A 110,567-nucleotide genomic window follows, 5' to 3' on the forward strand; every position below is an offset into this window, starting at 1 on the left:
AGACACAAACAACTTTAAACTTATTAAAAAAGCAGGCGCAGTGGCTGAGGTAAAGCGCTTGGCATCTGAATTTGGGGTCCCGGGTTCGAATCCTGGTCAAGACTGGGATTTTTAATCTCCGAATTTTTGGGCGCCTTTTAGTCTAATGGGTATCTGACATTAGTTAGGGAAAAGTAATGGCGGTTGGTCATTGTACTGGCCTCATAACACTATCGTTAATCGTAGGCCATTGAAACAGATGACCTTAACATCGTATGCCCTATAAATCACAAGGTCAGAAAGGAAAACTGTTTCTTTTACTCTTACAAACAGCTGGTACAACTGACCCGGTGTAGGCGTACTATATGCTTAATGTAGGACTTAAAATAAACTTAGAATTCTTTTTTTTATGAAACTTGAAATAAACTTAGACTACATTTGAAATTAACTTTGACTTCTTTTTAAAAAAACGTAAATAAAACTGTTAATTCTAATTATACCCAGCTTTGACATCAATCAAGATTCACTTAGAAAGAAGTTTTTTAAAAAAAGCTAATAGGTGTGAAGGGATCGCACCGTTTAATTGCTGTCATATACCTCAATATTGCAAGCTGTATCTCCCCTTTTTTCTATATTAAACAAAATTAATTATTACCTAATAGGTTACTTTATTGATTTATTAATTTTTGTCATCGAAATTTCAACTAGATCCGAGAATTGAAAGTGGGGAGGAAAAGGAATAAAAGAATCTACTCAGACAGAGAGACGTGGTGAGTTGATATTTGTAATGGTAATATTAAACAATTTAAAAAATATCTCATTTAACAAGCAAAATTTTATTAAAAATTCAAACAAAGCTTAAATTAATCTTAAGTTTATCAATTAGTTTTGATCCGTCATTTGCAATAGATCTAGACTAACAATAATAAATCTGTGCGATTAGAAATATTTTTAGTATATAATTCTCTTCGTGGCTCAACCATGCGGAACGCCACGAAAAAGTAATGGAAAGATAACTCTTTTATTTCTGCAAGTCGTACCATTGTTACTCAACGTAAAAAAAAAAAAAAAAAAAAAGGGGGGGGGGGAGAACAAGTATTCTTTCTCTTTATTCATTCTATATTTGTATTTTTTACACACGTCAATATCTGGTGTCATTAAAATAGTTAATTTTTTCTGTAGCTTTGTTTTGATTTTGCCCCTTCGTATTGCCCTTTATTTCCTAACCGTGGCCACCGTTTTACATATATTTCGTGGAATCGACAGGTAGCTGAAATTCCTGCATCAGCTAACTGTTTATTTCTATCAGTCGCATATTCCTGGAAAAATGTCATCGACGAAACTGTTGCTCTCAAACTTCGCAAGATGGTTGTAAGCTTTGTTTGCGAACATTGGGATAACTATGGCGACGCTTTGTTCGTTGTTTTTACTCACGGAAGCACAGTCATACACTCTGCTCGACAATACGCTGGCTACACGAATACTTCCGGCGTTTACGGTGTCGAGGCTGAAATTGTGGCGATGTCTCAAATAATTCCCGCTACTATCACTATTCAATTCCGAGAACGTCCGCATGACCCTGCTCGAATTTACAATCCGGGTCATTCTCTCCGTATCCCTGCTATTACGAAGCGTCGTATACTACGCCGCGGGTCGACTAGTTTTTAGAATTGTTTTTGTTTAGCGCAATGTCATGCTTTTAGCTTTCTCAATACGCTATGATCCTATCACTTGGCTGGACCAGTTGGAAAGGGGTAGGGTGAAAAGAACGGGGTATTTGGGTGATTCCTTTTTAAATGTATTTATAAAAACAAAAGAGAGAACGACCTCATTTCGTACTCGGCTTCCAAAGCCAACAAGGTAACCACATTGTTTTTATTTCATGTATGTGTTCACTAAGCCTCAGATGACGACCTATAAAGGGGACTTATTCAGCTTATACTGCCACTTGAGTCAAGTGCAACTTCATTCACCTGTTAGAGATACTAAACAAGATAATTACTAATAGTTATTTTTTTCATTAATTCATGTGTTGTCAAGTAAATGAAATTAGTGTCCGAAATTTTAGCTTGATCTGAAATTGGGTTTGGGAGAAATAACGTGTTCAAACTTTCTACCAAACAAACAAACAGAATGCTAAAAGCTTTGTAATAAAAATGCGAGTTTCTGTCACACTTTTCTCGCCTGCTCCTCTTCTTCAACTCTCACTAATATATTTCAGCACGTGATGACAGACCTCCGGGTGATCTCATCAGAATCTATTCAGCTTACACAAGCAAACCATCCACACACCTTTACTCAAGGTTACTTCAGAAACATACTGTGATGTTGCTTGTTCAGGCTGTCTTGAGGTCAACTCTAGATGACTTGAATTTCAACCAATTACTCTGCAAGCGTTTGAGTTTTATTATTCGGGTGTATTCAGTGTAGTTGATCAACAATACAGAATGAACAATACATCTGTTTTTAACAAGTAAAGAGATGTAGTCAACGCTGATGAACAATGTATCCTATGTTTATTCTAAGAAAAGGCCACAGTAAAAGTCTCTGTCAACTAAACACGTCGTTACCCTAGAGGATTCTATCGCTAACTGATTTTCCGGTCTTTAACCCAACATATCCCAAGCGTCACTAGTCCCGTTCAATATGCGTCTTCTATGGTGCGTCGGTAAATAACTAAACTATAAATAAGGTGTCTAACAATACACACACGTACACTATACAACAATGATCGCTGTAGTGTCTAGTCAAAGTAGAAAGTTTTGGCTTCAAAGTCTTTGTTTTAGTTTGTGTACGTAGTCTTACGTTCATTAATTCAATGCAGTATATTACATGCTAAATATTAGACAGACTTATCTTACACTGTCAATAAACGATAATGGCCATTACATTCTCAATAGATTAAAATTCAGTCTGGAAAAATAAAAGACACAAAATGAAAACATATTTCATAAATTGTATTTGAGTTTTATTTACCTAGAATATACTTGAATGTTGTACGCCGACAAACCTTCAGAGGAGACCGGAAAGGAAATCAGTGAACACCGGTTCGGAAAAGGCTGCGAACACTGCCAAATATCTCAATACTGCAGGAATAGGTTATTATTACCACATATTGATTAACTGATTTAACTGATTTATTTTTCCTATAGATTCATGTATTGTCATAGACTATGAATAATTATACAAAATTTTAACTTGATTCGAGAATGGAAGTGGGAGAAAAAAACATATACAAATTGTAGTCTATAACTCCACATACACAGTGGCATCGCTTTATCGATAGAAATAAAAATAATTAGTATTTTTTTTTTACTGATCGATGTTTTGTTAAATACAATAAAAAATATGTAAACTTTTATCTGTATCTCAGAATCGGTGTGTGAGTGTGAGGTGTAAAACGTGTACAATGTGTACTAGACAGGCAGACGGATAGAGTTAATATAAGCGTTGTACAAAATGGCTGTACTGTATCCTGGAACAAGAAAAGAGACGTCACTTCGTTCTGTCTGGTCACCGTTTGTTGGAAAGCTGTCGCCGTGACCATAGGCTACACTTGACATTGTATTATTGGAGCTGTTCGGCGATGGACATGTGACCCTAGAGATGAAATGGACACTGCAGCGGAAGCAAACTCAAGGCCTGAAAAATTTGTCTGTGTTTGTTGTTGTAAGCATCTAAACATTGATTAACTCTCAATAAATATAATCATACTTAATGGCTTCCATTGGAATAAATGTAAAACAATATTTTAATATCAGACATTTATACAATTCCTCTATTCAAGTCAGAACTTCATAGAACCTATAGGTACCTGGATCCAGAAACCTGGAAAGTTGATCTCAAACACGGCTCAAACGATTTCCCTAGAAACTTAACAGTTAATGTATATCGCTAAGAAAATAATTACTAGCTCGTTGACCACTTGGGAAAAACTCTAGTTTGACCGTTATAAGATTTTGAAAGTAAAAAATTAATAAATGTAAATTTAGCTATATAGATAACTAGATCTAGATTCAACATAGGTTTTAAAAGGACAATCGCGTTCTTGTAAGGACTATCGCTTTCGGGAATTTCCGAATGTTAGGTCTTTATTGATTCAAGATTTTAATAAATTAATGTTTAGGAAAATTTTGCGCATCATCATCTTCTAGGTTTAGATCTACAGGCCTACCGTTGGAATCATTCAATAATAAAAAAAAACATGGCGTAGTCAGTGTACCGATATTAAGCGATAACTTAGTAAATTAAAAGTATTCGATCTCGGGACCCCATGTTCGGAAGCCAAGCGCTTTACCACTCAGCCATCGCGCCTCCAATATTAAAGACTACAAATTAGTCTGCAAGTAAATAAATTAGTCCGTATCTTTCCTCATGACCTATTATTCAACTTGCAAGTAAAATGGTGCAGCAGGATCATGATAAAATGGTTAAACAACATTTTTTACCACTTCCGAGATTTAGGGATAACACAAAATCTCTTTGTACTGTTGTTTTTACAAAGCTAGCATCAACTCACTTTGCTTGTCTGTAGAGTACACAGTTTGAACCCGTATTTTTTTCTTCAACTACCCATTTTCAGATCACATTGAAACTTTACATAATTATTCAACATTTCTTACAAAACATTAGCCAATATTAATTAAAAGAAAATTGTGACCAATTAGCGAGTTAAATAGTTTTAACTCTTTCTCTCGTAAGAGACGATACCATTGTTGATTTTACCTCATTAAATTAAATTAATGTTTAATCTTATAAACTTGACTTTGTGTTATATACTGTAAATGAAAGGTTTAATGGTGTAAGGTTGCAGAATGCGAATGTCGTGTAATGCTGGGTTCTTGCTTCCTGAAGTACTCTTGACACGTGACAAGACAAATACTATAAACTGACCTAAGTCCGTTTCGGCAGACAAACATGAAGTTTATTTTACAACACAATAATAATAATACTGCACTACTTGTTAGTGCTACAAGTCAAGAAATAGTAAACAATCCTATCCGCATAACAGCTGTGTCAAATGTATCCAATATATGTTAGTTACAAATCACGTCCGCATCTCAGCGGGTAACAATAAGAACAATTACTACTAGTGACACTGGAGCTTCAACTATAGATATCCATTGAAATACGAATAATACTTTAATATTCAATAAGCACAACTCTCAAATATAATTAATCAACAATCATTAGTCCATCGACTTTCATGTTATATACATATATATACACCAGTCCAGGAAGCAACGTCCAACCTTCCTGGACCGGGAGCAAAACCTTACTGACTTGACTTGACTGAACTCAAAGTCAACTTTATTCATTCTACTTCCTGTTTTCTACATCAGGAATTCCACGTGTCTTTTAAGCTCTTAACATGACGTGAACATTAAATCATGCAATGTCAACTGAGACTGTGACATAAATAAAGAGCATGCAATTTCCTTTTATTCTATACTAAATAAAACATTTTCTGATAACAAACGACAAAACTATTGAAACTTAATTATAACAGGATAAAATAAAACAATTAATTAATTATTGGTAGTAAATTACTTTGTTTGGTATCTTAAACAAGGCAAGGAAAGAGTACTTGACTGAAGTGGTGGTTTAAGCTGAAGTAATCTCCTTCATAAATTGTCGCCTGAGGCTTATTACAAATTTAATTACATGACTGATCCAAACTAATTGATGCACTTAATAAGCTTTGTTTTTTTTTTAAACTATATTTTTTGTGTTCTTGTTTTTCGTTTTAAAGTAATTTCGAGGCACAGGAAACACTGTGTCAGAAGTAGAACGACCGTTAAATATATCAGTTTACTCTTCCCTATTTAAACCAGATTTGAACTAACTGTTATCAAAACAGTTGAGGTTCATACATTAAATCTGATACAAAATTAATGTTTGTATTTTGATGTTTTTGGTTATTGTTTTTTTAAATATTACGCCGTCCGAAATTCGACCTTTAAGTTTTTTGGACCACTCCTTAAAAAGTTTGCCCATCGCTGGTCTAGTGACAATTAGCGTATCGGCGTGACACAGATCTTGCTACTACCTTCAAGCCGGCGTAACATAGCATTTTAAAGCTGTAGATCATGCCGGACAGTATAACATTTGGCCAGAAATTTCAGACTGTTTCGGATTGTGGCCTGCTATAGTTGACTACCACAGGGGCCGAGTTCAGGAAAATTACTAATATCAAACTTAGGCTGTTACAAACACATGTTATCAAGAAGGTAACTGTGTAACAGGGAAAAATTGATTTGTTTTTTAAATTATTTTTAAAGACAGGCAGAAAGACAGGGTTGATATAAGTTTGTCAAAAGAAAGAAAATAAATTAGCATTGATAATCAACGTCATATCAAACAAGGGAACAATTCGTTCATACTGACAAGAACTATACGTCAAATATGTTTCATGAACTAACTGTGAAGCATTTTTACAAAGCTTATATTAATTCACTCTGTCTGTCTGTCCATCAGTCTGTCTGGTAGAAAGTTCGTACACATTATTTCTCCCACAAACATATTCGGATCAAGTTGAAACTTTACACAATTAGTCATCGACATAGACAAGATTTGGGTGGATAAGAAAAAAATAAATTTGGTTTGATACCAACAAGGGAAATTAATCCTTCACTATTTTACAGATTGGGCTAACTATTTAGAGTTTCGTTCCCCTAGATAATTGATTACGTTATTTCTCCAAGACCCATTTAGGATCTCTGGGTTCACTTGTTCCTCTTGTTACATCTATACAGTGCTCTGATGCGCACCATCAGTGTCGGCGCCGGGGTTACAACAATAAGTTTGAAACGTGTTCTTGTTCTTCTCTCGTGTGCCTAAATCAAAGGCATCTGCCAATGGTCTTTGCTCAGGTGGATGTTCTTCAAAGGAAAATAAAATATATTATTTACATCTAAAAACACTGAGTACAAGAAATAGTTTTTGAGTATTTCAAAATAAAGAAGCTGGCACTATCGTTGAGAGTGTTAATCACAGAGCAATGGTACTGGCTAGAAGTCGATACAGACATAGACATAGATCTATTATTAATTGTGCACACATCATAAATACATTATTGACAATCTTTTCTATTACGTTGAAAAAAAAACTAACGACAGAAAACGACAGAAAGATAACTTGGTAATTTGATAGTTCACTTCAGCGTACACACTGGCGTATGTAAAAAAAGAATGTTTTAATTATTGGATATGACAGAATTGCATGTAAATAGGCAAACTTGGTTTTATATCAATAGACTTAATAAGAGGCTTGACATTGAAAGGAGAAAAATATAATTCTATCATTCTTATATTGAACTCTCAAAACATGAAATACTTTTTAAAAAATGATTAGGTAAAGTATATTTACCAACCTTTAAATTTTGTATAACAAAATATGACCAGGACTTTATGATAAGATTGATACGTTACGTGTTACCTATTTTTTGAGATATTGTCTTTTAAAATTATACTTAATAGCGTCTGAAAAATAAATAGTTCTAGAAGTATATGTTTTTATTGATTATAAATACTTTTGATCGTTTTTAAACGTTTCACCATAAATGTTTCAATGATGTAACATAAGCTTTGTACTACAGACACATAAATGTTGCAGCAAGCTGGTAGAAATGTTGGGACTTTGTCGTGGATCTACGGAGTGTACAAATGTTACATTATGATGCTTACAGAGTTCATATGTTTGCTTCGGAAGAGGCTCATATAATACACAACTAATTTATAACATATCTTTATATTTGTTTCTTGAAATTAGATTGTTAAATGTTAGTAAATTAATATTCTTCTTATTTTATCTTATATAATACAGACGTTACTTCAAAAAGAAGATGGCTACGTCCTACGTGTCATGCATTTAGTCATGCAGATTAACAAAGGTAGATAAATCAATGCATCAAACAGAAAAGTTCTGTTATAAAAATTGGCAATTTATTTTACTATTTTGTTTAAATTCATAATTACATAATTGTGTTAGTGATAAATGCAATAAAAACCAAATTTTAACTTAATGAATCCCTAGCTAGGTGTAAACCAGCAGGGACAACCTCCATTGTGCAGTCTCCTTACCAATGTATGCTTTATATAAAGTGTAAATCTTCATATTCATCTTGTTTTTTTTTTCATTTCATGAGGCAACTTATACTTGAAGACTTGATAGATAATATAATACAGTACAAATATTACAATTTTGCTGAATTAAAAAAAAACTTAAAGAAATGAAGAGATTGTTCTAATCGCCATTGTTATTTTCGTAGTTTACTACAAATATTGTAAATGTGTATGAAATGTACAAGACGGTTCACATATTATATTCTAATCAGAATCAAACGTGAACTTACATAAACATAAAACATAACAATAAATTTAATTGACTTTAATCTTAGCAGTTGCTTAACGTTTTTAGATTGATTATAAATGAGCAAATATTACTAAATTTATTAGTAAATAACAGTCTTATTGACGAGTTTACATCTAATGTAAAGAAATCAAAATGACATTAAATATTACCGAAGTAAATTTTGTAATTGTCAATAAAGTTTCTATCGATTCTGTAATAGTTGAATTTTTCATGACCTTTAACCTTATGGTATGCGCTCTGTTGATCGGCATTGCCGGAATCGTTGCAAATGTCATCAACATTTTGAACTTTCAAAAACAAGGGCTACAGGACAGTGTGAATGTGACCCTAACAGCTTTAGCCGTCAGCGATATAGGAGCTCTCTTCTTTCAGCTGTTGATCAACATTCTGTTTAACCCATCTTGGAAGAGACTCGACCTTCCGTTTTCTTCGCCCTTTGTTCTGGCCATGGTATTTTTCTACCCACACGGTTACTTTATCCGAGTGAGTGGTTTTATCACAGCCTTCGCCGCCTTTGAAAGATGCCTCTGTGTGGTGCTGCCCATGGACGTCAAAAGAATCATCACCAGGAATGTCGCCGTCATCGTTAACATCATTATTTTTTATCGCTCTACTCTTATATTTGTATCCAGAATATTCTGTGGTCTATTTGGGCTGGATGAACAGCCCGGAACTAGATCGCAAGGTGTTAACTTTCATTTTTAGAGACAATTATGAGATCATCATGACCTACGCGGGCATTACCAATGACCTTGTCATTCCTTATTCGACCTTTTTGGTTTTGATCGTTTGCACGGCGATCATAGTGATACAATTAAAGTCGAAGTCAAGGTGGAGACAATCTGTCACGGGGTTTAAGAAAGACAATGTATTTAAAACAGAGTTATCCACCAAAGATACAAAAGTGGTGATTATGTTGACTGTGGTATCTGTGATATACATCACGTGCCTGACACCTCAATGTGTTTTCATAGCTGTCATTGGTTTTATACAGGACTTAAAAGTAGAAGGACCTTTATGGGACATAAGTTTGATGACCATTTCCTTTTCGTCTTTACTAGAGACCATCAACTGTAGCGTGACCATTGTAGTGTACTACAAAATGAGTTCAAAGTTCAGAGAGACCTTGCAATCCTGGCTGCCAGTGTTAAAACGTATAGCCTAAGTTTGTTTGTTTTTGTCTATAATAATTGCAGTTGTCAATGTTTTTAAATAAAATAATTGTTCTAATATAGTATAATAGTATTTTATCTATCTATATATTTTAGCGGCCTCCAAGAACGGGGAACAGCAGCTATTTGAGTTGTGTGGTCTGTTTGCATTGGCTCAAACAGAACCAAGTTTAACCAAAAATACAATTTGCTTAATCAGAAGTTTACAACTTTTTTAGATATATACAGTCTAATATCAAGCTAAGGTATGTCCGTCATCACGATGATAGAAATATTTAAACCCCTAAAACTTGAACGCTCTACTTTATTTTTTCTAAGCCTGATACTTTATCTGATGTAAGAAGTCCTACTATACTGTCCATACGCTGCGTTTGCAAGGACATCGCTGTTTGTAGTGCGGTCTTGCCAACGTATGGCCATGATGGCGCGCAAGCATCTATTGTAAACGCGCTCAAGAAATCTTATTACCTAACCCTACGTATTTAGGGCGTCTCCATAAGATGCGAATAATAATAATAAGGGTTTTCTAAGTAAGGTTACGCTGGGCAAGGCACGTATCCCTTATGGGGGACGAACGTATGCCAAAATCATTCTGAAAGGTTGTCGACAATTTTAACAATTTAATGGAGAATAGCTTGGAGGAGAGAGGAGAAAAACCTTGAGGAGAGAGGAAAATAGCCTGGAGGAGAGAGGAGAATAACCTTGGAGGAGAATAACCTGGAGGAGAGAGGAGAATAACCTTGGAGGAGAATAACCTGGAGGAGAGAGGAGAATAGCCTGGAGGAGAGAGGAGAATAACTTTTAGGAAAGAGGAGAATAACCTGGAGGAGAGAGGAGAATAACCTGGAGGAGAGAGGAGAATAACCTGGAGGAGAGAGGAGAATAACCTGGAGAAGAGAGGAGAATAACCTGGAGGAGAGAGGAGAATAGCCTGGAGGAGAGAGGAGAATAACTTTTAGGAAAGAGGAGAATAACCTGGAGGAGAGAGGAGAATAACCTGGAGGAGAGAGGAGAATAACCTGGAGGAGAGAGGAGAATAACCTGGAGAAGAGAGGAGAATAACCTGGAGGAGAGAGGAGAATAGCCTGGAGGAGAGAGAAGAACTTGGAGGAGAGAGGAGAATAACCTGGAGGAGAGAGGAAAATAGCCTGGAGGAGAGAGGAGAATGACCTGGAGAAGAGAGGAGAATAACTTGGAGGAGAGAGGAGAATAACCTGGAGAAGAGAGTAGAATAACCTGGAGGAGAGAGGAGAATAACCTGAATGAGAGAGGATAATATCCTGGAGGAGAGAGGAGAATAACCTGGAGAAGAGAGGAGAATAACCTGGAGGAGAGAGGAGAAAAACCTGGAGGAGAGAGGAGAAGAACTTGGAGGAGAGAGGAGAATAACCTGGAGGAGAGAGGAAAATAGCCTGGAGGAGAGAGGAGAATAACCTGGATGAGAGAGGAGAATATCCCGGAGGAGAGAGGAGAAAAACCTGGAGGAGAGAGGAGAATAACCTGGAGTAGAGAAGAGAATAACTTGGAGGAGAGAGGAGAATAACCTGGAGGAGAGAGGAGAATAACTTGGAGGAGAGAGGAGAATAGCCAGGAAGAGAGAGGAGAATAACCTGTAGGAGAGAGGAGAATAACCTGGAGGAGAGAGGAGAATAGCCAAGAGGAAAGAAGAAAATAACCCACATTATTTTAAGCCTTTGTTGTAAAAGTGGTTCTTGTCCATGTGAAGGCCGCAGCTGGGGCTACGTTGTCACGGTCAATACTACATTCCTCATTAATGTTTTGACTCGAAGAGAAACCTTATTATTATTATTCTTATCTTATGGAGACGTCCTCAATACGCCGAAACTTAGACTTTAAAAGGAAAGGAGTTTCACTGTAAGAATAGATATATCAAAAAGTATCAACTGACATAAAAGAAACGTTATTTCTCTTTGTGCAGTCAGCTTTTCTTAGCAGTATTTTATTTTCGTGCTCCCTCTTTAGAACCATGAAGGATGATTTTTGGCAGTGAGTCAAGTCTCGCAATATGACCATACCAGCTCAGTTTTCGTCTTTTCACAGTGTTGAGATGTTGACATGTAAAAAGTATAATTCTTTTTTTTTTTTTTTTTTAAATTTCGCGGTACTAATACCTTAAATCTTTTAAAGCATTGACTCTCAAAGACTTTTCTTTCCACCTTAGCGTTTTGTGTCAAACTTGAATAACAACCAGATAGGAGTACATTGATCACTAGCGAAGAAAAAGGTTTACATTTTACTGGAATACTGATGTCACTTCGCATCATTACATCAAATATTTGCATTAAATTTAACTGCATTTCACGAATTTGCCTGCCAAAATAACATAAAAGCTTTTAATTTCAAGTGCATTGGTTACACGCCAGGGCAATTTTGCGAAATAGTCGGTGAATTATCAAATTGACAACACTTTGGGTTTTGGCCTCTACCTGATTTATGTGATATGTCGTCCGTACATCCGTCCTTGTGTTACATTTAGAAAAAAAGACTAGAAAAGTTTTTGAAATTCCCATTCTTTATTTTTCAGCTTGCAGCGAAATGTTGCAACGGCTACCTTGTATCCTTCGAAACCAAATATAAGATATGTAAGCCTTAACAATTATTAACTATCAATAGTAATTAAAAGTAAGCTATACAAATAAATGAATGGGATTACATATTGAATATTTATATAACATTTATGCATACAAATGTGTTATTTGCCAAAATAAAATAATTTTAATTTACATGACCTGTTAGTAATTTTTGTATTTTATGTTGTACGCGCTACTAATGATTGAAGTAATACTTTTATTTTGTTTTAAAACAAGAAGAACATAATTTTTTTTAGATACCTCTATTCAAGTTAGAACTACGAGACAGGAGCTTTCAGGATCCTGGTTGTGTACCGCGGATGTCAAAAACGGCTCTATCGATTTTTTTAGAAATTTGACAGTTGGTGTATATTGCTAAGAAAAGAATTACTAGCTTGATGGACTCTAGTTTTACGGTTATAAATTTTGAAAGTAAAAAATAAATATATTTTACTTTGGTATGAGTACTAGATTTAGTCTGACCTAGAGCAAGAATCGATTTTGAAAGGACTTTAAGAGATTATCGCCTGTGACAATTTTTGAATGTAAGGCTTTATTGATTCAATTGTTTCATAAATTATTATTCAAGAAAATTGTGCGCGTCTTCTAAGTCTAGATGTAAAAGCCTAGATCTATATCTTTGGATTTATTGAATGATAATTTTTTTTTAAGTCATGTCGTAGTCAGCGATATTGTACCAATATTATTATTATAGCTTTTATATAGCGCTACTTTCATGCTCAGAGCGCTTTGGTCCTATCTCATTTGTGGACCAATGGGGGGGGGGAGGGGGTATCTAGGAGTTGGTTTTCCGTGCTGCCTTTAGCACCTCGAGCCCCCTTCTAGGTAGCCAAGCCAAGCCAAGTTCAAGCGCACTTGGCCTCTCGACCACGCTTCCCTATTATGCGATAACTGAGTAAATTTAAAGTTCTTTCTAAAATAAAAAGTTTATTGAAAGATTATCTTAGCTTTACTTATATCTTTTTAAGTACATCTATTATAGATTACATTTAGATTCTAGATCTAGACTAGAACTTAAGAGTTCTAAATCAGAAGTCTAAGTCATGTTTTAGATGTCCATATAAGGATAATATCAATAAATAATCGCTAAAGTATGCCGATATGGTAACGACGTACCTTCACGAAGCTGACGGTGTCCAAATAATCGGTTTGATACTCGGTTTGCATGAGATATTTTTTGTTAAGTATTTTTTTATATTCTAATTTAAAATGTAGGTACTGCCTTTCTAGAAAAATATTATTAGAGCCGTTTTTGACAAACAGCTGCATTATACGTCTAAAGGTAACAATTTTAAGAAGTGACACTGCAAAGTCTTTCTTCCAAGCCAATAATTGGCAAATTGATTTGCACAAAAGCTGCAATGGAAAACAATTTGACTTGAGCAACGGTTTTTCTAGCCTGTGTGGGCACGTCAAAGACTTTGTATTCAAATTGTCTTGCACAAAGATATTTAGAACTAACAGAAAATGGAAGCAATGTTTCGGATTGGAAGTGGTTTCTCATCGCTTATTCTCGTCATTACCAAAGTGATTACAAAATTAATTCAGGTGTATATTAACTTTTCTTGAGAAATCATTCAACCGAGCGAGGCTTGATGACTCTTTTATGAAATAAATACAACAACAAAAATATTCACATAAATTGAACAGACACAACATAAAAAAAAAAAGGTTTATTGAGAGATTAGATTCAGACATTATGATCCTTTTTCTTGTTTCCTAATGAACTAGTAGCGCTGTTACAGTCTGACCGAGTATGAAGCCAACGAGATTTTTTGAAAAACATTGATAATCTACTCGACTATGTGTTATAGGTTTTGGATTAAGTGAGATATTTTCCTCTTTATACTGCTACTATTTCTATCTTGCGTCTATACTTCTATACTAACGTTGGACAATATGTAAAAAAAAATGACAGCTCCTTCTTGGATAGCTTGATACTTTATAAAATGTGTGTAAAAACAAATTCCTCTACACCCAGAAACACGGAATATCTTACTGAATGAACACTTGCTTCACTGTAAATAACCGTACTTAGACCATACTGCTGTACTGTATTGAACGTGACTCACTTTCTTGTCCCGCCCTACGCCGCCTGGTGTTTTACTTTACTTTTGTTTTATTAGATCCCTGAAGGACGTCATGAAAATGAATTGCTACGAGCCTTTGGCCAGACATATCTAGACGATCACATGACTATACCATGGGTGATTGCAATGCCGAGTGTTTACATTAGTACTACCTTGAAGTCTTATCCCTCTGTTGTGGACGGTCGTTGACTTATAGCCCCAAGCTGCTGGTAGACAACTAAACCGCTGTAGGTGTATTATATTCTAACTTATAGAACTTGAAAAAACTTGAATAACTTCTTTGTGAACGAAACTAAATATAACTTTTATTACAATATATAGAAACATTCAAAATGAGATGAAATAAAATAAACTGATATTTTAAAGTATATAACTAACTATAAAAACACATCTGAATACACTATCGCACCCTTGAGTACTTAATACAGTTTAGGACAGCGCCTCTTATCTTAAAATCATTCTACAAGACTAACATTAATGCTCTCTATCAAGTCTACAACTAACTATAAATACTTCCTTTCTGAATCACCTAGCAAACACACACACACATACACACACTCTCCAAAACATACTCGTGGACCTCTCACAGTAACTTGGGCTGTGTCATCTGGGTCACAGCTTGTTACAAACACGGCTATCTCTAACCACTTCGCCAGTTCATTTGTAACAGTACATGACACTACGCTCAACTACTCAGCTCATATTTCTGACATAATCTCAAAACTGCTGTAGTATATAGTCTATTCGTTTATAAATGTTTTGGTGCGATACAAGTAAAGTTACCCTTTCAGACCTTGTGATCTATATATATTGTTTCTTTAGCCAACGGTTTACGAGCAGGGTGTCATGTGGTCAGCACAACGACCAACCGCCTTTATAAAACTTAAGTCTTAACCCATTAGAGTTGGGTGGACTCGCGGACGAAGTAACTAAATCTGTAAAGGGACTGTGCAGTGTTCCTTAAGGACTTCCTGCTCTCACACATGGAAAAGACTGAGGCTTCCCATGAGCCATTTTTTCTCTTCCTCTCTTTCTCTCTCATAGTTATCCATTTTTCCCATTGCGTGCATATATCTTCATTCCGCGAGAATATGTGCTATCTATAGGACACGAACAAAACACGAAAACGAGGCTGTGACCTATATTATCGACATTTTGAAATGTTATAAACTTTTTTTTCTTTTTACGACTACTACAGCAAGAGAATTTTTTTTTTTCTGAACCTTTTCACCGTAGAAGTAAATTCATCCTTTCCCGCCCCCACCTTTTCCCCCCTTTCTAACTTCAGATGATTCTAGAATTACTTTATTATTAAAATTCAGTGTATTCACCAAGGACTGGGAAAAAAAACAATACATAATTGTGTGAAATATAGTTGGAGATAATTAGCTCATTATGATACTGAATAGAAACCTAGTTTTGAGTGTATAAAATTAAAATATCTGATACTTTAATTGATATCTGCAGTTAAGCGGGAGAGAGAGAGAGAGACGGCATTGGTAACAAGATAATACCGACAAGGAAATAGATCTATAATTAAATTATCGTCTGTGACACATATTTTTTTGAAATAAAGGCATTATTATTTAAATCAAAAAGAAAATTGACATCAACTTTCTTTGTTTAAGAAATATATATATTTTGATATTATTAATATTGTAGTACAGTTCAAATTATAGACTCATGTGTGTATATAGTCATCAACTTGAAATGATAAAGTCAGTAGACGTGACATAATTATACGGTATTACAAGACAAAAACAAAAATTTTTTACAAGTTGAGTTAAAAAGCCTAAAACTATTTTAAAAAAATATACATAAAAAGTTGTTTCTATAATTGATGTCGATCGCTCGTATCTTACAAAGAGAATAAAAGAGAAATGTCTTTGTTAACACCTTACATTTTCTAAAACTATCAGATTTAATGATAAAGTTGAAGCCTTTTTAAGTATGTTTCTTTTGCTTTTGAAAATATAACATTTAGTTTGATCAACAAATAATTGTGCTAGAAGTATACCGTATTTAGTTTGATTCGTCATTTTAGAACCTCCTATTGGTGTAATTTTAAAATGTATTATATTTGTAACAATGAAAGGAAACTAGTTTTATATAGAGCTGGTTGGACATGTTGAGAAATTGAATTTACATTGAGCTGGGTTCAAACATGATGATATAAAAAGCTAAATAGTGAAACCTTTAAACTTAGTGTCCCATATGAAATAGTTCTAAAACTTACTGACCTGAACATATACAACTTAGATTCTTTTCTAATGTTTGTAAAATCTGTTTAAATAACACACATGTCTAAATAACAAAAGAAAGTTAGTAAGTTTTGGTGAAAGAAACAAAATATGCAATGCATATAACTACGGTGGATGTAACATGATAATAATAATAAGGATTGTATTCGAGTCCAAAGATTAATGAGGAATGCAGTGATTCCCGCGGCTGCAGGCTACAGAGTTCGTACTTGAAGATTGCTCCAAGTTAGAAGTTAGAAGTCTTCCTGCGAGCCAAATTGGGATTTCTTTACTAACTCTACTGATTTATATGAAATCCTTGCTGCCTTTGCTTTCAAAGGAATCTCATTTTCGTTAAGCAAAGCAACCCATGCAGAACTAATACAAATACTTACATATTTCTGAAAAACATCCGATCTAAATAAATGCTAAAACAAAAGACTTGGTTACAATCGCCCTTCTATATTTTTATTGTTAAGTGAGTATTGCAAACGATCTAACATATATCATTATTGAATAAAAAGGATGAGTTATAGCATATATTGCAGGATGGCTCCATTGAGATTCAGTACGATTAGGCCAAAGGAACGTAATTATAATACAATTAAATATAGACAATATTGAACAAAAAGTAAACTGTTTAGATGGTCATAATCTGAGCCAAAAAATTTTTTTTAGTTTGAAAATCTCTGTCACAAGCTGATTTTATAAAGAAAACACAAGAAATCAAAATGGCATCAAATATTACGGAAGGAAATTTCCTCATTGTCAATAAAGGTGTTATCGATTCTACACTAGTTGAATTTTTCATGACCTTTAACCTTATGTTATGCGCTGTGTTGATCGGCATCGCTGGAATCGTTGGAAATGTCATCAACATTTTGAACTTTCAAAAACAAGGGCTACAGGACAGTGTGAACGTGACCCTAACAGCTTTAGCCGTCAGTGATATAGGAGCTCTCTTCTTTCAGCTGTTGGTCAACATTCTGTTTAACCCTCTATGGAGAAGAGTCCAACTTCCATTCTCTTCTTCCTCTGTTCTGGCCATGGTATTTTTCTACCCGCACGGCTACTTTATCAGAGTGAGTGGTTTTATTACAGCCTTCGCCGCCTTTGAAAGATGCCTCTGTGTGGTGCTGCCCATGGACGTCAAGAGAATCATCACCAGAAATGTCGCTGTGGTCGTCAACATCATCATTTTCATCGTGCTTCTCTTATATTTGTATCCGGAACATTCTGTAGTGTACATGGACTGGTTAAACATCCCGGCTTTAAATCGCACTGTGTTAACTTTCGTCTTCAGGGAAAATTTTGAAATGGTCATGACCTATACAAATATTACCAATGACCTTTTTATTCCTTACATAACTTTTTTAGTTCTGATTATATGCACAGTTGTTATAGTGATACAATTAAAGTCTAAGTCTAAGTGGAGGCAATCCCTCCTAGAACACAAGTTATCCAGAGGGTCTAAAACAGAGTTATCCATTAAAGATAAGAAAGCGGTCATTATGCTGACAGTGGTATCTGTCCTCTATGTCTCCTGTCTGACACCTCAATGCGTTTTAATAACTGTCATTGGTTTTATGCAGGACTTGAAGGTAGAGGGACCATTGTGGGACATAAGTTTGATGACCATTTCCTTTTCGTCTTTACTAGAGACCATCAACTGTAGTGTGTCTTTTATCGTATATTACAAAATGAGTTCAAAATTTAAAGAGACTTTAAATTCCTGGCTGCCTGTGTTCAAACGCATATCCTAGCTGTGTAGTATCATTGTGATAGGATTATTTCTAACGTATCTAAATAAATTAAATCTCTTATGATGCACTAGCAGGATATTACCTGCGGCATGTGGGCCTTGGTTTGTGTACTACTAATCTAGTGGATTGGACTTAGAACTTATGTTCCTGCCAAGTTTTTTTTCCTTCGCCAGGAAATTAAAAGTAGATTGCGAAAATGAATTTACCAGTTAAGCTGATGCATTCATATCAAATATACAATACTGTGAATACGGGTTTACCCGATTTGTTAAAAAGTTTTGTTTTTTAATAGAGATAAAAAAAAGCTATTAAAACGGATTTACCCGATTTGTTAAAAAAGTGTATTTCTTTGATAGAGATAATTTTTTTTCTGGGCCCCCCCGATTGTGGCAGGGTCCTTAAACATACACTACGGTCTCTGCCATGATCTAAGGAAAAACGCATTCCAAGTTTCTTCAAGATCACTCAAACGGTATTGATATCAATGCGGGACATACCCACGTACATACATGATAATAAAAATACTAAGGCTTGTCTTTGAGTCAGAAGATTTATGGTCATAACAGATGTTCTCTATGCGTCTCAGGTCTTTAATTGAGTGTAATTATTAATTATTAATGTGTGTAGGTATTAAAAATAACACAAATTCCAATTGTGTGTTTTATATTATATTATTGTAATATTTTAGGCCCAAGTTCAGCCCGACAGTCACACCATACACACCCAGTTGTGCATAAACCAATAAACGAGGTGTATGATGATTTAAATTTAAAAAATATGAATTTAATCTAATGATATTTCTACAATGAAAAATGATATATGATCAACAATAATGATAAAGAAATATGACTACATATAGTATGGTGTACAAAATCAATACTTATAGTAAGATTCTAGTAAATACTTAAGTTTTTAAAAATAAACAAGAATAATTCACCTCAACTTATAAGGTTCAGTAATATTGTCCACACAGTGACAATCTTTCAAGACAACAACTGGCAATACACGTAGATCTATATTCCAGACAAGAAACTGTTCACCGACGATCCATAAGTAAAAGTTTATAGTAGCATCCAAAACTCACAACTTCACAAAGCACCACCAGGTCTGGATATAGCACTCGCAGTCTGGAATCTGGAACCTCAGACTGAGACTTGAAACTGAGACTGAAACTTGACACTGAGACTGAACTCTTATAGAAAGATAAAGAACAGATTCTTCTAATCTTCTAATCTATATACAAAATACGAATACAATTGAATAAAATTGAAAAAAACTATACAATATGAAATAAAACTCACCCTAAACAGGGGTCAAGATAATTCTTTAAAAATATCTACCAAGGACAACGATAAGGCTATCCAATATCAGATCCAAGAAGAAATTCAAGAGCTGACCAAAATATAGCTTGCTTCAGTCTATCAACATGGCGTGAATGCACCAGACGATCTAAGTCAATATACGTCATAAAAAATTATGACGAGGCGACAAGGGGAGATCAGCTAGTACACAAAATAAAATTACTGAAAATGACGTCATCGCCTATTGATGAAATTATTAGTTATTAGATAGTGAAATAATTCCACTGTACATCTACATAGATAACTGCGACACTCCTTCTCCTCAACGAACTGGTAATTTTGAAAAAAAATCCAGTTATCTCAAAAACTGCAAGAAAATTCACCAGGAAAACAAAACTTCACCAAGATCAAGACAACAAAGATCAAAACTGCAAATATGCTTCCAATAAATACAACAAGAGACCTCATGCTCTCACTTATAAAGAACAACTGAGAAATCCTTCTAAAAATTATTCACCAATGATCACCTCATGGATAATGTTTGTCTCAAAAGTTCAAAATTAAGGTAACAACTGTTTACATCATGTTACATAGTTACATTATAAAAATTATCGATATAAAAATTAATATAACACAAGTACATGGTTGCTCAAATTTATCAACAATTACACATGTCTTGAGTATAAATCTGAAAATACATTTTGTTCACCCTCCATATGTACAGAATCAACCGATATTTTGGTATGATTGTTATATCCCTTTGTTGTGAATGTAAATAGTGTTGCACGTGTTGTGAACTGAGTGATTAAGTCTTCGTTGAATGTGCCAGAAAGTGTGTTAGTGAGGTCTTGCAGGTCCAGGAAGGTTGGACGTTTTCATTCATGGACTGGTGTTATGTATATATGTTTCATTAGAGTTGATGGAATGGTGTTTATGTATTTCTATTTATAAGTTGATGGACTAGCGATTGTGAATTAATATTTATTTGAGAGTCGATGCCATTTATTGAATATTAAAGTTAATCATTGTTATTATCAAGAGTTGGAGTTTATTAAGTAATAAGTAATTCTAATTGGGTTGAGTGGATATCTGGAGTCAAACTGTATCAAGTAATAATTGTTCGTAATAGTAATAATCAAGAAAAACCTCTAAGGAGCGAAGTCAAGCCAAAGCATATAATATGAACTCTGACATCTGAGGGCTTCGTCCGGTCAGGTACCGTGTCTGTTGTACCTATTTTTTTCGTCACCTTGAAGAAGTCGATAAGAAAATAAAGTATAAGCAACACAAACAAAGAAAAGAATACCGATAATTCTGGAGGCTTTGTCCGGTCAGGGACAGTAACTATTGTACCTGTCATTGGAATACTAACATTGGATGCAGAGCAATCTATATTTTATGTGTGTCACATAATAAGTGTTTATATTTGCAGTATACTGAGAACATGGAGGAACTGTCAAGCTTTTTTTTTCTACAAGTACAAGTTAATAAAGGTGACTATAATAACATTTCAACTAAAGCCTGATATTTAAATTGTAACCAGTGAGTCAACACGTTATTATCTAAGCAAAACCAGTTTACAAGTATCCAAATGAAGGTCATTGTCATTGAAATAGCCAGAGCCTGCATATTTGTTCACTGGTTGACATCTACACACGATTGTGACTGTTACAAAACAACTGTCAGTGTCATTGATTAACATGCATGACAATACTGACATATGGATATGCGTATGACGTAATCTTCTTTTTTAAAGTAACGTCTGTATTTTATTGTATGTGAAAAATGTTAACGAGACTATTCATTCATCTAGTGGTTCTAGTTATTCATGGCTTTAGATAACCCGAAAGTTACATGCATATTTATTGATACCAAATTTAATAAGGACACTATTGCATAAAGCAAGAAATAATGTTATTCTTAACATCGTTCTACAAAAAAATATCGTTTTTATCATTGACAAGGAAGCCTTCTATTTTTTTACATCAAAAACTGAAAAGAAAACAAAATATTTACAGTTAATTTAATCCGCATCCGAACAAGAAAACGCAGGAAATTCATGCTGCTGTCAGTGCTTCGTCGACACAAATCAACGTTTTGACTCAGATGGCATGGGAAGAACATTTTTATATTTCCTCTATCCTAAACTGGTGCACGTGTTTAAACTATTTTATTGAGCGCTAACGATGACCACAACTCCGCAAGACGTAAATACGTGTACCAAGATGTCTGCACTCTTCAATCTCGTTCAAAGAAACTTTCACATATCATTCACATATGTCAAATATAAAGACAGCTGGCAAGGATTTGTCCTCAAAAAAAAAAAAACAAAAAAAAAACTTTACCATATTCTAGGCCTTTATTAAACATAAGGATAACTGTCATTATGTGCAAATGAAAACAAATCGTCACGACTAATTATTTAACGTGTTATTGAATATTGAATTGCAAGCCAAATATCTCTCGAAACATGTGTCTATGTTTAGAATTAAGAAAATAATAACAGACTGTGTTGGCAGTGCAGTAGATCTGGTTAAAGAACGAGGCTGAGGTCCAGATAATTAAGTTCAGGTATTTCTCATCCTTAGCACTGACTCCATCCATAACATTGTAAAGTATTGTAACTGTCAGCCTTGGAAGGTTGCAAAATATCTGGAGGCCTGCCAAAGATAAGACTAGTTTAATAAGTCTTCTTTCATGTACAGTCAGCTGAGATTTTTTCAGAGTAGGTGCCTCTAGATATGTTTTTGGTACTTTGCAATACGTTCGCACTTTAGATGACGCCTTTAGTGAGTAGGTCATCCACAAAGAGCACACAGTGAGTATTGCTTGTGATGATAGAAATAAATTCATGCCAGCAACAAGGTCTAGAATCGACTCAGCTTCGTAGGAAAAGTCAGTAAACGTGGCCGTATAGAAAAATTGAGCAGCTGATGTTGCGTTGGGGTCTGCATCTTCTGCAGGTACTCGAACCCACTGCATAGGCTCTGTAATATAAACAGGCAACACCGCTGCTATGTGTATTAAGTAGATACAGATAATCACACACAAACACCGATTTCTCGTAGAAAATTCTCTTACCGTAAACGGTGCGACCACACAGATACACCTCTCCACTGATATCATGGCTGTAATCCAGCAGGATATAAGGTATCCTGTGTAAGTGGACCAGCCTAGATAGAGGTACGAAAGAGCCCATAGGTCTATTGAACTGGTAGGATAGAATTCATCAATCATATAGATTAACGACATCGCTAGTTGTAAGAGTGAGACGCTAAAGTCCGTGACTGATAAGGCAAACAGACTGAGAGTCATACTGTCTTTCAGTGAGAGGTTTACAAAAATGATCATGTTGATAATATTTGTTAGAACCCCGCAGGCCGAGAGAGTTCCATAGGCACAAATACTTACAGCAACTTGAAATATTTGAAATGTGCAGAGAGTTATAAGGGTATTACTAGACTTTTCAATAGTTGTGGTGTTATAAGTGTTAGACAAACTAAGGTCTGACATTGTAACTTTCCGCGTATACGTTTGCTTTTGCTAGTACCACCGACGGCACAGATGGAGTCTTACATTTTTGGACAAAATTCAATTGTATTCGAGAACAATATTAGATTTTTTTTAAAAAATACGAATAAAATTGAACTATCTTAACAATTTTGTTGTATAAAAAACAGTATTTTTCTGTCGTTCATTGCCTTAGTATTATTTAACACGAAACGCTTGCATTTAAAACTAGATATGTCAATACAAAAACTTATTAAAATATTACCTCTAAACAAATATAAAAGATATTAATTATATTTTCTTAATCTTTTTTTTAATTACATCGATTGGCAGAAGTTAAACTGTCATGACTTTATTTTTAATGTACGTAATTAAATCACCTATCAATTAAATTCCAACCTAACTTGTTTGGCAATGGTAAATGCTACCTTAGTTTGTGTTGAACTAGAAAGTCAGATATGTGACGAAGAGCTCCATTATTTAGTAAACGTAAGTAGTTATTAACAAACATAATAACATGTCATCTGTTTGAAGATATAATAGAAAGACTGAACAACTTGTATAAACCTACACTTTTTGTGGTTATACATTTTGTTTCTGTCTATTAAATAGATTTTTTAAAAAATACCTATCAATATCCACATTGAAAGTATACATTTATTCGACAACTGACAAAGAGAAATGTATTTGGCTTGAATTGTGTCTTCTTTATCACATCTAGTTCTGGAACAATATGAAGAACTAGCGAGCGATTATGGAGAGAATGAACCGAATTATAATTATAAATGACGTTAGACTGTATTTTAATAAAAGCGGAGGACATCGATGTTGACTTCTGGCAAAACATATCCCTATAACACACGATGTGGAGAGAGATGGTGAAAGAGAAAGTTATGATAGCGTAAAAGAATTAGACTCTAAAAGAGAAGTGTGCCAAACAAAACGGTGCTGGTTCCTCTACCACCTAAGCCATTGCAACCTTTACCTATATATGTAGACGGTTATATCTATCTTGAGTAGGGCACTACAGTCACGTGATAGGAGGTCTTCGAGATAGACCATTATAGTTTTTCGATTGTAGAAGGCCAACAACAATAATTCTCAAATAAGTCTAAATCTGGAATTAGCCGGGTTGAGAAAAAAAGTTGCAGTTTTTGGTCGTATTGTAAGAGATGGCTCACTCTCTCTTGATATCCTTCTAAGAACAGCTTCTGACCGGGAAAAGCGGAGGGATTCGGTCATGGGCGTATCCAAGGGGGTCACCCCCCCCTCCCGAAAAGAAATCCCTCCCGCAGGAGGGGTGAGGCGGAATTTAGTGACTGATTTTCTGCTTTGATTTTGTTTATTTTAGGTGAGATTTTAATATTAAACCATCACTTGCCTCAAGGGGGGTTTTAAGTTTAAAACCCCTACCAGAGGGTTTTGCGGTTTAACCCCCTCTTCTATAAAACAAAACAAAGAAATAATGCACACGACAATCCCCAAAGTCCTAGAGCATAGCTAAGGAAGATATTGATTTTAACCCCCTCCGAATTGTTTTTTACGATAAAACCACCTCGTCAATATAAGACTAAAGCATACATCAGTCATCAGATTGTATGAGCCGAAATGTTTTTTTATGGTTTCAAACCCCCTCCAGCTGGGTTTAAAGCTAAAAACTACCTCTTTAACATAAAAAAAGCAAATTACACTCTCAAAATTATAGCACAGATTGCAGGATGGAAATGGACTCAGTTGAGGGAAATTGCCCTGAACAGAGTACAATGGCGTAGTACTGCTGCGGTCGAAAACTCCATTGGGAGTCAAAAAGATTAGGTCAAAGTAAGGTAATTTATAATGCTATTAATTAAATATAAAAAAAATCTTTATTGAACAAAAAGTAAATAGTTTAGTTTTTTAAAATCTGAGCCAAACTTTCATTTTAGTTAGAAAATCTCCGTCATTGGCTGACTTTTATAAAAAAAATAAGAAATCAAAATGGAATCAAGTATTACGGAAGCAAAGTTTCTCATTGTCAATAGAGATTCTTTAATAGTTGAATTTTTCTTGACCTTGAATCTAATATCTGCTGTGTTTATCGGCATCGCTAGAATCCTGGCCAATTGCATCAACATTTTGAACGAGGACTACAGGACCGTGTGACAGCTTGAGCCGTCAGTAATATAGGGGCTCTCTTCTTCTTTCAGCTGTTGGTCAATAATCTTGAAAACCACTATGGCGAAGAATAAGATCATCTGTTTCTTTGGCTAACGGTTAACGATCAGGGTGTTATGTGGCAAACACAACGACCGACCGCCTTTACGTCCCCCAAATAAAGTCAGATAGAGATGGGTGGACTCGAGGTCCTCCTAAAAATCCCGAAATTAAAATACCAGTCCTCACCGGGATTCGAACCCAGGACCTCAGGTTCGGGAGCCAAGCGCTTAAGCATTCAACAGCCGCGCAAGGTCTGAATGGGGAACTTTACTGTTTTTACTTTTATGGAGAAGAGTCCAACTTCCGTTTCTTAGTCCTCTGTTTTGCAATGGTATTTTGCTATCCGCACGGCTACTTTATCAGAGTGAGTGGATTTATTACAGCCATCGCCGCCTTTGAAAGATGCCTCTGCGTGGTGCTGCCCATGGATGTCAAAAGAATCATCGCCAGGAATTCGCTGTCGTCGTTAACATCATTATTTTCATCGTTCTTTTTTTTTATTTCTAGAACATTCTGTATTATATATGTACGGACACACATCCCAGCTTTAAATAGCGCTTTGTTAACTTTCGTCTTCAGTGACAATTTTCAAGTGGTCATGACCTACACAAATATTACTAATGACCTACTTACTCCTAACATAACGTTTTCAGTTCTTATTATATGCACGGCTATCGTTGTAATTCAATTAAGGTCAAAGTCAAAGTGGAGACAATCCCTCATGGAAGACTAGACTTCAAGAGGGTGTAAAACAGAGTTATCCGCTGAAGATTAAAAAAAAAGTTGTAATTATGTTGACTGTGTTATCCGTCATATATGTCACGTGTTTGACACCTCAATGTGTTTTAATAGTGGTCATTGGTTTTATACAGGACTTAAAAGTAGAAGGACCATTGTGGGACATACGTTTGATGACCTACTAGAGACCATCAACTGTAGCGTGTCTATCTTAATCTACTACAAAATGAGTTCAAAGTTTAGAGAGACCTTGCATTCATGTTTTAAAACGCATAGCCTAATTGTGTATTACTTTTTGAAGTTCTATTAATTCAAATTATTCAAACAAATTTTAAATACAGAAAATATATTTTAAATTTTATATTGTTCAAGTTTCTAGATTAGACAACGAAAAAATGAAAACATCTTTAATAAAATTAAAAAAAAACGCATATTACCCTTTACCTTTACCCTTAGTCTGTTGGACCGATGGGGCACCTTGCAAGATGTGTCGACCATCTTTCTACATTCATCTCGGTGGTGATTTACCTTAGATAGAGCCTTATCTGAATGGCAGGCCCGTCGCACATAGTATTTTTTTTATTGCTTACTCCCAGTTTCTGTATGTAACATTTCTAGAGGACAACATTTGTCTCTGTAGTATTTCTTCTAACGTTTTAAATAAAACTAAACCCATAGATCTTTAACTTGTGTTTTAGTTTAGGACAACATTTGTCTCTGTAGTATTTCTTCTAACGTTTTAAATAAAACTAAACCCATAAGACTTTAACTTGTGTTTTAGTTTAGGACAACATTTGTCTCTGTAGTATTTCTTCTAACGTTTTAAATAAAACTAAACCCATAGGTCTTTAACTTGTGTTTTAGTTTAGGACAACATTTGTCTCTGTAGTATTTCTTCTAACGTTTTAAATAAAACTAAACCCATAGGTAAGACTTTAACTTGTGTTTTAGTTTATAACTTTGGCCGAAACATGTTCCTGTCTTCTAGCTGGACATGAACCCGGTATTTATTCAAGTCAAATTATTTAGACGTATTTCTTTTATTAAGAAAAATGTGACCACTGATGAATCTTCTATTTCTTTTGCTCAGGGCAGATAAACTTGCGTAAACTTTTTAAAAAAGTTTTTCCTCTTAGATAACATCTCGTTTTATACCTCTCGACTTCTTTTTCATTAACTCCAGACTTGACTGTGTGTTAATTATACACACATATATTTTGCTGTTTAGGACTTAATAATTTATCAATGCTAAATTTATCACTGCTAAATTATTTCTTATCAAAACCTTAAAAGCATTAGTAAGTAAATAACTCCTTGGTCGGGAATTAATCTAACGTTTAGTACATTATACGTCATATTACTTGAACAACTTTAATGTTATCAAGATATATTCACGCATCTGTATCTCAATAATGATTTTTCTCGTGGGATCATTATTCTAGACCTGGTTTTCAATCTATCTACAGTGTGTGATGTTTTCTCACAAATCATTTCAATAGAACTATATTTCTTCTGACATTAATTAGCTTACCATGCATACATATGTTTACGTTGCAAGTATATTGGACGTGCTGTCCGCAACATTTTACTTTAGTTCAATATTTTATTGAGACTTGAGAACTTGTCCCAGCTAGATGAATATATTTTTTTTCATCCTAATAGTTTATGTAATGTTAATAATTAATATTCGCAGTGACTAGTGAAGCTCTACTTTACGAATTTATGTCATTGATTAGCATGCAGTAGTAGTGTGACGAAATCTTCTTTTTTGAAGTTACGTCTGTATTTCATAACATAAGAAGATAAGAACAAGAGTTTTACTCTGGAGTGCTTTGATCCCTTTAGCATTGAGCCAGACGACAACATATTGTAACAGAAATACCAAAACTGGAAGACATCTTCAGGCAGCCAAGGTTAATTTTGAATAAGCAAAAACTTGGAAGTACTTATATTTTACAAAATAACTCTTGATCTAGCAGACACATTTTACAATTCCAATGGAATAACGATAAGTCTTAAGAAATTATTACCAATCCTTTGATTAAGTCTTCAACTGCTTCTTGCCAAATGTCAACATGATGTCTTTTGAAAGAAGCTTTTTAATTGAGAATTTTTGACTCATGAATTTTAAATCGGCCAACTCTGTCCATTGAGAAAGTTTTCAAGTTTAAAATCCTGAAAAGTTCATGTACGCTTTAAATGCAAAGCTTAATAATAATATAAAATTGTTATTATTACTATGTACCGATTATTAAATTCATTATCGGTACAAAACTAGCACTATAATGTTTAACTGCTACTGTTAGAAGCTCTTCAAAGTTTACTAAGAAAAGCATTTTCAGTTGATGTTAAATAATTTTTTTTAAATTTATAATTTTAAACTATGCAATAATTAACGATAAAGTTTTGGAAACGACAAAACATTAAAATAGAATCGACACTTATTTTAAAGTTTAGTAGCAACTCTCATTGAATGTATGGAATTAACGCATTGTATTATGGCGCAACAAAAAGAACGATAGAAACAAAAAGTTTTTAGGGGGAAGATTTGAGGGGAAAGCTAAGGAGGGGGACTTGTTGAACTTCCTGCACTGGGTGACACCCATCCTAGTGACGCCACTGCATGAACTGTTCTTAAATTTAGTGATGTCACTAATTGTGTTACTCTTATTAAATCTAAATATTCGTTTGTGATAAATATTACTGCTCTATTTTATGTTTGTTCTAGTTTCTTAATGTTTTCATGAGTTGCGGATTAGTAGATTAGGTTATAGAATATAATGCGCAAATCTTTGAATGAAGCTTGAGTTATTAATGAGGAAGTCTGTAAACTTTTTTAAAAAAAAAACATACCTCTAATAAGTTTTTCATTTAAAATTCGTGTATTTTTATTATTTAAAAAAATTAGTAGGTTCACGTATAGAGTAGAAAAAGTAGCCATTGCATCAGATTATTAAATAGGTCTTAAACATCATGATGTCCGATTTTCATTTTCATTTCTAATTCGTATTTCTAATTTCTGAGAACAAAACGGGGACGGACAGACTGACAGATAGACCACACAAAACTATTAGCGGCTATTCTCTTTTCCTGGATGCTGAAAAAAGATCTCGGCAAATATTATTGCATTTTTTCTTCTTCAGTAGTAAATCAATCTACCTAAGTGTTTGTGTAATAGCGGTGTTCGTTTTATTACCTTCACCTTTGCCTGAGTCTGTTAAACGTACTAGTTATCAATGTAGCAGGCTTTTATTTATAACTCTCTTTGGTTCTGAGTACGCGAATGTCGTGGTGTTGTGTAGAACATGGGACATTATTATCACACATATTTTCATACACTAAGCAACCTGATTGTTAACAGACATAGATTTTTTTGCATAAAATGTAATAAAAAACTTGGCAAGTAATCCAGCCATAAAGGCTTAGTACACAATTGAACAACAAAATCACGAATAACTTATATCTCCCAGTTAGAACAAGATTTATTTTAGTATCAGTACTCACTACAAAAAACTGTTATGTTAGAAAATGTACGCCCTTCCTCTCTGAGGACCGAGTTGCAACTCCCAAAATCTCGCTATCACACTTCCACCCAGAGTTTTTCCCTCGTGCTAAAACATGGACCATCATAAGGGACTACAAATCACAATGAGTCTCAAACGAGGCTGTGACAATCACCAGATAAGATCTGTTGACCGTCTTTCTCTGTCTTTTGTCTAGGACAGAATTGCTTTCAATGAGAGGCCTGTCATTTCTTTAAACGATGTCTTCCTATTGCTTGCTCTGTCTGCCTCTTCTTTTTTTTTCCTTGGTTCTCGTTCTTGTATTAATTTTAATAGAACCAAAACAACAATGCTCGTATTTATTTGTAAAAAAAAGAAAATTATAATACAGTTACAAAAAAAGTGAGAAACGTTTGAAATAGCAACTGATTTTTTTTCCATTTGAAAATTAAAATCGGCGAATATTTATGAATTGCTATGTAATACTTAAGATATACTCTTTTTAGTGGTCTTCGAAAAGGAGAAAACTCTCTATTTCTCTGTTTCTTTTTGTAGTCTGTATGTAAAGGATAGATGTTTTTGCTCAATCATGCACTTAAGTTGACAAGACTGCACTACAAACAGCGTTGTTCTTCTATATACTTGAATACATGTATGTGTGTATATGACATATATTGGTGTATATGACACATATTGGTTTATATGACACATATTGGTGTGTATGACACATATTGGTGTATATGACACATGCATACGCATTCCATCCAGGACGTTGACAAGTTGTCACTTGATCTCACAGGCTAGACGCACCCATTTGGAGGGAAAACAATGCTATTGGGTGTAGATTTCTGACAAACATTCCCCGTCATTCTGCGTGGCTCCCGAGCTCTCACTGTCGCCAGTTGCATTAACAAGCAGCCTTTGTGGTGTCACATGCATGTACTTACTGTAACACTCAAAATCTATTGGTGTTTCTGGATTAGTGTGTTGTTAATACCTCTTCTGGTATTGATGTATAGTTCTTGTCTTATTAATTATATACTTTTATATTCATGACTTTGTAGTGTATTCTTATTAAGCTTGCTGTGTACTTCAACCGCAGGACATGGAGCATAAATTAGTACAGAACACAGATGTAGCAGACATGTCACATATATTTATTAAGTAAAATAATAGTGGGCAATCTTAGCCATCAATAACATGAATAAGTTCTACAATATATTTCTTAAACACTTACAATTCCAATATAAATACACAACATAAAACATTCTAAACCACAGACCTAACACGTCTGTCTCTTCAAAGAACATGGCGCAGACTCTTACTGAGCATGTGGTTTCTTATCATGTGACCAAAAAAAATAGTACCCAGTGATTGCCAATGTGAAGTCCCCTATTTCACGTTCAAACAACATATTTCATAAATTTCGTGCTGATAGCCAAACCATAGTGTTACACTTACACTGGCGACAACTTTAAGAGCTCTTCCTGACGAACATTTCGCATGATGGCTTCTCAATGAGACGAACTAATTGGAAGACCTGTAACATTACCTTCACATTGTTTTCCTATTCATTATGATCCCCTTCAACAACTTTAGGGCGATCTCGACTTTTCATCACTTCGGAACAACTCAGTACCCGAGCTATATTAAGTGCCACGAAGACTCCGTGCGCCTGAATGAACAAGTATTGAAATTTATCCCAACCGACGAAGTAACTTTCACCAGCGTTGACTGCATCGTCACAGACGATCCCGCAGATCAACTTTCATTCCCCGAAGAATTTCTTAACAGTCTTACCCCTACTCTCATGCCTCCGCATAAACTCAAAATTAAAATTGGTTCAGTCGTCTTGCTTATTAGAAACCTCATGCCAATTAGAGGTCTCTGTAATGGCACTAGACTGAATGTTACCAACATTCATCGCAACGTACTACAGTGTAAAACTATCGCAGCTGCTACCTCACAAAATGTCCTTGTTCCCCGGATATCACTGACTCCATCAGATTCAAATTTGCCTTTTAGCTTTACGCGCAGACAATTCCCTGTTAGATTAGCCTTTGTCGTGACAATTAATAAAGCGCAAGGCCAAACGTTCTTAAAGATATGCCTGCACCTTCCTAAACCTGTTTTTTAGTCATGGACGATTGTATGTTGCTGTCTCCAGAGTTCCTTCTTTTCATTCACTCACTATCTTTTGCCCAAACCCACCCCATTAGGACAACTGTGTCTTTCAGGAAGTGTTCCCCCGTCACTAAATAGTGGCGTATGCTAAAAAATATTTCACCTATGTGGGCCTTTTGATCAAACAATCTATTTTAGTAAGGTAATAATAATTTAATTGAACTTGAATAGACAATAGATATAGAATTAGTCCATATGTACTTTTAAATTATGTAGTGTAATATTTATTTTGGTACTAAATTATTACAATTTAAATCCAAAAGTTCAAAATAAATTTGACATTTATATAAAGGCTTCACTGCTTTGACTTTTAGGTCCCAAAATGAATTTGATGAAACGTTCATTAGAACATAAAGATTTTAGGACAATTTTGGAAATGTGCGACATTTTACGTATAGTGTTTCTTAAATGTACTAAGATGCATGAGTTTGAGTTTTGAGTTTAGGCACATCGGCACAATTTAGGCCATGTCGTGCCCGCCAAGATGCTTGTAAAATGTTTGAAAATGTTTTACATGTTTCTGTTGTTCCTTCAGAGTTGAAGATAATTTACTTCCAAGTCCAAACCTCTCGCACGACGACTGGGGATGGGAGCAGGCAGGGTTTGAACCCGGAACGATCAATAAATCCAAATGACAGTCCAGCTCGCAAACCTCACGACCAGGCATTATTAAATATCTAAACATAACCATATGAGAAGTTACACTGCAAAGACTTTGTTTTCCAAGCCAATACCAGGCCAATTATTCCAAACACAAAATTACAATGGAAAAAGGTCTCGACGTAACAAACGGTTTTTTTAGACAGTTGGGACATTGGCAAGACTTTCTATTCCACCTGCCATGTACAAAGACATTTAGTACTAACAAAACATAAATAGATATAATCAATTTTTCTCTGTTTTGGCAAAATGAGCTCGGGTTAAAACTCGTCCATTATTTCATCAAATCCCTTTTGCAATGTCACTATCTCTTGAATTATTAAAGTGTTCCATTAAAATGTATTTAGTTTAGCGAGGCTCTGTGACCAGGTACTGTAAGTTAAATGCGGTAATTCTCATCGAAGGCAACTAACCAAAATAGAAACACACAAAAATGTCATAAAACATATTTATGTCCCCCACAATGACCATACCTGTAGAAACAATTAAAATGTCAGGAATCTGCTCAGCGACAGCATAAATACCTTTCTTTTATAATTGTAGTTTGAGATAAATATAATTAGACTTAAGCATAAAAGAAACAAAACAAAAAACCTCTTTATTTTTTTTTGGTTTAGAAGCCATGAAATTTAAAATAATACAAATGTAATTTGTCAAACATTTCAATTAAGACTTTTTTTTGTAATTAATAATAATAAATGAACTAACATTTAGATCTAGTACGAAAATATTTGAAGCCGCAGTGTACATGTTTATCGAAGAGCATTTAAATATAAAACAGGGTGTGCAGATTAAAAAAAAAAGAGTTTAACGTGTTCAACATAAAATCGGACAACACATTAAACGAAACCCCAACTCGCTACACATCTTGTGTTTGACTTTCACGTCGAGTGTCATAGAAATGGTAAGCGAAAAAAAAAAAGGAAAAAAAAAGTTCTTTCTAGAGAGTAGTTTAAAAATACATTTTTAAAAGTTTTTTGTTTTCAGTAATTCGGAAATTCCCATTATTATTTTTTAAAGGAAATTAAACATGCTCCTATAACCAAACATTAACTACATTCGCTCTAAAAGTGTAATAATACTATTGTTGTTATTTTTCTTCTAATATTAGGACATACAGTAGCTGTTTACGTTGTTGTTGTTATTTGTTTTTGTACTTGAAGACTTTATTTGAAAAGTTTTCCTGCCATGATAAATGTGTAATACAAAGGAACTCTTTTGTCTGTGAGTTCTTGAATGTATTCACTTATCATGGTATCAACAACGTAAAGTAAGTGTAAATTAATAATAAATACTATCGATGTCCTGTGCATACTTTTAACATTCTCTATCATATTTTTAAAGTAACAATTTTATGTTTAGTGTTGGATTAAAGAAATTAAACTAAGTTTTTCCATTCAGGAAATTAGCCAAATATAGCTTCATATGGTCAAGCAGTCTTTAATTAATTGAACTCTTCGTATACGATAGGCACATCCAATTTTTAGCTGCCTGGTCGTATGGTTTGCACGCTGTACTGTCGTTCAGACTTATCGATTGTCCCGGGTTCAAACCTCGCCCACTTCCATCCCCGTTTGTCCTGCGGGAGGTTTGAACTAGGAAGTAACATGTAAAATACTTTGCTAAGTCCAAAAAAGAGCTCTTCCGAAGTCCTTTGAGACTATTGAACATAAGGAAATATTTCTATCGGGTGCAAGGAATAAAAGAACGTGTCTATTATAAACCCTCTATACAAGGCTGGTCCATTGTTTCATCAAATCCTATTTGCAATGTCATTTATCTCTTGAATTATTTAAGTGTTTTCCCTGAAGTGAATAGGCCTGAGACCGATTCACAAACGGTAGTCTGTCATACACTTATAATGTTAGTCTGTCATACTCTTATAATGTTAGTCTGTCATACTCTTATAATGTTAGTCTGTCATACACTTATAATGTTAGTCTGACATACTCTTATAATGTTAGTCTGTCATATTCTTATAATGTTAGTCTGTCATACTCTTATATAGTTAGTCTGACATACTCTTATAATGTTAGTCTGTCATACACTTATAATGTTAGTCAGTCATACTCTTATAATGATAGTCTGTCATACACTTATAATGTTAGTCTGACATACTCTTATAATGTTAGTCTGTCATACACTTATAATGTTAGTCTGTCATACTTATAATGTTAGTCTGACATACTCTTATAATGTTAGTCTGTCATACACTTATAATGTTAGTCTGTCATACTCTTATAATGTTAGTCATTCATACTCTTATAATGTTAGTCTGACATACTTTTATAATGTTAGTCTGTCATACTCTTATAATGTTAGTCTGCCATACACTTATAATGTTAGTCTGTCATACTCTTATAATATTAGTCTGTCATACACTTAACATGTTATTCTGTCATACTCTTATAATGTTAGTCTGTCATACTCTTATAATGTTAGTCTGTCATACTCTTATAATGTTAGTCTGACATACTCTTATAATGTTAGTCTGTCATACTCTTATAATGTTAGTCTGTCATACTCTTATAATTTTAGTCTGTCATACTCTTATAATGTTAGTCTGACATACTTTTATAATGTTAGTCTGTCACACTCTTATAATGTTAGTCTGCCATACACTTATAATGTTAGTCTGTCATACTCTTATAATGTTAGTCTGTCATACACTTATAATGTTAGTCTGTCATACTCTTATAATGTTAGTCTGACATACTCTTATAATGTTAGTCTGTTATACTCTTATAATGTTAGTCTGTCATACACTTATAATGTTAGTCTGTCATACTCTTATAATGTTAGTCTGTCATACACTTATAATGTTAGTCTGTCATACACTTATAATGTTAGTCTGTCATACTCTTTTAATGTTAGTCTGACATACTCTTATAATGTTAGTCTGTCATACACTTATAATGTTAGTCTGTCATACACTTATAATGTTAGTCTGTCATACACTTATAATGTTAGACTGACATACTTTTATAATGTTAGTCTGTCATACACTTATAATGTTAGTCTGTCATACTCTTATAATGTTAGTCTGTCATACACTTAAAATGTTATTCTGTCATACTCTTATAATGTTAGTCTGTCATACTCTTATAATGTTTGTCTGTCATACACTTATAATGTTAGTCTGTAATACTCTTATAATGTTAGTCTGTCATACACTTATAATGTTAGTCTGTCATACACTTATAATGTTAGTCTGTCATACTCTTATAATGTTAGTCTGACATACTCTTATAATGTTAGTCTGTCATACTCTTATAATGTTAGTCTGTCATACTCTTATAATTTTAGTCTGTCATACTCTTATAATGTTAGTCTGACATACTTTTATAATGTTAGTCTGTCACACTCTTATAATGTTAGTCTGCCATACACTTATAATGTTAGTCTGTCATACTCTTATAATGTTAGTCTGTCATACACTTATAATGTTAGTCTGTCATACTCTTATAATGTTAGTCTGACATACTCTTATAATGTTAGTCTGTCATACACTTATAATGTTAGTCTGCCATACTCTTATAATGTTAGTCTGTCATACACTTATAATGTTAGTCTGTCATACACTTATAATGTTAGTCTGTCATACTCTTATAATGTTAGTCTGACATACTCTTATAATGTTAGTCTGTCATACACTTATAATGTTAGTCTGTCATACACTTATAATGTTAGTCTGTCATACACTTATAATGTTAGACTGACATACTTTTATAATGTTAGTCTGTCATACTCTTATAATGTTAGTCTGTCATATTCTTATAATGTTAGTCTGACATACTCTGATAATGTTAGTCTGACATACTCTTATAATGTTAGTCTGACATACTCTTATAATGTTAGTCTGACATATTCTTATAATGTTAGTTTGAGATACTCTGATAATGTTAGTCTGAGATACTCTTATAATGTTAGTCTGACATACTCTTATAATGTTAGTCTGACATATTCTTATAATGTTAGTTTGAGATACTCTTATAATGTTAGTCTGAGATACTCTTATAATGTTAGTCTGTTTTACTCTTATAATGTTAGTCTGACATACTCTTATAATGTTAGTCTGACATACTCTTATAATGTTAGTCTGAGATACTCTTATAATGTTAGTCTGACATACTCTTATAATGTTAGTCTGAGATACTCTTATAATGTTAGTCTGTTTTACTCTTATAATGTTAAATATTATTTTTCTTAAATCTCATTCACATATCAGTACGAAGTTCAAATATTATTTGTAAATATCCCCCTCCCTCCGTCTTAAATGTCTAAGGGAAGAAAAAGTTCTGAGGTGGTTTGTGACATGCTTGTCATAACTGTATTTAGACCCCCCCCCCCTTTTTTTTTTTCTTTTACACAAAAGTACATTTCTAATAAGTGAACTAAACAGAACGAATACATTAAGACTGAAATTATTAGCGTAGTACTAGTATGTCTTCGTTGACAATTGTACGATGTTACAATACCTAAATATAGAGAATCTTTATATTTTATATATCAAGTATTGACTTCTTTAGTGATATGAAGGGAAAAAAATCGTTTTACCTGACGTTAACTGAAACTGATTGAACAGGGCAGATAGCATACAGATTCTTCTTTAATAAGACCTTTTATGTTCTTTTTTATTCAGATTCAGTACTTGCGAATTTGTTATATATAAAATGATTTTTATTGGTTCTTTTATTAAATACTAGCTGAATATAACCCGCGGCATGCGGGGCTGGTTTACCGGATTTGTAGTGCTAAAGTTTAGCTCTTAATAGAGATACTTTTAGGTATTTTCTTATTCCCCCGTTAGGGGACGCATTGAACATTCACCACGGTCTCAGCCATGATCTAAGGAACATTTATGCCAGGTTTTAACAAGATTGGCCTAATTGTTTTGATTTCTTTGCCGAAACTACCCTACATACATACGTACGTCTTTGATTCTGCTTTATATATTAGATTTTAATAACATCTGTAAACAAGCAGAAAATTTAAAAACTATTAAAAAAACGTATATTAAGCATAGTTGTGTTAATTACTTTGAATAAATCTTGTAATAGATATAGACTAGCAATAATAAATCTGTGCTATTAAGTTGCGGATCCAGGGAATGCGGTAGGGGCTATCGAACAAATTTTGATATGAAATGTGTTAATAATATATAATAATAATTAATATTTTAACCAATTCTATACTTTATGTCGCCTTCCTATAGTATTATGGCATATTAGGGGTTGGGGCGATTCGCCGATCTGGCCACTGCTGTATCTAGGTGGCACTAGGGGCGAGCGCCGTTCCAACTGGGCCGCCCCCCCCCCCCCAATGGACCGATGGAGTGGTTACATTTAAAAGGATCAATTTAACTAAACGCTAATTCAAAGGATGTTTAAAAAAAATTTGATAAGAACTTCGGTTTTGTTATAAGGATTACAAACACGCACTATTTTTATAACGCGCAGTTTTGACTTATCCTCATTCTTCATTTAATGTCAATATATAAGAATAAATACAGGCCAGATGTAAACCTAGATATAAATGTATTAATACTTTGAATAAAATTTACATGTCTAAATTATTAAGACAAGCTTAGCTTCAGATGGTTTAGGGGTGCACTGCAAATGTATTTATTAAGTGTACGGTAGTATCACAGAGGAGGATTGTACGCGAACAGCATAATGTCAACTATTACCAGTACTAATTGTGATCATATTAGTGTAGATACGATAGTGGCCATTGGGTTTCATTGTGTTATTCATCACCTGTTTTCATTACTCCATCTTCTACTGCTAGACCTAGATCTTTTAGACTTAGACTAGAATTAGATCTTAGTCTATATAAATGTAGCAAAACAATACATAAATGTAAGGACAATAATGCTACAAAACGTTAACAAAGAAATATTTTTTTGTGTATTTTCAGTATCACTAAGTCAAATATATTTATAAAATGTACAAGAAATGTTCACAAACAATATAAATATTAGCTAAAGATGTTTTTTTTCTGGTAAAACTAGCTGCTAAAATTAAAAAAAACAAACATTAATTTTTGTTTATAAAGGCTAAGAATGCACTTTGTATGTAAATATCAAGCACATTTTTTAAAATGGACTTTTTATACAGCGACTTTTGTGCAGCAGCGTGACAAGCCACAAGATATAGAACCAATCAGTTTCCTCAAAATTTTTTAAATAATTAGATTTTATTTATCCTTTGTTTAGTGCCCCAATCAGAATAAAAGACGCTTATTTTTGTGCGTTTGGTCTGTCGGTCAGTCTGTCCGTCACTTTAAGATAATAAAATTAACTCTTAAAGCTATTGAAAATCTGATTTAACCTCTAATGTTCCTTCCGAAACATCTCAATAGTTTTAAGTATCTATTTTATATGGTTCCGAATGTTTTTGTGAAAAACAAATTAATGCCAACAAATGTTTGTTTGGTCTTCTAACTTATATTACATTTAATTTACATGTTTAAATGTTGCAAAAACACATGATCAATAATATGTTGTTTCTTTTTTTTTTAATGTAAATAGCATATAAATGCTAAATAAATTTCTCTATACTGACTTATATTTCATTAACTATAAAGTTGTTCCGGATATTGTATTATAAAAAATAAATTATGTCAAAATCGCATAATTGACTATTATTACACTTATATTCTTTGACAATACGTCACTATAGTTTAATTATCGATATCAAATTGTTCCTTATTTTCATTTACCTCAAATAATCGATAAATAATGTTCCGGATATTATTTTGCAAAATATAGCGATCTATATTACTTTAATTTTCTTACAAATCGTTTCAAAAATTTCCACATTTTATATAAAAACTCTAATAACGCTAAAATAACTTTTAGAAATTCCTCTTCTAATAAAAAATAAATAAAAATCAAATAAAATAAATAAAATAAACTAATAATCTTCTTCTGATTTACGAAAATAGGTTGTTCGGGATTTTTTTATGAAAAATATTTTCACTCTATTTATGTAAAATCTCACTTCTCTCTTACACTACATTTAATTTTCTAGCTAAAACGTTACAAAATCTAATTATCGTGAAATAATGTTCCAATTTTAAGGTAAACAACTTCCGAATACCCAAGTATGGTATGAAAATCTCTCCACAAGTCTATGGTACATCTAATTATCTTGCGAGACCATCCTAAACATTTAATTGACGGTATTAGATTTATCTGGAATTCTCGTTTTCTCTTATTATATATAAAACATCCGGAACAATCTATTATACCTACGTAAAACTATTGCGATGTTTCAGAACCATAATGCAATATTAATAAATTTTTCAAAAGCTTTTAGTTGTTTTTTTTTATATTAACATAACGGACAGACAGACTGACAAACAAAACGCACGAAAAATGCGGTTTAATCTTCTTTAAATGAATTCTAATAGAACTCAGTGCACCAATGTCTATGAACATTCGTTAATAAAAACACTTTTTGGTACTAGCCTATTGTGACATAATGGGATTTTTTGTTCCATTGACGTCATATGAATGAATTCTTTAAATGTAATGCTAAAAGAACTCACTCGGTGCACCAATGTATATGATCCCTTGAAAACTTGCTCGTATTGATTTAGACATTTTTAGTCTAATTAGACCGTGTTACGTAGTATATTTTTTTCTTTAGACGTCATATGGAATTAATTTTTTAAATGAAATTCTAAAAGAACTTACTCAGTGCACAAATGTATATAAACCCCCAACAACTGGCTCGTATTGATGACGACATTTTTAGACTATATAACCGTGTGACGTAGTGGAGTTTTTTCATTTGACGTCATTTAAAATTGATTCTTTAAATGAATTGCTAAAAGAACTCACTCGGTGCACCAATGTCTATATATTGCACGTATTGATGAAGCCTTTTTTTAGTCTAACTAGACCGTGTGACGTGGTGGATTTTTTTACCTTTGACGTCACATGAAATTAATTATTTAAATGAAATGCTAAAACAACTCTGTATAGCAATGCTTATTAAACCTCATTATCTGACTCGTATTTAGAAAAGACATAGTAGGTAGATTATCTAGATTTTTTACAGTGTATTTAAATTTTTAAAACTATATATATATATATTCTAATTAAAATCATTGTAGATTCTAGATCTAGAATTTTCAGGTCTAGTTAGAATGATATAGAATAGATCAAGTTATAGAATTTTGATTTCCAAACGTTTAGATCAATATTGCAATGTTATAATATACTAAAACAAATCTACTATTTTTAAATTGAATGTGCATTCAGTCTATTTATAGACTATCTAGGGTTTTTTTTATAAATCTAATCTAAATTACATCTAAATTATTCAAATTTTTCATTTTTAATCTAGATCTTGTCGTTATACACATTAAGAGTGCTAAATCAGAAGTTTATTTTAGGTAGATCTACATCCTCATTCTAGTTCCATTTAAATCAATGCCAATAGCTCTATTGTTACCTGTTATGAGACATCGGAGTAGACCTACAAGCACGATATCAGATCTTTTCTTCTTCTTTTTTTTTTCAATTACAAATCAATGCAAAAAGATTATCTAAAATCGCTCGTCTGACATATTGTACCTATTCGTTAGATGTCATGACGTGATGTATAATATATCTCTTTAACAATAATAGGCTATTAGTTTCTAACCAGTTTGTTATTTTGCTAACAGCTGTGACAGGTGGGGAAATGTGACGTGTGTTTGGCACGTTTTATGTCTAGGGGATGATTATTTTTAATGCTATCACACCCCACTTATCAGCATATGAATCGGGAGCAGACACGCAACGAGACAAAGCAATGAAAGATAGATACAAAAGTTAAAATAAAGGATATTTATTTACATAAATATACATATAATAATAAAAAGGGGGAGGGTTTGCATTTATCTCTAGTATATTCTATGTTAAATCATCACTCCTGCACATAATAAGAGAGTATGTCACTTTGTCCTCTGACTTAGCTGGTATTCCTGTCGATGTCGCAGCTGGCTGTGTCCTGGCTTGAGGTTCTGCAGCTGGAGGTGGCGCTCTAGCGGATAGAGGGACGCCGGCGATATAGTTCTTGTGGAGTCTCAATCCCCAAAATCTAATATCTGTAGTGGGCACAGTAGGGCGGGTGGCCGGCTACCGTGGGCACAAGGTTACTGCGGGCAGAGCTGATCTGCCGTGGGCAGCGTAGTTGACAGGATATGTCCAGTGAGTTGCCGAGGGTTGGCGTAGCTATGACGTCTCGCACAGATCTGACTCTATAGGGACGTCGCGCCTAATAGCTTGACAGGTGGGCTGTCGAATAGGCGGGCAATGCCGATAGCGCCAAGTAGTAGAGTTGAGTAGATCTCAGTAGGCAAATGCAGCGCTGAATAGCACTAAGCACAACTGCAGGTAAATGGATCGTTGATCCAGTAACTAGGCAATAGGTGATTCTTGATAGCAACTAGGCAAGTGCAGCGCTGGTTAGCACTAAGCACATAAATAGGCCAGTAGGCAAATAGGCAGACACCTGAGGGAGGCTGCGGATAAATAAAGACAAGTTAGGACATGTCTCTCATACATCTTATCGATGCCCTCGACTGAGGTGCATTCGTCAGATTGGTGAAATTGCTTTAGAGCACAATGAGGAGATGATGACAAATGGGATTTGGAAAATAGATGGCAGATAGTAGCATTATATAAATGTACATAAAAGGGGAAATAATAACATAAAATGTACATAGAAGGGGAAATAATAATCTCAAATAAACAACACAGGTGGATAGAGAAAGAAAAGGGGGGGGGTTTGATTTGGGCGATGGTCAGCGACCCAGATGATTGTTTACATATGACCGTGGGTCGAGAACAATGGAGCGTGCTTGAATGTCCCTTCAAGCGGCGCAATTCTCCTTAGAGTAAAATGAGTAAAGGGGAGAGAATTCATATATCTTCTCTAAACGCAGTATCAGTGCGCTAGTAAAATTATCAAGGCGGTCAACCGAGATAAGGGAAGTAGACTAAGATGTACAAATATATACATGGTTGCATCAACTATCAATTGAGCAACGTAGCATTAATAGATTAATGCAATACATAAATAAATACATAGCACATGTTTATGTTTTCTACTTACGCCAGTGAGAAATACACAATGCACTAATTAAATATAAATGAACTAAGCAAAATACACATGATAAAATCCAATGGAAATATACACAGAGTAATTAAGATGGAACTTGTGATTAAGTTCGGCTTACCACCAGGTATTCCTCTAGGAGAAAGAATAAGTGATATAGTCCAGACTCGATAGCTCAGCTCGAATGAGAAAGAGAGAGTCTGACTTTATTTAATTTACCTTATATACAAAGGCCTGGAAAATGTGAGCGGACACAGGAAATGTCCTAGGCTAAGAATTAGCTTACACGTGGGTGAAGTCCGACAAGAGCCGCACCTTGGAGTATCACGCGGTGTGTTGACCCGTGTAATCTCTTAGATCAAAGAGAGACGTGGGGGGGGGGGGGGGGAGAAGGATTAGCTTGCGTTCAAACCAAGGTGGTGTCAACCGCGACCGTCAGTCAGACATCCGGCGGATAAGACAAAAGAGATTGTGTGTTTACCTTTCCCCGATCAAGGGCAGATAAATGAAAGGACGCGCTTTAGCTATCTCCAATGTGGTCAACTAAGTCTAGCCTGGAGCGGAAAAGGTGGCGTGGGTGAAGAATTTGGGGGTAGGATGGGGAAATAATTAAAATAAAATAAATAAATAAGGAAAAAATAATAATTAATGCTGTGATAATTTAGAGTGACTCTGACAGCGAGTTTTTGACTTGTCACAACAGCAATGCCTGGTAGTGCGGTTAGTTTGCTGAACTGATGTTATCGACGTTTCCGGGTTCATACCTGTTTGCTGCCATCCCCCGTCGTCCAACTGGAGGTTTGGACAAATAAGTTAATTTTCTTTCACTTTGTAGGAACATCTGAAACATGTAAAACAGAAAAAAAAAATTTACAACGGCAAACATTATTACTTTTGACAATCAAAATAAAATCACGTCCTGATTATTCCTTGCGAATAGGCGGATCCGACAGGGATCCAACGGGGGCCGCCTCTTAGTAAGTGTGATAGCGCCCCCGTTGAAGACCACTGCCATAAATGTAAAAAAGACAGAAGTGCTGCACCCACCTTCTCCAAAAAATCTGTCACAGAACCAGATATTCTTATAGATGGTCAGAAACTAGCAAACAAGGTTTTCAATCAAGGTAGCGCCATATCAACAAATGTTTACTTAGATTATAAAGTAAACTTCCTTGTTGTACGTGACAGTGCTGCTTTTGGCAGACTTCAAGAACAAGTGTGGCAACGAATGAGGACCAAGCATATTCACAAAACTGAAACTGAGTCCTGACTTTATATTTCCGCAATAGCAAAAAGCTGACTAAGGAAAAATTAATAAAAATACATTGGTCTTACCACATATCAGACACAGAAATCTTAAAGTTGTCCAACACGAACAGTATCGATGCGACAGTAAATCAGTCCCAACTTCGATGTGCGAGACGCGTTCACAAACGTCTTCCGTGCTTGGAGCCGTAAGCAGGAAAGCACTCTCAGTTTGGTCGATATAAGCACCAAAAAGACACCCTTAAGAGCTTCTTCAATGAGTGTGATATTGGCATTCACACCTTGAAGCACTATTTCTAATAGCTTCTCATGGAAATTTCGAAGTCACAAGATATGAAGCAAGGAGAATAGCCACTGTGAAAGAGCGCTGAACAAACAAAAAGAGGAGAGAAGAAGCAGGCCTAACTGCAACTGACCAAATCTAAAATGTTACGTATGCAACTGACTTTTTAAAGCAAGGATTGGTCTTACAAAGGAGGAGCTGTATTTGCGTTAGATTTCATATCGAAAAGGGAAGTTTTGTCGTCAGAATCATCTGTTGGGGGTTTTCAACTAAAAAATCTCTATAGGAAACTTTGAACTCAAAACCATCTGGAAGGGTTTTAAACTTTTAAGCTTTTTTATATTGAAGAGGTATTTTTAGCATTAAACCATGCTAAAGTTTGTGTGGTGGGGGAGGTAAACTTAAACCCCTTTGGCAAAGATCATAGCAATTTGAGTGCGTAATTTGCTTTTTTCATGTTGTAGAGGTATTTTTTAGCTTCCAATTCCGCTGAAGTTTTTTTTTATAACTCAAAACCCTTTTAATACGCTCATAGAATTTTGTGTTTAAAACTTGCTTTTTCTTTATATCGAAGAGTTATTTTTTTAGCTGCAAACCCCGCTGGAGGTTTTTTTTAAACACAAACCCCTCTAGGCTACGCTCATAGAGTCTGGTGACTGATGAATGGATAGTCTTATATAGTCTTATATTGGAGAGTATGTTTTATCGTTAGTTTCGGGGAGGGATTAAAATCAAAATCTTCCTTAGCTATGCTCTAGGAATATGGGAGAAATATGGGGATAGGCGTTTGCATTTTTTTTAATTTTTTTTTATAGAAGATGGGGATTTATCTGCAACCCCTCCCCCCCCCAAATGCTTCGCTGGGGCAAGTAATAGTTTATTATTAAAATCTCACATAAAATAAACTAAATCAAAGCAAAAATCAAATTTAATTTCTGGCGGGTGGACCAGCCCCCCCCCCCCCAACTACGCCCATGACATATAGTATATATTACATATTAGTGACAAACTCTGTATAAAACGATTTGTAATTTGTTTTTACTAGAATACAAATAAAAATATAATGGTCTGACCCTGGGGGTAGGGCAGGGGTGATTGCATGTACTGCCCCTCCTGTCATGTAGTTCGGACAAGTTTCTTTTCTTTTCTCCCAACTCTGTGTAGCTTTTTTTTCCTCTACTCGTAGTACTTGTACGTGGCGAGAGTGCCTTGTATTTTTGTTTTGAATTTTTTTTGCTACGTCACAAAGTCAGGTGATATTTATAGGTCATTGGTTGTCCTGAGGCAGTTCATCCTCTGAATTTGGTTGAAACGGACGGTGTGTTAGTCAGTAAAAGATTATTAGTCTGTGCTAGTTTCTTGGACTTATAGTATTCAGTAGGATTTTTGGATTTTAGGGTGAGTTACTTCGTTGTGATATCTCTTATTGTATGTTATATGTGAAGGCTGTCGCTGTTTTTAGTTTTGAAATAGAGGTTGAATTTTGTGTTACTTTGTTTGTAGGGTGCCAGTGTTGGAGCTGTATGTACTGAGCTCAATCCTATGCCAGTGTGGGCGTCTCTTGTCGTCTCAAAAATATATAGTACAGTCTTGAGTGTCATTGTCAGATGGGCGATCGTCGACGTCGTTGAGTGTCAGGGCCGTTACACATCAGTTGGTATCAGTTGGGATCAACTGAGGTCTAACTTTATTATTGCCAATGTTGGCAGTATTGTGACGTCAGTCAGTCAGAGTCTGGTTGACTACGAAATCATAGTGACAAGTGGTATCAGTAGCAAGGTGTTCATGTGAATTATTGAATAATATCTATCTATATATGTAATATATATATATATTATCCATTCACCATTCTATCATTCTCATTGTAAATATACATATATCAGTATTATACAATTAAATTCTTTTTAATTTTGTTATTTAAACCATCCACATAGTTGGTTACTCTATGTACGAATGTGTTAAAATGATGTTCTTGTCAGGCTGAACCTCGGGAACTTAATTGTGTACAACTATTGAACAACACAAATAATTCCTAAGCCTGAGACCTCCCATGGTCCACCTTGTAACGATCAGCCTCTTTCAATTTATATTTACAAATGATTTAATTTGAAACCTCCAAAATACCTTTTCGCTTAAGTACCACTGCTAGAAAAAGAATGAACAACTAAATCCTAATAGCACTGGGAAATGTAAATTCTAGATCTATTGTCATTTCGCTACATTCAAAAGGGGTCAAATAAACGATTACAATTAATAAAACGAAATTGATATTTGTTTCTATTAAGTGAACAAATTAGCAAAAGAAATGTAGACAGGTAAACAAAAAATGTGTACGCAAGACTTAAGTTTTTTTGCCGGGGAGTGAAGATAAGTAAAGTGCTACTAAAATCCACGTGTCAAAAATATAAAAGCCTGTATGTGTCGGGGGCACACTACGGTGTGTAGGTAAAAAAATGGTGGATTTAGCGAGCGAAGAGAGAGAGAGGGAGAGAAAGAGAAGGAAAGAGAGCGGGTCTTGAAATATCATTGTAACAGGTACACTAAATCAAGGGCTAGAATTGTTTGTTAATTTGATCCTTAAAATATAACCCAATTATTAAAATTTAAAAAAAGATCTAGTTCCGGCTATAAAAAACAATATAAATCTCAATTTTATCTATAATAACCAATACAAAGACTAGGAACAAATCAACGGACGTAGCCGCTGCGTACTGCTAGTCACTTATATATGAATAAAATATTTTTTAAGGTCTTCATTGAAAATATCGGTTGTATTTGCAACATAGTGCCTATAAATGTGTAAAGGATATTGTTCAAATAAAAATATTTTGGAAAGCTTATAAAATAAGACTTTTTACACGCTTCTAAAAGGTAGAATATCTAAAGAGTTTTACCATAGTTAAGTTGAATAAGATTGTTATACTTTAAATTTTAATGACATTGATAAGAAAAAATCAAATGTCCCCAAATCTTCGGTAAATAAAACACGACTTTCCACTGGACAGTCTCAAACATTTATTGTCCTTTATTTCTATCTCTAGCTAACCCGTCTAATGATATTAATATACCATCACGTCACTACAGATATTCCCGATTATTGCTAACTTCTACAAGCAAGCCTATTGCACTTCACCGAAAGCGGGGATTCTCAAACACAGAAAAATATTTAGCTTGAAAATTTCGTATCTATAAGTGGATCCGTCGGGGCCCCTTTTAAGTTTTTGTGATAACCCAAACTCTGTTATTTTAGGGAAACATTTTATAAAATGTAAAATATTACTGAAACAGAAGGCTAAACATTTTTATAACTTATTTTTTTCCAAAGTAGGACTAGACAAAATATGAAGGACGAGATTGTGAAACCTTTGGACGTAGAAACATGCAGTGTTGCTATCAGTTTGGGGGCAACACCAGAATATAACATTGAAAATATTGTAAACGAAAATCTATATCTAAAGGGTAAGTAAAACTCATTTTTTGGACTAACAATGCCTTATACATAACTTAATATTTATATTGATGTGATTTCGTTAAAAGCGTAATATGCTTTTTTGGCGGCCCCCGAAAAGACGCTATTAGTTTTGTGTGAAATGTCTGTCCGTCTGTTCGTCCGTCGGTTCGTCCCGTTTAGATCTCGTAAACTAGAAAAGATAGTGAAAATCCGACATCACAATATTTTAGACCATTCAAAATTCCTCAGCAACGTGTGCGTCAGTTTTCACAGCGCAACGCTATCATGCTCTTTCATGTGCCTCAGTCTCCCAGGTGGCTGGGTCTATGCTGAACGCTTTCAGTGAAGCTTTGAGGGTGTCCCTGAAGCGCTTTCTTTGACCACCTTGCGTGCGCTTTCCTTCGCTTAGTTAGCCATACAAGAGTCATTCAGGGATGCATCAGTCTACCATTCTGCATCAGGATTTTGTGGATGCTTTGCAGACCTGCTCTTCGAAGTATCTGGTACTTTGTCTTGCCAGATAGACCTATCATTAGAAATGCATATACTTTGAATAGATGTATTAATAGATGCGCTTAAACATACTTTTTTAGGGGGGAAATAAAAAAAAGAGTAAAAAAATGTCTTTATTTATAAAGAAGCGGCCAATACACCAGAAAGGGAGCGACAAAATATACAGATTAGTTACGATATATATCAATGTGTAGCTTTTATTATATATATATATATATATATTTTATTATATATATATATATATATATATATATATATATATATATATATATATATATATATTGTTGTAACCCCGCTCCCGCGCTACACTAATGGTGCGCATCTGAGCACTACTGAACACACTAGTGAACGACATCTAGAGACAGGAAGAAGGACTGTTGTGAGCCGGCTAGAAGTCATGGGAGTCTAAACAGTCTGGTGCTGAGTGCTGTCCTGTGTGATACTAGTAAACTGTGTGTGAGACCTGGAGCGACACTGGGAAGTGTGTCGGTGGTCTGTTCTGTGTTCTGGTATAAAGTAGCACTCTTAGAACTTAAGACATATTACTCCCTGTGACTTTATAGCAGACGTCCAAGTCTAACTAGTAACTATTACTATTTGTGATGCTTATACTAGTTATACTAAATAAATACATCATTTACTCTTGTCAACCTGTCTTTCGTTGAGTGCCTGCCTTAGAGAGTTACAACAATATATATATATATACCGACTGTTTACGATTGGTAAATGAGGTCCATTGTATTAAAAAAATATCTCACTTGTTATAATTGTAGTCGTAACAACGGGACAGGCAGAAAGCAATTTTTTTAAATAAAAATAATTGCATTTAAATAAGTAGATTTTTTTTCACAGGCGTATGTTTCTTTATTTTAGAAAATAGTAAAAACCCTGCAGGTTACAAAGGAAGTTTGGTCACGAGGCCTTCATCAGCTAGAAAAACAAAAAGAAAGACAATTAACACAAAATAGTCTTAAATTAACTTATCTGTCCGATGAAAAGAAATGAGCTACGCTGGTGTAAAAGCGCGTGAAATCGGAATAGGGTGGAGATGTCAGGCAAAGATGAATGGGAAAAGGGGGTAGTGTTAGTGCCCATCTCATATTAAATAAAAATGTGCTGGTTGTTGATCAGTCGTTTACCCCTGCAGCAGTAAATCTTTGTTGTTGTTGTTCTTGTTTTTTTTGAGTCTTTGAACCTTCTTTATTTTAACCTCATTTTAGGATGCTTTTCTAAAATACACCCATTATTGAGAAAGGGTCAAGTAATCGGAAGAGGCGCGACAGGACATGTGTATAAGCTTATAGAAGACTCAAAGACAGAAGTCGAGTATGTTGTGAAAGAGATATGCTTGCCTGCTGAAGACAGCGAAAAGCTCTCGGTAAGAATGATTTTTTTTCATTATTTATTTGTTGTTTTTTTCTTTTTGGAAAAATATAATGACATTTTAAACAAGACAATTCTTCCTTTAAATCTGACCATTTTTCGTAGGAGCGTTTATTATTTTTTTATTAAATTACTTATTAATGATAGATTTTAGAAAATTTGTTCATTTTATTCCGCCCCAACTTTTCTTTTCTCCACAAAAAAATCCTAGTCAAGGAAATGTATAAATCGACTCGGATTTTCTAGACCAAATGTATTTTTAGAAGATACATTTCCGAAAATTATAACGGTTAAATTAGAGTTGTTCTACTGTGACCGATCAGCTAGTAATACTTTTCTCAAAGATACACATCAACTGTAAACTGTCAATTTTCTAGAAAAATTGTTAGAACCGTTTTCGAGAACCTTGTCCATGTTTGAGGTCCAATGCTGAGTGCCCTCTCTGTCTAGGCTCCGTCATTTCTTGTATGTATTTATTTGTAGAACAAGCAGTGCAACATCGTCAGCAAAGTCCGTCATTCGATTAGGTTCACGCAATGGAATACCGAAGGAAATCTGATTCACTGCTCTCCTCATTATGTAGTCGATGGCTAGAAGAAAGAGAAAGGGAGATAAGATGCACCACTGTCTCACACCTGTCTTGATGCTAAACAACTCGGTTGTTTCTTTTTCTGATTTAGTTCAGCAACTAGACTGACTGTATAGGTGTCGTAGGATCTTTATGAATTCATCTGGGATGCCGTATTCTCTTTTTCCCATAGTGATTCTCGGTTGACACTTTCAAAAGCTTTCATTAGCCGTTGTTGGTACTCGAGACGAGCGAAGATCTGCTCCTCCCAAGATTTGCCTCTTCAAAAGCTTGCTTGATCTGGACAGAGAGGAGAGTAAGGCCTTTCCAGAAAGTTGCAATTTGTCAATTTGCCTTTTTAAGAAGGTTTACAATCATTCTTTTTTGTTTGAAAGTCCTTAGGCACTTTAGTTTTTTGCCAACAGAGATTTAGCGACCAATTATTCTGTTAAAAGTTCACTTTCCCCCCCATGTTTTATCTTTTCTGCTGACACCATGTCTAGCCTTGAGCTTTGTATTTATATAGGACTGTAATGGCCATGGTATCCTCCTCTGTTATAATTGAAACTGTCTTGACCTTGAGTTCATTGTCCTTGAATGTGTAAGTCCTGTCTGGCGACGATTTCGTGAGGGTTGTTGGCAAGGCAACGCCTCATCTAAACTGTTGCAACGTCTAGAAAACATCATTAAAAAAGCATCAAAAATTACACTCACAACATTACCACATTTAAAGGAACTTTTTGAACAAACGTGCCTAAGAAAAATCGAAAAAATCTTGGAAGACAACGGCCACCCGCTCCATCAGAACTACGCCAGGTCGTCTCGAAGTGGGCGACTGCTGTCAATCAAAACAAGAACGGAGCGGTACAAAAACTCGTTCGTACCTCACTCGGTCAGACTCTATCACCGCCACTCATTGATCAGGGAACATGAAATGCACCAAGATACCTGTGTGTAGTCGCTGAATGAACTCTTTATGTTGTCTGATGTATTTATGTGTATTTTTCTGTTGTGTTGTCTTTATATGAGAAACGAGTCCTTGTAATCACAACAAATTTCCGTAAGGATCAATAAAGCAGTCTTAGTCTTAGTCTTAGTCTTAAAGGGATAAAAAAATGTACCTCTAATTTTTTTTTTTTTAAGAAACTAAAATGTTGACAATGTGGTTGTATTGCTTGACTGTATGACGTTTTTAGTTAAAGTATTTTAGCTTGTTTATATATTTGGCAGAACGTATTTTACAGAGAAGTGGAAGTTTTGAGAGGACTACCTGATCACCATCGCATAATACAATTCTTTGGATATTGCGTTTCAGAATGCTACTGTTCATTATATTTGGCATACATGAAACTGGTGAGTGACAACAATACATGACAAGTTTAAAGAAATATATTTTTAATAAATATCTCCATTACCTAATTGTTGAGGCTACTAAATACATGTTTATGTAGTGTAGTAAGAACAATTATTTCGAACAATGAAACTTTTGCTTTGTTAAAAACATCTATTTGCGGAATGTTTTCGAAAAAGAAACGTTCTATATTCTTCTTAAAAAGAAAAGTCTTTTTTCTTATAATATTTCATTTATTTCACACCTCTTTTTTCTTTGTGTTTTCCTAAATCTTTTGTAATTGTGGTGATTGTGTTTGTGTAGACCATCGTTGACAACACCTTATAGAACCTTGATTGTAAGATGTGAGGATTTCTATGTTTATTTATTGTATTTGTTATTATTCCATTGGTTGACTAGGTAAAGCGGGGTGACGGCCCTTGAGTTTTGTTATTGTTGACAGGGTAACGGAGTTTTGTGATAGCATAGTAGGAGCCATTATAAGGCAGTTCTGATAGTTAATGTATATTTAGGAGATCCGCTTTTGTTGGCTACAGTTATAATTATTCCTATTTCTTTATTAAATATTTCTTATTTCTAATGCATCCCTGGTGTTCTTGAAGTATTGCATATGTAATGTATCCATGTCAAAGTCATAGGCTAGAAGTTCACAACAATCACAACAGTAATTATTTGATGTTTTAACAGAATATATTATGCATTCGCTTTTAAACTTTTTTTTGTAAAAACCTATTTCTTCTTTTCTTTTACGCATATATGGCGTGCTTAGGCATCTGCATCTGTTTGTCGAATGTCCTATGATATAATAGGCCCTTGTGCGAATTATTTAAATTTAAGACTTAAAGATACATATTAAAATATTTATGAAAACGTTAATTATTTTTCAACTATATTTATTTATTTTTTTGGTTGTTTTTTTTTCATTGGTAAGCTGGAAAACAATAATTAGTCAATTAAGATATATAATATTTTAAAAAAAGATAATTCAGTTTAAATCAAATTGATTACTTAAATGTTGTTACAGGGTTCTATAAGTGCGGCATTACGTAAAGGACCTTTCTCTGAAGAAAAGTGTTTTCTCTATACAGGTCAAATTCTAGAAGGTTTAGAGTTTTTACACAAGAACGGGGTTATACATAGGGACATTAAAGGTATTGAAATCATGTTTCACCATCTGTTCATTGGTCAAGATACAGTTTGGAAATTTAAAAAAAATTAAAGTTTATAAAAATTAATTGCTTTTTAATTAATGAATCTTTTTATTTATCATATATCTTAAGTAATTGCACATTAATTTTTCTTAAGACTTTTAATATACAAACTCAAATGTTGCTCCGTTGAATTCGCCCATGGACAAGGAATATTCAAGCCATGTTCTTGATTATTTTTTCATGGTCTAAAGTAATACGATTTTAAACTTCAAATCAATCTAGACAACCCATCAACACTAACAATATTCTTGTAACTGTACTGAAATAGGGAATTGACTACAATTGCTTAAGATATTGAAGTACAGCGCACTGAACATGCATAAGAATGAAAGTTGTACTTAACAGATGCATTTTTAAAAAAAGTCCATTTTGATTCAAATTAAGTGCATTATAAAATTCGATCACAAAACTCTCTTTATATCTTTTGTTATTTTTTAACAATCTTTTCCTTTTTTTTTACGAAAAGTAAATGTTTTTATTATTTACATAGACATCTTTCTGTTAACAATGCATTGTCCCCTAAATCATAATCTAGATGATTAGGAAATTTATAATAGTGCATTTTTAAATAAAAACTGGTTTTAAAAAGTTGAAATTTTTGCCTTCAGAAAAAATAAAACGTAGCTGTTGCGTCAGAACTTTGAAAGATATAAAATATTATGATGTCGGATTTTCAATATCTTTTCTAGTTTATGAAATCTAAACGGAACGGACGAATAGACAGACAGACCACACACAACCAATAGCGGCTGTTTCTCTTTTTGGTCGCAAAAAAAATTGTTAGTATTTCTTATTAACACATAAGTTCTATAACACAACTATGAGATTTAAACAGATCTAAATTCTGATTTTTTTTTAAAAGAAAGATACTTTGAAATATCAAAAATTAAATTATTTCTGGTCCATTTTTTCTAAAGAGCACCACAATATTTTTAATCAAGCTATAGGTCTATGCCTCAACTCAACTTTTCGCCCTATCAAATCATATTGGCATCATTTTTGTCACACCCTCATAGTTGTTGTTGTTGTTGTTGTTAGGAGATCACTGCGGAAATAAGCTTCGCGAGATATTTTGAATAGAGCTTTAATATTTATGTTAAACGTAACGGTTATAGCCAACAAATTTATGTACAAATGTTTTTGAAAGAAAAAAAGGAAAATTAATTGTATCATATAATGAAATAAATAGACTACAATCTTAGAAATAAATTTAGTTTGGATCGCGAGATTTTCGTTATCTGCGCGTGCGGGACCTTTCGATCGTGTTTGCTTGCGGTGTTATGAATGGAGCTATTAAAATGTATGTCAAGACGGCTAGAGTTGCAGCTATAACCAACGAATTTATGTACAAATGCATTTGAAACACACAATTGAAGATTACATTTTATTAAATAATGAAATGAATGGACTATCTTTTGTATGTTTATTTATTTCGTTATTGAATAGAGATAGATTTGGCTAATAAATCGGGTTTACGATTGATTAAAAATATTCTTTCCTTAATAGAGATAAATTTAGCTTGTTTTAAAAACAAATTGGCACCCCAGCTGTGGGAGGGAGGTTAAACATACACTATAATCTTCGCCATGATCTCAGGACTATTTATGCTAGGTTTTATCAAGATTGGTTAAACGGTTTAGATTTCTATGCGGGACATACATGAATACATACACCTTACTTTCTGCTTTATATTATACTAGCCATATGTTACCCGCGGCCCGCGGGTCTTAATTTGCGTGTCAGTTTCGATATAGTCACTGAGAGTGTTATGTAGACAATTAAACGAAATAATAATTTTATAAGTCAAGCGAACGCAGAATGCTTGAATGTCAAAATAGTATAAATGGAGCTATCAAAATAGCTAAACGACTTAAATTAATTTTTTTTAAATAAAAACATTTGCTTGTAGACCTGCATATATTGATTAAAATTTTAAATGATTATACTTAATTTTGTATGTTCATGTGTTTAATTATAAAATATATCTATCATCTTTGAATTAGATCTAGATCTTGAGTTAGAGATAGATGTACATCTAGACTAATCTAGAGTTAAATATTGGCTTGGATAGAGTTCGTCTGTGCATGCTTGAAGGCTTTGCTCTGCGCATGCGTGATCTTTTTTATAAGATTTACGCGACTCGTGAATGAAACTATTAAAATGATTGTGAACATGGCTTCGCAGCTATAGCGAACGAATGTATGAAAAATGCTCTAGAAAAATAAATTTGAATGTTAATTTGATTAAAATATGAAATGAATAGACTATAATTAGTATGTTCATGTGTTAAAGTTATAAAACTATCTTTGCGAACAGCCGATTTATCATCTTAGAGTTGAATTAGAGTTTTAAACCTAGGAATAGAGAGATGTGTAACATTTTGGGTATTGTCCAATGAAAGAATGAACGTCAGGAATTCTAAATTCACAGATATAAGGAACGAATTTATGTAAAAAATGCTTTTGAAAAACAAATTTGAAGATTAATTTTATTAAATCTTTTCGATTTATACATGGTAAACATGGCCTAGATTGATGAATTTATAATACTTTCTTAGAGTTGGTCAACTTTTTTTAAGGGTCTTAAGTTTGTTTTAGGGCTACAATACATACAATACGGTCTAAGTTAGTACCCAAGGAACAGTTATACCAAGTTTTATCAAGATTGGTCAAACGCTTTTGATTTCTATTCGTAACATACATACATACATACATACATACTTACATACATACATACATACATACATACATACATACATACATACATACATACATACATACATACATACATACATACATACATACATACATACATACATGCATACATGCATACATACATACATACATACATACATACATACATACATACATACATACATACATACATACATACATACATACATACATACATACATACATGCATACATACTCCTTAGGTTCTACTTTAAAGTATAAAAAATTACTAGCTTTAATATTACCCGGCTTTGCTCGGGTTTTTTTTTCTTTCTACAAATAGCTTGCATTTATTTCGTTTGAATTTGTGTACAAATCTGAGATAGATAGGAAGTAAATCTAGATCAATGAAATAGTAATATTTTCATAGAGTTGAGCAACTTCTTTTTGAGAGTCTTTAGTTTGAGTTAGGGCTACCATACATACGTAATGGTTCCAGTTAGTACCCAATGAACATTTAGGCCAAGATTTATTAAGATTGATTAAACGGTTTTGATATTTATGCGGGACATACAGGCATACATATGCCTTACTTTCTATTTTATAGTATATATATCATATATATATATATATATATATATATATATATATATATATATATATATATATATATATATATATATATATATATGTTTTATACTTGATACAAAATGCTTAATTTAAAATATAGCTTAATAAGATTGGTATACACTGCATTACAGAAAATAAATATTAAGCCAACAATATCTAATCCTTAACTTACGAGTGTAGAACTATTAAAAACTAGAATACGTTCCGGTAAAATGCTGAGGTTTTATATATGTTAAAACATTCATTGCAACACATCTGCAAATTAGAGGAAATTCAAGTTTATGACATTATCTAAGTGCTTCAAGTCTGGTGAAGATTATTAGATTTCAATTTATATAAATTTTGCAATGCTCAACATTATCGTGGGTCTTATCTCAGATACCTTGTTTTGCTTAAGGTCCGAATGTTTTACTTGAAGACGAAAATAATATCAGGATAACAGATTTCGGACTAGCTAAATTTATGGATGATTCAGATAATACAATGGAATTGGGAACTTGTCGATGGATGGCACCTGAAGTTGTTAACAGAAAGCCAGATATGGAGCCATATAATTTTAAAGCAGACATTTGGTAGGTGCTTTAAGAAAATGCTGAACTATGTTCTTATAGAATTTCTTTTATATCAAGTAACTTTGTATTACCTTTATTCGATTGTTAAAGAAGAATGATAAATAATTTATTTATATTTTTATTTACATATCATTCATTTGTTGTTTTTTATTTCACAAAGTTTACATCAACATTTCCTGTCTGACTGTCTGTTTGTCTGGTACAAATACACGTTATTTCCACCCAAACCTTTCATTCTAAAAGAAATATTTAAAAATACATAATTATTATCAGACTTCATAGAAAGAAATTAAAAAATATTCTATTAATTAGTGCTTAGGTATTAATGTACTTTAATTTAGAAAATGGAGATAAAATTGCATTAATGCAGTAAATTTTGCAGCTATATAAATTTCGTTTGTTTTTTGTTTTTTTGTTTTTAAATTTTTTAGTTAAAATACTTTTTTTTTACGTGATTGTCTTTTTGCAGACATTTATTTATATAAAAAAGGTTAACAAGTCAAATTTAAAAAAAAAACTGGATATTTAAGGTGTTTTTTTAATATTGCAGGACATTAAATATTTATTATATATTCCTTACAATTAAAGTAAATCGGCTAAAAATCATCGTGAAATCGGATTTGTTTTTGTATTTTTTTTTTATTCTACTCTCATAAGGCGGGCGGGCTAACGGTCGTCAGAAAATAAACGGACTATACACAGCTAATAGCTATTACTCCTGGCCTACCTCTTTCCCATATGAGGACCACTTAAGGTAATCAATCATTTAAAAAATATAAATTAGAATGTTTGTTTTTCTCTTTAAGGAGTGTGGGCTGTACAGCTCTAGAGATGATCACAGCTAAAGTACCTTATCACGATCGCTCTAACATTGCAAATATAATATTCACTCTTCACAACGGTGAAAGTCCTAAACTTCCTGACAACATTTCAGAGAGAATGGAAAGGCTCTTAAAAAAAACTTTTGTGATAAATCATGTAGAAAGATTTTCAGCAGAAAAACTTATTGAAGAATTTTTCTCTATAGTAAGTGTTTAAGTGTATATTGATAATATTTAAAGAACATATAGGTTCACCCAACTGTAATGAGTATCTAACTTTAATTGGGGAAAGTAAAGGCAGTAGGTCGTTCTGTTTCCCACATGCTACCAAAAGAAACACATGACCTTAATATCAACTGCCCTATAGATCGCAAGGTATAAAATGATATTCTTGTTTGTGTTTCTATGGATAAACTTAAGGCTTAACACAAAACATTTTCTTTTCTTAGACATCCAAATTTACTAAAGAGTCATGTATTTATAGCATTATAGAATTAGTTAATGAGATGAAAGTGAGATGAAAGCCTGGGCATTGTTTATGGTTGGAAAGATGCTGCCCACACAGCAGTTCCCCCCCCCCCTATAGAATTGAGAATTGCTTAATAGCCTTAATTCTAATATTGTTTGACATTAATTTTAGTCCAAAAGATTTTTCTCCAACAAGACTAATCATAGCAAATTATTGAGACCTTTTCCGACACTGGTTGTATGACGAATCAAAGTTCCTAAATTAAGATCATTCTTAGACCGTTTTAAATGTATGAAATTTATTTAAAGCAGTGCAAAAATATTAAAACAGAGCAAAAATAAGTGAAATTTGAAATTGTGTCAAGGAGAAATAATGATTTTCATTTAATGATTTTTTAAAAAGCATCTCACTAGTTTATTCTAAGATTCTAAAACAAAGCACTAAATTGTGTTCTAGCCTTTATGTTATTAAGTTACCTACTTGTTTTGTTTCCCTTGTTTAGTTACCTTTTACCTTATACCTAAAAATATGTTTGCATCATCCGTTACTTTTAAATTATCTTCTCTAAGGTCTCTTACATTTTAAATGTCATCTTGATAAATTTAGAAACATTTCTTCAAAGAAGGAAATAATTAGGCGCAATGTTCATTATAGCCCGGCATGTTAACTTTATTTTATCTCTTCAAAATCAATGATTTTCCTGACAGATTCAGGCAATCTGTTACAGTCAATAATATCAGAAAGAGAAGCACTTATAAGATTTATTCCTAGAAAATATAATAAGAAATGTATCTTTTGCTATTTGTGCTTCTAGCTATTTTTTAATTATATTTTGTTTTTGTATTTGTGAGTTATGGTTCAGCTTTGTTAGGCCTGTATAGGGCTTAGCTGTATTACTTTTGACACTCTTCTATCTTGAAGTATTCCGTGGTTTAGTAACCATATTTAAGGTCTAGTTATATTATAGTAATGTATAAATATTCATTTATTTTAAATGTTACGATGATAGTTCCTTATGTTTTCTTGACATTAGGAATCTCAAACAGAAAACAAACATTGCAATATTATTCAAATCCAGGTAAAGTTGCATTTTTGTTTTTCTCTTGCATTATTATTATTATTATTATTATAATTTTTTTTAACATTTAGTACAAAAATAATTAGAAGAAAATGCTAAATTTACTTTTTTATGTAGTTCAAACGTTTTTAATAAAATTTACAAGAGATTTATAATTTTGTTTTTCTTATTTTTATTTATTACTGCTAACAGGAACTGTCTTTCTATGAAGACAAAGGTAATAACTTTTTTAACGCTCAAGACTTTTTTTCAAAGCAAGTTATTTTCTCATAGTTATTATCTTTAGATTTAGGTTATACATTTTCATATCAATATTATTTCGAAACCTATTATTATTTTCTTTAATGTATCACTCTTTATTTCTGAATTGTCTGTCATCAGTCTATTCTACTAATATCTATGCTTTTCTTACATTTTTCAGAGAATGGGTTAGTTAGATATGCATCTTTATAGATTTGGCGCGAGAAATGTGTACTATAATTTAAAAAAACACGTAACTTTTCTAATAAAGTTTATTTCACTAAACAAAACTATTGTATGTATCATATGAGCTCTATCCCAATCCATGAATTGTATTTTAACAAAATGTAATTATTGTATGTATATATATACGTCTGATTCCTACTAGAGTCAATAATAATGATAGGCTTTCTCTCCCCCCCCCCCCCTCTCTAAATTGTATGTTAGTTCTGCCAAGCACATTGGATTCTTTCCTTTAAAGTAATAACAAATTGATTAATGAACTTAGTGTGAAGTTGAACTATGGAGCTTGGTCTACGTCCAGTCTCTTCTCTTCCATTTTTAGCTTCATGTTCTATGGCGTTTTCTCTCTCTTTCTCTTGTCTTTCTTGCTCTTCCCTTCAAATTCTGACTTAGTGTTTCATCTCTTCTTTTCTGATTTTATTTTTCTACCTTTCTAGCTCTTCTTTTTGTTTCTCATTGTCTTCCTTTCTGTTTTTCTCTTGTCTTTCTAAATCTTGTTCTTTCTTTTATTTTTGTCTCCTTCGTTCCAATTCTTAATCAGCTGCTTGTTTTACATATACTGCAACGTATTAGCCCTTTACGTTTATCTATTTCGTCCTGAATAGCTGTTTTTTTTTTGTGTCGCCTTTAGATCCACAGATAAGGAAGTTGCCATTATATTAGTTTGATAATAAGAACTTATATTGGTATACATAATTAAACTTTAGTATGTTAGTCCTATGGCCTTTAAGTATTTTAAATCTAGTTTATGTAATTATTAGATCTAGACGTAACACAAATTTAATTGTTTCTCTTATTAAGTCAAGTAGGCTATGTGCTTATTTAAAAATATTATTTAGCGTTAGATCTACAATTATAAAAGGATATAAGTCTATGAAGATGTATTATTATCTAAGTATCACTACAATTAATCTACGGGTTTTAAAATGGAAAATTTTATTTTAAAAATACACTTTGCAAGCGTTTTTTTTTTTAATGCAAAAATGTTTACTACTATTCAATATGTATAGTACAAACAAGGAAGAATGTTATATTAACAGAGACGATGTGCTTTATAGTGTTCAACTTATCTTATCTTATCTAATACAGACGTTACTTCAAAAAAAAAAGATGATTACGTCCTACGCGTCATGCTTTTAGTCATGCATATTGTTACAAATGACAGTGATAGGTAGAGGTCAACGTATGACCCCGGCGAGATAACACAGCAGCGGGTGTTCTATGGAATGTACATGTATCAACAAAGACAGGATGTGACGTGTCCTTACGTGTTATTCCAGAGGATACTAGCCGTGTTTGTGAAACTTTGGACAAGCGATTAGGGACTCTATATAAGCCAGAGAGTTAATGTTAAAGTCAGTCGTATGGAGTCGTGAGTCGTCGGTACTGTTGTCTACTGTGCGAGACAGTAGAAGAGAGCTGTGTACGACTCGATTCAAGTTAACTAGGGTAGAGTTAACTGAAGTGGACTACTGTCGTTAAAGTCTATACAGCGAACTATAGTGGACTTGAGCCGTTACAGCCGATACAGTCGATGTAAGACGTGTGCGGCTCTGATTCAGTAGACTTGAGTACGACTTGGTTCAGCTTTAGGAGACCTGGAGCGACACTGGGAAGTGTGTCGTTGGTCTGTTCTGTGGAATACGGCTCGATGCAAGTTGAGAAGAGAGGAATTGCAACGAAGTGAAGAGATGAATTACAACGAAGTATAGCTAACTGTAAACTGACAGATATTGTACAGTCTTCTACGCTACATGTTACAGTAACGAACTGTTAGAGTTAATAGTCATTAAAGTTATATGAAACTGAAAGTTTAGTCGTCAAGTTCTTTGCAGTGTTTTTATTTGTGTGCCTACTAATACATTTAGCCAGAAGATTCAGAAATACGTAACAATATGACTTAAATTCAGCCAAGTCACTGGTTTTCCTGGCTAGCTCAGGCAACCCATTCCATGCTCTAATTGCACTAGGGAAGAAGGAGCATTTGTACAAATTTGTTTTAGCATATGGGACGAGGAATGTGCCTTTATCTTTGTGTCTTTCAGAGTATTTTATTAAATTTTGTTTTTGTATTTGCAGATTATGGTTCAGTGTTTTATGTATGATTGCTACTTTACTTTTGAACCTTCTGTCCTGAAGGCTTTGTAAATTTAGTGATTTTACTAAAGGTGTTACTCCAGTCAAATGTGAATATTCGTTTGTTATGAATCTCACTGCTCTAGTTTGTGTCTGTTCTATTTTCTTAATGTTTTCTTGAGTTAAGGTGTCCCAAACGGAGGATGCATATTCTATTATTGGCCTAACCAAGGTTAAATAACATTTTAGTTTTATGTTCTTATTTGATTTATAGAAATTTCTTTTAATAAATCCTAATGCTTTGTTTGATTTTTTTGTAGTTTCATCAATATGTGGATTCCATGACAGTTTTTCATTTATTATAACACCTAGGTATTTTGCGTTTTTAGTCTGTGTTACTGGTTTGTCATGAATAAGATAAGTGGAATTAATTTGTTTTAGTTTTTTCGTTACTCTTAACAACTGACATTTTTCTGGGTGGAAAGACATGCTCCAATTTGATTCGCATTTCTGTAATTCATCTAATTCTCTTTGTAAAATATCTGTGTCTTGTGTTGTTTTTATTGTTCTATATATTATGCAATCGTCGGCAAATAATCTGACTTTTGTTCCTGAAGTAATGCTATTTGGTAAATCATTTATGTAAATTAAAAATAGTAGTGGACCCAAGACTGTTCCTTGAGGTACACCTGAGTTTACTGTTATCGGTGTTGATTTAGAGCCATTTATTATTACAGTTTGTTCTCTCCCTTTCAGAAAATCTTTAATCCACTGATGCAGTAGACCATTAATGCCGAAATATTTAAATTTTTTTAAGCAAGCTATGGTGGTGAACTTTGTCAAAAGCCTTAGAAAAATCTAGTAAGATAGCATCTATTTGTTCACTATTATCTAAACCTTTTGAAAAATCATCAATTAGTCCTATTAGTTGTGTTTCACATGATCTATATTTCTTAAAGCAATGTTGGTATGGTGTGAGGACATTATGTTTGTCTAAGTGGTTTATGATGTTGCTACATATTATGTGTTCTATGATTTTACATGTGATGCTGGTAAGTGATACTGGTCTGTAGTTTCCTGGGTCAGATTTTTCTCCTTTTTTAAATAAATTTTTTTTATGCCAATGATGACTAATAATACAAAAGTAAACAATAGTATTGGCAATACGTACACGTCCCATCTATTTGTTTTGTGGAGAAAGAGTTGGGGCTGTTCGTATTTTGTATTTTTTAACTTCTGAATATTTTTGCCTTTTTAGTATTTTTGATATAGAGGTGTGTGTATATATATATATATATATATATATATATATATATATATATATATATATATATATATATATATATATATATATATATAGAGAGAGAGAGAGAGAGAGAGAGAGAGATATAGATATAGATATAGATATAGATATAGATATAGATATAGATATATAGATATATATAGATATATATATATATAGATTAGCGAGGGATGCATTATTTCCCTAGGCTGCGCAGCCCCAGCTCTAACCTACATATTTTGCAACAACCAGGGCCAGCTAAACCATTGTCCGCAGGTGGTCAATTTAGATTTTCTTTTTGCCGTCTGCGTTTGTCCTCGGCAGCGGAATTTGTTTTGGTTTCAGATGTGTATTCCCTCGGCCTTTGTGAGTGACCTCCAGCTGTCTCGTTCTGAGGCCGCATGCCACCAGGTGCTATGTCAGCTAAGGCAAGTTGACGCCTAAGCTTGTCTTTGAAGCGTTTTCCGTGGGGCGCCTCTGTTATATCGTCCACCTTTTAGCTCACAAAAAAAAACTGCCTTTGGTATAGGCTCGTCTCCCCTACGGGATACGTGCCCTGCCCAGCGCAACTGTCGGACCATAAGAAGTCCTTCTATATAAACCAGAGTGTCCTCTCCGAGGCCATATTATGGGCTTTAGATAAAGGGATCACGGCAGCACTTTCGATCTTGCTGATGCAATCCAAAGGAACTCCTAGCGTTCCATTTAGCACCAACTTAGAAGTAGAAGCTGCCGTAAGGAATGCCATTGTTGATACTTCCAACGTCTAAGGGGCTTAACTCGTGATATTTCCTCGAGTTTGTCTGCTAAAGCTTAGTATTGCAAGGCAACTGGGGTCTGAAGCCAGAGTATCACTCTGCTAGATGAATCGTCTAACTAGGTTGACGAGCTTCATCAAAGCTCTTTGTTTTGTAGCGCCAGGTATACGTCTTAACCTCTTCATCTGTTAGTAAGTGAAGTTTCACCAGTATTAGTATCTACACACGAGCAGGCCAAGTGCGAGACTCAATTATCAAAGGTTATTTGAGACGCATGCCATTAGGAGTACTTTATAGAAAATAGGAACTTATCCACATTTTCACCTCCTGGGCATAACAGAAGGTTGTCTCTGACGGTTGGAGAGGTGTTTGCTCCTCATGGAACAACTAATTCCCGCTTCAATCCGCACCTGGTATATTATATATGTTTTTATTACATATCTTTACATTATATATATATATAACGAGTATGGTTCGTCTCTTCACTCACCATTTCCCAGGTGTCTGTTTTTATATGGCACACACCTGCACGGCTGATGTGCTATATTGAAGAAATATGAGGGATACATAGTGAGAAATGAGAAATACTTAGTGTGCTCAGCCTTTTGCCTCTTGATTCTACACAAAAAAGAAATGTACAAATTTGCAACTGTTAGGATCTTACCCAGACAGAAGTTTGTTAAGACATGCAGATGGAGGTAGGCTCCAATAGACCTAAAGTCTTCAAGGGTCTTTGACTTAACTCTAAGAGCACTTACAAACAAGAAGAAAAAAAAAGGTCTACAGTTACTGAGTGTATGTGGCCAACATAATGGCCAAATGGCTTTACATTTTGTCAACAAATGTTTGGTACCCACTTGGATATAGGTGCACTACGTGACGCTTTAAGGATTCTGAAATTTAAGATCCGTCTTCATCTAGGTTGGAACATGAAAATGTTGACCTAAGTAAAAGAATAGTTTATGCGTATAACTTATGTCGACATACTTATTTATTTACACAAATTATTTTTTCAAAACTTCTGAAACCAACAATATAACATAAACATTTTATTTACATTTGTTTCATTTGTTTTAGAAGGAACATGGCACAATGCTAGCTACACACATGGTAAGAATTAGAACTAATCTTCTACTTAAAAATACAAAGATGTAGACGTGTCTTAGACAAAACAAATATATCAGAATTGTATGTTCTGATATCAAATTATGCAAACACGAAAATATTAAAATTTTGTTTTATTTTTATGCACAAAATACTATACAGCAAAGCGACTCTTTGCTCCACATTATTAAAATTTTACTTTATAAAGAACTAGCTAAATATGAGACATGACCTTTGGATCTTAGATTGGGTATTACTTCACCTAGTTTGGAACTCGAACAATTTGTGACTAAATGTGAGAAAAGTTTATGCGTATTGTTAGAGTTAATGTACATATTTAGTGATCATAATTTTTATTTTTTTAATGTCATTATTTATTTTTCTATATTTTTCCCAAAACTTCTGTAACCAACATTTTATCATAAACATTTTAATTATATTTTTCTAATCTGTTTTAGAAAGAATACAAAACATGAAAGGCGTAAAAAAAGGTAAGAATTAAAATTAATATTCTACATTTAGAATACAAAGAAGTAGGCATACCTCTGACAAAAGAAATATATCACAATTGTATGTGCGTAATCAAATAATAAAAACTCGAAAATAAAAAACAAATGTTTATTCTTCTACACAAAATATAATATATCTAAGCGACTCCTTGCCGTTCGATAATAAAACTTTACTTCATAAAGAACTAGCAAAATATGACACGCGACCCTTGGGCCTTAGTTTGGGTATTACTTATCTAGTGGATTGGACTTGCATCTACGCATCTTGCGAGTACGATTTATCATCTGAAAATGCCCATTTCCCCCTCTAAAGCAGAAAAAAAATTTAATTAAAAAAACAACAAAAAAAAAAAAACAAGTAGATTTTGCTAATCATATATATATATATATATCAGTGCGTCAATGCCTGGAAATGGACTATTCCTATTAGATCTACCACGAGATAGATCTAGAACCCCTTTTTTTTTCGTGCGCGCTAACGCGCGAAGATCTAAATATTTACTAGGTCTAGATCTTACTGCTCTAAATAAAATTGAGTTCCTTTCAATGTGTCAACTTATATGAAGTCTTCAAACTAATTGGGAATTAATTGATTGATTAGTTTTAATTTATCTAGACTGGGTTTAGAACCAGAGATATGTCAGGCACATATAATAGAATGTACATAAATCTAGATTTAGAATTGAGATCTAGATCAAGATCTAATTGTGTTATCTAAATATGGATCTAGATTTTTCTAAATTAAGATATCAATCTAGATTCTAGATCTAAATCAAATTCTAGTCTACATTCTAGCTCTAGATATGACCAGGTGTGTAATAGACTTAGATTTAGACTACTGGCTAAATTTAGCAATCAATGTAGGCTGTAGGTTTAGATTCCACTCTAGTAGAAGAAGTACCTCAAAAACTCAAGGCTCTAGATATCTGTAACTAGATCTAGAGTCTAGATCTAAAATTAAATCTACCCAAAAGAAGCAATTTCGTTTCAATTATGGAATCTAAAATATGCACATTAAAAAAACAATCAACTGTTAATGAAATAGCTTACAGATCTAGATCTATTCTAGATTTGAATTTGATTTCTTTTTTTTTTTAGATGAAAGTAAGAAGGGCAGAGGTTTTCATAGAAGAAACATTGGTTGTGCTTAATCTCTCTTTTAGCATGATAAAAGGAATCAAACTGATGTTCCATGACCATAACTTGCAGAATGTATCTTCTGTGGTAGCTACTGTTATAGTCACTGGCGACTAGCTAGGTTCAATTACTTATGAAGGCCTACGTTCAAAGAATGAAATCAGGGGCATTTAAGGCAGGCTCAGTAGCTAAGCTTTTTTATATTAGAAAAAAGTTCAATAACTAATTAGGATTATCGGCCTGAAAAACAAATATTTAAAATGTTTTTTAATAGTAATTGTAGAGGATGCCAAAGCTTTCATTGTTAAAAGCAAAAACAAGTCTGGAAGAAGAAAATCTGAGTGATATAATATATTTCCAGTGGCTGGATACCTTGTAAAGAAATTGCATATAAACAAATTACTTTTATAAAACTAGATGTCACAGATCCAGCTAAATGTTCTGTTGCCGCTAATATGGAATGTGAAGTACACAAGAGGCATTATGATCATAAGATGATTGCCAAGTGACAAGAACGTTATCATTGATCATAGTCTAAAGTCTAAGACAAAGACTAAAAGTGTAAATATTTTGACTTATGTACAAAATGTCTTATATAACTTTATGCTGTGTTAACTTTAGGATTGCTGCTTTTCATGCATGTTATGTCCTTGAATGAATTAATTTTAGTCTTTCCTGGGTATAGTTCTTAATATTTAGGAAAATACGCATTTGCCCCTTTAAAATACGCATTTCCAGGTCTGGGAATACGCATTTTCATTTTGGCATGTAGGCATCCTTGTCTATGTCGAAGATGGAGAATATTCCCTACACATTATTTTATTTTTGTTTAACCGATAAATATATATATATATTCCGATGTGGTTTTCAACATTCTTCAGTGGCATCTCAAGTGGCTTGAGTTAAGATTTATCTCTTGCTTTTGGAAGGTAGTTCACACATTTGACATTGCCTGCGGCAGAAGAAAGAACTCGAAGCTTATTAAATGCATTAAGGCAATTAAGCGCCACCCTGTGAGAAAAGTGTCTTTGTCGAAACCTTTTTATCAGACCATTTATTTTTATTTTCTTTTTTTTTCCTTTAAGCCTCTATACAAAGCAACATTTAAAAATAAATCACAAAAGTTCAGTAATTTCATTGCAATTTTTTTTTTTTTTTTTTCAAAAGTCAACTTATTTTTAATACACCTAACGTCATTTCCACTTCTTTTTAGATGCGCTGTAAAATAATTTTAAAAAGGGACTAATTCTAATATCATCAAAAAGAGATCTAGATTTATTTAATTTTTTTAGAGAGGGAGAGAAAAAGAGAGAGAAAGGAGTTATGTGGTGTTAATAATGGGCAAAAGTTAACTAAAAATAATTAAGGCCAAAGTTTAACTGGATGAAAATAGTTTAGTTAAAATCGTATTTTTTTTATTACAAAATAAAAAGTTTAATCAAAATTTCTACAACTTTTCAACATTTAAATTATAAACCTGATGAACAGTTGCTGGTCTAAAACATATGAACACATACATCCACCCACTATGCAACTCAGATTTCACTTTACTTTTCTGAGATTTACATGAGTATCTAGTTCCATATACATGGGTGAAAAAGTATGCTAAGGTGATCGTTAAAATATGTTTTGTTTATTGAAAAGAAAATGAGAAGATGTTTCGTCTATGATACAGCCTGGGAGCAAATCTACGGACGTAGCCGGTGTGTAACGCTACTTATGCTCTGTTTTTTTTAATTATATATCTAGTACAACATTACAACAATATTTAAAATTTTTAATGACTGTAATTTTCCTTTTCTTTCAAAAATACCTCAATTCCTGTCAGAACTTCATGGAGCCAGAAACCTGGGAGGCTGATCTTGAATACGGCTCAAACGATTTTCCTATAAATCTAACAGTTGATGTACATTGCTGAAAAAAAAAATTTACTAGCTCTTAGCCACATGGGAAATAACAATAGACAATAGACCTAGAAAGGCTAGATCTAGATCAAAATCTGTAGCTCAATGATCAAACAATGGTATTGAAAGGACTAGACAGTTGCTGAAAGGACTATCGTTTTTTGATGTTTCCGAATGTAACGTTTTACTGATTCAAGAACTTAATACATTAATGTTCAGGAAAATTTTGCGAATCGTCTTTTTTAAGAGAATATTTAATGACCTGTATTATTGAAAATATTTTTGAAAAAATAAATAAATGGCTTAATCAGCCTTTTGTGTACCGTTAACTAAGTTATTTTTTAAATTTAAAAATGATTGAAGTTTACTGATAGATTATATAAGCGTTGCTAAATTTTTACGGAAATCTAATATAGATTACGTCTTCATTGTAGATATAGAATTACATCTTGACTAGATCTGTGTTTTTCAACCAGAAAACTAAATCTTGTGCTAGATAACTTTATAATGAAATTAGCAATTAATAATCTCTCAACTATACAATGCCCGCTAGCCGAATGGGTAGAATCGTTCGTTCAAGAAGATGAAGAAGTCAAAATCACATGTTCGAAATCCAGTTAAAGCTATATTATTTTTAAATTAATTATTTTTCCAAGTTTATGAAGAAGGTATTGTCTTTAAAAAAATTAATTTATAATGTTTTTTATTTTCGGTTTATGTTTTCTTTTCAAGAAGTAATTATTACAATTTTCTGAAGAATCAAAAACATGTGATTGCAAATTTTTTTTTCTATGAAACGTATTTTTTTTTTCTTAAATTACATTTTAAAACATGAATTTTATATTTTAAACTTCATTTTTAGTATTTCATTTTAAATTATAATATATAGTGCAATTTCATCGTAAATGAGACAAAATGTTTGTTTTTTAAATGTATACATCCACATATCTTTTAAAGCACGGATTTTGGAATTTTAAATACGTTTTTGTGTACCAAAAAATGTTTCACTAACATTCTTAGAGAAATTAGAAAACAATATACTAAAAGTAAATATTTACTACTTTGAAAACTTTCAACGTACATTAAAACATTGTTTTCTGTCATTGTGCACCTTTTATATGAACTGATACAACAAGAAATACATTAAGTATGAAATTGAGAATAAGATTTCAATTCATAATAAAAGTAATAAACTTTAATTGTTATGTTATTGTATTTTAATTACAGAAAGCATGTCGCATTCTCAATTGAGATATTTAAAAAAAAAAAAAAAAGAAGAAACATTTAAATGATAATACAATTTTTAATTAAATGTTATTTTTTTCAAAAATGTATTTAATTTATTAAATTTAAACAATATTTTAAAATATGTTTTGGGATAACCACACAATAAAATAAATAATGAAATACATTGTTTTTTTAAATGTTTTGCGCAATATAAACCATCATTATTTAACTTCGTAATATTGTATATTCTTTCTTTTAAAATATAGCAAGGCATATCACGTCAAAATCTTAATTTACATTTTGTATTTATAATGTTTTTGCATTTATTATAATAATAATTCTCTTTTTCTGTTTAAAGATTTCTGTGTTTACCTCTTGATCGTCATATTTGGTAAGTATGCATCCATTTCATTTTGTATTTCTTCATCAAAATTAAAATATGCAAAACATTACTTTGTAAATGGTGTAGGTGTAATAATCTACTATATATTTACCAAATACAAATGACTTGATTGATCACAAAATCTCCTCAAAACTGTAGGACGTATCCGCATGAAATTTCATACGTATGATCCTTTTACCTCCTACATGCTCACTAAAAGCGGTTTTGACAGAATCGCAACCTTAAGACCGCTTTTCGTAAAAAAAAAACAAAAAAAACGCGAATTTCTTTTAAACATTTGAGTTTAATTTTCTTGTGTTTTCCCTAAAGACCCCTGTCTACATATCAAGCATTTCAAATAATATCACTAAAATAAGACTTCATTATTTCTTTTCCTTTAATTATACTTTCAAATCGCTTTAGATCGATTCCACTTCCTTTTAGACGCGGTCTCAATAAAAAACAAAACCAATCCTAATAGTATTAACAAGATACTTCAAGAGACTTTCAAAAGAAGTAAGAGAGAAAGAGAGAGAGAGAGAGAGAGAAAGGAGAGAGCAAGGCCTAAATCTATTGCTATTTCGCTTCATTCAAAACGGGTGAGATGAACCATATTATAAACGAAATCTAATTGATATTTATTTTTATTTAGAGAACAAAACACCAAAATAAATGCAGAAAGTGTAACGTGCATGTGGCACTCAGTTGGGGCCTTCGGAAAATACATTTTAGCGGCCCCCAAACGGGGGAAAGACGCTATTAGTGTTGAGTAGAATGTCTGTCCGTTTGTCCGTCCAGTTTAATTCTGGTAAACTAGAAAAAAAATCCGACATCATAATATTTTAGACCACTCAAAGTTCTGATGCAACGGCTACTTTTTTTCTTTTCTGAAAGCAAAAAATTCTAATTTTTTAAATCAATTATGTAAGCAGGCTTTTTTTTTTCATAGAAATACACCATTTTTACAAGTGTTCACTATTAATAGTAACAAACACGGGAGGCTTTTTTAGTAAGAGTAATGTTTATTTACCATATTTATGCAAACTGTTGTCTATTTTTTATTAACAATTTTTTTGTTACAAATGTATTGCTAAGTTAAATAAGTTCTGTCATACTATTACGTTTACACTAACAAAAAAGTTATTTTTTTAAAATCTAAAATCTATTTATTATGCAAATAGGTGGAACATAATTTAAAACAACAATTAATACGTAGTTTTTTTTCATACTATTGCGTATACGACGGAGCAGAACAACAACCATGAAACACTTAACTAAAGGATTTTTTTTTTAAGGAAATGTTTTTTTCCTTGAGGCTTTGAATAAGAGATTGACCCTTTACAAAACCATTACATAATCATTAAAAGGCATCAGTTAGGCCATGTTAATATCTAACTTCAAATTCCCTATTACCTATCCTTTGGTCTGCTAAAACGGTTGGGGCACAATGAAAGATCTGTCAACCTTCTTTCTCCAATTGTCTCTGTTATTAAACTTTGATAGAATTTCATTCTGATATTCTTTCTGAAAATATTAAAACCTTCCTTTTTATCTGTCCGTGTGGACCACTTCAGGGGCTGATTTTGAGTTTAAGTTTCCATACAAACTGTCTTTGTAACCTTGTTTTTATTATGCCTTACGTCCTTTCCGCTTCCTTTTAAACGCGGTCAAATTAAAAAGAAAACAGACCATCCTAACATTTCATTGTAGCAGATACACTAATTCACAAATTTAAAAAGTATGTCAGGTTATTACAATTAAAAAAAACAAACAAACATAGTTTTTTTGGGTCCATAATTAAAAATATATAACGCTAGGGAAATTTCTTAGCTTAGCCGGTGTGTACGGCTAGTTATTTATAGATAGTATTTATTTTTCTAACGACTAGTTCACGTTTGTATAATTATCACATAAAATAACTTACATATATTCCTTTTTAAATGAAGAATATTGTAATTTGAACAATTTTCTTTAATAAATAAAAAGTTGGAAAAAAAAATGCAACTAAATAATGTTTAACAAAAAAAGCCTAAAATGATTTCAAATCGAATACATTCTTTTCAGCGATAATATTCTTTCCAATCAGCATTGGTACTTTAGTAGGTAAGTACGTTTTTATTTTCAGTTATAGCTACATTAAGTGACAGTATGTTAGATACGTACATTTTACATTAGTACTCAAAATTGCAGACATTTTTAATTCATTTTATTATATTTTTAATACAAAAATAATAAGATGAAAGGAATAATCTTATCGACATAATTATCAGGAAGATACAACCTTAAACACACCATAATTATCATGCTAACTTACTTAGTCTTAGATCCTCTCTCACCGTTCGGCGCATAGGGCTAAAAAATGTTCATAAAGATATGTCGCTAGCAATGTCCGAAGCCTCTTTCCGACCGGTGCCCACTGATGGGAGGTCTTCCATGAATGTTTTACACGAGATTATTCGAGAACGTCCACTTCCTCGTAGTGGCCTCCATGACATTGCAAGTCTTAGTATGCGTAAATTCTTTCTGAGAACATTTCCCGAAAATATCATGGTCACATTCTCTAAGTAGTGGAGTACCAGTTTGGAATAGGGTTTAGTTTGAGACCCGAACTCTGTAACTGTCTCCCAAAATCAGTCTTAGACATTTTTACTTAGCCACATTTAGCCTTTTCTCGATTTGAGTAGCAGACTTACATGCCTCGCATGTATACTTTGCTGTTGAAATGACAATTGTAATAATTAAGTAGCTGGATTTTCATCGCTAGTTCAACAGCTTGCCTTTCCTATTTGGCACGCTATGACATGGTAGGCATCCCCATCAGTTATTAGGATGCTGCCTAGGTAAGCGAACAGACCAATATGAATGTGTAAGCCAGGCCTGGTGACGTTTGGTTGAGGGTTTCTTTATAGTTCACTACCCATCTTAGACCCTGTTATTCTTTCGTCAGCAAGTTTTGCTTTTTTTGTCTTTCATTGGTGCTCCGTGTCCAACGTAACCACTCGTTGCTCCAGTGAGGTCTCGGATAATGTCTTTTCTGCATGCTGCTGCTTGTGCATCTTAGCTATTCTGCTCATTCCAGTTCCTTTTATCTCGCCGACAACTTCTCTTTACTATTATACCTGCTTCCCTATATGCTTTTTCTGCGATCCTGTGTTGCATTTTTTTTGGTCTCTTTTACGTTTGGCACCTTTCCTCTCATTGATCAATTTCCATGCTATGCCTTGTTCAATTGTCAAAATATTACCTAGAGCCTTGAATCAGTTTTTAAGTTTCAATTAGAACTGTTTTGCAAAATTACAGTCTTTGAGCTTGTCCACTTAAACGGTCGGGGTCATGTGATTAGTTGTTGTTTTTGGCGATTCCTCACATTTTGTCATTGACAGGGTAGTGGTCTTAGCTAATGTCCTTTTTTCTGGGGGTATGCACGTCGCTTGGAGATGCAAAATATAATTTATTTCGTTGACGTTTTCTCCATTTGGTGATCGCCACGTTTTCTTAAGGATTATAGTGTGTGCTTAAAATATTGCCTCAATGGACAATTTGTTGGATGATGAGAGAGAAAGCAAATGCTCGCCATTTTCGTTAATGTATTCTGCAGAAACAATTGGTGCCATTAGGTATTCAAAGCCAGTTTGGGTGAGTGATGTAATGGAATGGTATTTCGTCAAGGGTGTTTCAAAGTTGAGTTAACCTTGGTGGTATCTTCTTCATCCTCTAATTTTGTTTTGGAGTCGAGCTAAAATATTGCGGTCGCTGACAGGCTTCATAGCTATTGGCGTGGAGGCTGCTAAATAGGACATGAAGATACCTACACCACCAGTGTGTTTTAAATCATGTCCTGAGTATATTATGGTCTTGCCATATTTGATTACTTGTCTACCTAATGTCCATGGAAATCTCACAGAATCTGTAAGATTTTCATGGATGTTCAGAAAACACTTAAAAGTTGGGAAAGTTAACCGCTCTGTTTTAGGATTTTTTTTCTTTCCATGTACTAATTAGGGTCGGTTTCTTTGCATTGAAGGGCTTGCCATCCATTGGGCATAGGACGTTCTATTGGATATAATACAACACAGTCATTGGGTTCAGGCATCCTCGCTGCATGTAAAATTATCTTTCTCAACCGGGCTTTGAACTGGCTGATGGCGGAGTTAGTTATGTTAAATGAAATCAATATGTTTCTTATTGATAAACTGTTAGGTTTTTTATTACTTAATATTAATATTTACATGGTGTTAGGCGCCACAACTCTCAAGTAACGAAATCAAATAACACAGGCGAAATGACAACAATATACGTTAGTCGACGCTGATAGTGAATATCTAACAAGAAATTTAATAATAACAAAAGGAACCATCGAATGTCGTCAAGCTAAATCTCTGCGTTCATAAAAATCTCCCTCTCTTTAACGCCGTCAAGAGTAGTCTGTTTACATCTGTTTATATTTAGCTATTCCTCCTCAAAACCTAGTCTAGTTATTACTAGCCACTAGTCTTTATATAAAAACTTTCCATATTTACAAAAACAAATAACTAATTCCTAATCCTGCATAACAAGGATAGGAGTTCAAACGAAGTCTAGCGATTAATTTGCTTTTTGAAATTTTTTCCAAGTGAAAGACTACAATCCAATTCTTAAAATTAAAAAACGAAATTTAAAAAAAAAGGTATTCAAAATTTCCTCTATTACGAAGTTGAAAACATTTGTAAGAGCAATTACTTTGTTCTTAATATCTAATGAATTTACACACGCCTTTTTTAACCTCATTCCCCCTTTCCCCCCTAAAAACAAATTTTTGTTACGCCCATGTATAAATATACATATATATATATATATATATATATATATATATATATATATATATATATATATATATATATATATATATATATATATATATATAATGTCAAAAATTACGCCAATGTTATGAATCTATTTTGAGTAGCCTATGTAAAATTCTAGTTTGGTAAATTTCGATCGAGTCTTGTAAACATTCAATGTCAGTAGGTCCAGCTTAGGATTTTTCCTAAAACGGTGAGCAAAAATTTTCTCTATTTATTACTTAAATCCTTACCCAATTAATGCGGGAATTTCTAAAAAAAATAAGTACAAGATTTACAATACATTTTTTAAAGAGGATTATACCTGTGTGACCAATAAGCTAAAAACAGTTCTTTCAAAAATATAGATAAATTTTCACATTTCTAGGAAAATTTTTAAAGCCATTTTCGAAATCCGAGTCCATTTTCCACTCATGAAGAGTGTACAAATTGAAACAAGATGAATAGTAAAAAAAAAAAAAAATAAATACATTCAATGAGTATGGCATAACATTATTTTAAGCATGAAACTTAACATCTGTACATATTGCAAGTATAACAACGCAAATAAATTTAGCATCTTTGGTGTCATTATAACAGTTATGAAGCCAACATCTTCTCTCTGGTGTTGCTGTCTCAGAACTAGATTATTAAAATGGATTAAAAGATGAGTCTCATACCCACAATTAAAGTTCAAAACTATGTCTAAAAATGTGCCAAAACAAAAATGAAAAATAATCAACCCTGTATTCTCCTGTCTTCGGTTAATATAACGTCGAATCAAAAGCATTCAGAAATAAAAAGAAAGTGCCACCATGGACACATCAAATATCAAAACCTATAATACATACCTACCTGCAAATATTGATTGTTTGTTTCGAACTTGTTTTCAAGTTGCGCCTTAAAAAGGGGACTAATTCAGCTTATACCATCAATTTTTTTCAAGTACTATTTTTCCCCTGTTTAAGATACCAAGCATAGTAATTAATTCCTAATAGTTAATTAGTTTAGTTAATTTTGTATAATTACGTCTTCTATTGTCAGGTTTTTTCAGACAGAGTTCATATACGTTTTGTAAAAAAAGTTACTAACATTTACCCTGTAGCCAAAAAAACTAAAAAAAATATGTTTATCATTATAAAATTTATAATCTTTTTTATGTTTAATTATCAAAAGTGCTTATTGAAATTTACTACAAAAATTAATTATTTTAATAATAAAACAACAGGTATATTGAAAATGTAAAATTTTAAATATAAATTTAAACCTATTTGTTTTCATTCTAAAACTAATGTAAGGCTTTTTATAAATTATATTACAGCAATGTGGCAATGTAAAATGAAAAGGCATTATGTTAAAGGTAATATTTATATTACATATTTATAACTATAGCTTGTTAAATGCATATATATATATATATATATATATATATATATATATATATATATATATATATATATATATATATATATGTATATGATTGTAATTTGTTTGTTTTTAAAAAGTTCGACAATGTTTTAATGTTATTTAGAGTATTTAAAATGTGAAAAAAAAATATGGGCGTGAACAGGAGCTTATCTGTTGGCTCGCAATACCGATTTTTAAACAGAAATCGATATATATATATATATATATATATATATATATAAAGAGGCAGGAACATGTACACTAAAATATAAATTCGAAGAAAAGACTGACTTTTATCTTTTTATCCTTAAGTATAAACATCGATACATATAAAGTAAATGGTACGAGACAAAGTGCGATATAGCGAGCCCAGGATGTGTATTCTGTTTGGAACAGTTCAACTTATTTTAAATCCGTGAAGAAACAGAGAGGCAGGTAGAGTGATACAGCGGTACAAGACAGGGGCGGACTGGGTATCAAAATCGGCCCGGGCATTACCATATCAACCAGCCCACAAATGGCATGTCATTTTTTATTTTCGGTGGGGGGGGGGGGATTTTTACCCCACTCCGCAATTTATATATATATATTAGTGTGTGTGTGTGTGTGTATGTAATTAATCTTCATTACATTCTGATTTTTCATTCTTTCAAACGTTTTTTTCTACCCTAGAATACTCCCTTCCTATAATTAGTGGAAAGACAGTGCACACCGCCAAAGGGCAGCATGAAAGTCCGGGGGAGCGCTGTGAGCTCGCCCCAGTGGGGTCCGAAGCCCCGGATCCAAGCATTATTTCCGTTATTTTAAGCTTTAAAAATGCATATTCTGAGGTATTTACAGTGCAATTAGCCTGCTACTCTTACGCTAAAAAAATTTCGAAAAACCAAATCTACTATTCAGTGGAGTTTAGCGACTGGTAGACAATGGTAAAATGCTTTAGTTTTTGTATTGGAGGGGGGAGGGAAACCACTAAACCTCTTTTGGCTACGGTCATGAAATTTGGTGACTGTAGTTTGCTTAAGTTGGCTGCACTGGGGCAGTAAGTAAAGTTTCCCTTTCAGACTATGAGGTCTGAGGCAAGTGATGGTTTGAAGACCCTCCCCTCCCGGCTACGCCCTTGTGTTATATTATAGATGTAAGCCTAATTATCTACAAAATATATAAAGTTTGATAATGCATCGAAAACTGGATGTATCCATTCGTAGGATTACATAATGTATTCTGTTTATACATGTATTAGTCTGAAAACTATAAACAATACAATAGCAGCCTAATGAGTTTGAAGCTTTTTGTTATTACTTATAGATTACAGACGATTCTTTAAAAAATAAGATTGTTAAGTCTTACGCATTTCATGTGTCAATCTCGTCATGCATATTGATCTGTGACTTAAAATTTGCTAAATCATTGGTTTTCCTGGCTGACTCAGGCAACCCATTCCATTAAAAGATAATAGTAAGAAGAACGATTAGAGAGGCACTTACTTAGTGTGAAAAGCTCTTGATTCCTCCTAGTACATTCTCAAAAACGCGATTTGTATATGGATATAAAATGTAAATCTCCATTCATTAAATATTGGATGTGACAGCGCTATATAAATTATGGTAAAACTTTTCATCATTAATTACTTTATACTAAGCATAAGTTTGCCATTAATTATAATAGTATAAATTTTCATTTAGATCTAGATTTATTTTTTATTTAAATAATTTTTTTTTGTAACCCTTAAGTGTAGTATTTTTATATCTGTGTTATTAAAAATAAACAAAATGAAATTTACTTCATCTTTTCAAATCGCAGAAAGTAGAGCTTTATACCCATATTGAGCTGTGAATAAGTTGGGTGGTTTGCAATTTCGCGGCTGTGTGTAATGTGTATGTGTTAAAGTTAATTTCTATTAAGTATTGTTAAAGAGCTAATTGTCGAGCCTATTTTTTTTTTTTTTAATTTTTATTTTTTTTTAATTTTTAATTATTTTTTGTTGCGTTTTCTTACTTAACCTCACTCATCCCTCTTTTTGGTTAAATTTCATTGGAACCATTAAAAGACGGGGGAGGGAAGGAGCAAAAAAAAATGGGAGTGCGATCAAAGGCCCATGCCGACCAGCAAAATGATTAGGCCAAACACAACCTCGAAGACATCAAAGCAGTCCATGCCGCTCGTGCGGTCTAACGTTTTGCAAATGGTAATACGTACAGTGTAGGCCTATAGTGTATTTTTTTTTAAATTCTTGTTTAATTTCAAACAAAATTAATTGTAATAAGAATTTTAAAAAAAACAACAAGAAAACGTGTTCGAGCCTTTGTGTCTTGCTGCTGTCACTTTTTTTTTAAGTTGTCTTCATGGAATTTTTTTTCTTTGGTCGCGACCAGACCGTCCCATTTGGTACCGGCCCACCGGGCATTTGCCCGCTTGCCCATATAGCCAGTCCGCCCCTGGTACAAGAGTTAGTAGAGCAGTACAGTTGTTAAAGGTAAATCATTTCTATAGCCAGTGTTAGATGTTGCCAATTGAAGGCTGCAATTTATTTTATCTACATAAAATTGTTACATTATTTTGGAGCATTGAGTTGGCGAGTTCTTTGAGTTGTTACCCTCATGCGGTGATGTTTGCAGAAAGCCTGAATATCTAGAATCATTACATCTGGTGTCAGAAGTAAAATTTACTGCCTTGTCTGAAACTACTACACTAACCTGGATTAAAACAACAGCAGAAAGAACTCTTTGAAAGACGAATGAAGACAAGTGAAACTATACAAGCAGCTTTCGTAAAGACCTGGTGGGAAAAAAAGGATAATCCGGACACCTATATGTTTAAAGTAAAACCAAATATGGAAGAAATAGAACGGGCGGGGTCATGACGTGTCGTGAGAACAATGTGGGCCAAGTCCAATAAACAGACCTGTGTCAAACTCAAACAATGTGGGCCAAGTCCAATAAACAGACCTGTGTCAGACTCAAACAATGTGGGCCAAGTCCAATAAACAGACCTGTGTCAGACTCAAACAATGTGGGCCAAGTCCAATAAACAGACCTGTATCAGACTCAAACAATGTGGGCCAAGTCCAATAAACAGACCTGTGTCAGACTCAAACAATGTGGGCCAAGTTCAATAAACAGACCTGTATCAGACTCAAACAATGTGGGCCAAGTCCAACAAACAGACCTGTGTCAGACTCAAACAATGTGGGCCAGTCCAATAAACAGACCTGTGTCAGACTCAAACAATGTGGGCCAAGTCCAACAAACAGACCTGTGTCAGACTCAAACAATGTGGGCCAAGTCCAACAAACAGACCTGTGTCAGACTCAAACAAAAGACTTAAGGACGAGGTAGTAAATATTCTGATCGACTAGAGTGACTTAAAGACAAAAGAACCGAGTTAAACATCTTGATTTCATAGCGATATTCTTGTATAATTTTGTAGTGTCAAATAACTCATCATTACTACTGGTTTTATTTTTTACTTACGTTGATACTTAACCACTGTTTATCAGTCCAGGATGCGACACAGCTAGACAGACGTCTGGTGAGCGTGACGTAGTCTAGTAATATAACATTTTAACCTGTTCACTAACCCACTTTGACGGCCCTCGTGTACTCCGTGTATGTGTGGCTTGTTTGGGTTCTAGGGGACGATTATTCTGAATTCGCAAAACTCTGAGCCATTAAAGATATATTGGAAGTAGGCACACAACAAAACAGAAAATGGATAAAGATACAAAACTTAAAGATACACTGATAAATTTATTACATAAAATGTACCTAGAAGAAAGGGGTGGGGGTGTATCTATCTCAATCCAAAGTCACTGTGATCTTTTGTAGGCAAAGTACGGTGGGTGGCCGGCTACAGTGAGCACGGAGAGTGCTGCAGGAAGAGCTAATCTGCCGCGGGCAGCGTTATCAATAGGATCGGTTAATTAAGTTGCGATCGAGTAGGCGAATGCTGCGAAGTATCGCTTAGGCACGTAGTTTCAATTGGGCACGTAGTTTCAATTGGGTACCAAATAGATGCGTAAAAGCAAATAGACATGTAGTATCCTATAGCATATAGCGTCAGATAGGCAGACACCTGAGGAGGGAAGATGCGAATAAACATAGAGAAGTTAGGACATGTCTCTCATGCATTTTATCGATGCCATCGACTGAGGTAAAATCGTCAGATTGGTAATATTGCTTTTCAGTAAAATGGGGAGATGATGACAAATCGAGTAGCTGAACTAGATGGCAGACAGTAACAATATAAAATGTAAAATGTAAGGGAGACTTCTGACACCAGTGTTACGATCTTCTCAATCAGGCCTTCTGCAATCACTACTTAACAACACAACAGCACATCTAACACAAGAACTTGACAACAAGAGCTTCAAGTAACAAAGTGGCGGTTTAATGACAAATACATCGACAGACAATTCAACACAATTGGCTACATCAAATTCAAATGCTTTCTTAAACTTAACAGAACTACCTAAGTTAACATTACTAGTCTTTCTAGCTCGTACAGCTACATTTTCGAGGACTCAAAGGTACCACAGTCCTTATGCCTTGCTGTTCTGGACTCAACTGTCTATTGTTACACACTCTCGCTAGTCCGTGCAGGCTGTTGATCACATGACAACAACATGCGTCATATTTGCGTGAACTAGCAGTACTGTCCCTTATCTATCGATAGCCGTTGACCCGTTGACCTGTGTGATTGGCCTGAGTCGTGTGTATCAGTAGGCCGCACACACATTAACCCTTTCATTCCGCCAATGGAGTTACAACAATACATACATAAATACATACATACATACATACAGAAAGACAGACAGAGAGACAGACCGACATACATACATACATACATACAATCATACAATCATACATGCGATCATACATACAATCAAACATACAAACATACATGCATACTTGCATACATACATACATACATACATACAAACATAAATACATACATACATAAATAAATACTTACATACATACAGACATGCATAAATACATACATACATACATACAATCATTCATACATACATACAATCATACATACATGCAATCATACATACATACAACCATACATACAATCATACATACAATCACACTTACAATCATACATACATACAATCATACATACATACCGACAGACAGACAGATATAAAGACAGACAGACTGAGTGACAGACAGACAGACATAGAGATAGACAGACAGAGATATATAAATACATACAATCATACATACATACATACAATCATACATACAATCATACATACATACAATCATACATACATAAAATCAAACATACATATAATCAAACATACATCCATACATACAATCATACATACATAAAATCATACATACATAAAATCATACATACATATAATCAAACATACATCCATACATACAATCATACATACATAAAATCAAACATACATATAATCAAACATACATCCATCCATACATACATACATACATACATACATACATCCATACAAACAATCATACATACAATTATACATACAATCAAACATTCATACATACATGCATACATACATGCATAGATACATGCATACATTCTTCATACATACATACATACAATCATACATGCATACAATCATACATGCATTCAATCATACATACATACAATCATACATACATATAATCATACATACAAACATACATACATACATACAATCATACAATCATGTATATAAACATATATTTATTCATTCACATTTCATTATACTTTTTTAAAAATTCAAACAAACATTAAGCTTAATTGTCAATTAGTATAAAACTGGTACCTTTTTTTTTCAACATTTAAGCAAGTTTTGTTAAAAGAAAAAAAAATATTTCCTATCCCAAGATTGTGCACTCAAATAGATATGACTTTGTTTAACTTTTAATTTTTAACAATGAGTTACTTTTAGCTGATTTATTTCAAAATGCAATTGTTTAAAATGCGTGAATACTTTACCATTGTAAAAAATGCTAAATTGTTTGTTTACTCTTAATTTCATTTTCCTAATTAATCATATAATTTTTCAAATATAGTACCAGGTGACCGAGCCTCGCTCGGTTGAATAATTTGTTGAGGAAATATATTTACTTTTTTAAAAAACATTTGTGAAATGCCAACAATGAGCGAAGGAGTAATGTCTATTAATCCATTAAGAATTCATAAGAAAAGATACAGTCAAGAAAACTATAATTGGCTTGGAATAAAGTATCTGCAGTGTAATTTCTCAAATGGTTAAGTCCAGACATTAATATTGCAATTAGTATATTCATTTAGACTGTAGTCCAAAATATATCAAGTGATGCAATATCTCCTAGAGCAAAACGAAAATAAATTGCAAAAAGACTTTTAAAAAAACATCGCGTTAGTATTCTTAAGAGCAATTCATTAAATTAATTTTTGGACAAAAACGTCGGAGCAGTCAACGAATTTGCAGACGCTGCCGCTTCTTTTCTTTAATATAAAAAAAAGTCATGTTCCATAACTTATCCAATAAAATCTACTTAGCCCCAAAGATCCCCCTTTTATGGACATCATCGTAACGTGGTAGACATATTCACATATCCAGGAAGCACAGAGTCGAATGACGCGTCGTTTTCAAGGGAAGTTGATAAACGTCTGGTCAAGGCCTGTAGTGCTTTTGGACTATTTCAGGAGTGAGTTAGCTGAATAAATTGCTCCGCAAGTCTACAAAAATCAGTGTCTACCAAGCAGTTGTGCTCTCAGCCAGACATATGGATCTTAGACAAGGGTACTATACAGAAAGCAACTAAAATTTCTTGAACGCTTTAACCAAAACTATTTTCGCTCCATCATGGAAGACCACACTTAAAACAGCTAACGCCGGAATGGGTAGTATAGATGGACTTCTTATGGTCCGAAAGTTCCGCTGGAGGAAGCACTATCCCATATGTGGGTTGAGACAAACGTTTGCAAAAGGCAGTCTTTTTAGTGAGCTCAAAGGTGATAAACGTAGTAGAGATGTCCCACAGAAACGCTTTAAGGGTAGGGGAAACACTTGGAGACTATTTTTTTATTTGTGCTTCAAATTTAATGATATTATACAGGAATGTTATGTATGAGTAACCCATCAAAAATATATAGAAAAAAAAAAGTTCAAAAATGTTGTTGCTATGGCAAAGGCGCCATTTTTGTTTTGTACACATACTCTTATAAAAAAGCTACCTACTTTTGCATTTCTTATTTTCTTTTGAAAATTTGCAGGGTTTTAGGAAAATATAATTGCTATTGAAGTGTCAGATTACTGTTTTAAATTTTAAATTGTATTTATTTTTTTTCCTGCCCCTATACGGACAAGTTTGTTTTTTTTTTACAAGAAAAGTGCAAATATTTTTATACAAACAGGGCTGCCGCGAGGGTTGTGGCCGCCTGCGTGCGAAATTTAAAATGCCCCCCCCCTTTTTATTGAAAAAAAAGTCCATAAAAACTGAGCTGGACACTGTTTCAAAAGTGCCCTTTGATTTAAATATAGTTTTTGTAGACCATTCCATTATTTCCTATTCATATTCTTTTAAGTACAACTACCCCGGGCATGCTACCCTGCCTCGTAGTGGCGCCCAGGTGGAAACGATCGTATGGGGAAACTATTAGGCTTAAGGGTAGCAAAACAAGACTCCCGTGGGGGTGCCTAAAGGGGTGCGAGAGCATCCTCATTGCACTGCTCCGAGTTGTAAAAAAGCTCCCACAACCTTGTCACAATCCAGGCGCTGCTCCTTAAGGGGCCGTTACATAATAAATGGCGTGTCCCGCAAGGTTAGCCTGGTATAGAAAGAAAAATGGCGGGGGTCTTAGTAGATCTATACGCGGCCTCTTGCTTCGAGTTTGACCCACCCGCGAGACAAAACAGTGTACACTGTTCTCATTCAGGCCGGTGAGAGGGAGCTCTTGTTCACTTTTGCTTGCCTAGAGTTCCAAGAGCCGAAGGCTCAACTTTACCTGACAGTTTAAGAAGAAGTAGAAGAAGTACAACTACAAACTATGCACTAAGAACAATTTCGGAATGTACGTGCCTTCAGACATCTTACATTTTGGTTCTACCTGATAAACATTCAAAATTTATCTCGCTCTGGCTACTGGCTTATGCTCCTGTATTTGCGACTATTATAATTGATGTGCTGCGGCGGGTATATTACAATGAACAGTGTAAATGATCATGATCTATATACAATTTCTCGATAACTTTGTATGCTCAACAGTGTTAGGATATGTTCACGTGTTTGTTATTGTAAGTTAAAGCATAAGCCGAAAAAAAAAAGTGAAAGGGGAGCAATTTTGTAAGTCTCTCTTGCCAGTACATAGCCTCTCCACAGCAAGTCCTATGCAGTACCTCCTCGTGGTGGCAGATGGAAACTCTTGCCAGTACATAGCCTCTCCACAGCAAGTCCTATGCAGTACCTCCTCGTGGTGGCAGATGGAAACTCTTGCCAGTACATAGCCTCTCCACAGCAAGTCCTATGCAGTACCTCCTCGTGGTGGCAGATGGAAACTCTTGCCAGTACATAGCCTCTCCACAGCAAGTCCTATGCAGTACCTCCTCGTGGTGGCAGATGGAAACTGAGGCTGCGAAGCCTCAGGCCAAACTGCAAGGGTCTCGGAGGAGGTTTGGCCCCAAGATGTGAGGCAGGCATGGCCCGTGGGCGTGCGGACACGCCATGTTGCCCACAAACCAAACCCCTAGCTATAGGTCAATAGCCGCACTGCCTTGTGTGTGTGTCCCTGTAAGGTCTAAGGCTAAGGGAGTAAACCCTAACAGAAAATCCGGTCCTGGAGCCCCGTAGGCGGGGGGACAGTAGTAAGACTACTGCTCTCTGGCCACCTGTCCCCAAATTGTGATGGCTCGCCATCCCTTTGGACCCGGTCAGTATGGAAGAGAGGCGTGTGCTGACGTGTGGGAAGCCCACCACTCACAAATTTACCGCCCAGGCTTTCCCCCAGCAATGGAGAGGTCACTCCATCTCTGACAGTAATGTCTTTGAAAAAACACGGAGAGTGGTAGTTACCGGTGATAAGTTCCTAGCTGATTGGCGTAAGCTGGAATGCCAGGGACCACTCTTGACGGTTGGAGGGGCTTTCTAGCCTTACTGGATAGCTACTGCCTGCCTTAAGCCGAGCAGCCCTCGGACAATAAAGTGCTATCCCGCCACAGCTTGCCGCACCACTAGGTACTTGGTGCTAAGACAAAATCAAAAAGCAAGCTGCTCACCCGCACCTGCAAATACAATCAAAAGAAAATACAAAGTCAATAATCCAAAGTACAAGTCACTTATACAATGACCTGAAATAAAATATAGTAAGGCAGTGTTTCTCACATTTCCTCCCTAGATAACATCAAGAATCTGGAGCCCAGATGAACGAAGTAGACTTCCACAGTGAGGTCCTTGAGTTTTTTAAGAATGAAATAAAAAAGAAAAGAAATTCTGTCACAATGTTTAGGTTTTATTTTTAATTTATATTAATTTAACACTGTGTATCCACAGTTACGTCATGAAAGTTTACTAAAACATTTTTCTTTTCGGAAATAGTGTTTCGTACTTAATTAATTTCAAAACGTTGTAAAAAGTTCTTCCTGGAGATAGAATTGAAGATGCAGCAGGTTTTCGCTCAAGTCGGCTTTATTTTAGAAAAACATATACCGTCATTATTTTCCACTGTTGTACTTAGGCGATAATTTTTTCTCGTTAAATCCTGGACAACTGGTCAAACAAGCTTTTATTTGTGATAGTTTGAAATGTTTTTAACTTTAATGTTGTTTTTTTTCGTTAATCACATGTTGTTGTTTTTATTTCGTGCTTTTCAACTGACAGGAAAATCTGCTCCATCTGTCGATGTTCTGAAATGTTGGATAAAAGGGAACCCAATGAAAAACAAAAATGTTTTTGTATTGACGGATCCTGAAGAACATGACGACAGAAAGTTTATAGTAAAAGAGAATGTCTTTACAGATGACAGAAAGGTATTATTATTTTAAATGTTTTTTCAAAAGACGATATATTAAGCATATAATGAAACATGTTTTAAAATAATACTAATTGACACAATTACACGATTTGCTTTGGAGAGTAGTGTTGTTTCTCAAAAGGCGTCTCAAAGTGAGTTCACATGTTCCTCTGTCTATCATAGTCAATCTCTTCTTCAGTTTAACAGTTTAATATGTTCACACTTAAAACAAGTAATCCAGTGTTGAACAAATTCATATATATTATTTATACAAAAAATAGTATCATACATTTACTGACCTACAATAATAGTGTTAAATAAATGAAGCACAATAACTACCGAGCGCAGAATAACGACCACTGAATAATGACCCAGACAGTTTTACTTTTTTATTTTCTGATTAACCCTTTCTTTGAACCTTCAAACTTTGAAAATCTTTCTAACTCTCACCTACTTGTGTACATTAATATATGTTAAAGTTTTTTTTTAAGTTTGACAATATACTGAAAGTCTTGACCACTGGCGGATCCAGGGGGCGGTAGTGGCGATCCGCAATTTGTATACGAATTTATTAGTTATGTTAATAATATATACTAATTGTTTATATTTCAACCTATTTTTAGAGTATTTCGCCCCACCCCCTCTAGTATGTTTTTCGATTAGTTGGGATGTGGAGGTGGCGATGGCATCAATTCCGCCCCTCCCCACCACTATAAACTTGCGAGTGGGGGGGGGGGGGCGGTGTAATTTATTAGTAGAAATGATAGCTCGTTAACAGAAACAATTAAATATCTATATAAATAAAACTTGTTATTGATATTTCAACCGATATTTATATTATGTCATTTCTCTGTTAGATAAATTTTGTGGGGAAAAGGTGGGGGGGAGCGGTTCTTCTTTTATTTACTAAATTATACTTAGTTTAATTACTGTATAATTTTTATATTAAATCGCTACACTTCTGGTATCTTAGCCGATTCGGTGAGGGGGGGGGGGGGGCAATTGCTTCTACTGCCCACCCCACTCTAGCTCTGAGTGGGGGGGGGGGTGCGATCCTATTTTTATGAAGAAATCATAGTTTGTTAACAATGGCGATCTCAAGGAATGCTTGTTTAGGAAAGCAGGCTTGGGGCTCTGTTATAATCAGCCTGATTTGTTTTGGTGTGGTCCGTGCATTAATGGCATTGTGAATGTTTGTGTGTGTGTGTTTTGCGAGGCCTTGATCAAATTTTGTCACCGAGCTTAAGGTGTGATATATCTCATTTGAATAATATGTTCAACTTGTGTTTGATTGGTAAATACTATTAATATTTATTCATCATTCATACCATAATATTCAGTCATTCGTTACATTGTTCAACTTACACTCTTGTTGTTAACTCATGTAAGTTAACCTATCGTTATCATTAATAGTGTTCCTTTTGAACAATTGTTGTTCAGTTGAATGTCATTTAGTTGATGTTTATTAAGCCATAGTTTTACATATTATTACACTTTGCTTTGGTTTATACTGTTGAGGTGGGGAGGAACCCGGGAATAGAATGCACTTATGTCTACTTCTAGATCAATGAGCTGGAAACCCACCTGACACCCACTGGTGGAGCTTACAGCGCTCCCCCAGACCCTCTAGCTGTCAAGAGAAATGCCTCAACATGGCTTTTTTCTTTTTTAGTTTTCGCCAAAGTTTGAGAAACACTGCTTTTTTCTTTTTTTTTTTACAAAAATGTAATATATATATATATATATGTGTGTGTGCTCTACGCGCGTTTATGCTTATGTTAGGGTTTACTGAGCATTAGGGTTAGGGTTTGGAAAAATTTGACCTCCCCCCCCCCACTCCAAAGTTTTGGATCCGCTAGTGGTCTTTACCCGTATTTCCATTCAATATAAACATACTGTATGACTTATTAACCAGGTAAGTTTTCATACGCTTTGTAAGGAACGAAGTATGCGCCCTACAGTAAAAATAGTAATTAAGATATCTGAATATTTTTTATCAAAAACAAAATAAACCACCAAAATATTTTAAAAAAACGTTTAATCAAAATTACCAATGGCAATAACTATATTATGTAGTTATTTGATTATACCAGAATTTAATTTTAGTTAAGTCTTTTTTAAGCTACTGGCACAAACATCGATGTCTATATTTGATAAACAAATAATTTTAAAACAGATATCTTTACAAAGCTCTAATCAATGTATTAAAAAAAAAAGGATTTAAAACAGAAGGTATAAAAATAAAATATTATTTTCAAAAAAATTAAAATTTTTATATAAGCTTAAAGGGAAGTTTATTATTAATAGTGTGATGAAAAAAGTTTACTTGATAAGAATTCAGAAAATGTATCAATAATTTAAAAAAAAATGAAAATAATGCTAATGTTTATCATCTATTTCAGTTTTATTATTACGTAAACAATGAGCTGTTACAAGGTTTGAAACATGAAAACTTGATCTCCTTCTATGGTTACATTGAGGAGTCTAACTTGATATTAACATTCTTCGACTACATGCCAGCAGTGAGTCTTCTCTTTATTTTTTGCTTGTTGCTTTGATTTTCTTTATAATTGTATTTTATCTTTTTCAGCTCTCTCTATATTTACCTCTCTTTTGATTTTTTTATATGTTAATTAATAGTGTTATGAACATAATAATAATAATAATAATTAAGCTTGTTTTCGATTCCGAAGATTAGTGAGGAATGTAGAATGTAGTATTGAACAGAATAACAAAGTCGAATACCATGTCCACTTAGTATGACTTTCATACACAACACACATTTCGTGAACACATTCATACGGACAAGTTACAAGCACATGTAAACAAAAGAACGACAACCAATACAGTATACAATATTCATAACATTCACCCCCGGTTCAAATTGTGCTTACTAATATTATAAACGGCGAAAGTATTAGGTAAACGCAGATAAATAATAGAGATTCAACTAAACAAACAATGTAGAATAGCATGGCTTGCTTTGACATGTTGATACAGCACGAAAGATCAAATAGCGTGTTAAAATATAACATGATAGATCAAATATCTTATTAAAGTTAAGTGACAAAGTAAAATCAAGATAGTTAAATAACCAAATGTCATTTTGGAGACTAGTATTGATAAATAGAATGTCAGCTTAAGATTTCTAGTAAGCTGATGAGCTTTTACTCTTTGTAACTGGGCCTAGTTCTCATTATTCTAAGATTGTATCTATGCGTAGTTTCATCGGCTTGAGGTGTTTGAGGTCTTGCTATGTCTTCAGTGGTTGTGGTGGTGGTTTCTTCAGCCATCATAGAATCAGTAGGTTGATTCCTGGGAGGCGAGCTTTGGACGGGGCAGCCAATGTCAAGCTCTGTTCCACTCTGATTCTCATTTTCTATAACTTTTTGTTCCTCCCTAGGGACTAACATTCGTAATGAGACTGTTTCCTCTCGGCCGTTTGGTGTTCGGATAACAGCGAACTGAGGATTGCATATTACTAAATCAACTTCTTCTGTTATGAAATCATATTTAGACTATCTAATTTTTTTTATCAGCAGAACAGAACCCGGACAAGTCAACCATGTTGGCAAAGATGTCGCAGAACCACTTCTTCGGTTGAACCCAAGAAGTCGTTCATGTGGTGTCCTGTTAGTTGTAGTGCATAGTAATGACCGGATGGACTGCAGAGCATCAATTAATACTAGTTCCCATTTGGCTATGTCCAATTCCTTAGAATGTAAAGCCAAAGTGATGGCTTTCCATAAAGTCCTGTTTAGTCTCTCTATTTGTCCGTTTCCTCTCGGACTGTAAGTGGGTCGTTCTACTGGTCGCGATTCCTCTCTCGTGGAGGTAATGCTGCACCACTGTAGACATAAATGAAGTTCCTCTGTAAGTGTGGACATACGCTGGAAATCCAAATATGGCAATAGTTCATAGAGACATTTTTTACAATAGTAGAAGAAATATCGGAACATGTAAATGTAAATGAGAATCTAGAAATATCATCTATAATGGTAAGTAGATATCTATTTCTTGAAACAGAAGAGAGAGGTCCTTTGAAATCCATACTGATTCTCTCAAAAGGTTGAGTCGCTTAAATCAGCTCTCCGGTCGGCTGTCGAAAGAAACAGGGCTTCAGCTCTGCACAAGTTTGACATTGTTCTATCACAGTTTTGAGTGTATCACAAGAAAATGGAAGATTTTTAGCCATTACGTAGTGCAATAGTCGAGTAACGCCCGGATGGCAAAGACTAGTATGCATCAATTTAAGGTCATTGCGAGTGACGGCAGATATATAATCAATAAGAAGAAAGAAATCAATTAGACAATTAATTACTGGTAATTCATTATTTCGTCTCATACCAACATGGAAAACTAATACTTTAGTATTGATATATATGACTAAATTTGTTGTATTTAGCCCCCTTTAATAATTGTTAACGCTATTTCTCTCTGACACATTCTCCTATCAAGTTGATACTTTAAACAAATATTCATTGTTCCTAACAAAACATTAATCAATAAACAAAAGTATTCAATTAGTACATTAATTTTTGGTAATTAATTATTTATTATTATAATAATAATAATTATTATTATTATTTATTTATATATTTATTTATTTATTATATTTTAAGGGAAATAACTTGTACATTATTGGTAGATATAGTTTTTAAGGAAGGAGTTCTTCCCCTTTATATACGTTTTTTTAAGGATATATATATATATATAATTCTCTTCTTCCCTCAAGAGTTTTGTCGAGTAGTAAGGAGTAAAGGAAAGATCACTCTGCGGATAGTCCATGAGAAAACAAGAGTGGGAGGGGGAGAACACGTAGTCACAACATAGCAGGGCAGGACCGTTGCAATATCACTCTGTTTTTTTTTTATTTAACGTTAAAATAGGGGGGGGAGAAGTAATCTAATCTGTAATAACTATCCAGGCGGCAGAGCACGCTCAAGAGTTTGGACACAATGGAAAGATCACTCTTTTATTTTTGTAACTCGGACGGAGGGAGTTATCCTAGGTAATTTAAGAGCGAAAAAAAAAAGAGAATTTTCGTCTGTATATTTCAGGAGATATGTATGAGTTTTCAAAATATTTTAATAATTTCCGGATATTTCCAGGACCTTTTTCATATGTTTTGCAATTTCAGGAGATTTCCAGGACCTCCTGACAGGAGGCTGCGGGAAATCTGTTATAAGTTATAAAATGGTTTAATTTAATAATTTATACACCTAAAATTAGCGCGGGTCCTATAAAAATGCGGGGCCTACTGAGGTCGCATAGGTTGCAGTGGCCTAAGGTTGGCTTGCAAAATAGCGGCGTATGGTACGCCGCCGGTCGAATAGTTTATTATATTTTGCTTGTTTTATGGTATGCTTCTAATGTATAAATAGAAAATTAAACTTATAAACTTTCCTTTAAAGTCCCACACTTTATAAATTCATTTTTTTTTTAATTCCAAAAGGGTTCCCTTCAAGACTTGTACAACCAACAAGGAAAAATACAAGAATCTAAATGCTTTAATTATGCTGAACAAATTTTGGAAGGACTACAGTATCTGCATTCCAGAAGAATTGCCCACATGAATATTAGATGTATGTTAATTGCAACTATATATACATATATATACTAATATATATATATATATATATATATATATATATATATATATATATATATATATATATATATATATATATATATATATATATAAATTGCTATGTAACTAATTGAAGGCAATCCATGCCATTACAAAAGTAAACTTTTTAACTGCTACTTTAAGTTTTAAAGTTGACATTTCTTGATCGTTGCTCTTCTTTTACTCTGAAAAACAACCATGATATTTACTTGAATTCAATGGCAAATGTTCCACAAAATTAATTTAGTTTTTAAAAAAAAATTTCTTTTCTTTTTATTTTCGCAAATTATACAATTATACTTTTTTTGACACGCATGTTACGTTATTCAAGCATTATATTTACAAAGGTTAAATCAATTCACAATGTATGGTTTGTCTAGTGAAAATGATTGTACATGTTATTTTTCCACACCCATACCAATACAAATAATAATCAATTAGTCAATTAACTATCGGTAATTAATTATTTTGGTATCTTGAACAAGGGAAAGAAATTGTATTTGACTGAACCTTCTTATCTTATCGCGTCCCGAGACATGACGTTAAACTGCGCTCCTCTTTCCTTAGCACTTTTGGAGCTCAAAAGTGCCCTACTTCTTTTCTATCATTGTGTCTGCCTCCTCTTTTCCTAAGTCTGCCTTCATTGATCATCACACTGTCTCCTTAACATTAAATTCTCACTACGTCCTAGACCAGTCCGTTTGCCGTGGACTGCGACGGGTAAGGGGGGATAAAGAGATCCTGGTGTTTGAGTGGTGGCTATCTGAGGATAAACCACAACAACACAATACTTTGGCTCCAAGTTCCCCCAGACCTGAGACCCAGATGGCCCGCTCTGGGTCAACCGGCTGGTCATGCCGAGCTACCACCATAGGTCGTCGACCTATGCTGGAGGGCGGTGGCTGGAGGGTCAATCAGGGAGCTGCTGTATCGGACACATGTCCGATGTAGCAGTTGACTGAGTATAGCACCTGTGTAGCCCCGGCGGGCTCATTCTGGACATCCGAATGGCCCGTCCCCTTGTTGGACTCGATGGCGGGTGGGGAGCACAGGTGCCGAATTAACAAAAATATATATGGACAAAAAAACACACACAAAACTACTTGCCCCAGACCTATGTCTGGGCAAGAAACGTCGAATTGATGATAAAAAAGAGGAGGTCCCAAAAAGCTGTGCCGTATGGCCATCATTTCTGGTGGTTAGGTGCACAGAGGAGGGAAAAAGCCTGACAAAGTTGAGCCCTTTTATTATCTATAAGTGACTCAAGTCAGTAGTGGGAGAGCCCAAGAGTGTGTCTAAGCTACACAAATCAATGGAACTCCTTGTAGAAGTAGACAGCAAGACACACTCTGATGGGCTTTTAAGATGCCGAAGACTCTGTGATCTCAAAGTGGAAGTCATGCCACACAAGAGTCTGAACACCAGCAGATGTGTAATCAGCTCTAGGGACCTACTGGAATGTTCCGAGAAGGAAATAGTGGAGGGCATTGAAGGAGTCACCCATGCCCGGCGCATTACCAGGCGCAGGGAGGGTGAGGAGGTCAAAACCGCCACTATTATCCTCACATTCGGAACTATGACACCGCCAGAGTATGTGAAGGCAGGATACCTACGAGTTCCAGTGAGGCCCTACATACCTAACCCCATGAGGATTATAAATTCATTTTTTTCAATGCCCATAACACCATGTGGGGATCCAACAATACCGACACAAGAGGTCGTATGCTGGAGGATATCTTCCTCCAACATGATTTATGCATACTTAATGATGCATCACCGACCTACTTGCACCCAGGAACTGGATCACTCACATCCATTGACCTCACCGTATGCGTCCCCGGACTTCTGGACGATTATACGATTATAAATGGTCAGTTAGCAATGATCTACGGGGAAGTGATCACTTCCCAATCATCATTACTAACAACCTCCCTTCATTGGGACGACCTCAGCGGTGAAAACTGAATAAGGCCGATTTGGAACAATTCCAAAAAAGATGCTCCGAGGATATCACAGAAAATATCCTCGATGAACAGAACCCAGCTGATACCTTTGCTAGCAAGCTACTAAGTATAGCCAGGAAAGTTGTACCCCTAACCTCTGCAAATCCAAAACGGCCTAGCAAACCATGGTTTGATACAGCTTGCAAAAGTGCTATTGGTGATAGGAAAAAACGACTGGCTGAGTTTATAAAGAATCCTTCCCAGGAAAACCTAAAGCTATTCAGGATAGCTAGAGCAAAGGCTAGACAAACCATACGGTCAGCCAAAAGAAATTCTGGAAAAGTTTTGTCGGCAGTCTGGATGCCAAAACTTCTGCTAGAGTGGTTTGGAAGGCAGTAAGGCGAATCAAAGGGAAAGAATCAAATGCAATAGGGCATTTGAAAAACCAAGGACGAACTGTCACGTCCCCCAGAGAAATAGCTGACTGCCTTGCATCCTCAATAGCAGAAAAATCATCCACTGCACACTACACGCCAGAGTTCCAAAAAGTCAAAACCAGGGAGGAAAGACACCCCATTGATTTCAGGTCAGAGAACAATGAAGACTACAACAAACCGTTCTCTCTTGAGAAACTGAGGGAATCGCTGGACAAGTCACATGACACAGCGCCTGGAGAAGACGAAATCCATTACCAGTTCCTCAAGCACCTTCCCGAACCCTCATTGGCAGTCCTGCTAGGGGTCTATAACTGTGTGTGGCAAACAGGCGCTTTCCCAAACAGCTGGAGGAAAGCCACAGTTATACCGATACCTAAACCGGGAAGAGACGGCTCTGACCCAGCTAATTATCGACCAATAGCACTAACAAGCTGCATCTGCAAAACCATGGAAAGAATGATTAACAGTAGGCTGGTCTGGTACCTGGAAAGTAATAAAGTGATCTCAAACTACCAGTGCGGATTCCGGCAGGGGCGGACAACAACTGACCACCTGGTAAGGCTGGAAGCTTATATTAGAAACGCATTACTCAGAAGAGAACATCTAGTAGCTGTATTCTTCGATATAGAAAAGGCCTATGACACAACCTGGAAACATGGCATTCTACGTGACCTGGCGCTTATGGGGCTTAAGGGACACCTCCCCCGTTTTGTGGAGGAATTCCTAAAAGATCGAAAATTTCAGGTTCGAGTGGGCAACTCCGCTTCTGACACTCATGACCAGGAAATGGGTGTACCCCAGGGCAGCATTCTGTCAGTCACCCTGTTCAACATTAAAATAAATAGCATCATAAATGCGCTGTCCCCTGGCATAGAGTGCTCTTTGTATGTTGATGACTTTGTCATTCTTACTTATGGGAAAAACATGAACACCTTAGAAAGAAAATTACAGTTATGTTTAAACAAAATTCAGGGTTGGGCAAACTATAATGGTTTCAAATTCTCAGACTCCAAAACAGTTAGTATGCATTTTTGTAATCTAAGGGGACTCCACCCAGACCCTGAACTATTTATACACAAAAAGAAGATCCCTGTCGTGAAAAATACAAAATTTTTAGGCCTCACCTTAGATTCCAAATTTAATTTTCTCCCCCACATGAAGGAACTTAAGAAGAAATGCCAAAAGTCATTAAACATACTAAGAGTACTCAGCCATACGGACTGGGGAGCTGACAGAGATACCTTGCTGCTGCTCTATCGGAGTCTAATTCGATCCAAGCTAGACTACGGATCCATAATATATGGAGCAGCAAGGAAGTCGTACCTAAAAATACTGGAACCAATACAAAATGCTGCCCTGCGTCTCTGTCTCGGCGCGTTTCGTACATCACCTATCCCAAGTCTCCATGTGGAGGCTGGAGAACTCCCCATGGATATAAAAATGAAAAAGCTTGCAATGCAGTATATAGTCAAGCTAAAATCCAACCCCACGAACCCTGCTTTCGACTCCATATTCAACCCCACAGAGGCAGAATTATACAATCGAAGGCCTAACGTCATACGGCCGTTGGGCCTTCGAATGAGAGAACCCATCCAAAATTTAACCCCACCCATTGACCAAATCTCTAAAATAGAAACCCCTCAGAATCCTCCTTGGCTAATGAATAAACCCAAATTAAATTTATCCTTCCTTAATTTCAAAAAAGAAAATACAGACCCAAGCATACTACAAGTCCACTTTAGGGAACTGCAGGAGAGCTATGGAGATTGTGGCACCATCTACACAGACGGATCCAAAATGGATGGAAAGGTCGCATGTGCCTGCTCCTTTCGGAACAAAACAATCTTCCGTAGACTCCCCGATGGCTGCTCCATCTTTACGGCCGAATTGCATGCAATATCGCTTGCACTTATGGCCGTTAAAGCATCAGAAAGGAGGAAATTTATAATCTGCTCCGACTCCAAATCTGCATTGCAAGCTTTGGGGCGGATGAAGACTGACATCCCATTGGTACATAAGAGCCTGAAGCTGTTGGACCATATAACAGCCGACCTTAAGGATGTCACCTTCATCTGGGTCCCTTCCCATGTTGGCATTGAGAGAAACGAAGCCGAAGACAGATAAGCAAAGAGAGCCCTAAATCATGCGGTGTCAGGAACCCAAATTCCCTGCTCGGACCTGAGACAAAGTATTGCCTCTACCACCTATCAAGAGTGACAGAACCGATGGGAGGCTGAGACTCACAGTAAACTCAGGCAGATTGTGGCGGATGTCAGGTGGCGGCCCACATCTAAGGGTCTGACAAGGCGTGGTAGCACGACCATGTCCAGACTTAGGATTGGCCACACCTACATCACGCACTCTTTTATACTGAAGAGAGAGGAGCCCCTACGTTGTGAGTACTGTGACTCTCGCCTCACCGTGGAACATATCCTCGTTGATTGCCCCAGATACCAGGATGTCAGGGAGAAATATTTCAGAGCCACTAATTTAAAAGCACTATTTGATAACGTCGACCCTGGGAGGGTACTGGGCTTTATCCGGGAGTAGGGGCTATCTACGAAGATCTGATTTATGAGTTTGTGGACATGTACTATTTACATTAGATTTTTACCAAATAATTAAATTTTTACTACCTTTACTATTTTAACTGTGAATAGACCTTGATTTTAATGATATGACTGTATAGAATCTGGCCCTTGTTGTTTAGAGAGAGAGTAGTCCTTAAGCGACTGCAGGCACGACATGGCCTAAACTGGCCTAATAAAAAAAAATAAAAATCTTATCTTATCTTATATAATACAGACGTTACTTCAAAAAAGAAGATGATTACGTCCTACGCGTAATGCATTTAGTCATGCATATTAACCAATGACTTAAATTCTGCCAAGTCACTGGTTTTCCTGGCTAGCTCAGGCAACCCATTCCATGCTCTAATAGCACTAGGGAAGAAGGAGTAGTTGTACAAATTTGTCCTAGCATATGGGACGAGGAATGTGCCTTTATCTTTGTGTCTTTAAGAATATTTTATTAAATTTTGTTTTTGTATTTCAACATTATTGTTCAGTGTTTCATGTATAATTGCTACTTTACATTTGAGTCTTCTGTCCTGAAGGCTTTCTAATTTAGTGATTTTACTAAAGGTGTTACTCTAGTCAAATGTGAATATTCGTTTGTTATGAATCTCTTTGCTCTAGTTTGTGTCTGTTCCAGTTTCTTAATGTTTTCTTGAGTTGAGGGGTCCCAAACGAAGGATGCATATTCTATTATTGGCCTAACCAAGGTTAAATAACATTTTAGTTTTATGTTCTTATTTGATTTATAGAAATTTCTTTTAATAAATCCTAATGCTTTGTTTGATTTTTATATAGTTTCATCAATATGTGGATTCCATGACAGTTTTTCATTTATTATAACACCTAGGTATTTTGCGTTTTTAGTCTGTGTTACTGGTTTGCCATGAATAAGATAAGTGGAATTAATTTGTTTTAGTTTTTTTTGTTACTCTTAACAACTGACATTTTTCTGGGTGGAAAGACATGCTCCAATTTGATTCCCATTTCTGTAATTCATCAAATTCTCTTTGTAAAATATCTGTGTCTTGTGTTGTTTTTATTGTTCTATATATTATACAATCGTCTGCAAATAATCTCACTTTTGTTCCTGAAGTAATGCAATTAGGTAAATCATTTATGTAAATTAAAAATAGTAGTGGACCTAAGACTGTTCCTTGAGGTACACCTGAGTTTACTGTTATTGGTGTTGATTTAGAGCCATTTATTATTACAGTTTGTTCTCTCCCTATCAGAAAATCTCTAATCCACTGATGCAATGGGCCACTAATTCCGAAATATTTTAATTTTTTAAGCAAGCTATGGTGGGGAACTTTGTCAAAAGCCTTTGAAAAATCTAGTAAGATAGCATCTATTTGTTCACTATTATCTAAACTAGTGTTTCCCAAACTTTTTCCGTAACGGAACATATCGCACATTCTGTGAGCTTAACGTAACACTTAGCTTTTTTTAAATGAGAGATTAAGTTACTTCGTGGCCTACACGTTAATTATTCCATTAGTTCGTGGAACACCTTTTCGGGCCTCGCGAACACAAGGTTTTCGCGGAACACAGTTTTGGAAACACTGATCTAAACCTTTTGAAAAATCATCAATTAGTCCTATTAGTTGTGTTTCACATGATCTATTTTTCCTAAAGCCATGTTGGTATGGAGTGAGGACATTATGTTAGTCTAAGTGGTTTATGATGTTGCTACATATTATGTGTTCTAGGATTTTACATGTGATGCTGGTAAGTGATATTGGTCTGTAGTTTATTGGGTCTGATTTTTCTCCTTTTTTAAATAAGGGGGTGACATTAGTTTCTTTTCAGTCCTTTGGTACTCTGCCCTGGTTTAGCGATGCCTGAAAGAGTATTTTGAACACTGGGGCTAGCTCATGGCTTAGTTCTTTGAGTAATCTAGCTGGAATACCATCAGGTCCAGACGCTTTATTTGGTTTGGTGTTGGCTAATAGAGTTTTGATTCCATTTTCTTCGACTACTATATCTTTTATGTTGTCTACTTGGTTCAAATTAAATAATATGTCTTTGTCTCCTGGGGCTGAGAATGCTTATGCAAAGTATTTGTTTAGGATGTTTGCTTTAGTTCTATTATCATTACGTATTATGTTATGCTCATCTTTTAATTGTGCTATGTCTGTTTCCATTTTCTTAGACTTAATTATGACCATAGGTTTTTGTGGGTATCTTTAAATATTACATTGTTTATGTATTCACTCTGCAGCTGTCTGCTTACTTTTTGGGTTAGGTTTTTAATTTTTATATACTTTTTGTAAACTCTTTCTGAATTAGTTTCTTTAAATTTTCCTGGTGGTAAAAGCTGAATTAGTCCCCTTCATAGGTCGCTTCTTGAAAGTAAGTTTGGGCTAAATAACAGCTAACTATACAATATTCTATCATCATATCTCTTCATTAGCAGAATGATTAGTATGTCAGTTTTTGGAGGCTTGAGCCATAAGAATGAATTCAGGTCGTTAGGTCGTTAACCTTTTTTTTTATTTAAATGCCTTTAAAAAGAGTTTACACATATTTCTTTCCCCACCCGTTCCATTGGACCAACTGGTCCAGGTAAGTGATAGGATTATAGCCTATTAAGAAAGCTAAAAGCATGAAATAGCGATACACACAAACAAGTGATAAAAATATTTCTAAACGCACAGATTATAATTGTTGGTCTATATCTATTACAAATTTAATAACAAGACAAATTAAAACTAATTGATACAATCACACTTCCTAAACTTTGTTTGTTTAAATAATACAATATAATGTATAAATATAATACAGACTTTATTTTAAAAAAAAATGATTACGTCCTACGCGTCTTGCATTTAGTCATGCATATTAACCAATGACCTAAATTCTGCCAAGTCACTGGTTTTCCTGGCTAGCTCAGGCAACCCATTCTGCTCTAATAGCACTAGGAAAGAAGGAGTAGTTGTACAAATTTGTTCGAGAATATGGGACGAGGAATGTGCCTTTATCTTTGTGTCTTTCAGAGTATTTTATTAAATTTTGTTTTTGTATTTGAAGATTATGGTTCAGTGTTTTTTATGTATAATTGCTAATTTACTTTTGAGTCTAGGGTGTAATCGCAACTCTTACTATGCGTAATTCATTTTGTTGGAGAACATGTCCCGCAAACCTCACGCGACGCCCTTTCACAATCTTACTAATGGGTCGACTCCCAGTTTGGCATAGGATTTCCTTCATTGAGACCCGATCTCTATAACTGACTCCTAAAATCCGTCTTAGCCATCTTTGTTTGGCCACGTTTAGACTTTTTCAATTTCGCCAGATGACTATTTATTGCACTTTATTAATGTAGTCCAGCCACTGATAGAAATGTGTAACCTCTATGGCTACGCGCTTGGAATTAGGTCACTGTAGTTTGCTTTAGATTTTATATCAAAAAGGGAAGTTTTATCGTCTAAATCATTTTAATTGGGGGGGGGGAGTAAACTATAAAATCTGGGGAGTTGTTTTTTTTTAAATTCTAAAACCCATTAGCTACGGTCATAGAATTTGGTGACTGTACTTTGCTTTAGAATAAAATTGAAGATAGAGGTTTTCAACCTCAAAACTCTCTATATGGAAGTATTTAAAATAAAGACTCTTATGAGGGGTTTTAAACTTTAAAAAAAAACTATCTGGAGGAGGGGGTTTAAACTCAAAACCCTCCTTGTCTTGGCGACACTCATAGAATTTTGAGTGTGTGGGCCTAATTTTCTTTTTTTTTTATATTGAAGACGTATTATTTTAGCTTTAAAACCCGCTGGAGGGGGTTTAAGCTCATAACCCTCTTTGGATACGATCATAGCATTTTGAGTGAATAATAAGCTTTTTTTTTAAATGAAAAAGGTATTTTATAGCTTTAAATTCCGCTGAAAAAGGGTTTAAAAACCCTTTCGCTACGCTCATAGATTTGTTAGTGTGCAATTCGCTTTTTTTTATATTGAATGGGTATTTCTTTTAGCTTCAAACCCCACTGAAGGGGGTTTAAACTCAAAACCCTTTGGCTACGTTCATAGAATTTTGAGTATGTAATTTGCTTTGTTATATTGAAGAGGTGGTTTTTAGCTATAAATCCTGCTGGAGGGGGTTTTAAACACAAACCACTCTTGGCTCTACTCATAGAATCTGGTGACTGATATATGGAAATTCATATAATGAAGAGTGGGTTTTATCCGTAATTTCGGAGGTGGTTTTAAAATCAAAATTTTCCTTAGCTATGCGCTTGGAAACAGGAGATTCTCGTTTGCATTCTTTCTTTTTTTTTCCGCTTTTTTTTTATGAAAAGGGGGATTTAACTGCAAAATTCCCTGATAGGGGTTTGTAAACTCATAACCCCATTGGCTGCGCTGGGACAAGTGATGGTTTAGTATTAAAATCTCACCTAAAATAAATATAATCAAAGCAAAAATCAGTCACTAAATTCCTATCCCCCCTCCTGCGGGGGGAGGGGATCTCATTTAGTGAGAGGGGATTTGAACCCCAAACCCCTCTTGCTACTCCCATGCTTGTATATATCATCATTATAAATATCTTGGCTGCTGAACGAAGAGCTACTCAGTCATTTATGCTAGATATATGAATGTTTAATGCACATTGTGATAACCTACTCTAACAATGCCATCAATTACTACAAATACAAAAATCTATAACTCCATGTTATCACAGATAGAGGGTCCTTATGAATTAACGAGGTGACATCAACATTTTGTTTAAAATCAATCTTAGTTCATTTTAATTATAAATACAATATATGACACTGAGATATTGATTTATAATAATAAATTTTATCATATATTTTGAGCAGGTGAAACAATTGTATTTGAAACAGAAGACAAACTACGAATCGCTGGATTGTCTCACATAATAATAGGGCGTCAAATGATATCGTCTGCTGATTATGGCAAAGAAAGATGGACAGCACCGGAAGTGTTCAATGAAGCACATGGTCATGGTTTCTATGATTACCAATCAGATATATGGTGAGACTTAATAATATTTCTTTATATCAGTTCTACTCATTTCATCTGTCCCTTGACTTTCGTCGTTATGGGTGCTGTGACACTTTGTGAAACCAAATCCCTCTACTTTTCCCAGTCAGCAGCTGTTCTAAGCAGGATATCAAGAGAGAGGCCGGTCCATTCTTTTATGTCATACAACCAACTTTTCTTTGGATGGCCTTTTTTTCTTCATGCTTCACTGCACACTTGAAGAATGGCTTTTGATAGTGAGTAATTTCTTACAATATGTCCAAACCATCTCGGCTTTAGTCTCGTCACCGTATTTAGGAACTCTTCCTCTTTGCCATACAAAGTGTTGACTTGTAAATGCATAAACTCATTTCTTTTCCTTGTATCTGATACGCAACATTTTTCTGTAGCTTGGATTCTTCTTTCAGCTTTATCGCTTCACCTACGTCTGACTCTTGAATCGAAGCCTCGCAAAGCTCTCTGTAATCTCAAGGTGTTTTGTTATTTAGACTGCAGTTGGGATTTTTCTCGAAGTTATACAGATCTTTGCAATATTTTATCTACTTCTAAGCATATCTGCTTTTTCAATTAGAAGAGAGCCATCGTTGTTTTCAATCCTTATGGTTCGAGCTTGTGTTGGTGTTTGATATGTTTTTCTTGCCATTGCCAACTTTCAAGCTAATATTATAGTGGACTGTTCTATTGTCTATTTTTCTTTTGTCGAATTCATTTTTATGCGTATATCTTTCTTGGTTAAACTGTATTCTTCTGACAGCAAGAAATTAACTTTCTTTTAGTTTTCTTCTTGCATCTCATAAATCAATGTTCTTTTTGTGAACCATAACATAATTTTGCTTTCGCTTTTTCCCTAGGACTTCACAGACCAACTCTTGTAATACTGTTCTGATAGTATCCGTGAGTCAATGTTAAGATCTGCACATTTAAATTTCCCGATGGCCTCAAACAATTCATCAATGTTTGGGTCTTTTAATTTTTCAATGTCGTATTTAATGCTTCAGTTCGTAGGTATGCGATTCTTTTTAATTTCAATTTCACAGTCATCAAAACCATGTCAAGGTCACTACCTATGTCAGCTCCGGGGAAAGTTCTAGTTTTGGCTTTGTTGAAGCTTGGTTTAAACAATAGATAGTCAATCTGGCTTTGCGTTGTGTTATGTGGTGCGTGCCAAGTAATTGTTTGGGATGGTTTGCGTGGGAATAAGGTGTTAGCTACAGTGGATTTACAGCTGCTGAAAGAATCTAAGAGGCTCAAACCTCGGTTGTCCAAAACGTCCAGTAGTTCCTGCCCATTGCTCAAATGTATTCTCTCTATCCTGGCATTCCAAGCTCCAACAACTGTGTTTCTGTTTAATAACTTGATTGTTTTAAAGTGTGTCTCAGTAGCATACTCCGCTGCCGAATTCCTGCGACACCTTAATAACATTCATCTGACCATACAGTTTAATCTATAGATTAGATTGATAGATAAATAGATAAATTGATTGATTGATTAAAAAATTGATTAATTGAAATAAAGATTCATTGATTCATTGACTTGATAGACAAATAAGTACATAAAAAGATGATTGATTGATTGGCTATTACAAAGAGAGTGCTTGGTTCATTGATATTCATATAGATAGATAGATATTTTGAACGAAAGATCGATATATTGATTGATTGATTAACATATTGATTTATTGATTTTAGAGTAGATAAATGGATAGATAGATAGATTGATTGACTGATCGTCTGACTGATTGGTTGATTGATTCATTGATTAATGGGTTAATTGATTGACATTTTAATTGATTGATTTATTGATTGATTTTAATGAGATAATTTGAAAGTTGAACATAATTTGTATTTTTATGCGTCTTTCAAGATAACACATTTTCTAATTTTTCTAGCGTTGATCTAGTTACTGCACACTGACAAGTTGCTAAATCTAGATATTTTTAGATTGCATCTACAAAAAAAGTGAAATTGTGTGCTTGAAATCGGAAAAAAAAAATTGCAATAGTATGCTTGGATTTCTTACTTTACCGTAATGTATATAACACATATTTATCCAGGAGTCTTGGTTGTACTGTTGTGGAGATGTTGACAGCAGAATGTCCATATGCTTATGAGAAGTACCTGCCATCAGTAATTATTACCATTGGAATGGGGATACCTCCAGAAACTGGACAAAGTCTGTCAACTAGGATGAAGAATTTACTTCAGAAAACTTTATGCGCTGATCCGTTTAAGAGATTGGGAGCGAAAAATATCCTTAAAGTAAGTTCATATGCAAAATAAGACATTTCGAGTCTTTCGGAAAAATGTGGTCATATACTAATGCAAAATGTGACCTATTAACCTGTTCATTCACACTCAGACTAGCACTTAGCCCACTTGACTAGACGACACGGACAGTACTACAAGGTATTAGATCATTTAATATTTAGGGGGCGAGGTTGAACACAGGTAAAATGCTCGGCTTCAGAACGGAGGCGTTACAAGGCATTAAGTTGTATTGGATCAAATCTGAAAGTATATCAATACATTAATTAACATGTATGACTATATTGACCTAGGGATACGATTAGGACGTAATCATCTTTATTTATTTTTTTGAAGTAACGTCTTTATCTTTCATAGGATCTGATGTGAAAATTGTTATTGAGACTATTTATTCATCTAGTGGCTCTACTTATTCCTGGCTTTAGATAACCCGAAAGTTACAGGCAAATTTATTGATAAAAAATTAAATAAGGGCGCTATTACATAGAGTAAGAAATAATAGTATTCTTAACATCGTTCTATCAAAAAAAAAACTAAAAAGAAAACACATTTTTGGCCTACAGTTAATTTAATTCGCTTTAAATTTAACACTTCCATTTTTTTTTTGCTGTCAGAAATAGTCTAACCGCTTATGTCTATACAATTTACGGGTGAATCTTCCTTTGATCTACCAGGCTAACCTTCCCGACACGCCATTTATGTAACGGCCCCATGAGGGACGGCGCCTGGATGTTACTTAAAAAGCGTGATACGATCGGTTAATCTGGTAGATCAAAAGAAAATGACGGGAAGCCCTGTTGGGCAGCCTTCGACGCGTCTCTAGTCCGCGAGTCTGGAGTGTCCGTATCCACCGGAAGTAAACGCAAAACTAAATTTCGAGTTTATCCCCGATTCTCACCCCCCCCCCAACCCGTCAGGCGGAAGGGTGAATGTGAGGTGTGCGCCGTTTATTCAGGCAGGTAGAAGGGAGCTCTTGTTCGCTTTTGCTGGCCAAAGGGTTCCAAGTGCGATGCACAACTCTACACGACGATTACAAATGATGAATCTTCAAATAATAATTTCGACGTGTAATTAAATTCATCTCTTTTTGTCAACATTAACAATAGTAGATATTTTAATTTATATAATCTATTTCATCAGGAACTATAACTTATACTTATAGTTGCCCTTATAAGTATTTTCTTGTAAATACATTCATAGTTTATATATTTGCAAACATTTAACACAGTGAGTCTTAATAAATGCCTCGATAATATATTCATCCTTTTCTTACAATATTTAGAGTTTTGTTGACATTCTAGTCCTTTTTTTTATACATTGTTACAGATTTTACGCAGTGTTGAAGGTGATATCTACATACCCGTTGATATGAATCCCAGTTCGTCTAAAGCAGTGATCCCCAAAGTGGTCTATATAGACCCCCAGGGGTCTACAACGACTTCCAAGGGGTCTACGAAATTGAAAAAAGGAATTGGGGTCTACGAGATGTAAATAAGGGTCTACGAGAGTGGATCTCTATTTAAGTTGGTCGTGATTTTGATTATATCCTACTTTGTACACTGGCAGTGTACGTTTTTCAAAAACTTATATGACTGTTAAAGTTTTTTTTCTATTTTTTCTTTTGTTTTCGTTTGAGAACATGTTTGTCTACGTTTTGCCACGTGCTGTTTGACTTTTACAATTGCGTTTTAGTATTTTATTGCGCTTGAAAGTGACAACATTGTCAAAACTTAAAAAAATTGAAACCTGTTCGGAAAATGTAAGTAATAACATATTTATGTAAATATTTTCAAATATAACTAATTGATTTAGAAACATAAAGTATCCTAGTATTATAATTAATTAATAGATTTAACACTTGTAGCATGGTCTTTTCAAATGTTAACTTTTTGTAACGTATTCTCCCAGTGTACATGGCAGGATATGCCACTGTAGGAATCAATTACTGATATATGAATCGAAATAGATCAAGACTTCATTTAGAACATAGATTTGTTTGTTTTAACCAATATTATCATGTATTATTGCTTTACAACATGCATTCTCTTATAATTGCAAATTATAGAACTAATTTTGATGGTTATAAGTTTATTATTTGAAAACATATAAACAATAATTTAATTAATCCTTTTATATATATATTTTTTTGTTTTATTTAACTTCATGCAGTTCTCCTAGGCTATGGTATTTTAACTGACTGTTTAGAAAAATATTTGTCCCATTAGCAAATTATAATCCTATTGATGTATGGTTATGTAAAAAAAAAAGCTATAATAATAATTATAGATATGTATAATATTTTTTTTAGGGTCTCAAGTAAATATTAACAGTTCACAATGCCATCATTAAGAATTAAGATGAGAACCTGATAACTATTAGTAAATAAATGAATTAGACAAAAGCATGATTGAGTTTCAGTGACATTAGAATCGTATAACTTGTTATTAGGTCCTTGTGTGTTATGTCATAACATAATATGTTTACCTCTATGACACCGTTATTTATTATGTATACTTAATTTTACAATTTAATCACAATTAGTATAGCTAATTAGCAGAGCTAATATCACAAGAGAATTGAGTCTTTAGACTTTATCAAAGCTAACAAACTTTAAAATACCAAAATTATGACTGCGACCCAATGAAAAGAATTAGAAAAAAATGGAATTTATGATTATTACATAACTGATAAGCATATGAACATACGAATATACGAGCATATAAAGTATGTTTGGTTCAACCGCACTTCAAATATTAAAATCTTTGCTTATGGATATGATCTTTGAATATCTCACTATTGTATTATTATTTGTTGTTGTAAAAAATATATCTGGATAGTACTGGTTAGTACCAGATAATGTTGCACATTTGATGCCTATTTTTTTTACTATATTGTTATAATTTTTAGTAAAATAAATCATTAAAATATACTTTTTTTGCATTAAAATGCTTAATTTGTGTGTTTTCCAATGTTATAACTAATGTGTTTTCACTTCAAGATTGTAAAAAAAATATATTTTTTTTTTATATAATGTTCCTCATGGGGCCACTTCCTGCTACGTACACTGCCAGTGTACATCTCACAGAATCGTTACTATATGGAATTTTTCAAAAATTCTTTTTGCAGTGTCTTAGTTTGACCAATAGAATTTGATATTTAATAGAAAATTTATATTTAATGCAGGAATAAAGTTTTGGGGGTAAATGGGATAATGGAACCATTATCTTATACAAATATAAATTATTTGAAAAATTATTTTAGAACCTTATTTAAATAGCTTAATTTAGTCTACAGGGAATTTATATGGTCAAATTTAATTATGAAATTTCACAGTGGTATTTATGTATGAAAATTTAGCTTCTTTCCATGTCAAACTTATATTGCCTTTGTGTAATTTACTGACACTTTGAAACCACCTAAGTTAGAGTATTTGTTTAGACAATGCCATCTTAATAAAAAGGATGTAGATTTGAAACGCTTTTGAACAATCAATAATAAAATTGAGAAAAGATATATAGTGGACAAAATCTTTGCTTTGGCATCAAAAAGAAAAGATGATGGTCTGCAAGTATCTTAAAGTATCTTTTACTTATTGCAAAATTTTGAAAAAATCACACAATAGGCCAAATTGAAGAATATCCCACAGCTGTCATTGACATTGATACGCCATTTTTATCTGGGAAAGTTGAAGCATGTGTGTTGGAGAGGCCTGCAGCTGACGTGGAGAGGTGGAACGGGACTTTGAAACGATTATAAGCAAAGTAGCACTAGACAGACCAGCAGACTGGGACATGTTCCTAATACAAGTGAAACGAGTCAATATTGCCTGGTAATAAAATAATTTTATTGGCGAATGTTCGTTTTATTATAGATAAAGAAATCCACTAAAAGCTTCTTTTTGCAAAAACTGATAATCAATATTGAATGTTTTTGAAAGACTACTATAAAGAAAAAGCCATCCCTTGAACTATGATGCCAGTAGCAACAAATGGAGATCACCTTTCATGGTTGGGTCCAAGGGTGGATAGTGAAAAAATGGTAGATGCTTGAATCTCTTCAAGTTGTTATTAACGCAGTTAACCCAAGCAACACATCTAATAACTTGCTCAAATGTGTTGAGAAAATGACCAGAACTTTCATCAGTTTTTCCTTCACACTGAAGTGGGATGGTTGTCCAAAAGCTTTATTTTAATTTTTTTTTTTTCTTTTTGACACTGTATTGAAGTTCTTGGATGTCAAAGATCTTATTTTAAAACGAAATTTATTCGGATGATGAGTATACATTGCTTTTTTTTTAACAGACTTGTTTCATATATCTATTAGGTTAACTTACATGTGGTCATAGGCGTAGCCAGGATTTTTTTCGATGGGGGATTTTCGCAACCCAACCTCACCTCCAGCTACGCCCATGCATGTGGTCACCTAATTTCTAATGTCCATTAGATATCGTTGAAAACAACACATTGGAAGTCAGAAAAAAATAATTCATCAATCTTAGCTAACCAGGGGGTCTACCGAATCCTGGAATCCTGGAAAACATGACAAGGGGTCTACGAACCAAAAAAGTTTGGGAACCACTGGTCTAAGGTGTAACTGAACAAAGTGTAAGGGTCTGCATAACATTCCTGATGCTAAAAATTTTTAAAAAATATATCACTTATTTTCCCGTTCATCACTCGAGTTTAGTTTCTAGAAGTGTCAGTCTACTTTCATTGCTGCGACTGTTCCAGGTTTTTTTTTTAATTTTCATTTTTGTCAGATTTGTCGTGTCTTTTGGAGATGAAAGTTGTTTGATTTTGATATGGAAACTGATTCTAAATTGTTACCCGAATATGCATGAACACTTCTTTTAATTATTTGTTTTTTTCCTCAAACCAAAATTATTTTATTCGTTTGTCTACTTTTGGGATACAAATACTTATATAATAATTGGTAACATAGCCTATTGTTACATGCATGCAAATAAAATATATTTTGCTTTTAAATTTAATTTAAAAAAAATTAAACACGAATTAATAAAATGTATTTTCGTACTTTTAAAATTACAATCATTTTGATCCCAACATATAACCCTTTTTTTTTTATAAATATCGGAATGTAAAACATAACCGGTACTCTAATGGTATTCTGCTAATATTTGTTTTTGCTTATGTCAATATAAAGATTTTGAATACTTATATATATTCATACCTATGTTGCATTTCTTTTCATATACATTCTTCCTGATTATGATATTTTTTTTTGCAATAATTTCTTGGTTGCTAATTTAAAAATGTTTGGTTATTATATTTAGTATATGTATTCAATTTAACCTGTTTTTTAAATTAATTTGATGGTTTTATTCTGATTACTTATTATATCCATCAAAAAGACATTACCGTCGTTGAATGAATAGACGAACGGCTAAAGATTTGGAAAATATTACCATTCATTAGTACCTTTTTTAAAGCAATCTCTCTCTCTCTCTCTCTCTCTCTATATATATATATATACGATATATCGTAGTTGAAAAAATACAGTATTAACATAAATTACCATTTTAAACCCCAATCGTTAACGAATTTTTTTCTACCAATAAATATAAACTTCATTCATTTTTTACGTTGAACATTTATTCTATAAAGTAGAAAGTAAGGTGTATGTATGTATACATGTATGTATACATGTATGTATACAGGTAGATTAGTTGCGCCAGCAGGCAGCAGTCGTGTTTTTTCGTCTCTCGTTTTGGAGGATTTTTGTGTTCCTATTTTCTAGAGCTAAGTGATCTTTCTTATACCATTAGATTTGTGTAGATTTCGTCTATAGATTGGTGTATTTAGTTCGATAGATTTAAGTCACGTTAATTAAATTTAATTAGTTTTTGTATTCATTTACTATCCTTTAGTTTAACAAGCATCTATATAAACAGTAACAGAGTGATACTCATAGCCCGAGGGATTGATGTGCTTGATAAAACCGTGTACCGTGGCCACTACATAGCAGTCGGAGCGCAAACCTGTGTGTCATCAGTCCTAGTGTGTCAAATCACCTACTGGAGTCATGGACCCTTATCTATTACGTTGCATAGGACGCACATGTGTGTTACTCAAATCACGACTAGATAGCGAGGTTTTCCGAAATATTCGTCGACTTGGCATCGGGCGTAAACTGCCGACAGTTCGTGGGTCTAGGGCTGGGCGTCTTATTCGCCTATGGTATAACCCATCGCAATTCAACTCAACAGATACATGTCACACAGTTTCCAGGACTCTTAACTGTGTTGTTAACCCCACCCCTACCCCTGTCATTTCTTCTACGACAGAGTTCAGCAGTTCCCTACTAAACTGTTTTATTAACCACCCCACCCCTATTACTCACACGACAGAGGTCAGATGTCCCCATCAAAAACCTATAATTCGGGATATTACTCCTCCGGTGTCTTCAAAATGTGCTACGCCTCTGGTGACTATATCCTCCAGTCTGCTTAAAATAATGCACCTCAACGCCCAGTCATGCAGTAACAAAGCTCTTGAGCTTGCAGACACCATCACTGATGATAGCTACGACATCGTTTTCCTTAGTGAGACATGGTTTAAAGAAGTTGGTGATGAGCCAAGAACCATTGAGCTAACGCCACCAGGCTTTCTTTTAAAGAGTCTACCTCGAAAAACAGGCAGCGGAGGGGGCTTAGCAATACTGTACAGAGATAGTCTAGCCAAGTATGTAACAATAAGACCTGAAAGCTCAACGTACACCACCTTTGAGATGTGCGAGTTTCGCCTTTCCCACCACAGTAGAACACTGACTTTTATTTTCCTGTACCGCCCACCACCAAGCAAGAGAAATAAATTGACAACAAAAGTTTTCATCGAAGAATTTCAAGACCTCCTTGACAGTCACATATCAACAAAAGATCTATTTGTCATAGGCGATGTGAACTTGCATTTTGACAGTGAAAATGAGACATACGCGGTGTC

At 34.2% G+C, this 110,567-nt stretch overlaps 2 protein-coding genes across 3 annotated transcripts; both read left to right on the forward strand.

Annotated features, from left to right (window-relative positions):
- The first annotated feature begins 17,197 nt into the window (after window positions 1–17,197).
- Window positions 17,198–18,229, forward strand: LOC129924033 (FMRFamide peptide receptor frpr-18-like). Its single transcript, XM_056017639.1, has one exon. It carries the CDS (start codon window positions 17,198–17,200, stop codon window positions 18,227–18,229), a length of 1,032 nt encoding a protein of 343 aa, XP_055873614.1.
- Window positions 18,230–45,440: 27,211 nt separating this feature from the next.
- Window positions 45,441–109,202, forward strand: LOC106067215 (uncharacterized). Of its 2 annotated transcripts, XM_056017559.1 has the most exons (21): window positions 45,441–45,764; window positions 47,314–47,444; window positions 49,170–49,327; window positions 51,131–51,253; window positions 52,276–52,402; window positions 56,162–56,336; window positions 57,143–57,362; window positions 58,660–58,704; window positions 58,897–58,921; window positions 64,381–64,413; window positions 64,866–64,898; window positions 69,543–69,575; window positions 71,631–71,669; window positions 75,708–75,746; window positions 85,627–85,775; window positions 88,162–88,281; window positions 91,215–91,344; window positions 101,161–101,335; window positions 103,398–103,602; window positions 104,935–105,131; window positions 105,917–109,202. In XM_056017559.1, exons 2-20 carry the CDS (start codon window positions 47,327–47,329, stop codon window positions 105,097–105,099), a joined length of 2,112 nt encoding a protein of 703 aa, XP_055873534.1. In that variant the 5' UTR covers window positions 45,441–45,764; window positions 47,314–47,326; the 3' UTR covers window positions 105,100–105,131; window positions 105,917–109,202. The 2 variants fall into 2 exon arrangements, with proteins under 2 accessions (XP_055873534.1, XP_055873533.1); XM_056017558.1 differs by lacking the exon at window positions 105,917–109,202 and having other exon boundaries at window positions 104,935–105,197.
- The last annotated feature ends 1,365 nt before the right edge of the window (window positions 109,203–110,567 follow it).

Source organism: Biomphalaria glabrata, chromosome 18, assembly GCF_947242115.1.
Source record: "Biomphalaria glabrata chromosome 18, xgBioGlab47.1, whole genome shotgun sequence".
Classification (NCBI taxonomy): Eukaryota; Metazoa; Mollusca; class Gastropoda; family Planorbidae; genus Biomphalaria; species Biomphalaria glabrata.

Bases quoted from the DNA above. Each gene is read 5' to 3' on its own strand.
- LOC106067215 (XM_056017559.1), top strand. From the start codon at position 47,327: ATGAAGGACGAGATTGTGAAACCTTTGGACGTAGAAACATGCAGTGTT. The intron at 58,705-58,896 runs GTAAAGTTGCAT...TACTGCTAACAG, and splicing joins GCAATATTATTCAAATCCAG to GAACTGTCTTTCTATGAAGA. The intron at 88,282-91,214 runs GTGAGTCTTCTC...TAATTCCAAAAG, and splicing joins TCTTCGACTACATGCCAGCA to GGTTCCCTTCAAGACTTGTA.
- LOC129924033 (XM_056017639.1), top strand. From the start codon at position 17,198: ATGGCATCAAATATTACGGAAGGAAATTTCCTCATTGTCAATAAAGGT.